This window comes from Miscanthus floridulus, chromosome 2, assembly GCF_019320115.1.
Source record: "Miscanthus floridulus cultivar M001 chromosome 2, ASM1932011v1, whole genome shotgun sequence".
Classification (NCBI taxonomy): Eukaryota; Viridiplantae; Streptophyta; class Magnoliopsida; order Poales; family Poaceae; genus Miscanthus; species Miscanthus floridulus.
The window spans coordinates 79,493,519-79,637,697 of NC_089581.1; the positions used below are offsets into that span (position 1 = coordinate 79,493,519).

The window sequence follows — 144,179 nt, forward strand, 5'->3', positions numbered from 1 at the left end:
AAGTACTACAACTCATGTATTATCATAAAGTCATGATTCATAACTTAACTAAACCAATTAATTCAAACATGAAGGACTATTCAGAATAGGAGCAAAGCAATACAGGTAATCTGTTATTTTTATAGATCTTAAACTATCAAGCTTAAAATATTGAAATTTTTACCATACATCAAGAATAATCATTGTAGAACTCCACAAAAATTTCACAATTATTTGAGCACAACAACTGCAGTTATGAAAAAGACAAATCAGACTAGCATTCAAAACCTAACCTGCATAAATCTATTTTTAAAGCAGAAACTTTAAACTAAAGCATGACATATTATAGATCTAATGCATAGAAAATTTCACAAGGATTCCAAAAAGTCCTCATTTACTATTTTACGATTTTTATACTAATTACTATGAATTTTCAAATTCATCATTCAAATCTGTAAAAACAAAAGAAAAGACATGTAAGTCTTGCATCGGGGTCCCTGTGAAAAACTGAAATCAAAGATCAGCGATTGACCCTTCTCGACACTATTCACCAGAGTCACGGTTCCTTCACTTAACCCCCTCACTTTCTTCAAATTTGAGCTCGAAGTCCTTCGTCTTCATCCTTACGATAACAAAGCAGGGAGCGGTCGGGCTCGCGGCTTCGATCGGCTGAGGCGGCGCCAGTGGCGAATGGTGGTGCTGGCCAAGGGGCACAGCACGGCCACAGTGACCCATGGCCAGCTTGGCCGCGGCGTCAGTGCATGCGGAGACGGCGGCTGCCATGTACGGCAGCGCGTGGCGCTCGAAGGAGAGGCACACCACGTGCGCTTGGTGGTGGAGGTAGGCAGGACGAGGTCCGAGCAAGCGGAGGAGGACTGGCGCGACAGGAACGATGGCGCTGGAGCTTTGCCGCTCGGCAATGGTGGCTACGGAGCTCCAGCAGCAGTGGCGTGGTGCCGGCTTGGAGAGGGAGCTGGAGAAGGAAGGAGAAGGGAGAGACAGAGAGTGGAGAGGAGTGTGCCGGTCTTTTACTTGAGCAGGCGGAGGCGAGCTGGCGGCCATGCAAGCAGCGAAGGTGAGCGAGTGCAACACGCGGCCTGTAGCTCTGTGCACAGTGTCGGCACTGTTCATCAATTTCAAATATCCAATTCTACCTCAAACATACCACTAAAACCCATACTTCGTGCCTCCGTAACTCCTAAACCACGACGAGTTAGCAAAAACTCTATTAATAAAAGTTGTAGATCTACATACTAGATCCAACTTTTATTAAAGCTTCAAAGTCTAATTAGGCCTGGTTAGAGAGATAGAAGGACCAAAAGTGGGGTACACGAAACTGAAAATTCAGGTTTCAGTTAACTCAGACTTAGAATATTTTTGGACTCTGAAAACAGCAGCAGATTCAAAGTTTGAGCCTCGGTTTGACATTCTTACAAGCTGATCTGGCTCTGGGTACAAAAACAAAGTTTGTTCTACTCCACTCAAACTTAAACTTTTGTTTAGGTTCCACTGCCATGCAAGCACTGTAAGCCACAGTTCAAACTAAGTCAAAGTAGCGTCATGATAAAGCTTAAATTACACCTTTTGATCTATTGGAGCATTTTCTGGCCACTTGCTCAACATGAACTCTTCATAACTTTTGTTCATGAGTGTAAGTAGAGTTGTTTGATCAAGGTTGCAATGTTTGTTTGTCATCACATGTTCTCATTCACCTAATAAAGCAATTCAGGCGGGAACATAACTTGTCATTTCATGTGACTTCTTGATTCCAAGCTTCACGAAACTTTTCCAATCATCCATGTGGGTGGAAATTGATGTGAGGAACATGAAAGAAGCACCTTCAACATTACTTAGGTATATATCAAAAAGGGCCAATATGCAAGCAAAGGTGTGTTGCCCAAATTTAAGTTGAAGCTCACTCTTATAGATTTGATCTTGACACCTTCATCACCACTTAACATGCCATGGTTGAGTTTAAACCCATTGCTTAACGGGTGACAAACACCTGGGGTGTTACACTTTGCCTCGAGGTTGTAACACCCTAGGTGTTAAGCATGCATTTAACCTTGTCATTGCATGAGCACAAGCATCATTGAGCATTCATGAGCATAAGCATATCATGTATTCTCTCTTTGTTGGCTTATATTGCATGTGTTATTACTTAATTGCCTTACTTATGTTAGGGTTTACATGTAACCAATGTATAAAATGATTGTGGAACCTTAGGAATACCTTAAACATATTTAGAATGTCACTAGGAACAACTTTGGTATTCATGACTAAGGCTAGTTTGGTCTCTAAGTCCGAGTTATAGTGTAAGTCATCATTTTAAAGTGGTATGTTTGACCAAGGTTGAACTATGTCATAGAGTCTTTGCATGGCAAAGCACCCTTAAGCAAAGTTGTATTATTTCAGTAGAGCAACAACTTTTATTTTTGGGTCATGAGCTAATTCAGTGCCTAGCTTGGTCATTTTGAGCTCACAAAAATCAACATTTCACTGTTTTTCTACACTTAGAAAATTTCTAAGTCAAAGTGCGTTTACAGTTTCGCCGTGCTGACTTTGTGTTGTTGTATCTTCCTAACCGTTGCGATTTAGACTTAGATCATGTAATCAATATTGGAGCTGGTATGTAGATCTTTAACTTTTGTTAAGAAAGATTTTGCTAATGTGCTATGGATTAGGAGATTGAGCAACGTTAATTGGCGCTGTCAGGCTTGAATGCGAGCTCTGATGCCCGTCGCGCGTCGTGCTATGGTGGCCGACCACGGACAAAGTCCGGCCGCCGCATGGCTGCCACTGGCCGACGTTGGGCCCCCATAGCTATGTGCTGGCGCGCGCTTAAGGAGCACCTACATGGCTCAGTTCCTCCACTCCTTCATGCTCTCTCCCTCTCCACTGCTTCCTCCTTCGCTCGCGCACCATAGCAGTGCAGCGCTCGCCACCAATGCCATTGCTGGCCGCTCAGCTCCTCACCGCGCTCGCATCGCTTCTTCGTGACTGTCGTAGCTCCACCGTGTTCCCACCACCTCACCAAACCCACCTTGTAGCTAGCAGCGCATGGTAAGCCTCCTGTGCAGTGCTGCGGCCATCGCCACCGTCTCGCCGCCATGCCACGCCGCACATGGCCGGGCCACCTCTGACCACCACTCGCCATGCTTCAGTGCGTGATAGATTCGCCATAGTACGTAGAAGCTCGGCTGAACCCTAGATTGTGCCATCATAGCTTGATTAGTACCTCAACTAAATGCAAGTACTTTCTTCTTCACCCTAGCTAGGTTCTTCGGCCGCCAAGCCATCGCTTGCCCTTCACCCTTGCTTAGTACCTCGAAGTCTTTCCTTTCTATCTTCACTATCTCAAGCCATCAAGTCACATCTTGTGTTGAATCACCATTCATTTGTATTGTTATCTTTTTCATTCCAATTTAGCAAGCTTCAAATATGAGACCATTCCATATGCAATCCCTCATGTCTCATCAACTAATTTCTACCGAGCTTGCTTTCACATAGTACATGGAAATCCCACAATAAATAAGCCTTTGCATGAATTTCGTTTGCATTGTTGTCTTGTGCTTGAACTAGATTGTTTATACCACAACACATCATTTTGGCTTTCATTAAGTACCTATGAGATAACCTATTACCTGTCCACACTTAGCCAATGGGTTAGACCTTTAATCATGTTGTCATTCAATCATCCAAAACCCACTAAAGGGCTAGATGCACTTTCAGGGGCCCCAATTGGGAAAGACCTTTTCCAAACCACCAAATCTCATGGCCATAACCACGAAGGGTCCGGTCTCGATGAAAGGGAACCACCATTCCTAGGTTATGTCATGGACTACAGAAGAAGGCCAAAGCCCTCAGAGTCCTCCTGTTCAGAAAAGCCTCCGAAGAAGTATTCAACTCCACCGAAAGCTCGGAGGCTACTGTCAATACTAGGGTACCCGAAGAGGAGAGGCTAATGGTCGTTATATGTTAATCCATCTAGGCAGTCAAAGGTGTGACTACAGCTCCAATCGACACTGAGGCCACGGGCTCTGCCTTGCCCGACCCCCAAGGGCGGGCTCCGCCTCGCCCGACGTCTGAGGGCTGGCCCCGCCTCACCCGACGTCTGAGGGCAGGCTCTGCCTTGCCCGACGTCTTAGGGCGAGCTTCGCCTCACCCAATCCCTTAGGCATGGCTCCTAACGGAAGCTCATGCCGCCGCCAACCACTACGAGCCAAAAAGTACGACCCAAAGTCAAACTTCTAGCATCGTGCAGGGAGCGGTCACATCTCAACATGACCCGTCCCCGTAACATGTCATTCCAGGGAACTCACATCACCCACAGTGACAGACGCGTGGTCACTATGCTACCTACTCCCTGTACGGCCGCTAATCAGCATGCTAGTTCGTCGCGCTGCACGCCAAGGTGGAGTGGGACATTACGACCCACTGACAACACTAGGGCATGGCATCATCAGGCGGACAGGCACCTTGCATGGAGCTGTCCCTATCACCACCTGTCATGTCAGTGGGGCCCGCACAAAGGAAAAGCAAGGCCCGATGACCCTGGAGGACTTCCTCTCCATTTGGTTCTCCTTTTTCCTCTTGTTGTAACCCATGCTTTCCCTCAGCCTATAAAAGGGAAAGCAGGGCACCCCACTAAGGGACATTGCATCATACAAAAACACATCGCACCGCATATGATCAAAACCACTAGCATCGAACTTTGAACACATAGCCGAGCAGCAACCGAGCTCTCGGTACCCATTCGTTCTTTCCACCAGAGACTTGAGACCTGTCCCTCTCTCGCCCGTTTGTAACCCCTACTACAAAATTTTTAGTGCTAGTAACACGAGCAGCAGCAACGAACTAGACGTAGGGACATTTTGCCCGAACCAGTATAAACCTCGTGTCCTCTTAGCACACCATCCGAGCCAGATGCGCAATATTAGAAATTTACTCGTTGGTGTTTACTCGAAACACTGACAAAAGGCAACAATGCAAATGGATATCTAGTTTGTTTGTTTCAAGTAGTACCTAGACTTAATTGATTTCTCAAGTGGTATTCACAAGTGGTGTCTAGATCAACTTACAAGTGATATGCTACAAGTGGTATTCATGAAGATGATAAGTGTTCAAGAAATAGTTATAATTGACAAATCCGACAGGTGGTTCCATGATTGTTCCTACAAGTGGCATATCTAGATTATCACATTGCTTCAAGTGAGATTCATACAAGTGGTATCTAGCACATCAAATGGTGGTTCCATAAGTGATCCTCAACTTTAAGTGATCATCAAGTGAAGCAAGTTCTCTCACATACAAGATCTTAAGTTTATGAAGTGGATGACCATGCTATGACATAGGGGGAGGTGCCCCACCGATTGGTATCAAGGTCAAAGATTCTACATAAGGTATCTCAAGGGCTACAAGTGGTGTCATTCCAACATTTGTGGTGATGTCCATAAAAAATCTAAGATTCAAGTGTCAACCATCTATCCCTAGTACCACCCTGTGTATCAAGTGATGCACCTTTTATGGAAATTAATGACAAAGGGGGAGAGATTGGTACAAAGATATGAAATATGCAAGAGGCATTAGGGAGAAGTTGGATTTGGACATGGACAATGAGGGAGTAACATTGAGGAATGGAGAAGGATGGATCAAAATTCTTGGACAAAGAGAAGCAGAAAAGTAGGGGGATCGGAGCAAGCTCATGTACTTTGATTGGTTGCATTTGATATGTACATATTCATGTGCTTGCTTGCATTGCATAAGTTTTAAAATTTGATATGCATGCTTGTGTGGTGTATGCTAGTTGTAGAACTTGAATGATGATCTGATGACTAGCATGCATAGGATGGTAGCTAGACTTTGTATTTTTACACGTGATACTAGAACCTTGCTTATAATGTTGATCTCATGGGGTTTCCAGTGTTTTTGATATCTAGCTACTCATGGTGCTAAGGATGGTGTTAAAGTGCAACTATGATTGATATCATGCATCAAAGGTTAATTCTTTACACCTTAGCATCATTGGTAGTAATTACTCTCCCAAAATTCCAATCTATGCATATGTGCGAGCTTCAAACCAAACACTCTAGCACATATGTAGGGAGAGCTAATACTACCAATTCGGTTTTGTGGTACTTGTCCAAAATCATTTACACATGGTAAAATCGCTTGGGCAAGCAACATGAATCCAAAAGAGCTTAATTTACATATCTTTATAGAGTTGTCATCAATTACTAAAAAGGGGGAGATTGAAAGGTCCTTGTTTAGTTTTGGTAATTGAGTGACAACCTTAGGTGGACTAATATGTGTTTGAGTGAGATACACAGGTGATTAGTCCATAGGTAAATGTGTGTGAGCAACTCATAGAGGTGAAATGGCTCGGAGATGTTGCAAAGGCTCACACATGTGATGAAGGAGCTCATTGCATATGAGACATGACATTGAGTCATGTGATCAAGGTGGAGAAGATCAAGACAAGACTTGGCTCGATGGACTGGTTGCAAGTGTGAAGGGCAAGTTGAGATGACTTGACACCGATGGACTGAAGCAACGGTGAAGAGCAAGTGAGGTCAAGATCGATGAACCAATATGGTCACGTGATGATATCGAGTGGATCATATCGTTATTGATCGTGTAGGTGCATGTGTTGCATTGACATTAAAGGAGATGGAATGGAATGCGCAAGGCAAAGGTATAACCTATAAGGCATTTCATTTCACCGGTCATAGGCGTGTAGAGAAGTTTATGACTGGGTTTAGGATAGATGACCTTACTATCAAGAGGGGCAAACTTTTTTGCATATCAGTCATCTAGTGCCACTCGAGTGATCTAACTTTGATCGTTACTAGGATCAAGTGGCATAGCAAGTTGAGTGACTAATCCTTTGGAAAAATGATTGTGAAATGCTAACGCACATGCACATGGTGGTGTACACTTGGTGGAGTTGGCACATTTGCAAAAGAGAAGAAGTTTGAGTTGAAAATGAGGTTTTCAGGTGTGACCGGACGCTGCAATAGTGACTGGACGCTAACGCAACAGTGACCGGACGCTACTAAAACAACGATCGGATGCTAGTGCAACATGCGACCGGATGCGCCTGTGCAACTATTCATAGACAGGCAACACACGCGGTTGGGTGACCTGACGCTGGGTGGTTCAGGTCAGTGGTGACCGGACACATCCGGTTGCCAAAAATCATCTCTAGTACCTCTCTGTTTGTGACCAAACTCTAGGGACGCCATGTCCGGTCACTAGGATAGGTGCGTCTGGTCATCAGGAGATGAGGTGCGAGTGAAGTAGCTGTTGGAGTCCAATGGTCGGCTTCGAACGCTAGGGACATGTGGCATCGATCTAAGGACCAGGCTCTGTGATCAGACGCTACAACAGCGACCGGACGCTATTGCAACAATCCTCGGATGCTATTGCAACAAGCACCAGATGCTACTGCAACAATCAATCGGACACGTCCGGTGCTACTGGCAGAGAGTCCGATCAGTGCGTAGAAAAAGGGTAACGGCTCTATTTGACCTTTGAGCTATAAATAGAGGGGTGTCTTGGCCATGGCTGAGGTTGAGCACCTAGAGGGACTTTGTGTCCATGCTTGAGAGTGATTGGGAGCCCTCCAACTCACTTGTGCTTGCTAGATTGCGAATCAAGAGCTAGTGAGTGATTCTAGTGCGATTGCTTCGTGGGGTTTGCATCGAGTGGCACTAGGTGATCGAGTTGCAAGCCGGTGGTGCTTGTTACTCTGGGAGGTTGCCACCTCCTAGACGACTCGGTGGCTTGTGACTCTATTGAAGCACGCGAGAAGATTGTGTGGTGCTCTGGAGGATTTGTGAGGAGAATTGTGCCCACCCCGTGGGGATTGCAAAGGGCAACTCTAGTTGAGCGTGTCATATTAATCTACGCTCACTTTTAGGGTAGGTTCTTGCGGTACCCGACGTGCGGGCTTAGCGGGTGATGCCAATTAGCCGCCAAACCACCAAGTGAGAGGTCGACACAACGGGGACTAGCGTATTGGCAAGCACGTGAACATCGGGATAAAATCACCATATCATCCTTGTCTTCCCGTTGGTTTGCATCCCCTTTACACAAGCTTGTATTTCCTTTCTTATACATTGTGTTTGTGTAGTTGCTCTTGTAATTAGTTTACTTGTGTAGCTTGCTAGTTATCTTCTTGCTTGTATAGCATAGAAGTTAGCTCCCTTGTGTGGCGAATTTAGTTTTGGTAACCTTGTTAGTCACATTGCTTAGTTTATGTAGCTAAGTGATTTGAGCTCTCTAATTTAGTATTAATTGCCTTGTTATTGAGCATCGCTAGTGAACTTAGGCTTTGTGCTTTGACATACTAGTTGTGTAGGAGCTCCCCTGTGTTTGAAGTACTAGCGGCATAGGTTTGTGTGACCTTGCTCTATAATTGGTTAGGTGAGCTCTATCTAGCCTGACACCTTTGTTACCTAATTAGGATCCTTTTAAGGTGTTTGTGAACTTAGGTAGATGGGTGTAGTTTTGGATAGACTGGTAGTTTTAATTACATATTTGTTTCGGTTAGCCGATACGATTAATTTTAGAAAAAACTATTGACCCTGCTCTAGTTCGACATCTCGACCCTGCAACAGGCAAATAAACACGATCTCTATTAAGCTTGGCTTCCTGTGGATCAGTGAAACAAACATACGAGGTTACACCCTGAGAGGAGTGACTAGTGAGAGCCATCTCGAGCTGGCCTGGGCAGACGACCGTGGTGAGTAGGACCAGGCAACTAAACAGGCCCCAAAAGATGCCAGGTATTTTCAAGGACAATTAAAACCTAAACTCATGTGTCTTTGATCTACTATATGTGTACCACTTCGTTTTATAGTTTGTAAAATTATACTACATCTTTTAGATTACAGATTGTGATTTGCAGGTCTATTTAGTTTTGTCTAATTCAAACTCGTCTAAAACATATTAATATTTTTGATATGAAATAAATGCACCATCAAAATATATTTTCGTGATGTATCAATGAATCTTGTTTGATGGTGTAATTATTTGTACATTATTCTATAAAATTGGTCAAAGCTACATACTGTCTTAGTCTTAAAAAGTGTAATACGAGTAGTCTAACAATTTTCCAAAAAAATACAAAAGCACCAACATCTATGCTACCATATACTCCCTCTGTTCCAAAAAGAATGCAATTCTCGCTTTCCGAGGAGTCAACCGATTTCGACTTTGACCAAAATTCTACAAACAAATACTAACATTTACAATATAAAATAAGTATCAATAGATTAATGACGGAATATATTTTCATAATAAATATTAGTTGAGACATAAATGTTAATACTAATCACTATAAACTTGGTCAAACTTTAGCAAATTTGACCGGCACGATTTTCATAATTGCATTCTTTATGGGACGGAGGGAGTAAATATCACAAGATTAATTATATAATATACTTTAAACCTATTTAGACACATTAATGTTTTCTACAAATTTAGTCGGACTTAAAAAATCTTAACTTGTCTTAAACATAGAATTACATTCTTTTTAAGACGGATGGAGTAAGTGTACTTATGAAAAAACTAATATGTCTTCAATATGTATTTTTAAAAACATGATTCAACAATAGCTTTTACTCTCTATGTCCAAAGATCTACTAGTGGACAATCCTGATATATATAATAACTAAATATAAGCCTAGACAGTCCGCACTGGGCATATATCCGCATATGGTGGGCGGGCCGGCAGCCCCAGCCCATCACCGCGCCCTGAATGAAAACCTCCTCCTCGCTCTCCCTCTTCCACGCTGGAAAATCACAACCCGCCGCTTATTCCCGCCATGGCCCCCACTCTTCCCGCCATGACGCCGCCGCCGCCGGAACATAGCACCAGCACGGAGCCGTCGTCCGCGGCGAAGAGGGCGTCCACGAGCCCGACGGCGCTGTCCACCAAGAGCCACAAGGCGCCGCCCGAGCGCAAAAAGAGGAAGATGCCGCCGCCGCCGCCTCCCGAGTTAACGCCGGCCAAGACCTCGGATACCACGGAACTGGCATCCAAGAAGAAGCTAGTGCTAGCCGCGCCCTGCCACGCCGGCGGCGGCGGGCAATCTAGCAAGGGCGCTGCCCAAGAGAAGAGCGCTGGACACCAATCCGGCAAGGACGCGCTGCCGCACAAGTCCAAGACTTTGGATGAGATGCGCGAGCTGTATCCTCACCTCATTGATGAGGCCATGGCCCTTGTCGACCCGGCGGTGCTGGAGAGGGTGCTCCCCCGCATTGATGACAACAAGGCCCAGGCGTTGGACAAGAAGATCAAGAGGGCGAGGAGGCAGCTCACCAAGGCCATCACGGAAACCGTGAGCAAACCCTTCTTATCCTTAATTAAAGTTGGGAGTGCGATTTCCCTTTAATTACTCTCAACTCAAGGTTCCTGGTCTTCCGGGTCTTTGTTTAATTGTTGTGATTGTGGTTGTGTTTCTAATGAATAATTTATTTGACTAGGTTGTTTCAAAGTATTTAACCATTGGTGAAAGAGTTTGGATTTTATACCCACAGCATTTAACTATTAGACATGGTTCCACTTTATGTTTAAAAATGGAGTGATAGGGGCATAGGGCTGGGGTACAATTGAATAAACTACACGAAAGTTAAGAGGTTCTGTAGGCTGTAGGCCTGTAGCTACTAATACTATATATGCTTATGCTGATATCAAGATTCCTGGTCCTTGTTTAACATTTTTTAACAATTGGGTTCATAAAGTTGCATCTTTTCTTGTTCTGGTTCATAGGTGTACCAGGTTCCTAGTCACTGCCTCCAAGGATTACTTTCATTAGTAGGCTACCTCAAAGTATTTTACTGCGATTGATGCTATTTGATAGTAAAGAGGACAGCCAATCTTTGTGTACAGTTGTGATCATTGCCTAAAAATAGTTCGCCTTGGACACTGTAAAGTATTGAGTGCATCACTACAGTCAAACTGCGCCCCTTACTTCCTCCTACATACATTCTGATGTCCTCTGTTTTCAAGGCACTGATTGCCCCACTTTAGTACAACCAGTGCACCATAGAACACTCTGCATAGAAATAGGAAATATGATTGTAAGTAGTTTCAGGTTTCACTTTCAGCATAATGTTCCAGAATCCAAAACAATGATGTCTATTTGGGAAAGAAACTAAGAGGAGAGTTGAGACTAAAGTATACTAATATAAACTTCATTGTTTGAAGGCACCAAACTCCCGAATAAAATTTGGAATTTGTGATATCAAACTCTGCAAATAAACTGAAAATTTGTCGATAGGAAGTGGTCATCACCCTTTTGTCTTGGCAACTGCTATTTGTACCATACTTTTTTCTGCCCATCTTAAATGTGTTACCCTTCCAGTTTGCACTTGCTCTGAAATATTTTTTATATGCTGAAAGATGCATTTTACATTTGTGTCAAATTACCCCTCCAATTCCAAAAGAACGCTGTTCAGGCTGCATCCTGTCTGACTTGTAAACTTCGGGAGCTAATATATGTTTTATCACCACTAGTGAAACCACATGTTGCCAAAATGACACTAGTCTATGTCAATGACAAATGAGGTTGGGTCTTACATGTCATTCACAGGCACAATGATACAATTTTTCGAGTCATATAATGGGCTCAACACATGAAAGATATTCGTAGATTTTGTAAACAAATGGTTTGAAATCTATTGAAAGTTTGAAACAGAATAACTGGTCGGTTAGTGTCAATGTCTAAAGCAGCATTCTTCTACTGGATGGATTCCCACCTATTGCATTTCATGCTTGCTGCAGTGTGCTTGCCAAATAAAATGTGTGATTTCTAGATTTACTTGCTTCTTTGTGTGTTCCTAACCTCAGATATGATAGGAGTTGTCCCTAAATATTCTTCTCAAGTTTTATGTAGTTTTAGTTACTGCTTAAATATCAATTTTATATAAGCTGGATAAAATCTTCAGCGCTGACTTGTCAGATGAACTGATCTTTCACAACCAAGTTGTTCATGCCTTTCAGATAATATATATTTAATGCGATGTTTGTATTAGAATAGTTTAGAGTTAGTCGGATTAGTATATACATGAGTGTGAAAGGATGTAGATGCTTGCGATAAGGATCGCAATTTGTTTCTATTAAAATAGTTTACACTTAATCGGATTAGTATAATATGATAATGACCGGATGTAAGATGCTTGTGATAAGAAATGGAGCCTATGGCCATGAAGTAATAAGATTACTGTCCCCTTGTAATCAAAAGATGAATATTGTATATATTCATTTAGTTCAGTGCATTCTTTAATTGATTCATACATTTTACACACACAGTAGATTATTAGCCTTCCATAATCTTTTTGAGACATTACCATCAATACTTGAAGTTGATGGATATAATTTTGTACTAATGTAGGCAAGGATGAAAAACATGGAAACATCTCCAGTATTTCTTTGTCAAGCTACTAGGCTTCAACTAGAAAAGTCGAGAGTGGATAAAGAGGATGGTCTGGATATTTGTGCTCAAGAACGATTGGCACGAGTGGAACGTGAAATAGTGGAAATGAAACAGATTGTGATAGATTCTCACTATCAGGCAACAATAGAGAGCAATCCACTCCTTGATAATTCATCATTGAAGGTTATACTGTTCTTTGCTTACTATTTATATATCTCTAGTGGGTATGAAAATTTTTGTCACTGCTTATCTCCCCTTTTTGTTCATAGGGTGTAAGATGTAAATCTGAAGAGAGTCACCCTCAGCTGGCTGTAGCTGAAAATCAGATTCCACGCAATGTGATTATCCCCTTGTTGATTCTTTTGTATTGCATTGCTTCATGTAATTTTTTATTTTTGTGTCACATCAAGTTTATTTTATTGTAGATACTACAAAAGAAGATCGAAGTGCCAAATGGCTTCCCCCATGAAAAGAATGAGGAGGTCACATCTAAGTGTAAACATGATGGTGTCCTTCCCCGTAGAATCCCACGCGATTATCTGGTTATCTTCCCCTTTTGCTACTTTGCCATTTATACATTGAATAAAGAGTTTGGTGAAAAGTAGAGAACTCTTTGGTTTTAACAGAAATCAACATGAGAAGGCAAACCAACCCCCTCAATACCTGACCCGTAGAGAAAAAAAATGGGGACATTTGTGCATCATCATTATGAAAGCTTACGCTCAAATTTATGATGTCTTGGGAGACATCCTCCTTTTGGTTTCCAAAATACTCAGATTTGAGTTTAAACTTAAAAACCTCTAAAAGTATGATACAATATTTCATAGCTCTTCAATCTATCTCTCTCTCTCTCTCTCTCTCTTTGCAAATTTGCAGTAGATGCTGAGAACCAAAACTGTTCTTAGCTTTTCACCAAAGTAACTGTTTCCACTAGATATGTCCACCTTTAATTAGTGGAATTTATCATCTCTTGCTTAATCTGTCCACAGAAACTGCAAGGGTTGATAAAGCCGCCATTCAATACATTTCATGGCCGGGCAAGAAAGATTGACGCAGAAAGTCAGACTGTGCCCAATATGGTTAGCTCCCTTTACATTTATTGAACTTACATCATGCATAATTCTGTTCAGGTAGAGGAAATGAAGCCTTTATTTAGCACAAAATATGTGTACACATGCAACTGTATACCTGTGTCTTAGTAGTTAAATAACATTCTATATTTGCTTCTGCTGTTTAGGATGGCAAAGAGGTTGTCTTGCTTTCAATTGTTTGGCCACATACTCCAGTAGGCAAGGCTATTCTTCAAAGCAGTTCTCCGTCTACAATAGTAGGTGGCATGAGAATTGGAACTGAATGTTGTAAGGTTTTTCTGAGTGAGGTGTTAAAAAGAGATGCTCCACTGTTTTGGCAAAATCGGGACATGAAGAAGATGTTTGATGCACTTAAATGTTCCATTGCATGGCCAGATGCCCTAGTAATATCTTGAATTCCTTGTTCTAGTTATTCTAGATTATTTTATTGCCACATAAGTAAAGAAGCAAAAATATTTTCTTTTCAGATTCAAAGATAATACCATTGCTAGCAAGGCAGTACCTGACCGACCGTCTTATCAAGGTACCATAACTGCTAGTTGTTGGTTTCTACCATGTGAAACTTGTGCTCATGAAAAATACCATGTGAAATTTTATTGTAATCTCACTCGTTGACCATCTATATACTGTAACTGGTTGAAGGTTAAACCTTTTGAACAATGTCCAAAATGCTACATTCAGTGTATCTTGTTGGACTGGCAAACATGCTCTAGTTTACAGTGATTAGTTTCTTTTGATGGGATGCCTTTCTCTAGCTGTTGAGGTAGAAACTTAATTGTGCCTGCTGCCCAAATTTGCATTATAGATAGGAACAACTACCAAGCCTTTTTTTTGCTGGTAGGTAGGAACAACTACAAAGCCATTAATTTGGAGATGCAGCTGAACAGGTTCATGAAACAAATGCTAAGTTGTGGGTAAAAACTTCGACATCAGTTTTTATGTTCAGGAAATTGAAACTAATTGCTGACAAATTACATGGAACTACAATTTTCTTGGTGTCCTACAATTGCTTCAACATGGAATGCATAAGCTGCATTGACCTGGCAATTACTGTACTGGCCACTTGCGAGTAGGTTGATACCATAGGGATGCTACAAACTTAGCGTGCTGATTCTCTAGCAGCATGCAATGCAAGCTCTTACTGGGTGCTACATATTGTTGGTGTGTGCTCAGTAGTGTTTATTTGTGGGGAACATACAATTGTATAATCAAAGTTTATATGAGATATATCACTTCTGAGCTAATTTTGATATTAATTAAAGCCTGTTGATATATTTTTAGTGCAGCAGACAATTAATTATTTTTTTGTGTTATATAGGCCATCGACAAAGCGCCTTATGCAACTGAATGGTGATGTGTCATTTTGCACATAACGTGGATGTCAATAGTAATATTATGCTTTTGATCTTCAAATAGACAGATCCTTTTGGTATGGGATGTCCTAAGGAAAAAAATGTCAGAAGTTGGTTGTAACAGGTCTTGTGTTGGCTTTTGTTCGTATTATGGGTGACAATGCGTGGTGTTACTAGACCACTGTTTGGTCAACTGGAGTAACAAATATAGTGATCTCTCTAATGATGCTTTTGTCAATTGGTGATACTTGGCCACTGCTTACATCTAGCAAAGGAAATCATAAAGACATAAAATCGTAGAATTTGACAACCATAGGTGTAGAAATAGAACCTAATTCAGTACACCTATTGAGGAATATATGTTCTATTAGTCCTGACTCTTAGCAGTAAAAAAAATGGAGCATGTGTTGCGGCGACATGCAGCCAATCTGTGTATATTTTTTGTTTGCGAAATTATACACACTTAGTTTGTGATTTTGTGCTTGGGAGGAACCACCGGTTCCTCACTGGAAAAATAATTACCGCAGCTATTAATTAAGAAAATTAATTAATTGTGCTTAAGGGCACTTTAGTACCTGTTGGAATGTAATTGGGCTCGTGGGCCTGTCTACCGTGACTCCCCACCTAGCCTATATATGTACACTGACTATGCCTGAGTAATACATTGAGTATTCCACTCTTTCATGGTATCATGCAAGGCTACGATCCGTATCCTCCGCTTCCGCACAACTAACCCTAGCCGCCGGTCCTTACGACCGGTTGGTTCTGCCGCCGCTGATCCTCACGATTGGCTGCTCCAGGCCGTCGCAGGGCACGTTGCTCGCCGGCCTCCCTTCCTTGCACGTGCGTCCTCTCGCCGTGCCGCCGTCGCAGGGTTTCTCCGCTCGCCGGGAGTCCACGATCCAATCGGCGTCTGCGCGTGATCACCTCCATCTGTCTCACGCGATCCGATCGACGTCTACCCGTGACTACGTCCACGCACAGCACCTGGAGGGCAGCAATCTACCCGTGACTACGTCCACGCACAGCACCTGGAGGGCAGCAATCTGCCTCACGTCTACGTGCTGTACGTCATCAGCACATGGAGGGCAGCAATCTGCCTCACGTCTACGTGCTGTACGTGATCTGCCTCACATCTATGTCCGCGTGATCTACGTCGCGGGTCATCCACGTGATCCGACCGCCAGCGACGCCCGTCCCTGTCTCTACGCCGACCGTCGTCCGTCCGACCCAGTCTCATGGCAGAGACCGAAGCCGAGCGTACCGCTTGCGAACAGCGCGAACGCGACGCCGAGGACGCCCGCCGTCGCCAAGCTGAGGCCGCCCGCACCGCCGCCCTCGACGCCTATGAGGCCAAGCACGCCGACGTCCACGCCGCCGCCATTGCCGTCCTCAACATCAAGGTGCTCGTGCCGGTGGTCCTCGACCGCGTCGCCAACAACTACACCCGTTGGCGTGCCCTCTTCCTCGTCGTCTTGGGCAAATATGCCCTCACCGATCACGTCCTCAACGATGTCGTCAATGCCAATCGGGCGGCGTGGGTGCAGATGGACTGCACCGTCCTCACATGGATCTACGGGACGATCAACGCCGACCTCCAGCAGTCCACGATGCTGAAGAACCCGAACGCCCGCGTCGCCTGGCTCCACCTCGAGGATGAGTTCCTCGGCCAGCGCGAGTCGCGTGCGCTGCTGCTGTCCGCCGAGTTCCGCACGGTGAAGCAAGGGTCGACGTCCATTACGGACTTCTGCCGTCGCCTCGAGACGATGCCCGCCACCCTACGCGACTTCGGCGATCCCGTCGGCGACCGCACCCTCGTCCTCACGCTGCTCTGAGGTCTCCGCGCCAAGTTCCACCCCATGGTGACAAACATCAAGCTGCGCCAGCCGTTCCCGACCTTCGCGGAGGCACGCACGCTTCTGCTCCTTGAGGAGATTGATCTCAACGACGTCACCGCCGACACCGAACCATCACCTGCCCCCGCGCCGTCGGCCCTCGTCACCGACTCGTCCGGCCCCGTCGCCCGCGCCCCCTCCACCCGTGGCAGCAGCACTGGTGGCGGCCAGGGCACCTCTGGTGGTGGCCAGGGCAACCGCCGATAGCGCCGTGGCCGTGGTGGCAAGCAGCAGCAGAACCAGCAGGCCGGTGCACCTGCTGCCAGCGTCTCCCGTCCGCCTCCCCTCCTCTACAACACTTGGGGAGGTATGGTTCAGTTTTGGCCGCACCAGCAGCCCTCCAGCAGTGCTCCCGGCGGGCTGTTTCGTCCACCACAGGCAGTGCTCGCGGCTATGCCGCAGCCCCAGCTGCAGCCCAACCTGGCGCCATATGGCTACGGCGTCGGTCCACCGCCCGGGTTCGGCTACGCTCCGCCACCACCGCAGCAGCCGGCATGGACTCCCATGCAGGGAGGGTCTTTCGACACGTCCTCCCTCGCCAGCAACTTCAGCACCATGTCGCTAACTCCACCCGGACCAAGCGAATGGTACGTCGACTCTGGCGCCGGTGCTCACATGGTCAACAACGCTGGTATAATTTCATCCTCTCACACTCCCTTGTCATCAAGTCCTTCATCTATCATTGTTGGTAATGGGGCTTCGCTTCCTGTTACTTCCGTCGGATCACACTCCTTTTTTACCACACGACGTCCCCTAGTTCTTTCTAATGTTTTAGTTTCGCCTAACATTATTAAGAATCTAATTTCCGTTCGTCGTTTTACCACTGATAACAACTGTTCCATCGAATTTGATCCATTCGGCCTTTCTGTGAAGGATTTACAGACACGGAGCATGATCGCCAGGTGTAATAGCACGGGAGATCTTTACCCGTTCTTTTCACCGGCACCACCCAGCACCACCGCCACCGCCCTCACTGCTGCCGCGCCTTCCACCACCCTTTAGCATCGCCGCCTTGGTCATGTCGGTCCTGAAGCTTTGTCCAAGCTCCTTAGTTCCAATGCTATCACATGTAATAAGCGCCATGACACTCATGTTTGCCACGCTTGTCAGCTTGGTCGCCATGTGCGCCTCTCTTTTAGCTTGTCAAACTCTCGTGCACTTCTCCCATTTGATTTAATACATTGTGATCTTTGGACATCTCCTATTGTTAGTGTGTCTGGCTACAAATATTATCTTGTTATTCTTGATGATTGCACACACTATAGCTGGACATTCCCTTTACGCCTCAAGTCCGACACCTTTACCGTTCTCACTCATTTTTTCTCATATGCGCGCACACAATTTGACTCCACTATCAAGGCAGTTCAGTGCGATAACGGCCGTGAATTTGATCATTCCTCGGCCCGCACATTCTTCCTCACTCACGGGGTTGCCTTTTGGATGTCGTGCCCATACACCTCTCAGCAGAACGGGCGGGCTGAGCGCGCTCTTCACACCATCAATATATCGTGCGCTCTCTTCTGTTCCAGGCCAGTCTTCCTCCGGTTTATTGGGCGGATTCCCTTCACACTGCCACCTATCTCCTCAACCGCCACCCTACAAAAACCTTAGACGGCCGAACACCATACTTCGCACTATACGGCACACAACCCTCCTACACCCACCTTCGTGTTTTCGGCTGTGCCTGCTATCCCAACCTGTCATCTACAGCTCCACATAAATTATCACCACGTTCCTCCTTGTGCATCTTCCTGGGGTATTCTTCTGATCACAAAGGCTATCGGTGTCTTGACCTTCATTCTAATCGGATCATCATCTCCCGACACGTTGTCTTTGATGAGACAGTGTTTCCTTTCGTCGATATGTCCACCTCGCCCCAGGATCCCACCGCACTTGATTTTTTGGATAACACTGATGATTTCTCTTTACCCAATGGGTCAAGAGCTGTGCATGCAGGTACCCATAGTAGCAGCCGTGCGATTGCACCCAGCCCACCGCCGGCTGGTGCATCGGCGCCGATGCAGGCGCCCGCCCGCGCTGCTCCCAGCAGCAGCAGTGCTGTCCCCGGCGCCCCCAGTAGCAGCGGCACTGCCCCCCGCGCTCCCAGCAGCAGCACTGTTGCCCCAGCCGCACACAGCAGCCGTGCTGCTGCCACCGGCGCGCCCAGCCGGGCCTCTTCTGGGCCAACCGGTGCTGCTGCCCCTGCGGATTCCACATCCCAGGTTGTTGCCAGCGGCGCCGGTCGCCTCACCGGTCGCACTACAGCCACGACGCCCCAGGCGATCACTCCTGTCACTAATGCGCACAGCATGCGCACTCGTGGCAAGGATGGTACTCGTCATCCCGTCGACCGCCTAAACCTTCACACGGCGACCCTCTCTCCGGTGCCCACCTCTGTTCGCGTGGCTCTGGCGGACCCTGAGTGGCGCCTTGCTATGCAGGCGGAGTTCGATGCCCTGCAAGGAAATGACACATGGTCACTGGTGCCTCGACCACGCGGCGTCAACCTTGTCACAGGCAAATGGGTATTTCGCCACAAATTCAAGTTCGATGGCTCTCTCGACCGCTACAAGGCTCGGTGGGTCTTGCGCGGCTTCACACAGCGTCCGAGAATCGACTATGATGAAACTTTCAGTCCAGTGGTCAAGCCAGCAACCATTCGCGCAGTACTGACTTTGGCGCTCTCTCGCTCATGGCCCATCCATCAGCTCGATGTGAAGAATGCCTTTATCCATGGCACTTTGTCTGAGACAGTCTACTGTGCTCAGCCAGCTGGTTTTGTCGACTCCTCCAGACCAGATTATGTGTGCCGCTTGAACAAGTCTCTGTATGGGTTGAAGCAAGCACCGCGCGCCTGGCATCGTCGCTTTGCCTCTCATATCACCTCTCTTGGTTTCACTGAAGCAAAGTCCGACACTTCCTTGTTCATATATTGCCGAGGCTCAGAGATGGCTTTCTTGCTACTATATGTTGACGATATTGTTCTGACGGCTTCCTCCATGGTTTTTCTTCAGCGGATCATTGCAGCTCTCCACCAAGAATTCTCTATGACCGACATAGGGTCCCTGCATCACTTCCTGGGAGTCAGTGTTCAGCGCCACCAGGACAGTCTGTTTCTCTCACAGCGTCAGTATATGTTGGATATTCTGGAGCGTGCCGGTATGACTAACTGCAAGCCTTGCAGTACTCCTGTTGATACTCATGCCAAGCTTTCTGCTGATGGTGTCACCGTCGCTGACCCCACTCACTATCGCAGTATTGCTGGAGCACTTCAGTATCTCACCTTCACCCGTCCGGACATTGCTTATGCTGTTCAGCAGGTCTGCCTCTATATGCATGACCCTCGGGAGCCGTATCTTGGCGCTATGAAGCGCATTCTCCGCTATCTTCAGGGCACTTTGGATCTTGGTCTTCATCTTCACCGGACCTCACCAGCTGATCTCACGGTCTACACGGATGCTGATTGGGCGGGATGTCCTGACACGCGCAAATTCACATCTGGGTATGCGGTGTTTCTTGGGGACAATCTCATCTCCTGGTCGTCCAAACGTCAGCCAACGGTGTCCAGGTCCAGTGCTGAGGCGGAGTATCGGGCTGTGGCCAATGGTGTTGTTGAAGCCTGCTGGTTGCGACAACTTCTGCAAGAGCTTCACCACCCTCTTCGCCGCGCCACTGTGGTATATTGTGACAATGTCAGTGCCGTCTACCTCTCCACCAACCCGGTTCAGCATCAGCGAACCAAGCATGTTGAGATTGATCTGCACTTCGTCAGAGAACGAGTCGCCCTCGGTGAAGTTCGTGTCCTGCACGTTCCCACTACGTCCCAGTACGTCGATGTCTTCACCAAAGGATTGCCGACGTCCGTCTTCTCCGAGTTTAGGTCCAGTCTTAATGTTCGCGGTGCTCCCAGTTCAGACTGTGAAGGAGTGTTGGAATGTAATTGGGCTCGTGGGCCTGTCTACTGTGACTCCCCACCTAGCCTATATATGTACACTGACTATGCCTGAGTAATACATTGAGTATTCCACTCTTTCAGTACCTATCCTCTCCTATACAGGATCTCTAACTCCCTGAAACATCCACGAACGGGAGTCGCTTAAGTTTCTGGAAAAGACAAAAGAATTTGCGACCGACCACAGCCTGTTGCTTCACTCGGCGTCTTCTTGAATGATGCTCAGCTCCCCCGCTTGAGCCTTGACGTCGCCGCGGTGGCTGTAAGCTTCTCGTCCTTCTCCACGCGGCTGCAAGCTTCTCTTTGAAGAAGACGTCGACCTCACCGTCGTCCTCCATTTCCTCGCGCATGGGCATGACGCGAACGGCCATCTTCTTGCCGCCGCCACTGGCACGGCGCCGCCCGTGGTGCCTCGGCTTGCTGCTGGACGCGAGCGTCGTGGTCGCCCGCACGGGCAACATGGCCATGTCAGCGGTCGATAGCGGCCTGTCGAGCATGGCCGCAGCACCTCGCCGGGGGCCAGTGCCGGCGAGCGATCGTTGAAGTATAGTGCGTCGGAATTGCACACGAAGAACGACGACGCTGCGTCGTCGTCGCTCCGGCCGAGAACGTTTGAGACGCTAGATGAGAAGCAGTTCCTTTTTCTTGATTCAAGATACTATTATGCCTTCTAAATTTATTTAGGGCAGTCCCAATGAAAAAAAACTAATAGTTTCTATAACATAGGATGCCGCACAAAAAAAAAGTATTACTTTCTACCCTATGGTTTTTTATGAGTAATAATTATTTTCTCTTTCTCTCTTCCAACTCTATCTTCTTCCTCCAATGAAAGTGCGGCACGAGCCCATAGAAACTGGTGGTTTCTTTTCAAAGACGATTTCATGGTTTTTTGTTGCATTGGGTCAAGAGAAGACCTGATTTCATTAGAGCAAGTATAATAGCAGGCTATAAGCCGACTAAATGCTGAGGTGGAGGAGAGAGGGGAGGAGAGAGGAGAAGCGGGCTGTAAGCTTACAGCCGGCTTGGACACAAGAACCGAGAAAGTCTGTGAGAGAGACAAGTGGGCCATATATTAACTGTAAAGAGTTAACTACTATATGAGTGGGCTGAGAGAAGGCTACAAGGAACCTTACCGCCAGCAAGCCGGCTGTATTATTAGCCTTGCTCTTATGAGGAAACCATTTCTAGAATTTTTGCTCTTTTTCTTCATTAATTACGTTGCCATGTCAGCGTTTTGCCTATGTGGCAAGTCATTTAATGAGGATAGAAACCATCATCAATACATCACTAGGACTGCCCTTAGAAACCAGTTTTAGATCCACGTATTTTTTTTAGTTTCGGTATGCAACTTAAGTTCCTCCTATCTAATTCTTTCTATTTTTAAACCATCCAATCTAACCAAACAAAGGGCTCCCATTATTTCCGAGCACTGTAAAATTTCACTTAAAATAAAGTATTTCTTGTTTATTGATGTTGCCCTTTTATACTTGGAAAAAAATTGACACAAATCACCAAATACCATGCGCACACAAAAGATTTTGGGGTTTAATGTATATATGAGAATTTTTACGGTTACGAAGCACTGGATAAAATTTCATCCCAAACAAATGCTTGTGTAGGGGCAAGACATGGGGTGGCCTCAACTAAGATTAGGCACGGCTTGGGCGCCAAATCTCTGCCGTCGCTCCGCATTCTCCTCCCTAGCTTGTCTTGTTCTGCTCTCCCCACTTCATCTTGTCTCTGCCTGCCTGTCTCTCTCACTCAGGAGCTCAGTTCCCTTCCGCTTCCGCCTTCCGGTCACCGGCCATGGCGCCCACCTTACCAAGACTTACGTCTGGCGCTGCTCTGTCCTCCTCCTCGTCATCGGCAGGCTCGAAGCCCAGCCTCATCACCCTGTCCTCCGATGACGAGCAGGAGGCGAGCAGCTGGAAGAGGTCGTCATCGGGCGGCTCCAAGCCCAACGTTGTCACCCTGTCCTCCTCCGACGATGAGGAACAGGAGGCGAGCAGCTGGAAGAGATCGTCATCGGCCGGCTCGAAGGCCGGCCCCGTAGTCTTGACCTCCTCCGACTCTGACTCCGATGGCGAGCTCCTCGCGAACTGCCGGAAGAGGCGTCCGCCGCGCAACGTGGCCTGGGTCTTCTCCGACGAGGTCAAGATCCTCACCGCGCTAGCCGACGAGCGCCTCGAGTCCCGGCTGTTGCCGGGCTCTCAGTCCGCGCTCCTCGACGCCATCCGCCGCCGGGTCGACCTGAAGCGGGAGAACGCCACAGCCGGCGACGTCGCCAAGAAGGTGCACAACCTCATGGACAGGTTCAAGAAGGTGATCGCCTCCGGTGGCCCGAGTGGTGAGCTCCGCGACAGGGAGCTCAACGACCTGTCCATGAAAGTCTGGCGGATCTCCTCCCGCCGATTGTGCACAATTCGTCGTCGTCCTCTTCGTCAGATGGAACCTGCAGCCACTGATGGCGATCGATCAGGGAGGAGCCTGGAGCCTAGAACTATCAGCACTTATGTTGATGCTACCTACCTACTAGCAGATCTAATTTCAGCACTAATATGTTCAGTAAGGACTAGTTCAGGCATCAGGCTAAGCTACCTGTATAGATATTAGATAGATGTTGTCCAAATTTCAGTACTTTTGTTCGGTATGTACAGTAGACAGTAGTCTAGGCGTCAGGCTAAGCTACCAGTATAGATGTTGGCCTAATGTCGGTAGTTTCTGTCCTTGTCATCAGTTGTTGCTCAAGGAGTGGCAGCTAGTTTAAGCTCCTTTTGCAATTACAAGGATTAATATTAATATATATATATATATATATACTATCCTATACTTGGCTACAAAATAACTTATTCTGTAGCCATGTGTTATAGTAAATACAAAATAATTACTATGTTGATTTACAAAATTATAATAGCTCCTTACTACGTGGTTTACTATAACGTAATGATTGATATATATATATATATATATATATATATATATATATATATATATATATATATATATATATATATATATATATATATATATATATATATATATATAAAATCCGCCGATCAACTTGCCATCTTTGTGATACTTAGTGTTTCAATCATTTTATCTTAATTCAAGTTTAAGTCAAATCGACAATTTGGTTTCTCTTCCATAGTTGAATTTGCCCAGAATCTGAATACACAGGAACCTACCGATTGCCTCAATGAATCAATTGGAGCAAATCAGCAATTTTCAAACTGAATATGACCAGATATATACTGGAATGGTTTCAAGTTTATTTCAACAACTCTTTTCTTCAACTAAGAACCTTGAGAGTTTGTTATGGTGGGGAAGACTTATGCAAGGCGCAACAACAAAAGGGCCTGAACCTGACCAGGGAGAGGTGGAACGTGGTCACCATCGGCTGTCGTATTCAGGCTCATCTAGAGTCCTAGCAGATTTGGGTTAGAGTCTTAGAAGATTTGGTCCACATTCATAGCAGGAGTCTGTTAGCGTCAGGAGTCGAGTTGGTTAACGTCTAGAGTCAAGTATCAGGGTCAAGTTGTAAGGACTATAAGAGTCCAACTTCATTAAGGAAACAATTAGCCTGGGATTGTGACTACAAGTCACTCTTGGGCGCCCGGCGTCTCCCTGTTCATCGTCATCTCTTGCCACCGCAATCACGGCTCCTGCCCGCCGAACCCTTGCACGCTCCTCGATCTCCTCCGTACTTCCTTCGAAGTAAAGCCCGTCGCCATACCAGCCTGGTATCAGAGACCATGGCGACATCCGGGGACTCATCTGCGACGGTCCCTCCTTCCTCCGCTGCTTCCACGACCGGCGTGCCTGCCTCCGCCGTGCCACAATCCGCCGTGTTGCTGCCGATGGTTGGCACATCGGGCACCCTTGTGCCCACTATGCCGGCCGCGTCCCAACCCATGTCGACCGCAGAGGCGCTCCAGGCGCTGACACAGGCCATCGCGGGCCTCCAACTCCAGATGACAGCCGTCAACCACCACCTGACGGACCAGGGTGCTCGGCTTTTGGCGCTCGACGGCCGGCCAGCGTTCCCGCAATTCGGCTTGCCGGGGTTCGGTGGGGTCCCAGCCCTACCCGCGGCCTCCGCTCCGGTGATCTCCGAGGTCGCTGCGGCGTCCGCGGAATCCGCCGTGGCGCCACCGCCGTCTGTGCCATTATCATCTCTAGCGGTGCACGGATCGCGGCTGCCTGCTCCACCGCCGTCGACGGGTGTGCCGATCACCCAGATTAATTTCTCGCACTCACCGTCACCGCTGCCTGTGTTCTCATCTACAGGACTGCCCTACATCTCGGCGCCGACGTCGCACATGTCCTCGACACTGTCACATATCCCATCACCGCCGGAGGTGGAGGGCGTGGCTGTGCCAAAGTACCACAAACTCACGTTCGCCACCTACGACGGCAAAGAGGGCCCGCTCGGCTGGCTCAACAAGTGTGAGCAGTTTTTCCGCGGCCAGATGACACGAGAGGTGGACAAGGTCTGGCTCGCATCGTATCACCTCACGGGCGTGGCTCAACAGTGGTACCTCGTCTTGGAAGGCGACATAGGCCGCCCCGCGTGGCTGGACTTCCATCGCATGTGTCAGCAGCGCTTTGGCCCGGCCCTCAGCACCAACCACCTCGCCGACTTAGCGCGGCTGCCGTTCGGAGGATCGGTGGACACGTACATGACGGAGTTTCAAACCCGTGCCGCACACGCCGGCGACCTATCTACGCTGCAGAAAGCGCGGCTGTTCACCGGCGGTCTGCCGGAACACATCCGCGTCGACGTCGAGCTTCTCGAGCCCCAGGACCTGCAGCATGCCATGCGGCTTGCGCGCCCTTATGAGCGCCGCAACGCCTCGTAGGCTCCTGCCTTGCCGGCACCACGCTTGGCGTGCCGCCCTATTGGCGCACCAGCCACGCTGCCTGCACCAGCCGTCTCCAGCACCACTTCTTCGGCATCAGCGCCACGCATGTTCAAGCCCCTCACACCGGAGGAGATGGCGGAACGACGCAAGATGGGCTTATGCTACAATTGCGATGAACAATACATAAGGGGGCACAAGTGTGCCAGGCTCTTCTACCTCGAGGCCTCAGATTACATCGTGGAGGAGTCGGATGACACGGAGGACGCCTCGGCTGCACCGCCATTCGACCTCGACGCGCCTATGATCTCTCTGTCCGCCATCACGAGCATTTGGGCTGAAAAGACCATGCAGCTCCACGTCCACATTGGCGCGCACCAGTTCACCGCGCTCCTGGACTCCGGTTCAACTCACAACTTCATCAGCACAGAGACGGCTCGGCGCGCAGACCTGCAGCTTCAGGACAGCCATGGTGCACATGTGGTTGTGGCGAACGGGGACCAAGTCACGTGCCGTGGTCTCGCCCGTGACGCCAAGCTCGAGATCGGCGAAGAAGTCTTCCCAGTGGACTGCTTCTCCGTCCCACTGGAGTGCTACGACATGGTCCTAGGGATTGCCTGGCTGCGGACCCTAGGGCCGATCCTGTGGGACTTTGAGGGTCTTCACATGGCGTTCGTCCTCCGCAGCCGCCGCATCCTGTGGACGGGCATTGGCTCACCAAGTGCGGGCCGCGCTGAGCAGCTACTCTCTGGCCACATCTTCATCGACAAGGGGGCGGAGCCAGTCCTCTTGGACCGTCTCCTCGACACCTACGCCGACGTGTTCACGGAGCCCACAGGGCTCCCACCCACGCGCCCTTGTGATCATCGGATACACTTGAAGCCCGGCACCAAACCTGTCACCGTCCGCCCCTACAGGTATCCCCACCTCCAGAAGGATGAGCTGGAGAGGCAGTGCAAGGCAATGCTCCAGCAGGGGGTCATACAGGACAACACTTCCCCTTCTCCGCGCCGGTACTGCTTGTCAAGAAGCAGGACGGGACTTGGTGCTTTTGTGTCGACTACAGGTCACTCAACGCCGTGATGGTGAAAGACAAGTTCCCGATCCCGGTCGTCGAAGAGCTTCTGGACAAGCTCCATGGCGCCAAATTCTTCACCAAGTTGGACCTCCGTTCAGGTTATCACTAGGTCCGCGTCGACCCCGCTGATGTGGAAAAGACGGTGTTACAGACATACCACGGCCACTTCGAGTTCTTGGTCATGCCTTTCGGCTTGTCCAACATGCCTTCGACGTTCCAAGCGCTCATGAACCTCATCCTCAAGCCGTTCCTACGACGCAGCATCCTTGTCTTCTTTGACGACATCCTCGTCTACAGTTCCACATGGACCGAGCACCTACAGCATCTCCGTGCCGTCCTGGACGTCCTCCGTGAGCACCGGCTACATCTCAAGCGGTCCAAATGCTCTTTCGCTACCTCGTCGGTCCACTACCTTGGCCTTGTCATCACGGCTGAGGGGGTGGCCTTGGACATGACCAAGGTGGCGGCTGTACAGTCATGGCCGCAGCCACGTTCGGCGCGCGGCCTTTGCGGTTTCCTCGGGCTCGCCGGCTACTACCGCCGGTTCATCAAAGACTATGACACCATCGCCGCCCATTGACGCAGCTATTGCAGAAAGAGGGGTTTCGGTGGTCAGACACCGCCGACGCGGCATTTACGGCCCTCAAGGCCGCGCTATGTGCGGCGCCAGTGCTCCATCTCCTGGACTTCAACGCCACGTTCGTCGTCGACTACGACGCGTCCGGCTCCGGCTTTAGGGCCGTCCTTCATCAAGACGGGAATCCCATCGCGTTCTTTAGTCGGCCCTTTGCGGCTTGGCACCTCAAAGCGGCTGCGTACGAGCGCGAGCTCATCGGTCTCGTCCAAGCGGTCCGCCATTGGCGCCCTTATCTTTGGGGGCGCACTTTCGTCGTTTGGACTGATCACTATGCCCTCAAGTTCATGCTCGACCAGCGGCTTTCGATAATTCCACAACATCACTGGGTGAGCAAATTGTTCGGGTATGATTTTAGGATTGAGTACCGCCCCGGCAAGGCGAACGTGGTGGCCGATGCGCTGTCCCGCCGCGACGGCGACACCCCGCTCTTGGCGGGTCTCTGCGACACTGATGCGGCGTCCCTCGCGGCGCTCTCGACTCCGACGTTCCGGCTCTTCGATGACCTCCGCCAGGAGCTGGACACCGACGCCACGTTGCGCGCACGCTGCGACGATGTGGCCGCCGGTGCACACGGGGCCTCCTGGACCATCCACGAGGGGCTCATACTCCATGATGGACGCGTCTTTGTGCCTGCATCGTCCCCGCTCCTGGACGACATCCTCTAGCTCACCCACACAGGAGCCCACGAGGGCATCCAAAAGACTCTACGGCGGCTCTGTACCGAGTTCTACGTCGAGCATGATCGGCGCGTCGTCGGCGACTTCATGCGTTCCTACTCCACGTGCCAGCGGAACAAAATGGAGACGTTGCACCCCGCGGGACTGCTGCAACCCTTACCGGTGCCCTCACGAGTCTAGGCAGATATCTCCCTCGACTTCATTGAGGTGCTTCCCAAGGTCCACGGTAAAAGTGTTCTCCTAACCGTGGTTGAAAGGTTTTCGAAGTATGCGCACTTCATTCCCTTGGGCCACCCCTACACAGCATCGTTAGTGGCGCGAGCTTTCTTCTAGGACATCGTGCGCCTCCATGGATTTCCCGAGTCCATCGTCAGCGATCGTGACTCGGTGTTCACAAGGCATGTGTGGCGTGATCTTTTTCACCACGCCGGCGTCCAGCTTCGGATGAGCACTGCGTTCCACCCACAGACGGATGGGCAGTCCAAAGCGGTGAACAAGGCCATAACCATGTACTTGAGATGTCTCACTAGTGACTGCCCTCGCGATTGGCTGCCGCGGGCAGAATTCTATTACAACACCGCATATCACACGATGCTTCAGACTACTCCGTTTCAGGTGGTCTACGGCCGTCCTTCGCCTGACCTGCTGTCGTATGTTCCAGGGGAGGCGCGCACGGAGGCCGTCGACACCATGTTGTCCAACCGGGATGAGTTCTTGGACGAGGTACGCGCTCGCCTCCTCCAGACGCAGGAGTACGCTCGATGCTTCTACGACGCCAAGCACCGTGCCCTAGAGTTTGCCGTCGGGGACTGGGTACTGCTCCGCATGCTTCATCGACACACGTAGTCCCTAGCCCTTGGCGGTCACGGCAAGTTGGGGCCCAAGTATGCTGGCCCTTTCTAGGTGATTGCGTGGGTGGGCGAGGTGGCCTACCGGCTTCGTCTTCCGGAGGGCGCCCGGATTCACGACGTCTTCCATGTCGGGGTGTTAAAGCCATTCCATGGTACACCGCCGACATCCAAGCCTGTGCTTCCTCCACTTCACCACGGCCGGCCTCTCTAGCGTCTGGAATGCATATTGCGCTCTGAAGTTCGTCGTGGCGTCTGGCACGTCCTCGTCGAGTGGTCTGGCATGCTTGCGTCCGAGGCAACGTGGGAGCCAGTTCCTGCATTCCGAGAAGCCCACCCTTCCTTCCAGCTCGTGGACGAGCTGTTTCCCGAGGGAAGGAGAGATGTTATGGTGGGGAAGACTTATGCAAGGCGCAACAACAGAAGGGCCTAAACCAAACCAGGGAGAGGTGGAACGTGGTCACCATCGGCTGTCGTATTCAGGCTCATCTAGAGTCCTAGCAGATTTGGGTTAGAGTCTTAGAAGATTTGGTCCAGATTCATAGCAGGAGTCTGTTAGCGTTATGAGTCGAGTTGGTTAACGTCCAGAGTCAAGTATCAGGGTCGAGTTGTAAGGACTATAAGAGTCCAACTTCATTAAGGAAACAATTAGCCTGGGATTGTGACTACAAGTCACCCTTAGGCGCCCGACGTCTCCCTGTTCATCGTCACTCTTGCCACTACAATCACGACTCCTACCCGTCGAACCCTTGCATGCTCTCATGCTCCTCGATCTCCTCCATACTTCCTTCGAAGTAAAGCCCATTGCCATACCAGAGTTATTGCCGATCTTGTGCATATCAGTACTGGGGATAGATATTACGTACCTTTTTTGGGCCTTTATGAGTTTTGTGCCTACAGATTCTGAATAGACTACTGCAACCATTATAGGAACATGATACATCCTGCAGCATTTTTCAAGAACAGTTCATAGTGACATTGTGAAACTACGTGTTTGCTAATTCTGATCATGCAACGGCTATAATCCAAATTGTCTGAAGTAAATCCAAAGGACTGACAACAAGAAAAAGCTACAGCCAAATCATCTGAAGTAAACCCAAAGGACTGACAAGAAAAACTAGGCAAACATACATGCTAACTATAATAAACTTGCAAGAGTGATTCACCACATGGACAAGGTTACTGAGCCTGCCAAACAACTTCCAAGCACATTTACAGCCCCCATAGACCACAGTTTATCTTTGCACAAAGTATGCTAGCTAGAGCCATGAAACGAGTCAAGCACTACGACAACATATACATGTGCAGTTCAGTCATACAATGCCATATCCTCCACCAAAATACCTAGATAAGAGTGGTTGTCACTTGTCAATAAGTTCACCATCCACTGATCCAACGACATACCCCATGCCACAATACATCAAAAGAACTCTAGTATGTACTGAGTGAGATGTGCTATCTGAAAGGGAACCAAAATACATCATTTGCTGCTCCAATCTAGTGACGATTCACCGAACGAGACTTCTTCGACTTCTTTTTAGGTTTCTCTTCACCAGGATCCAACACTCTAAGTAACTCAATTTCATAAACAAGCCTTGAGTTGGCTGGTATTATCTCATTTTGTGGTTTGTCTGGTATTGTCTCCTTTTGTGGTTCGTCGGGTCTTGTCTTCTTTTGCGGTTTGTCCTTATACCTAAAAAATAAGCACAAATTTAGTTTTCCCTTCCACAAATGTGCATGAAACGTGAACGTGCATATTCTAATGAAAGAAAAGAAGCGTGTGAATGAAATGAGACACTCACGCCATAGTAGGAGGAATGGTCAGTTTCCTTTTCCCACCGACACGCATGCCTACAGGACAAACCAAAGCTGGTTTCAACCAAATTACCACAAAAATAAAGATGAGATGTGTGCTTTAGTAAAGAATGCTTATAACCCTGAATTCCTTGCTCCCATCAAGCAATTACTTTGTGAGCACCTGAAACCATCAGAATATGCATATACGTTGTGATCATCTAAAGGATTAGATATGGAACAGAAATGAAAGCTTTTGTCAATCTTTTACCGAGCGTGAACTTGAAAGTGGTAGGGTGACCTTTAGAAGAGTAAAAAACTTTCCCATCCTTCAGCATTCCAATATATTTCACTTCAACCTACACAAGTAACCTTAAAATCATTAACGCATTCCTTTTTCCCAGTGTAAGGAAAATGGACCCTTGGCCCATTTACTTTGGATTTTGGTGTTTGATGATCAACATAACCAAATTGTACTAATGAATTTGCAAGTGATTGTTTTGTAGTTCAATAGGATGCAAGACGAGACTTGGACGAAGGCGACGTGATGATCCGATGATTAACACCATAAGCAAGACCCTAGAAGCACAAGAGAAGACCCAAGATATCAAGCAAAGTCCAAGCACGAAGATAGGAACCAAGCTGTACGCAAGATCGCGAAGAAACGAGCTCACAGAGGTGACCAGACACTAGACCAGACGCTAACGGAAAGTGACCGGACGCTCTGATCTAGAGGCTCAGCAATAGGCGCGACCAGACGCTGGACCGGACGCTAACGGCAGATCGACCGGACGCAGGACTGCAGAGTCCGGTCGACTACAGAGAGGTTCCAGAGCGGCGAAAATATGACATGACGTGTTCGGTGGCATGTGACTGGACACTGGCAGCGTCCGATCAGTGGATCGCGGCACCAATGGTCGGGACGACCGGACGCGTCCGGTCAGGACGTGATCAGCGTCCGGTCAGTAGCAGAAAAGCGGGATTTTATCCCTAACGGCTACTTTATCAGTGGGGCTTATAAATAGACCCCCCAACCGGCCATTTGAGGGGTGTGGAGCTGAGAAAATATACCAAGGTTGTTGATACACCATTTTAGTGATCTCCACTTGGATAGTGCTTAGTGATTCATTAAGTGATTAGCGTAGGTGTTTTGCGAAGTGTTTAGGTTGATTAGACCACCGCTTATGCGCTTGCTCTAGGTTTAGGCCAAGTGTTTAGTGAGGTTTGCATACCTCTTACCACTCGGTGCTTGCGCGCACCATTGTTGTATATCGGAGGAGCTTGTAGTCTTGCGAGATCACACCAACCACAGTTGTGGTGTGGCCGCCATCGTGTACCGGAGGGAATAAGGCCCGCGGCGTTTCGGCCGGAAGCTTGATAGTGAAGACGGCGGGGAGCATTCGGGAGAGGCTTTCCGGAAGGCATGTCGGAGACCCACTTGCGCATTGGGAAGGCCCGAGGCTATCCACGGAGTTACCCGACCGGGAGCTTGGCCCTTGCGAGGGATTCCTTGCGAGGGGCTCCAACGAGGACTAGGGGAAAGCTTGTGTGCTTCTCAATACCTCGGTAAAAATACCGGAGTCGTCGATGGGAGTTTGCATATCTCTACCATGCTCTTTAGCTTCCGCATTTACATTGATTGTATTACTCCTTTTGCTGTAGAGATAGCAACACACTAGCAAAACCGTAGTTGCACATTTAGATAGTTTATCTTTTGCATAGGTTTTGCTAAGGTTAGAAAAAGAGGCCATTGTTTAGAGTGAGAATTTTTAAGTTGCCTAATTCACCCCCCTCTTAGGCGTCATGGTCCCCTTCACCCAAGTCAAGCAATGTATAAAAAACTGCCCATACTGTGATGTATTATTTAAGAGTAGTCATCAATAATTTTGTGCACGGATAGGAAGGGGAGAGAGATTCTAATTCATTATAAGAGGTAAGACTTTGCTAAAAAAGCTTAGACATTGTTATAAACATCTAATACAATTCTATCATATGCACAACAAATTATATAAGTTAATGAATGTTAATACTAAGGTTGAGTTGAGGATGACCTCCTTCCCATCAGATGCTATTTTAGCATTACAATCTCCTAATTTTAGTTCATCTATTTTCAACTCGTCGATAGGGCCTCCTACATCTTCTTTGTAGACTGGACGATGACCAGAACCAAGGGATGCTTCATCAGAGATCCTACAAAATGAAACATATACACTATGAAAATAAATAATTAGAAAGAGAAAAAAAATACTAGATGAGTCAACCAGTTTTATTCCTTACTTCATGTCAAGACCAGATTGCCCAACCATTTGATTTGGACCATCATTATGTACTTCGGTCTCTAGAGCATTGTGTCCCTGTGCAATATCATGAGCATGTGTGGTTTCATGATCATCTTCTTGACTTTGTGTTACAAGCGCGTCTACGTTGCAGCAGCATTAAGACCAGCTTGCCCACCCATTTGATTTGTACCATCATTATGTACTTTAGTGTCTAGAGCATTGTGTTCCTGTGCAATACCATGAACATGTGCGGTTTTCTATGCAATACTGTGGACATGTGTGGTTTCATGATCATCAGCTTCTTACTTTGTGTTACAAGAGCTTGCACATTGGCAGTAGCATCAGGGATCCTACAGAGATAAAACATATACACAACAAATAAGTACAAATCAAGATAATACCATGATTTAGAGCTTATGGTCCATTTATATCTCATTGATTTCATATATATATATAGGCTCTAAATGATATCTCAGGTAAGCAACATCTCTTGAACTAGGAAAGGCATATCCAACCATTATGGTCCGTTCATAACACAAGTCTTGTGTGCTGATATAATATGCTGATAGATAAGCCTAGTGTTAAAGAACTTGTATCTTATTTTTCCTACACCTTTTACTTTCCATGGCTTCCAAGCCTAGTGTTAGGAATATGCTCAGCATCCACTTTAGTGGTTGGAATATACTGTAGTAAATGAGAGTCCCCTTTGCCTATAAAGGGCAAGGGAGTGTCATTGTAAAATTAGGTCATTTTATTTTTCATTCAATCCAAGTGACCAAGGGCCAAGCTGCTCTCTGGTAGTTCCAGATCTGAATATGAGATCCAATCAGGCCAACAATTTGGTATCAGAGCCGAGAGGGTTCTTGACTGAGCGAGCACCATGTCCACCGCCAGCTAGATTGCGAGAGAGCGCGCCGCCGCAAGTGTCAGAGTCGATGATCGCGCGACGCGCCTTGCTGCCGCAGAGGTTGGGCTACGGTGGTAGCCGAGACGGCCAGGCAGGCGGCGGCTACTGCCCTACGTGCCAAGATGGAGCCGAAGCTAGAGCCAGCTGGAGGATCGTGTAGCCTGGTCGGGCGCCGCCGCCAGTCGCCATCACCAGAGCGGCGTCGTGGTCGGGGCGGCCGCTCCTCGGTGCTGCATATGGTCTACCGCGACTCTAGAGCTGGAACGCCCTAACCGATGCTCACCAAGTCGAACTACCACGAGTGGAGCCTGCTGATGAAGGTCAAGCTGCAGACCCGACGGCTGTGGGAGGCGGTTCACGTCGGTGGCGTCGACTACAACGACTATCGCCGGGCACTGGAGGCATTGTGTGCCGCCATCCCCATTGAGCTCGGTGCCTCCCTCACCAACAAGGCTACGATAAAGCTAGCGTCAAAGTTTGGCTAGGCGGTGACTACTCGGCGACTATGCGCGCCTAGTCGCTGGGCGAAGCCCATTGCCGTGACTAGGGGCATAGTCGCGCATTGCGGCGCTAGGCGGCCATAGGCGCGCGAGATGAGCGCGAGCTCGAGGGCGACTAATTTTGGCGCACCAAATCGGAGCGCGGAAGGAATTCCCGCGTAGCCAGGCCCGCGCGCGGCCACAAGACCTAGGCGCGGGAGGATTAGAAGGGAGCGCGGCGCCATTCACTCGTCCCCACGTAAGATTTGGTCATCCCCGCCGCTGGTCCTCCTCGCCGGGCGAGGTCCATCCTGCCGGACGACCTCCTCCCCGCCGGTCCTGCTCCTCCCGCCAGTCTTGCTCCTCCTCTGCTCCTCCCCTGCTCATCCAAGCTCATCCCCTGCTCGTCCCCAACTCGCGCGCCACCGGTCCTGCTCGTCGTTGACTCGCCGCCGCCGTCCTGCTCGACCTCGACTGGGAGCAGATGAACAGCTTGAGCTGCGTAGAAGTTTAAGAGTGAGGGAGCTCTATGAAGGAGAAAAATTTGAGTCTGAAGAAGAAGAGTATGATGATGAGGATGTGTACTATAGTGAAGAAGAAATATGATCTAGACCATCTCCATCTAATAGTGAAGCCTTTTGTGATGCCCTGGTCTTATGAACTGCAGCTGTGTCACTTTGTGTATGTGTGTCTTCTTTTGTGATTTGTGAGACCTGAACTAAGAACTATGTGCTTGTGCTGTCCTTTATTTATAAATTGTGTTGTGCACTTGTATTACTGTCCTATCCACTTGTATTGTAATTACCAGCTGCTGGTATGGTGTCATCATGGATGGGAGGCTGCTGAAATCATCCAGATAAGTCACAACTTAGTGTTTTCTTTTTTTTTGATGAACAACTAGCTGTCTATTGACTAATTTACTAACTACTAGCTGTCAAAATGTGTTGCAGAAGCTAGGAACATGCAAGAGTAAGCCAGCTAGAAATCAGATATGTCTACTGGCCCTCTTTTTATACTTACTGTGACTCATATATAGTAGTTATATATATATATAGTTATATACATAACAAATATATAATTTATGGCTATATTGCCAAAATGCCTAGGAAAACGCCTAGGACCGAGTACTCCCGACTAGGTGCTAGGCAATGGGTCAGCGTCTAGATTCCGCCTAGCGCCTAGCTGAACTTTGGCTGGCATGGGAATTGATCGCCGTGGCACGCATCGGCAGAGATCGTGTGCGTCAGGCGACATTGCAACGCCTCCGAGGGGAGTGGGAAGGCCTCGCCTTTCAGCCTAGTGAGCAAGTTGAGGACTTTGCCCTTCGTGTTACCAATCTGATGGAGCAGATGACGCGCAACGGCGACAGCGACCTCACGGAGGAGCGCGTGGTGGAGAAATTCCTCCGCTTCATGCCGAGGAAGTACGCGCAGGTCATCATGTTGATCGAGACGCTCCTCGACTTCGAGCAGCTCACCGTCGAGGATGTGACCGGGAGGCTCAAGGCAGTGCAAGACCACGAGGAAGGGCCTCATATCGAGCCGAGCGCCGCTGGAGGCAAGCTGTTGTACACGATGGAGCAGTGGCGTGCCTTTGACAAAAAGGAGAAAGGATCTGGTTCGTCTGGCTCCAAGGAGCGTCGCCGGCATCCACACGACGACAAGGAGGAGAAGGGACCCCGGGGCCAGGTCGATGTTGATGGCGGCGCCACCGGTGAGCGCAGGGCAACCCGGGATGACACCTGCAACAACTGTGGCAGGACTGGCCACTGGGCCAAGGACTGCCGCCTTCCTCCACGCCACAGTGGGCAGGCTCATGTTGCGCAAGCAGAAGAGCAGGATGCCACCCTATTCCTGATGCACGGGTGCATCGAGTTGCAGCAAGACAGGGGAGGGGGTGAAAGGTCCAAGCTTTCCCCTTTTCGGGTCGGCTAGCTCCGCCGAGCTCCACCTCGATGAACTACGTGCCCATGCCTTTCTCGGCAAAGGTGTCGCCGATGACAAGATCGACAGCTGATACCTCGACATCGGTGTGACGCACCACATGACTGGTCGGCATGAGTTCTTCTCCGACCTGGACTCTAGCGTGAAGGGCTCCATCAAGTTCGGTGATGCCTCCGCCGTTGAGATCAAGGGCGTCGGCTCGGTCATCTTCAAGTCCAAGGCAGGGGAGCATCATCTTCTTACCGGGGTGTACTACATCCCGGCCTTGAATAACTCCATCATCAGCGTCGGACAGCTAGACGAGAATAGCTCACGGGTGGAGATTGAGGACGGTGTGCTGCGCATCTAGGATAGAGGCCGCCGTCTTCTCGCCAAGGTGAACCGAGGAAGCAACTGCCTTTATATGCTCCATGTATAGGTGGCGCACCCCCTCTGTCCTGCTGCACACCGGGATGATGAGGCGTGGCGTTGGCACAAGCGTTTCGGGCACCTTCACTTCGAAACCCTAAAGCAGCTCGACAAGAAGATGGTTCACGACATGCCCTACGTCAACCACGTCGATCAGCTCTGCGACACCAGTGTTGTGACCAAGCTGAAGCACCGGCCCTTCCCGCGTCAAGCCTCCTACCATGCCACCGAGTAGCTCGAGCTGGTGCATGGCGACCTCTACGGTCCAGTGTCACCAGCCACTCCTGGAGGTCGGCGCTACATCCTACTGCTCATCGACGACACCACCCGCTATATGTGGGCCATGCTACTCGATTCCAAGGCGGCAGCTACAGACGCCATCAAGCGCCACCAGACAGCCGTGGAGAAGGAGTGCTGCCACAAGCTCCGGGTGCTACGCACGGACAACGGCAGTGAATTCATGGCAGCTGAGTTCGCGATGTACTATGCCAATGAGGGGATTCAGCGCCACTACTCCGTGCCCTACTCACTGCTGCAGAATGGCATGGTCGAGCACCGCAATCAGAAGGTGGTGGCAACGGCGCGCGCGCTCCTCAAATAGTGCGGCATGCCGGCGGTCTACTGGGGAGAGGCCGTGATGACCACCGTACACTTGCTCAACCACTCTCCGACCAGTGCGCTCGATGGCAAGATGCCGTATGAGGCCTAGCATAGGCGCAAGCCAACGGTCAGCTATCTGCGCATCTTCGACTGTCTCGCCTTCATCAAGGAGGTAAACCACGTTGGCAAGCTCGATGATCGCAGCTCGCTAGGGTTCTTTATCGGCTACGTAGAGGGGGCTAAGGCCTACCGTGTGCTCGACCCGACGACACGGCGCATGCGCGTGGCGCGCAACGTCGTGTTCGATGAACGACGCGGCTGGGCATGGGACAAGCGTTGGATGACGGGTCGGCAACCGTGCTTCGCGACTTCACCGTCGAGTACGCGTGGGCTGGAGGTGCTGAGGAAGCACAAGGCGCATCTTCATCGACGTATGAGTCTTCATCATCAAAGCCGACCTCTTCACTAACTCTGCCTCATTCGCCTTCACCAAATCCAGGGGAGCTCGGCAGCCCATCGGCGGTGGTCGGCAGCCCATCAGTAGCAACTCTGACCTCTCCAGCACCGTAGCCAACCTCTCTGACCTCTACATCATCGTAGCCGATCTCTCCAGCGTACTAGCCGACCTCCTCAGCGTCTTCTACCTCGCTCGCTACGACACCAGCGCACGTAGGGCAACCGGAGGTCGAGTACGCCACACCGCTGGAGGACGATGAAGACCGCCTGGATGCCTACTACGATGACGAGCCTCTGTGATACCGCATGGTGGGAAGCATCCTCGGCGACCAATCTTCACCGGACCAGCCCGAGAGGCTCTTCGCCTAGCTTCATCTGACGCACGCCGGTGAGTCGACCACTTACGTTGAAGCGTAGGGTGATCCGGTGTGGCGGGTGGCGATGGTGCAATAGCTCAAGTCCGTTGAGCAGAACCGCACCTGGGAGTTGGTGCCACTACCTGACGGCCACCGCCCTATTTCCCTGAAGTGGGTGTTCAAACTCAAGAAGGACGAGCTGGGCGCGTTGAACAAGCACAAGCATGGCTGATGGCATGTGGCTTTGTTCAGCAGGAGGGGATCGACTATGACGACGCCTTCGCCCCCGTGGCGCGCATGGAGTCAGTCTGTGTCCTCCTCGCGCTGGCGGCTCAAGAGGTGTGGCAAGTCAGTCTAGACATTCGGTTAACCGAAGCCGATTGGTTTGGTTCTTCGGTTCTTCAGCTAATTTGGTTACCTAAGAAGAAGGGACCGATCGGTTACTTTGAAAATGCGGAACTGAGGAATTTTGGTTTTGGGTAATTTGGTTCAGTTTCGGTTCTAACCGATGGAACCGAATTTTTCAGGAACCAAGAAACAACCCATTCAATTGCAAATTTCGGCAGCATTTTGCCAAATTTGGATGCAGTCAAAAGGGACAATTTAAACAGCAATGCAGCATAAAACAACAGTACAACAAATATATGTTATTGTTCTCTCAAATATTCAAACATAGAGCAATATTCAAGCCTACAGTAAAAAAAACAAGAGGTCCAACAACTTAGTTCGGTTATTTCAGGTCAATTCGGTTAATCGAGTGCTGGAACCGAATTAACCGTAATAATTTCGGTTCCTAGGAACCTGGAACCGAACCTGGGACCGAATATTTTGTTTCGATTACTTCGGTTTCGGTTCCGGTTAGTTCGGTTCGGTTCTCGATTCTTAGTTTTTTGTGCCCAGATTGAGTAGCAAGTCCACCACATGGATGTGAAGTCCGCCTTCCTCAATGGCGACCTCAAGGAGGAGGTCTACGTGCGCCAGCCACCTGGCTACGCCATCGCCGGAGAAGAGGGAAAGGTGTACCGCCTGTGTAAGGCACTCTATGGCCTGCGTCAGGCACCGCGCGCCTAGAACGTGAAGCTTGACGCCACACTCAAGAAGATTGGCTTCAAGCAGAGTGCGCATGAGGCGGTGGTGTACCGACAAGGTAGCGGACGCAACATTCTACTGGCTGAAGAGCAGAAGGTGGAGGTGTTCAAGGCACAGATGAAGAAGGCGTTCGACATGAGCGACCTCAGCCTCCTCTGCTTCTACCTCGGTGTCGAAGTGCGCTAGGATGCCACCGGGATCGCCCTCCGCCAAACCCACTACGCCAAGCGTATCCTCGAGCTCGGTGGCATGACAAGCTGCAATCCGGCCCACACCCCGATGGAGAAGAAGCTCAAACTGAGTCAGGAGAGCACGGCGGAGGAGGTCATTCCAACCCATTACCGGCGGCTGAATAGGAGCTTACGCTACCTGGTCCATACCTGGCCATACATAGCGTTCGCTGTCGGGTACATGAGCCGGTTCATGGAGCGGCCGACGATGGAGCATCTGCAGGGCATCAAGCGAATCTTGCGCTATGTGGTGGGCACCCTCGACTACGGTCTTCACTACGGAAGGGCCCCCGACACGGCAAGGTTCGTCGGCTACTGCGACAGCGACCTCACCGGTGATGTGGATACCAGCAAGAGCACAACCGGGACGATGTTCTTCCTCGGTGATTGCTTGCTCAGCTAGCAGTCCCTCAAGCAGAAGGTGGTGGCCCTCTCAAGCTGTGAAGCAGAGTACATCACCGCCACCACTGCAGCAACACAGGGGTTGTGACTGTCAGGGATGCTGGCAGAGCTCCTTGGCAGGAAGGTGGATGTGGTTGAGCTGAAAGTGGACAACAAGTCTACTCTAGCTCTTGCCAAGAACCATGTCTTCCATGAAAAAAGCAAGCACATCCGCATCAAGTACCACTTCATTAGAGATTGCTTGGAGGATGGAAGCATCAAGGCCAGCCACATTGCCACTACTAATCACCTGGCTGACATTCTCACCAAATCGCTGGAGAAGTCCAAGTTCTAGGAGATGAGGGAGAGGATTGGGCTACAGTAGATCACCTCCAGTGTTCGGCACAAGGCTTAGGGCGAGATTGATAGATAAGTCTAGTGCTAAAGCACTTGTATCTTACTTTTCCTACACCTTTTACTTTCCTTAGCTTCCAAGCCTAGTGTTAGGAATATGCCTAACATCAACTTTAGTGGTTGGAATATGCTGTAGCAAGTGGGAGTCCCCTTTACCTATAAAGGGAAACGAAGTGTCATTGTAAAATTAGGTCATTGCATTTTTCATTCAATCCAAGCGGCCAAGGGCCAAGCTGTCCTCTGATAGTTCCAGATCTGAATCTGAAATCCAATCGGACCAACATACACGCAAATGTAAATCTAATTATATCTGATTAATTTCATGTACATAGGCTCTAAAAGATATCAGGTAAGCAACAATCTTGAACTAGGAAAGGCATTCGCAACCATTTTGGGCCATTCCTAACACAAGTCTTCTGTGTTGAACGATATATATGCTACATCCAAACAAAAACTAAGGCTCTGTTGTGTAGTTTATGTGACTGTATGATAATAACTACAAAAATACTATATTGGTACATTAATGTATAAAATAAGTACTTAATTAAATTGAACTGGTGCTTGTCCATCTAGATTTACCAACTATAGCATCATATATGTTGAAGTTCTTTTTTCCTTCATGTTGTGGCAAAAAGGAAAAAGTAAAGGCAAAACAAACAAGCAAACCGACAACTTTAACTGACCTACCGTCTTATCAATAATACTCAATTACTATTTAGTTAGACTCAATACCTCGAAAATGTACTAGTTTACTAGTGCCAAACTATTACCTAACCAAATTAATAAAACAATACCTTAGCTTAAAGCACAGTGCGCCACCCCACACCTTGCGAACTACACATGAAATGTACTTTTTGATTTGTGCAATGGAAAATGTTGTTCTACCAAGAATACTGAACAATGTAAAACTCTAGTGATTTGATGTTTATACCACAACAATGTAAAACAATACCAAGAATAATATATACACTTACTTGTAGGGCAGGTCTGGTGTAGTGGTGAGAGCTGTCTCACTGAGTCACCAGGTCTCGGGTTCGAAGTAGCCTCTCCGCAGATTTTGTGGGGGAAGGTTTGCCTCGTTTTTTCTCTTCTCCAGACCTCCCTCATGTGGGAGCCTCCGGCACTAGGTCTGCCCCTTTTTTTACTTGCATCCTGCTAGGTGAACTGAACTATCCCCAATCACAGAGAAAACAACACTTTGCTCCTCGTCATATTCCAGGTCTAATCTGTACATGCCCGATGTAGAGTTCAATGCGCAGAGCCTCACAGGCATCATACTACCAACACTGCATTCTATGGTGCTCCAACCAACACTCTCAAGATTACCTAGTGTAGCCTGAAAAATACACAAAAAAAGAAACATGCTTTAGTAATCAAGAGTTAAACATTGCACATGTTCTGTATAGCAAACGTTGCAGAAAATATTTTCTATAGCAGGTGTTTTGATGAATCGGCATGCATAGCTTCCAAGTTTTTAAAATTGTTTTGAATTGGCATAAATATAGAAAATGTTCCATGTAATGTTACTGGTAAATCCACATTTTTAATCTGTTTGCAGTGTACCACAAAACTAAGCTATCTGGGGTTTCCTGTAGTTGCAGATTAAGAGCAATACATCATCTATTAAGCCACGGAATGAACAAATAAAGCTTTGGATACAAAAGAGACAAGTAATAGAACACATGCCCTCCATGGTGCAACCTTTCTCTACTGCATATGTAGAATATAACTATATACGCTAAAAACAATTTGTTATTAGCAACACCAGATTGATCAGCTACATTAATTAAACAAAACGATCAATAATGAATAAAACATGTCCTAAAACAAGGTTCTTGAAAGTCCAAATGCAGCAAAAGAACAGATAAGAACACAAGCACTGGCGGAGGACGGAAATCAATCAAAGAATGCACTGAACTAAATGAATATATACAATATTCATCCGTTGATTACAAGGGGACAGTAATCTTATTACTTCATAGACATAGGCTCCATTTCTAATCACAAGCATCTTACATCTTGTCACTGCCATATATATACCAATCCGATTAAGTGTAAACCATTTTAATAGAAACAAGTCGCAATCCTTATCACAAGCATCCACATCCTTTCACTCTCATGTGTATACTAGTCCAACTAACTCTAAACCATTCTAATACAAACAAGTCGCATTAAATATATATTATTTGAAAGGCATGACCAACATGGTTGAGAAAGATCGGTTCATCTGACAGGTCAGTACTGAAGATTTTATCCAGCTCATATAAAATTGATATTTAAGCAGTAACTAATACTACATAAGAGTTGAGAAGAATATTTAGGGACAAACTCCTATCATATCTGATGTTAGGAACACACAAAGAAGCAAGTAAATCTAGAAATCACACATTTTATTTGGCAAGCACACTGCAGCAAGCATGAAATGCAATAGGTGGGAATCCATCCAGTAGAAGAATGGTGCTTTAGACATTGACACTAACCGACCAGTTATTCTGTTTCAAACTTTCAATAGATTTCAAACCATTTTTTTACAAAATCTACGAATATCCCATTATATGCCGCGAAAAATTGTATCATTGTGCCTGTGAATGACATGTGAGACCCAACCTCATTTGTCATTGACATAGACTAGTGTCATTTTGGCAACATGTGGTTTCACTAGTGGTGATAAAAGATATATTAGCTCCCGAAGTTTACAAGTCAGACAGGATGCAGTCTGAACAACGACCTTTTGGAATTGGAGGGGTGATTTGACACAAATGTAAAATGCATCTTTCAGCATATAAAAAATATTTCAGGGCAAGTGCAAACTGGAAGGGTACAGATTTAAGATGGGCAGAAAAAAGTATGGTACAAATAGCAGTTGCCAAGACAAAAGTGTGATGACCACTTCCTATTGACAAATTTTCAGTTTATTTGCAGAGTTTGATATCGCAAATTCCAAATTTTATTCAGGAGTTTGGTGCCTTCAAACAATGAAGTTTATATTAGTATACTTTAGTCTCAATTCTCCTCTTAGTTTCTTTCCCAAATAGACATCATTGTTTTGGATTCTGGAACATTATGCTGAAAGTGAAACCTGAAACTACTTACAATCATATTTCCTATTTCTATGCAGAGTGTTCTATGGTGCACTGGTTGTACTAAAGTGGGGCAATCAGTGCCTTGAAAACAGAGGACATCATAATGTATGTAGGAGGAAGTAAGGGGCGCTGTTTGACTGTAGTGATGCACTCAATATTTTACAGTGTACAAGGCAAACTATTTTTAGGCGATGATCACAACTGTGCGCAAAGATTGGTTATGTCCTCTTCACTATCAAATAGCATCAATCGCAGTAAAATACTTTGAGGTAGCCTACTAATGTAAACTAATCCTTGGAGGCAGTGACTAGGAATCTGCTACATCTGGGAACCAGAACAAAAAAGATGCAACTTCATGAACCCAATTGTTAAACAAAAACCAGGAATCCTGATATCAGCATAAGCATATACAGTACTGTAATTAGTAGCGACAAAACCTCTTAGCTTTCGCAAGTTCGCAAGGTTTTTTTAGGCGCTAGGCGTTTTTCTAGCCGTTTTGCCAAATTAGCACATAGCATATATATATATATATATATATATATATATATATATATATATATATATATATATATATATATATATATATATATATATATATATATATAGCTGAAATGCTGAATAAATTAGTTAAATAGACTAATAGAGACATAGAGTAGCTGAATACAGTATATAAAAGAGAGGACCAGTACACATACTGTCGGGTACCATAAAAAGCGGCCCCCTAAGCGAGAACCGAAAAAATCGCTTAGACCCTGTCAAAATCAAAGCCAAGAGACAACTACTGCCTAAACCCCACCTTGTCCGAGTCTACCGATTCTCCGCCTCGCTCGAGGCCTCGCACGAAAGGCCTCGGACGAGTTACCGATTCTCCGTCTCGCTCGAGGCCACGCACGTAAGGCCTCGGACGGAGAACTGATTCTCCGTCTCGCTCGAGGCCCCGCATGTAAGGCCTCGGACGAGGTGTCGATTCTCCGCCTCGCTCGAGGCCGGCTCGGCAACAACCCCGTCGCCTCCGCCTCGACCGACTTCCCTGCAGAACATCACGTCCAACTAATGCGACCAACCACTCCCGCGATGTCAGCCGGACGACGGCTCGACATAGCGGAGCGACTGACGAAATGGGAGTCGCATCAACCCCATGCCGTCCGGGACAGGACGGGGCAGGGGTTACCGCCCGCTATGCTCGGTACTGTGCCCACGACTGACGCCCGCACTGCACTGTTGGTTGAACCAGTATAAACCTTGTGTCTCTTTACATCACCATCCGGGATTAGGAACACGCAGTATAAATTCACTAGTTGGTTGAGGGCTCGCCAGTCCAAAACACCGACAGTTGGCGCGCCAGGTAGGGAATCTACTGCGTGTCAGCTTCGTCATCCTAACAAATTCCGGATGGCAGACCCCATGCGACCACTGCGTATCGGCACGGTGATCTGGTTCGGGAGCCTAGAGTTCATGTCTCTAGGACATGAGTACGATATGGTACTCCTCTCACCCAGAGCCCCACCGACCGACGACGACACCACGCACTAGCAGCCCAGGCACAGGCGGCGCCCGGGCTGCCGCTCTCGTCACGCTCGCTAGGCACGACGCGGGTGGGACCACCCTGACACCATGCAAGCTCAGGGCGACGCACTACGCTCCGCCGGTGTTGGTACAGAGTCCCTGGTTGGGGACCTATCCAACCTAAGCCTGGGCAAGGGAAAGACGCCGGTGGCGTGTAGCGACACCCCATCATCAAGCTCTGCCCCGCCACCTCCTGAGGAGTCGACTCCGGTGGAGCGAAACCCGGCGATGGCACCATCCCCGTACCCCTTCGGGTTGTGTAATGCCACCGCCGCCTATGCTTTCGCCTACGCTTCCGCTCACGCGGAGCCCTCAGGACACCACCAATGCTTCGCCGTCGACCTCGACGCCACAACCTCGACCCACACCCACGCTGACTCCTCGGAGGAGGACGAGGCGTGGGCTGGAGCGGACTTCTCAGAACTTTGCGACCCTGAAGCCATGCACCGCTTCCTGGCTATGAGCGACTACTGCTTTGGCTACTCCGACTCTGATGACGAAGGCACTTACGACCCCACTCGTGAGTGCTTCCACGTTGAGCTCGGGATGCCGAGCATGGGCGATGAGGACGAAGGGGTAGGTTCTCGCTCCCCGCCCCTGAGGGGGTGGGCGGCGCCGCACCTCCACGCATCGAGCCTCGAGCAGCACGGAACGAGAACCTTGCCCCCGAGCAACTTCAACGCCCAGACCTGGAGCAGCTCCGTGAGCTTCAGGCCAAGGTCGACCAAGACTGACTCCTTCTGTAGCAGCTCTGAGACACTCTCGAGCAAGAGCAGCGGGGTCACGGTGATGGCGGAGCAGCCCGGTGGAGGGCTCGCGACGTCAATCGCCGCATCAACAACGACGAAGGGGGCGAGCAACCCCTATCTTCAACCGCGCTAGCCAAAACATCGCGGCGGCGGCAATACTGCTCCAGACGATGCCCGAGCCCTCAACCACAGAGGGGCGACGGCCTCACGGCAAGCTCTGAGACCTCCTTGAGACTGCCGCGGTGCAGCAGGCCGAAAGTTTCGCCTCTCGACGGCGCGGAGGCACCTCGAAACTTCCCACGGCACCGCCTTGGCAGGATAGGGAGGCCTCGGTTCGTCCCGAGCCCGCTCGAGCCCCGACGGCCAACAGGGTCCCCTCGGTGCACGACCGCCTCGGTGACCGACGCGAGGCGCAAGGCGACCACGATGTGGTCAGCAGGCGACGGTACCGAGGTGGCCGCTACGATAGTGGGGAGGACCGCAGTCCTTCTCCTGAGACGCCTGGCCCTCGAGTCTTTAGCAGAGCTATCCGCGCTGCTCATTTCCCGGCCCACTTTCAGCAACCGGCTAACCTCACGAAGTACAGCGGTGAGACCAATCCCAAACTATGGCTGGCCGATTACCGCCTGGCTTGTCAGCTAGGCGGTGTGGACGATGACCTGCTCATCATCCGCAACCTCCCATTGTTCCTGTCAGACTCGGCGTGTGCCTGGCTCGAACACCTCCCCCCCTCACAGATCCACAACTGGCGCGACTTGGTAAGGGTCTTCATCGGGAATTTCCAGGGTACATACGTGCGCCCCGGGAACTCCTAGGACCTCAAGAGTTGACGCCAGGGGCCGGATGAGTCTCTCCGAGACTTCATCCGATGCTTCTCTAAGCAATGCACCGAGTTGCCCAGCGTTGGCGACTCAGAAATTGTCTAGGCTTTCCTCTCTGTCACCACCTGCCGAGACCTGGTCCGAGAGTTAGGCCGGAACGTGCCGACCTCGGAGGCCGCGCTCCTCGACATCGCCACCAACTTTGCCTCGGGCGAAGAGGCTGTTGGAGCCATCTTCCCTGACAACGAAGCCAAGGGGAAGCGGAGGGACGAGGCCCCTGGAGCCTCGGCTCCCCACCTCCCTAAGAAAAAGAAGAAGGGTCGCCAGGGGAAGCAAGAGGTCCTCGAGGCCGGCCTAGTCACGGCCGTAGAGCGCAAGAATCCCGGGGCCCTGGGCTCTTCGACGATATGCTTAAGAAACCCTGCCCTTACCACCAGGGCTCGGTGAAGCACACCCTCGAGGAGTGCACCATGCTCCGGTGTTACTATGCCAAGCTCGGGCTCCCCGACGACGATGCCAAGAAGAGGGGCGCCGACGATAGGGACAATGATAAGGATGACGGGTTCCCCAAGGTGCACAACGCCTTCATGATCTTTGGTGGGCCTTCAGCGTGCCTCATGGCACGCCAGCGAAAGAGGGAGCGCCGGGAGGTCTTCTCGGTGAAGGTGGCCGCTCCCCGGTACCTCAACTGGTCTCGGGAGGCGATCACCTTTGATCAGGATGACCACCCTGATTATGTCTCGAACCCCGGGCAGTACCCACTTGTCGTCGACCCCATCATCGGCAACACCTGGCTCACCAAGGTGTTGATGGATGGAGGCAACGGCCTCAACATCCTCTACGCCAACACCCTGGAGCTCCTTGAGCTCGACCAGTCACAGCTCTGAGGCGATGCCGCGCCTTTCCATGGCATCATGCCGGGGAAACACACACGACCCCTCGGGCACATCGACCTGCCCGTCTGCTTCGGTACTCCCTCCAACTACCGCAAGGAGGTCCTCACCTTCGAGGTGGTTGGGTTCAAGGGAACATACCACGCCATCCTAGGGCGGCCGTGCTACGCCAAGTTCATGGCGGTCCCCAACTACACCTACCTCAAGCTCAAGATGCTAGGTCCCAACGGCGTCATCATGGTCGAGTCCACGTACGAGCATGCATACGACTACGACGTCGAATGCATCGAGTACGCCGAGGCTCTCATGGAGGCCGAGACCCTCATAGTCAACCTCGACCGACACGGCTCTGCCTCGGGGGCTAGAAGGGGGGACTCCCCCGCCTAAATCCCACGCACCATTTTTTAGTCGTTTTTCGAAAAAAATTCTACACCAAACTCTCTAGCGTGCTCTGACAAATCGATCGTAAAAAACCTAAGGACCGAAAGACTGTCTCAAGGCCAAAAGGCCGGCCGATTCACGAGACGGCCTACGCCTCCGGGCTACGGCACTCCCTCACCACCTTTTGCCCGAGGGATAGCTTAGGCTCCAAGGAAGTTTTTTGCAAGCGATATGTTCAGAGACGAGATAGAGGGTAGAGGCTCGGAAATACAATAAAAAAAGATTAAGAAGTGTAGATGCAAGTACTTTAGAAAAGGCCTCGATGGCCACAAGCGTTACGGTACAATAATAATCCTAATTTATTTACATGGCCCCTTTGGCCCAGGTCAGGGCTCAGGGTCTCCAGCGTCGGCAGATGGCGTGGGAGGAACCACCTCCTCTTCGAACAGCTTGGCTAGCGCCGTGCTAGGGCCCTCAGCCGCCTCCATCAGCTTCGTGACCTCCTCATCGGTCTCCTCGTCATCCTCGGCCAGGATGTAGCCGTTGCTGACGGCCTCGAGCTCGACGCCGGCGTAGTGCGAGGAGATGACGGCCAGGGCGCGCTTGACGCCCGTGTGCAGCGCCCCTTGGAGTCACTCGCGCACTTGGCCGCTCAATGCGATCAAGCGGCTCCTAAGGGAGCTGCCCGACTCGACCCCCTCAACCTCCAGGGCCTCGTAGATGGTATGGGCGGTGCTCTGCAGCGCGTTGTGCTCCCTGATATCCTCCTCGAGCACCGCCTGCACTGCGACAGAGGCCTCAGCTGCTCGGGAGACCTCCTTCTCCAACCCTGCGCCAAAACAAGTAGGATGGGGTTAAGCGCAAAAGAAAATAAGCCAAATAGGGGTGAAGCCCTACGGGAATCACCCTCGGCTTTCTCTTTCCAGCGTTGGACCTCGACCCGAGAGGCCTCGGTTTTCTCCTTCCAGCACTAGACCTCGACCCGAGAGGCCTCGGCCGCTCTAGAAGCCTCTGTCTCTAGCTCTGCATCACACCAGGGAGTTAGGGGTCGAACACAAGAAAAACAAATAAAACAAGGGGAACAGGACTCACCCTTGACCTTTCCCTTCTAGACCAAAGCCTCGGTCCAGGAGGCCTCGGCCACCTTGAGGGCCTCCGCCAGGGCGCCTTTCGTCAGCAGGTGCGCACCCTGCTCCGCCCCCAGCTCCCCAGTGATGGCCTTGGCAGAGGCCGTCAATTCTCCAGCCTAGGACCTAAAGGTGTCCCGCTCATCGGCCACCCGGGTCAGCTCCTCCTCCAGCTCCTTGATCCGTGCCGCCAAAGGGGCGGCCTACTCCCGAGCCATGGCCGCCTCGTCCATCATGTCGGCACAGCGAAGGCGGAGGTCCTCCACCTCCGCGCTCCGTGCCAACAGAAACTCGTTGGCATTGGCGAGCAGGTCCTTCTGCTGCTGGAGCTGATCCCAGACGTCCCTCTCCCGCCGGAGGAACAACGACTTCCTGAGGGACCGGGCCTTGAGCTCCTGGATAGGCAGAACAGGGGTCATGCACTATGAGAAAACTCAGAAAAAGACGACACCACACGAGAAAAGAAGACGTGTACCTAGGCAACGCCAGGCAGATCGTCAGCCATCACGGACAGTGCTGTCCACAGCGACCGCTCCGCCAGTTGGCGGTATTGCTCAAAAGTGCTCCAGCGCCCCCCTCGGCTGCGTCCTCGAGGGCGAACAGAGGCTCCCCCTTAGGGTCGTTCCGGCTCCGCCACAAGACACGCAGGTGATCCCACCCGCGGGGCTCGGGTTGTACCCGCACGAGGGCCGAGCTTCCCTTGTCAGAGGTTGGAGCTGGCTGCTCCACGGTACTGGCCGCTTCGGCATCCGCCACCCCCTTCCCCCAGGAAGTATCATCGGAGGAGATCGAATGGACCTCCACTTCTCGGGCGCTCTCCTGCGACGGTGGCGGGCCTTGGACCAGGGGCAGTACTGAGGCTGGCCCTGCCTTCGTCTCTGCTTCCTAGGCCGCCCGCTCTGCCGTGCCCACACCGGCCTCTGCCACCTCAGCCTCGGTGGCCCCGGGGGCTCCGGCCTCCGCCACCTCGGCCTCGGTGGTTCTAGACGCCCCGGCCTCCATCGCCTCAGCCTCGGAGGTCTTAGGGGCCTCGGCCTCGGCCTCGGTGGCCTCAGCGACTGAGGGCGCCTCGGCCCCATCTGACTCGCGGGCCTCGGCCTCGTAGGGCGTAGGCGCTTCCTCCCCCGCTTGTGTCGTGGCCGTCTCGGCAGCCTCTCCTTGGGCGACCGGCTCCTTCGGGTCGGCCCTCGCCGACGCCGCGCCACGTTGTATGGCGGCTTGCGCCTTCACCACCCATTGACCTTGAGCGCCTTACATGGCGCCAGGGTGGGCACTTCCGCCTGATGTTTTCGGCTGAGGGTAAAGCACTCACAAGATCAGCATATGACCAAGGGATGAGCGGGAGAGGCTACAGACATTGACAAAGCACTTACCTCGAGTGGAGACATAACCGCTTCTGCACCGCGTCCTTCGTCCTCCGCAACGGCGGCGGCGGTGGTGGAGGCGCGGCCTCCATGTCCGCCGGTGTCGGCCGGCCCTCGCTGGACTCCGGCGCCCCCTCGACCCTCTGCGGAGGTGGTCGCGTCGCCCTCGCCGCCACCTGCTCCACCTCCGCCATCGAGCCCACCGGGCTGACGGTGCGCTTCCCTAACGCCCGTGCCTCGGGCGTGTTGGCCTCGGCCTCGGGGTGGGCGATCGCCAGCCCTGAGGCGCCCTCCCCTCCTCCTCCTAGGAATGCCGGGCCTCTCGCCGACGTCCCGAGCGCCGTCCCCCTGATGTCAGGGAGATGGTCCAGGGGACCCCGCCCCACCTCGCTCTCGTCATCTTCGCCCGAAGAGTCCGTCGACAGTGACGACGATGGAGATGCCTCCACCGGGAGACCATCCTGCCTCTGCTACCGGCGGCGTTTCTCTAGCTCCTCGCGCTCAAGGTTCTTCCTCTTGCGCTTTGCCTCCTTGGTGTCCTTCTGCTTGTTTTGCACCTCGGCATGCACCCAGTTCACCGCCCACCGCTCTGCGTCCTCGAGAACGGGCAGCGGGGAGGCTCGCACGTCCCTCATCCCCTACGGGGATGGCAAACACAAATAAGGGAACAGGAAAACACGAGGAGCGAGGAGGCCTCGGGGGCCGCAGCGGCGTGTGACTTACCAAAGAGAGGTACCCTCGTGATGGGCGCATCGCGAATGGGGTCAGACCACCGCTCCTCAGCCGCCCCTCCACCGTCTCTCTCACCCGACGTAGAATCTTCTCATCAGAGAGGGCGATGGCGGACATCCGGATGCCCTCGATTGGCTCATCCGGTGTCATGTCGAACAGGCACCGCCGCCAAGCCATCAGCGGCAGCACCCTCCGACGGTGGAAGGCCACCACGACCATAGCTGCCATAAGGCCGCGGCTACGTAGCCTCTCCAGCCCCTCTAGGAGTGGCTGCAGCTTGGGTTGGTCGACCAATGGGACACCGTACCTCCACTTCTCCGGCTGGCTCTCCACGACCTGCCCGGTGTAGGGGGGAAGTCTGCCATCATCGTTGCAGAGGTAGAACTAGCTGTTGTACCAGCGACGGTTGGACGACGCGAGTTGGGCCGGGATGTAGAGGTGCTGCCGGTCTTGGCGCACTTGGAGAGTGCAGCCGCCAGCCCTCATCGCCTTCCTCGTGCCCGTCGTGCCCGTCGGCTTGGTGGTGAACCCCGCCCAAAAGAGGTGGAGCCATAGCTCCCAGTGGGGGGCAATGCCTAGGTACCCCTCGCAGACGGTGATGAAGATGGCCGCCTACGCGATGGAGTTGGGGTTGAAGTTGTGGAGGTCCACGCCATAGTAGTGCGGGAGCGCCCGCATGAACCGGTCCGCCGGGAGGCTGAGACCGCGCTCATGGAAGGACACGAAGCTCACGATGTAACCATCGCATGGCCTTGGCTCCGGCTCACCCCTAGAGCAATCCACTCCGGTCTATTGGGGTCGGTAACCGGGTGGAGGAGGCCGTCGTCGACAAGCGACTACAGCGTCTCCACGGACATGTCAGACGAACCCCAAGGGTCCGCCTGAATGACAGTAGCGCCACTGGCCATGAGTGCGGTGGAGAATGCGGCCACGGTGGTAAGGCGAGCTCTCTCTCTCTCCTTCTCACTCTCTCCCCCTTCTCCCTTCTTCTCCCCAGCGCTCTCTGTTCTTAGCAATGGCTCAAGGACAGAAAGGGCGAATGCAGGCTAGGTAAGGAGGAAAGGGGCGAGGCTCGTCACATATTTATGAGGGAAGGGGGAAAAACGGACGGGCGATGAAACCGGGGAAGTTTCCCTCAGATCTGGCACAGTTAATCCAGATCTGATTAAACCACCCACGCATCCACCTTTTCCTCATTAACCGCGCATGCACAGTAATGTCCCATCCATAGACAACGCGTCACATCCGACCGCAGCAATGGCAGGTGTCGTTCCGTCTCCCCGAGAAACCGCCTCAAAAGGCGCACCTGCCATTGTCAGCCGATGGGAGGGGAATATCCCCCCACCCAATTCCTTTTAGATGAAGGAACTGGGCACCGAGCCTGTTACGGTCTAGGGGTTCGAAGGCTGGGCCCCCGAGGGTCTCGACAGCCACCCCAGGACAAACAGAGTCAGGGATGACTATGGGCGAGCCCGTACATGGCTGAGGCCCAAGCAAGCAATTGCTTGGGATGCCCTAAGTCGTGTTCGAGACCGGCAGGGAAGTTTCTGAATGGGATCCCACCGTAGGGAGGCACCGAGCCCCTGGGGGCAATCGAACAGCCCTGGGACCCACTAGAGAAGCCCTCTGGTACTTTTGGAGTGCGTCTCTGGACCGCTAGCCGACCCCTATCGAATGGGGCACGGGCCTCCACTCGGACTTACCCGATAACAGCTCACCGGAAGTGTCACCGCTCGCGCCCATCGAGGGTAGCCTGGTATATTCCACCCCTCCTTCTAAACAAAAAGGATGCGCGAGGGTCGTACAAAAAAGACAGGGAAACTCCTGATCGCCCTCTCGCTCCGTGCAGAGGCTTAGGGGCTCTCCCTACAACCAAGCCGAGACCCAGCGACTCAAACTCGCACTCGAGGGCTCGGCAAACAACCCCTCCTTCCGAACGAAAAGGATGCGCGAGGGTCGTACAAAAAAGACATGGAAACTCCTGAACGCCCTCTTGCTCCGCGCAGAGGCTCGGGGGCTCTTCCTGCAACTAGGTCAAAGCCTAGCAACCTGAACTCATGGGGCAAAATGCGATAAAAGGCACCGAGCCTGTTACGGTCCAGGGGTTCGAAGGCTGGGCCCCCGAGGGTTTCGATAGCCGCCCTAGGACAAACAGAGTCAGAATGACTATGGGCGAGCCCGTACATGGCTGAGGCCCAAGCAAGCAATTGCTTGGGATGCCCTAAGTCGTGTCTGAGACCGACAGGGAAGTCTCTGAATGGGATCCCACCGTAGGGAGGCACCGAGCCCCTGGGCCAATCGAACGGCCCTGGGACCCACTAGAGAAGCCCTCTGGTACTTTTGGAGTGCGTCTCTGGACCACCAGCCAACCCCTATCAAATGGGGGCACGGGCCTCCACTTGGACTTACCCGATAACAGCTCACCGGAGGTGTCATAGCTCGCGCCCACCGAGGGTAGCCTGGCATGCTCCACCCCTCCTTCCGAATGAAAAAGATGCGTGAGGGTCACACAAAAAAGACAGGGAAGCTCCTGACCGCCATCTTGCTCCTAGCAGAGGCTCGGGGGCTCTTCGTGCAACCAAGCCGAGACCCAGCGACCCGAACTCGCACTCATGGGCTTGGCAAACGCAGTAGAACCCCTCGCACAACATGAGAAAAGCCCCTGGAGGAATAAATCCACTCCTCCAGGGCCTCGGGGGCTACACCTGGCGGGTGTGCTCGCGCACACCCACCGAGGCCTCGAGTACGAAACACCATCCCGCCAGTTGCTGCCGCGATCCAAGTCTCATCAAAACCTCAGGGAGAGCACTCACACTCTCCCCAAGGCTCGGGGGCTACTGTCGGGTACCATAAAAAGGGGTCCCCTAAGCGAGAACCGAAAAAATCGCTTAGACCCTGTCAAAATCAAAGCCAAGAGACAACTACTGGCTAAACCCCACCTTGTCTGAGGCTACCTATTCTCCGCCTCGCTCGAGGCCTCGCACGAAAGGCCTCGGACGGGTTACCGATTCTCTGTCTCGCTCGAGGCCATGCACGTAAGGCCTCGGATGGGGAACCGATTCTCCGTCTCGCTCGAGGCCCCGCATGTAAGGCCTCAGACGAGGTGCCGATTCTCCGTCTCGCTCGAGGCCGGCTCGGCAACAACCCCATCGCCTCCGCCTCGACCGACGTCCCTGACAGAACATCACGTCCAACTAATGCGACCAACCACTCCCGCGACGTCAGCTGGACAATGGCTCGACACAGCGGAGCGACTGACAAAATGGGAGTCGCATCAACACCATGCCGTCCGGGATGGGACGGGGTAGGGGTTACCGGCCGCTGTGCTCGGTACTGTGCCCATGACTGACGCCCGCACTGCACTGTGCTACCTAACCCCTGCTCCAAGAACAATGCGGCGTGGGGAATCTAGGTCACTGTAGCCTTGGAATTAGTGTACAGGACCAACTGCTCCCTCCGAGCCTCGGCAATCCACTTCAGGGTCTCGGCAGCCTCGGGATTCGCGCCCGTCGAGCCCCCTACGATGGCTCGGCCTTGGCACCAACTAAGCCTCGGCTCTTTACACTGTCAACACACAGCGACCGACATGACGTCCGCCATGCCCTGTGTCAAGCTATCTCTAGAGCTCCCACGTCGCACAAGATCGGGCGTGACCGGCGTGTCGCTCCAGTGCATCAAGGACAAGACCACTTCGTCGACCATGCCGCCACAATGACAAGCTACAGGGCTTGGAAACGCCACCTCCGCTCATAGGACTCCGCGTAGCGAACACATGTATCACCCCTGTCCCCCCTTCAACTATAAAAGGGAGTGACCGGGGCCGTTTCTAGACATGTTGACACGGGACACAGAAAGGCGAACACGCTCACACGCACTCAGGCATAGACGAACTCACAAGATATACGAACACACACAGCGCTCTGTAACTCACTCTCCCTCGTTGCTTGAGATGAACATCTCAAGCAATTCACATCGCTCAACGCAGAGACTTGGGACTAGATCCCTCTCTCGTCCTACTTGTAACCCCTACTACAAGCACCTCGGTGCAAGGAATACGAGATCGCTCTCTCAGACTGGACGTAGGGAACCTATTGTCTGAACCAGTATAAACCTTGTGTCTCTTTTCATCACCATCCGGGATTAGGAACACGCAGTACAAATTCACTAGTTGGTTGAGGGCTCGCCGGTCCAAAACACCGACACATACCTTAGTGGCTTACTGGCTTAGGCTCAATAGTCAATACTCAATGAGTCAATAGACAGCTTATTCCTAGTTCCTACAGCAAGGATTGACAGTTTGTCAATATTCATTGTCAATAGACAGCAAGCAGTTCATCAAAATAATAGAAAATAGCAAGTTGACACTTATCTGGATGATTTCAGCCACCTCCCATCTATGAACAGACCATAGCAGGTAGGAATTATAAATTTTAAAGCACAAACAAGTGGACAGGACAGCAGTACAAGTACACAACACAATTCATAAATAAAGCTCTTGTTCAGAGAGCACATAGTTCTCACAAAAAAAGAAAAACACAGTCACACAGCAACGGTTCATAAGTTTAAGACATACATGAATGCATCAAAAGATAAACCATGACATGATAAAGAGGCCCCACTACCATATCCTCTTTCTTCTTCAATAGGGTTCCAAATAATCATCCTCAACTTCATCAAACTCTTCTTCTTCATAGTCAAATTCTTCTCCTTCATAAAGCTGTCTCACTCTTGCAGTTCTACGCAGCTCAAGTTGTTCTTCTGCTCCCATTACATCTCCAATAACAGATCAAGGTATCACTGTACCTTCCATCTCATCTTCCTCATCTCTATAGACAACTAATGCACAATCATCTCCATCCTCATGCAGAAAACCTTGAGCTTCAGTTGTTTCATTAGACAAGAAAACATCACTGATTTTCTTTGACTTGATATTTTCTTTCTTATTAATCAGCTTGTTGTTGAATTGAATAAAGACCAATTTATTGAGTCGGGTTGTAGTAAGCCTATTTCTCTTCTTAGTGTGGTTCTACAAAATAAATATGAGAGCATAACTATTTCGGTATTTCCATTCCTGTAACTGTAAGTTCAGTGCTGATTGCTGAAATCTGGACATTAGATAGGGACTAACCATTTTAAATGTACTTCAATTTCTTTCACAACCAGAAGAGCTTGATGTCAGAGATAGGATCCTTGTTGCCATCTTCTGTAAAGCTGGTGTTTCAGTTCCATACAGCCACCACCAAGATGCTGAAATAAATGAGCAGCAACTCTGTAATATTAGTTACAATAGATGCAAATAGCAAACTGTGTAACAGCCATGTAATATGAGTTACCTCTACCTGGGTTGTAATCAAAATTTTCACAAGTCTTTGCAAGCTTCTTGTTAAATGGTCCTTCTCTATTCTGAAACTTCTTTAGTTCAGTGTTGACAGTATGATCTTGCTTGTCCTCATCATGATGATAAAAAGTCTCTACACAGCTGATAAATCCTTCCGTTATTGTGACATCTTCAAAGATTGATGGGTTACCATAACTGTAGTATGGATTTAGCAGATAGGTAGTCAAATGCAATGGAGAATCAAGTCTTCCTTTCATCTTCCTTGTGCCGCCGAGGCGCTCCGCCCGCCTAGGGGTCCGCCTACCCCCGTAGGGCAGGCGGGAATCCCTCGCCTAGCGATTAGTCGCGCCTAGGCAGGGATGAGGCGTCGCCTTACCACAATCACAACAATTAAACAAAGACCTGGAAGGCCGGAACCTTGAGTTGAGAGTAATTAAAGGGAAATCGTACCCCCAGGGATAAGAACTACACGAGCTAGCTCGGCTGAATTAATCGTGTACCTATCGCACATTCGCACTGTGAAACAAAGATACGTTTCTTGGTCATCTGTGTATGAGAGAGAGAAGAGGGGGAGGGGGTTTCGTTCATCGCCTGGGTTATGCGGAGGCGGCCTCGGCGGGAGGACCCATGGACGTACGGATCGCCCGGCTTCACCTCCACAGCTGCAAAGCATGAGGTTCAGAAGAAAAAAAAGATGGATCAGGCCATAGATAGAGCCCCGGACTCCCGGTGAACTAAAAAAAATTGATCGGCCATGGAAAGCTAGCAGGTGATTGGAGTCCTTACCCCAGAAGGCCATGCGTTCTTGATCGGATCGGAGGTTGCTGGGAGCCTGAGACTGGGAGGAGCCAACGATGTGGCGATGCTATTAATCCAGCACCATGACTCCAGGAGGAAGGGGAAGAGTCTGCTCCTACTTGCCTATATTTATACTTGTATTTGCGATTGCACTCGTGGTTGATTGGTTGCCTCTCTGGTACGCACGGTTTACGAGGTGAGACTGTAGTCCAGCAATAAGGCTGTGTTTAGTTCGTGAATTTTGGGAATTTGGCTACGGTAGCACTTTCGTTTTTATTTGACAATTAGTGTTTAATCATGGACTAATTAGGCTCAAAACATTCGTCTCGCAATTTCCAACCAAACTGTGTAATTAGTTTTTTTTTCGTCTATATTTAATGTTCCATGCACATATCGCAAGATTCGATGTGATGGCTACTATAGCACTTTTTGGAAATTTGGTTGGGAACTAAACAAGCACTAACTCTATGTGAGACGTACTGGCGTATTCGGTACGGGCGTATTCGGCTGATTTGGATTGTTTCAGCTTATTTTCTCACAAAATATTATTAAATCATTTAAAATCAGTCGAGCTACCGTGGACGAGTGTACCTGGTCTAGATCCGAAAAAATCGCAAGACCAGCGTAACTTTTAATCCGCTTTCCCCGTTAATTATCCGGCCATCCGCTCCTCTAATGATTATTTAATTAATATTCACATCCTACAATATACAACTAAAAAAACAAAAAAGTAAGACTATTTTTTCGTGCGACTATTTTAGGTCGTCTTCGCTCCGCCTTCCCTGCGATACCCGCCTCCCGTCCGCAATCACCGCCGCCACCCACCATGCGACCCGCTGGATCCCACGGACCGCCGCGACGAGTGCCGCTCCCCATCCCCATCCCCGCACCACTGTCGCCCTCGCCCCTCGCGCGTCCAGCGTCCGTGGCCGTCGAGCGGCCGCCGTCCTCACCGTCACACTTTCCTCCCGTGGCCCTAGGTCTCGATCTCCCTCCCCTCGCTCTGCCCTTGCGCTCGTCGCGCCCGCGCCATCGTCGTCGCGCCCGCGCCATCGTCGTCGCCCGAGTCCCGAGATCCCAAGATCCAGCTCTGCTTCTCATCGCGAGATCCCACTCGCTCCCCCTCCCCCGAGCGTGCGCTCCCCCTCATGAAATCCCACTCGCTCTCCCGTGCGTGTGCTCCCCCTCGCGAGATCCCGCCGTGCGGCCACCGCAGGAGCCACGGTCGGGCCTCGGCATCCTAGCCCCACGCGCGTAGGAGCAGTGGGGATCGAAGCGGGGTATGAGCCTGTGCGAAAGGCGGGGCCGGTGACCATGACCGGCATGCTGCTCGTGCTCCACGAGACGGAGGCTGAGCGGGAGGGGGCGGATCGGGCTGCTACAACCCCTACATCGTGCCCTCCGCCGCCGCCTCGCCACCGGCGCCATGAACAACGCGGTGCCCCACGCGGCGGGTCCCCGCGGCAGTGCCAGCGTCCGCATCCCAGCACCATGCCGTAGCAGCCGTGGCCGTGGGGGCCAGAGCGGGGTTCGAGCCGACGCGGAAGGCATGGCCCGTAAGAGCATGTGTGTCTCGTGCTCCATGAGACAGATGTCAAGCAGGAGCCGCCGATCTGCGGCATGTTTGCCTTCTTCGACACCGCGGGACATGGGCTCGACTAGGCGCAGATCCAGGCGGGCATCGATGCACTGCAGGTGCCCGCCGAGTGCAAAGTACGTGAGGTCGCTGCCTTGCCTGGCTGCCAAGTTCAAGAGCGAATCCTTCGTCCAGCAGTGCGGTGGCAAGAGCGGTGACACCTGCAAGTAAGCATTCCATCACATAATCACCCTGCCTGGGTTCTGGTAGCCGTAGCTAACACGCTAATAAATTTAGTTGTACATTAGCTGGAATTCAGATTTCATAGTGTAAATTCTACTACGATGTTGAGGATTTTCAGGAACCAACTGTTATGCTTAGCTTCAGCTCAAATAGAGGGTTACTGGGTTCGGTAGATGATTACTAGGTTGGGGCCCCTTAATCTGGAATTTCTTGCTTTTTCATTTGTTGGTCCCTTGCACATGTAGGAAAACGACATTATGATGCATGTGGCATGTATTATCATTTCACCTGAATGAGAAAAGGTTTGATTAAAACAAGAAATTTAGAGTCAATGCTCTCTGGTGATACTAAGTTACCCTGTAAATGAACCTCTGAACTCTAATTCCCAAAAATAGCAGACCATACTAAGTTACCCTGTAAATGAACCTCTATCTTCCCCTTTGCGCAGGTTATTGGTCGCCATTGACAGGTCCACCGATGTGGTGTCGTTCCTGTCCGTGAGGCAATGGAGATGGACACACGTGCACGCAGCGGACATAAGCCACTGGGATGCAGCCCTGCAGCAAGGTATGCTTCCTTTTTAATAATCTAGGCGCGAAATTAGAATTCTCCAATCACGAGTGAAAAACATTCCATAAAGTGATTGCCCAATCTATCCTCACCTATTGATTGAGTTGTTGGAGTAAACTTGGATGCATTCATTTATGAAAATACATGTAGCTTCAAAGTTACGGTATTTATTTGTTACAAATAAATAATGTATCGCGGTCTCCTTGCATTGCACAGGCGAGGGTAAGACTTGCCACTGACACCATTCCCCAGACCCCGCACAGAGCGGGACTCTCTGCACTGAGTATGACCCTTTATTTGTTACAGATAAAAGATGTATAACCATAGATTTTTCTTATCAGCTCACCTTATGACTTCCAGTGATCATGGTGTCTGAGAGATTTTATAACTTTTCCACACCAGTTGAAATGGATCCTTAATTAGGATATGTTATTAATGAAAAAATAGATTGCAGTCTATACATTTTAGTGTCATATTGTCATATATCAATGAGCTCTTTTCTTAAATGATTTATCGATGAAGATAAAGAGCTATTGCATGCTACATTGTTCATGCACTATGCTATTTCTCTCAAATGATTTGATCTTTCAACGCTCCAACTAAAGTAGAAACAAACAGTGCATGTCTACTACTGTAGAGAGAAGGCAGGATTCCAACCACGGCACAACTCATGGATAGATGAGGTACTCATCCTTTTTTGTTTTCTCGTCAGCTCATTGTTTACCTACATATCCTCAGCTCATTGTTCATCCTTTTTGGTTATTAAGATTGTGTGCTCAAAATATGCTTCTCTATGAAAAAAAAGAAATATTCATGGTACAAATACTTGGAATTATATGCTTCTCCATTAGAACTTAGACAACCCCTATTTCTATACCTTGAATTATATGATAGCGCAACGATTCTTCTATACTTTGAATTTTGCTCGGCTTGTTTGTCAATACATGACACCGGGCTGTATGAGTTTTGTTCATGAAAAAAACATTTATCAAAGTAAATGATAGTTCAACCATGGTGTATACATTGAAACTTCATCTTCAAAGGATAGCTTTTCAAACAACACTGAATTGTTTCATTGCTGTAGCTTGTAGGGTCCCTTTTTCAGAAAAGTATTGCTTGTGCATGGTTTCTCTCAAAGGTGAGTGCTTCTATCAATCTATTACCTGAATATTGTTGCGTACTCATACTTAAAGATCTCACATGTGTGTTCATACAAAGTTGCATGTTGATCATCCATTGAACGCTCTTAGGCCATCCTCAAATTGAGAGTTCAAACCAGAAATATTAGTGCGTGATGCATAACATGTTGTCATTGCCCGCATCAGATTTATGTACTTGGTACCTTATTAACCTTTGCATTTGCTGCAGTTTAGGGACTTGGTGCATAAACACTTTAGTATTTCCTAGGTCTGTTGTACCCATGATCTATCAGGCTGTCTTCATACCTTGCATTTGCATATATTACATTGCCGTACTTCTAATATATTGCATATACTTTCTTGGTTTGTTTTGGACTGTAGTAACATCTTGATATGAACAAGATTCCTGAAACAGACCATAAACTTTAAGGAGATCGGTTTGTCCAACAGGGAAAACACTTACCTACCAGACTCATTTTTATTTCATGTGAAAAATTTATATGCACATGTGGTGTTTCCTTGTGGTGTTTGTGGCTCCAATTCTGCATCTATTGTTTACATTGGATGTATATTGATTGAAAAATCAGATTTTACAACACCTGTTGTTTATTGATGCTACTGTTTCTTCCCTTTTCAAATTCTTTTGTTTTCTCTACAGTAGACTCTATGCCTCCGTTACACCGAGCAAAGCATTCAGCTCTTTGCACGTGTCACAGGTCACTCCCTATTTTTAGAATCACGCTGTTTACGTTCGGATGTGTACTGATTGGAGAACCAACCAAATCCTACATCATTTGTTATTTCCTGACAATGCTATTTATTGACTTCTTAGATCTTTTTTCTTTTCATAGCAGACTTTGGATTTCCATTACAGCAACCACAACTTACCAGCACACGCGCGCAGGTTACTGCCTATTTTCCGTTCTATACGGCATGTGCATACACTTTGATGTCTCATCTCCTTCTATCTATTTATTTTTTATACGCTGTGATGTATATATACTACGGGTTATATAGTTTCTCACTGAATGCTACTTCTAATTTTCTCTAAATACTTGAGAAGACTACCCTAGAGGCATGTAAGATTACAAAGGAAGAATATTTGGGAGCCTCAGCGGTGCCTTTCATGGTTCTGTTTACACATGTTTGGTTTCCAATGAGTAGGTTATTATTATGACCATGGCCACTGCTTGTGCATGCTCCTTGCTTTATATTCCTGTTTACTTATGCGAGTATTCTTATAGCCATCTCTCTGTAGGCATGTGGGTTCACAGTACTGTAACATAATACAAACATGATAAATACGCTCCACTATGGCCTTATATTGCTATTGCCTTTCTAGAATAGCGCAAATCAGGTCTGTGCTGCCGCTGGGTGATGACTTGGACTAGGTGTGTACCACTGTGCTCATCTCATTGGTTCTTCAATTTAATGCTATTGTTGATCGATTTAGTTGATTTATAGACCCACCTATGAATTTGCATTTTCCAAGCCATTGCGGTCGACCTGTGTGCCTCTGACCATGCCACGCATTATGGCCCCTTGTCGTTGTTTGGGGCAGAAGCAGCCGCCGCTCACAGTGTGCTACCTGTGTAGAGGAGATGTGCTCCTTCTGTTTACTACAGGTACTGGTACAATCCCTAGTTGGGGATTTTTTAAAGTGTTCAGTTTTTAAAGTTTTTTTGTTGTTCCCCAAATTAATTAAATCTGTAATAAAACCACTACTTACATGACACTGTTGTGAATTAAAAACTGGATTGTCAGGCAGTCAACTTACATCTTCGTTAGAACCATTCCAAATATATGTGCTTTACTGGTTTGGGTGGTTGCAGCTTGTGTAGTAGACGAAGCACACACAAAAATATTCATGTTTCTTCTTCTCTGATATTTTTTCAGGTGTCACATTTTTTCTCTGGTTCATTGTGTGCTTATTCTATTCATAGACTTGTGTTCTTAAGTTCTTCAGTGAGGCTAACGCAAATTTGCTGCTCCTAATAAAGATTTCTTGGTTTATCTTCTCAGCTTCCTAGAAATAGAAATTCCTAGAAATTGATTTTTCATAGTCATAACTATTTCAATAATCATCGGTTCATTTTCGTAGTGGGACAGCTTAAATTGTGGAATCATTTGTATTTATATTCGCGGCGTTTGTGGAGGTGACTAACGAAACTGTGCAACTTAGATGACTGCACAATTATTGTCCAAATCTTTGGAGACAAAACTATTTGCTTTGGTTAGTGTGGTTAATGCAGCGATGATGCCTTGCTATAGCTTCTTGGTCTGTGATTTGTGAATTGTTGATACATAGAGTGCTAAATATATTCCCATAGATATATTTTGTGCATAAAAAATATATTTCAGTCATATCATATATATCATCAACTAACTATAGATTATCTATCATCTACACAGATCACGATACAAGTCCATTGTTCCTAAACAATCAGCTCAAGGATCTTAAGCAACCTTGTGAGGTTTGTTTCTCATTCCGACAAGGCAATTTGTTAATTACTTTTACTATATTTTTTGCCCTCCTGCATCACGTGGTTATGGCTTTTCAAGTAATGAAACAATTGGTGGGAGTGGTGGTTTTCCTCAAGGAAGGCGGTGCCCAAGGAACTCAGAAAGGGCTTTGATTCCATGGTATTGTTAATTGGTTGGATGCTTTGGAAGGAACGCACCGAGAGAACGTTCAGCAACAAAACCAGGACAGTGGTGCGGCTGCTTCAGGATATGATCGACAAAGGAACTCTTTGGGATATGGCAGGCTTCAGACAGCTCTGGCGGTTCTTACATCGGTCGTAGTTTAGTGTCCCTGTCTTGTAATGGTTTGTATTCCTTTGGCCCTGTCCATTTGGTAATCCTTGGATTACCAGAGTTTGTATTTGTTTAAACTCTGCTTCCTCTTAATGAAATACGTAACTCGTGGTACGATCGAGAAAAAAAGGCTCTATTGTTGGATTACAACCTTGTTCTGAACATTGGAGCTGCAATTGTTTTTTCATATATAGTTATGTTATGGTGCAATAGCATTGGGGTGGCAAATTGTACTTATGCACATACTTGTGTCAAGTAAAAGTTGACCATTTTCAGCAGTCGCTTGCAACTTTTAAGTGTCTGTCATTTATGTGATGTTAGGTTCAGTCGGTTAGCCCTAACCTCTATTTAGACAACAATACTAGGTTGTTCACATACTGGACTGTAAGTCTCACAAATTCAGTTTCTCTTGCTCATATTATTAATGTTTCAGTACTTGATTAGCAGATATTCTAGCGCAATGATGCATCATCTCATTCATTGTTGCATTGCTTTGCTATTGTCTATTATGCCGAGTGATTCATACCAGGCTACAAGATGCTGCAAAGGGTGCCAATGGTATCCCTACTCTCCTTACTATTCTTGTTCTATTGCTTGCCGGACTCATCCATTTAGTTCCTCTGGTTCTGAAGCTCTAAGTGTGATTCAGCTCCAGAGTATAGCAGCATGTTGGTTCCTTCATGGTAATTCATGTTTTAGAGATATTAAAAGAACGCATGAAAATTTATTGTTTTTTAGTAACAATTTAATGCGCTCATATTTACACTATCGTGGTACAATTTTTTTTCCCATTGCAACGCATGGGTATCTCCTATCTTCTCTCCTACAACTAAAAAGAACAAAAGTAAGACAATTTTTGGTGCGATTTTTTTGGGTCGCTCTTCTCTTCTGTCCGTGGGATACCGCGGCTCCAACCTCGCCACCCCGCGCGCGTTCAAAAGGAAACCTCGTGCCGGACGAACCAAAAGAAAACCTCCGCCTGCAGTCTCCTGATTCCACGCCTCCCTGCTCCATCCACGTTATCTTAGCCACATCACGGAAAAGATCTATAAAGTAGAGTTTGTGAGCCTACGACGCCGCGCTCTACGTGACTTGTGTTAATTTCACACACTTTGTTTTTTGAATTAAATATCACTTTAACATTGGTATTTAATTTTTACAGTATTGTTATCTTATCATGCGATCCGTATGTTTTAAGTATAAAATATTAGCTATCCCATAGCAACGCACGGGCACGCTACCTAGTTCACCTACATAAGCGTGCCGTCCGCATCCTTTGTTGCGTTGGATAGTTTCTAAACCCGTTAGCTCCAATGTGGCCCGTTAAGATAATAACCGCGCGTGGAATAGACTGGGGGAGCCGGTGGGAGTAGCCTACTCCTGGGAAGTAGAATTTTTTTTCCCTATCTCATCATGAGATTTACTTTCCAAGTTATTGCTGGCTGGGGGATTTTTTTTCTATTTCCCATACTTTTCTTATGAAAATAAGCTGAGTTCTATAATTTTTTAAAGTTCCTACCCTCCAAAGGGGCTTTTATTAAACATGGAACTATCAAGTTAGTGGCGATATCTTTTTTTAATGAAAAATGGCGTCACCAATGTCCAGGGCGGAGTTTCTGGTACTGGCCGCATCTATTTTAGGAGTGATTTTTTAGAAATTGTTGGAGAAAGTCTTGTTTTGTGCTACCAATATTTTTTGACGAGTTAGAAAACTTAGTGATATTGAGAATAAACTTTTGAGAACTCTCTGAGATGCTCTTGGTGCCAAGATCTTTTTTCTAATGAAAAATGTCGTCACCACGGAGATCTTATTATGTATCCGAGGATAGCTCAGATTTTCTAGTGACCGAGCCTGATGACTGAGGTTCAATTTCGAACTTACTCCCTCAGTCCCATAAAACAAGACTTTAAATTTATTCTGTCGTATTGTTTTAACTTTTGTATCGGTACTGTTTATCAGTGCTTTTGAGTGGAATCTTAAGTCATTATACCTCATCACTAGTCATATCGCTAATATGTCCTAGAACTGTACTCGCCCTTTTGGAGCATAGTGTTTTTCTTTATAAATTTAAACCAAGTAGTCCCTCCATCCTCAAAAGAATGCAATTCTGAAATTTAGTATATCACCTTTAACCAATTATATATAAAAAGTATAAATATTTATAATATAAAATAAATATTATTAGATTAATTACGAAATGTATTTTCATAATAAATTAATTTGGAGCCATAAATGTAAATATTATTTACTAGAAAGTTGGTCAAATATGGAGCACTCAAAGTGGCACGCAACCCATAGTTGCATTCTATTAGGAACAGAGGTAGTGCTACTCCCTTCGTCCCATAAATCAAGTAGTGCTTGACCCAACTCAATTTAGAAATTTGGTTTTAGTTAGTTGTCAAAATTAGAAAAAAATAACCATTCCGAGACATAGAATCGAGTATAAGGGCACTCATAATGTAGAAACTATGATAGTTTCTATAGATATTAATTGCACTGCCAGGCAATTTACTGAGGTGACAATTGATTTAACAAGGAGAGAGAAAAAATCCAAGAAACCAGGTCTAACTAAGAAACCGGGTCTTCACGGTTATCAATGGACAAGAAACTACTCATAAGCCATTAGGAGAGCGAATATGGTTTCTATCACTACTTATGTTCTGTAATGTAGGAAATCTTGCACCGGGAAGAATAGTTTCTTGGTATGATGTCCAGTGCTATAGAAACTGCTAATAGTTTCAGGAGTGCCCTAAAGTTGTCTCCCCTAAACTCAAGTTGTTTTGACCTCTTATTAGAAAGTTGGCTCGGCTCTTTAGTTAAACGATCTTAAACCTTGGGTCGCCACGACACAGTTTGGTTCAATAAAAGACTCAAACCATCGACCGCATTAAGATCGGGAACCTACCACATAAATAACTCAGACATTATGGACAGTAGATAGCAAGAATATTTCAATGCCACTATAAAAATAATATTAGAGACAACCAAACTGATTAACAAAGACGGTCGTCTCTATAAATGGCCAGACGGCCTCCAACAAATCCCCGCCTCTAAAAATCATATACAGATAGACGGGCGTCTTAAGGCGGCTCTGTTAATCATCAAATAATAGAGATAGTTATCTTAGGACGCCTTCTCTGAAAATCACTATTACAGCCATTCTGAGCACCCGTCTCTGATAATCGATTTCAGAGATGGACTATTAGATGTCCGTCTCTAGAAATAGTTTATTAAAAAGATAGTTTATAACTTTTTTATATGAACTCGGATGAAAATAAACTTTATATTAAAATTTTAGCCCTTGCCACGATCTACAACTTTGTAGCTGAGAATTTTTTGATTTGAAACTTTTTAAAATCCCAATATAGTTTTAAGTTCATGGATTTTGAAATTTAAAGTTTAAAATTTTCAAACAACCTCAGATGTTGACATGGTCTATACCAAAGTTGTTAGTTCTCAATACCATCTACAACTTTATAATTGAAAATTTTTTATTTGAAGTTGTTTAGAGTTCCAAATATGTGTTTTAAGTTCATAGTTTTGAAATGCAAAATGTATAATTTGTAAATGATCTTGAATGTTCACATAGCTAATGAATGCCAAAGTTGTAGTGGCCAACCTGATCAACATGTTTTTTTGTTGATAAATTTTTTATTTGAAGTTTTTTAGTGTCTAAAGTATTTGTTTTAAATTCACATATTTTGAGATTCAAAATTTTAAAATTTTCAGAGACACATCCTAACTAAAGTTGTAGTGCTTGACAAAATTTAAAACTTTGCGGTTGTTTGAGTTCATTTTGATGTAAGATTATAAAATGTTGATATAAAAACATAGCATCTCATATATAATTACAAATGAGCGTGTGTTGTAGCAGTAAATAGATGTTATGATTTTGTAGTAGGTTGGGGGTTAATTCCTCAAAGATGCTAAATTTTAGTTTTTTTAGTTTTCCTAAAAACCATTCATAGAGGTGGGCATTTAATGGTCGCGAATGGCCTCTGAAAATAGCCGATTAACAGTGATCATTTGCCAAAGGCGGACATGCTATCTGCCTCTGTTAATAGAAAACACATGTCTTTGAAAATGCTTCCTATACTAGTACAAGCATTTAACAATTCCACATAAACAATTGTTTTATTTATTTATTTATGTTTCATTTGGTTTCCATCCCAAGTGAAATCAAAATATTGTTTCGTCATTATATTTGTGTTCCCTAATTAACTATTTTTGTTCCCCATTTAACTATTTATTATTAATTATAGTTGATACAATCTCTTTTGTTCATCTATTTCGCCTCTTGGTCCACATGAGTTACTTATTTACATACTTTGCTTTTTCTAATCCAAATATAGTATATTCTATTATTCTATTCTAATTTAGATATTTATTGATTTGTTTCTAACATCAACTCTAGACTTGCGTATTTTATAGTTTTGAGTTAAATGCAGGTAAGGTTCTTGAACTTATTCCAGAGAACCCAAGAGCAGCCAGTTAGTGGTGGAGGTTCTGTCAAACTTGGTGGAATGTTCCGTGAAAGCCTGAACACTTAGAAAGACTGAGTAGCCTATAGACCTAGCTGGATGGATGGTCTATCGCCCACGATGGAATGTTCCGTTCCCGCTACTGTGATGACCTGATACTGTTTTGTCACACGGACACAAGTGTCATCCTCTTGACCAGCTTGCACCAGCTTGACCAACAGCAGGTCACCAATAGGAGTGTGCCGACCGGCTTTCCCCTCATCGGGATCTTATAGTTGAGTATCATACCATGATAGCCTCCACAACTCAAGATTACATCTAATCATCGAAGTACATAATTCAGCGGAAAACATAGATTACAAGTCTTGTCAAACATCACTACACTACACTATACACTCACTAGTAATGGGTGGTCGCCTTGCCCATGGGCGTCACCACCAGGACGGCTCCTGCCATTCACCCACTTTGCCACTTAATGACGGAGTGAAATGACCACCAATGTCTTTTACTTGCAAAACAACTTAACGGCAGCACCATGAGTACATTGTGTACTCGCAGGACTTAATTCCAACATATATATTTGGTGGATGCAAATGGATTAATAGGCATTTGTACATTTGTAGAAAAAGCATAGCATATGTTAAAGGATGAAATGCATGTGACCAATCTCAAAGATTTGCAATCATAAGTTTGTGACCAAAGGTGATGAGTAGCGTAACCGAGGTGATCAACATCACCATCCATCTCAAAGCAAGTGTTCCCATACCCAACACTACCATGGGTCTAGAAGTAAGAACAACCGATAAGATTCTGTCCCGAGGGACTTCAGGCTTTCGAAAGACTGTATAGAGGGTACAACTGTACCCACACGGAGAACGGGATGAACCACCGTACCCATGCCCGAGTAAGGGTTGCCTCACATCTCCAACCTTTACATAATCTGGCCAAGGATGTCCACGGAAGGGTTGATTGGTTCCCGAGTAATGCTACCATGATCTACGTGGTGCCACCTTTGTGCCAGCTTAACGGACAAATCAGTCGCAATCAGTTACTCGGCTTACCACCCCCATATGTGATATGTGGTCTGTACAGGTGGTTACTCGAACTCACTCTCCCAATGAACGGTCCTTAATCCTCCGCGAGCTATGTCACTTGAGATCCCACACTCACAGTTACCCCTTGCTTGAGTGAAAAGATCAAATTGATCACCAAAGCAAGTTATCGAATTAGGGGTGTGTCCTTAATCCAGATTAGAGAACTAGGTAAGTTGTCACCCTTGCAAGTTTTAGTAGTTAATTATCCCGGTGTAACATCCTATATGCGTGAGAGTGAGTTCCCTTCTCAAACTCATCTTCTACTGCGGCTAACAACTAAGCATAGCATTAACGTATTCTCGGCCCAGTTGATATTAGTGAAAGGCTCTAGCTTAGTGTGAGAGTCTAAGGGTGAAATGATTTTTAGTTGAGTCACAAAATAGGGTTTTAATGCAATGCACAACTCATAATGAGACAAATAGTTCGTATCCAAAATAGGGCTTATAGTAGTGGGGTGCCCGCCTGTTGGATGGGCAAAGTTCCCATAGCTTGGAACACCAGTTGACATCTCTCTGATGTTGTGTACCTATATGTATGCACATGTATAAGATATCTATGTATGCATGACATTATATGAAACATGCAAGAGAGAGACGAGAGTGCAACATGAGAGGGGCTTGTGTGGTTCAACTCTTAGGTGAGTGCAAGGTACAACAAATCATATATGCTTTGTGTAGGTGGTATATGATATATGTGCTATTAACCTGGGTTGATGGATGATTTGTCGGAAGGTACGGACAGTGCGTGGGTATTGGTACTTAGTGAAATTTGTTGTGGACTGACATCACGGACCGTCCATCAGTGGTGACGGATGCTCCGTCGAGGCTAGGCAGAGACTTGCTAACTTCAGGTTACAACCTTATAATTCAATGGACACTCCGGTAGGATTTCTGGACACTCCTGTAGTAACTGGGTACACTCGGGTTTGCTTGGGAAGTGACCTTTATAAATTGGCGGACCCTCCACCAGTGCGACAGACACTCTGTCTGCTGGCTGACAGTGCATTGTTCTATCAATTTGAAATCCAAAACTCAACCTAGAGTGTTTGCATGTGTATGAGATCGTGTTGGTGTGTTACCAAGATGCTGAGGAGTATATCTAGGCAATGGCTTGTGCTCCATGTGCAAAAAGTAAAAGATTCCTAATATTGAGTGAACATGTGAGGCAAAATAGACATGAGATGTGCACAAATGAAATGAGATGATGCACAAAACATGTTTCATAAATCACACATGCTCAAAGAAAGCAAGCAAAACAAGTTTCATAATTTTTGGAGACCTAGAGAATGAGTTAAGCAATTTATAAGCTAAAATGCATTATTTTAAGTGCAAAATCAAAATGCAATTCTAGTACCAAATTCATGCTTAGATGATAGAGAATAATCTAAGCAACACAAGAAAACTTGTTTCACATTTTTTGGGTTGAAATGCAACTTCTATGAATTTTACAAGTTGGGGTTGTGGTGCGTCACGGATAGTCTGCTGGGATGCACGTGTGCGCACAAGGCGTTCGGCTGGGATGAACACTGGCACCGTGGATAGTCCACCAAGAACCACAGATAGTCTGGTAAACGACGAATAGCTCAGGTGCAAAAATGTCGTAGATGGTTCCCGGGGCATCCAGACTCCAAATCAAGTGCAGTTTGTTCCTATGGCTTTCTAGTGATGTAGGGAAACTTCTCAAAGTGTTGGATGTGCCATGCATGGGCTGTGGTGAGCTCGTCCTCATCAATGGTGAAAAACACCATTGAAGGACCATGGAGCTTATGGGGGTGGGGGATTTGGATGGGGAAGATGGAAATGGACTTCGTTGGGGGCCTCACCATGCCTTGGGGAAGCTCTAGTAGCAGCAGCTCAGCTTGAGCTCGCTCGAGGGTGTAGATCGACTCTAGGCTTCCTCCATGGCTTGGGGTTGAAAATGAATCTCTTGGGGCCCTCTTGCTCGGCTCCAACAAGGTCGAGGACGACAGGATGGAGAAGCTCACCGATGTAACACCCTAGGTGTTAGCCTTGCATAAGTTGACTTGCATAGCATGAGCATGAGCATCAAGCATTCATATATAAGCAAGAGGGCACATGTGCAACCTTTCTTATTATTTCATGTTTCTATGTGTCTATGCATATGATCATGAGTGTAAACATGTAATTGATTAATATGGGTCACAAACACATAGTAGCAACACTTAAGTTAGCAAAGGGAACATGGTTCATGAAGGTCACCTTTCATGATCAAGCATTTAAGTAAGATTTCATGTGTTAACCTAGATAGCCCTATGAGTGACTAATACATGAAATGATTGTGGGACCTTGCAATTAGCTTAAACATGTTTAGAGTATAATTATGAACAACTTTGATATTCATGGTTAGGGGTAAATAGGTCATTAAGCCCTAGTTTGAATGTAGACCATCATTTGAATGTGACATGTTTGACCAAGTTTGAACTATGTGCTAGAGACCTTGCATGGAGGTGGTCACTAAAGCAAAGTTGTAGTATTTGATATAGGGAACAACTTTTATTTTTGGGTCATTGACTGGTTTAGCTCCTAACATGCTTGAAATTGGCTCACAAGAATCAGCAAAACAACAATTTCAACACTTAACATTTTTTTCTAAGTCATTGGAAATGACAGTCTGACAAGCCGACCTTTGGGCTGATGTAACTCGGTTTTGGTTGCGAATTAGAGCATGATTATTTAACAATAAATGGAGCTGGTACATAGGTCTACAAAAGTCGTTTAGGTCGTTTGCACTAAGGAGCTACGGTTTAGCAGATAATTCGTTGTCAAAACCCGCTGTCAGGCACTGCATGGCTTAACTGAACGAACTGAATCGTTGTCTCGGTGGCCGACCGGCGTCAGGGCTCACGCGCCGTGTGGTGGCCAGTAACGGCCGCGCGTCACCGGTGCCCTGTTGTCGACGAAATATGGTCGGCAGTCTACCTAGGGGTATGCCCAAGGTAGTAGATTATCGGCAGACAGATGCGCAAGCCCTAAACAAGACGGTGACGCAAGACAGACACGAGGTTTTATCCAGGTTCGGCCACCAAGAAGGCGTAACACCTACGTCCTGCGTCTGATTTGTATTGCTGTATGTCAATGAGAGATATTTTTTAGAGGGGTCCCCTGCCCGCCTTATATAGTCCGGGGGGCAGGGTTACAGATCTGGAAACTAATCCTAGTCAGTTACAATTGCCATATGTGGCCGGATAAGGATTCCTATTCTAACCGACCAGGATCCTGCTTGGTCGCCAAATCCATCTTGATTCCTTGTGCGGGACTCCGATCAGGTTAACCAGGCCGCACGTCGTCTTTTGGGTGGACCGAACCCATCGATCCGGGCCAGCCCAAGCTTAGCTGTAAGGGTATAGGGGTTAATACCCCCACAGCTAGTCCCCGAGCATCATGCATTATGCTGTGACACGCCATTTTAACCTTCTCTGATAAGTGAGGCTTGAATCCTTGATGCCTCCGACCACCATCATCACCGGAGAAGTAGGTTGTCCGAAGAATGTATGGTGCTCTTAAGAAAAAAGAAATAGATTTCTGTCCTGAGAAGTGTGCCCACTTGTATTTCTGAAAAGAAATGTAAGTGGTCTTGAAGCATAGCGTCCTTGATCATCAGAGGCGTAGGGGTTGAAAAACAAACACATTCACCGCAAGGTGAAGTGTGCCCACTTAGTCCCCGAGCCTGGTAGTAGGTGACATAGGCACGTGGTGCTAGGGTCTAAAAAGAATTCCTAGTTAAGTTGAGAATCCAACCGTCGTACATGCGATACAAGATGCACCGGCAGGTGCATCGTACCGATGTAGTCCCTGAGCTTGCTGGAAGGCGAGGTATGAGCCTTGTAGCAAGGTCTAAAGAAATGTCTCTTAACTGTATGTGAGTATAAATCACATGTAGCTAAGGAGAACCATTATTCAAGCAGTGGTCGGGGCAGTCCTCGAGCATGTTAATAATCCTTACAATCATTCAAAACACAGGGGTCAATTTAAACAAACACATTCACCGCAAGGTGAAGTGTGCCCACTTAGTCCCCGAGCCTGGTAGTAGGTGACGTGGGCACGTAGTGCCAGGGTCTAGAAAGAAATTCCACTGAAGTTAAGAATCCAATTGCCGTACAGGCAAAACAAGATGCACCGGCAGGTGCATCGTACCGATGTAGTCCCCGAGCTTGCTGGAAGGCGAAGTATGAGCCTTGTAGCAAGGTCCAAATAAATGTCTCTCAACTGTATGTGAGTACAAATCACATGTAGCCGGTGTAACACCCCAGGTGTTTGTCACCAGTTAAGCAATGGGTTGGAGCTCAAACATGACATGTTAAGTGGTGATGACGGTGTCAAGATCAATTCTACAAGAGCGAGCTCCAACTTAAACTTGGGCAACACACCTTTGCTTGCTTATTGGCCCTTTTCAGATATATACCTAAGTAATGTTGAAGGTGCTTCTTTCATGTGCCTCACATCAATTTCCACCCACATGGATGATTGGAAAAGTTTCGTGAAGTTTGGGATCAAAAAGTTACATGAAATGATAAGTTATAATCTTTCTTGGATTGCTTTATTAAGTGAATGGAATTATAGATCGTCAACCAAACCTTTCTACCTTGCCCAAACGACTCAACTTGAGATCTACAACAAAAGTCATGAAAGGTTCATGTTGGGCAAATGCCAAGAAAACGCTCCAATGGATCAAAAAGGATAATTTAAGCTCCATCGTGAACCTACTTTAGTCAAAGTAGAACAGTAGGTTCTATAAGAGTTTTGAGGTTGGACCTTAAATGAAAGTTGTAGTCCATATCATGTAGAACAAACTTTGTTTTTGGACCAAGAGCTAGATCAACTTGGAAATAAGTCAAACAGAGGCTCGATGTTGGAACCTGCTGCTGATTTCAGCACTTAGAAATATTCTAAGTCTAGAAATTCATCGACATCGGCATTGGCGTCTCGCGTTCTCCAAATTTTGTTAAGCAACTCAATTTGGTCCAAAGATAAAAGTTGGAGTGTACATGATAGCGAAGAGCATGTATAAAGATGGCACTCGTTGGACCTTGTCTTGACCATCGATTTTTGGAGTTTGTTAATCGCCGTCAACGCATTGACAATGCCACTTTGGAGACTAAATTACCCACTGTTATGATGCTCAAATGACTAGAGTGCCTTAATAAAAAATGTAGAGCATGCTGAGGTGAACAAACTTTATTTTTGGCCCAAGGTCTGATTCGGCCTGGAAGTGGCCCAAATTGGCTCCCCACCTTGCCCACACCGACGCCCGCCACGTGCTCGAGGATTTGCCCGAACGGCGACGCGTGTCCATGGACGTGGCCACCATGGCTGAGCTTTCTTGCCGCGTGGTCCGCCTCCACTGCCGTGCCCTGCGCCCTGCTGCCGATGAGGAGGGGCACCAGCACACCCTCTCCATCCCCCTCTCCACTCCCTGCTCGCTCCATCTCGCGCTCTCCTCGCTCCCGTGCAGCGTCCGCCATTGCCGACCGGCTGAGCTCGGCCTCGTCGCGTCCCCGCTGCTCCGCCCTTCCTCTGTCCATGACCGACTACACCATCATCTTCCTCTCACCCCGACGCCCCTTCCGCACTTTCCCGTCGGCCATGCCACACCCTGTGGCGCTGGTGCCGCCTGCCGCCGTCGCCCAGGCCACCGGCGTTCGTGGCCAGGCCGCGTCGGGCCTCCTCAGAGCAAGCTACGGCCACCTTCGAGTGCGCACCAACCCCCTGGTGCTCCGCCGCCGCCCCATCGTCGCCGACGAGCCTCCTCCGGCCGGATTCAACAAAGTACAGTGCATCCTCTGCTCCAAATCCCGTCAGGGACCTCGTCTTAAAATTCGACTAAAGGGAAGGGCCTAAATGCACTGTCATTGACTCAAGTGAATAGTGCCTCGAGGGACCTATTTGTTGTAAATCGGGTGAAACTTTGGAAATTCATAGTAAATCGTAGAAAATTCGTAAAATAGTAAATGAGGACTTTTTGGAATCCTTGTGAAATTCTCTATGCACTAGATCTATAATATGTCAGGTTTTAGTTTAAAGTTTTAGCTGTAAAAATGGATTTGTGCAGTTAGGGTTTGAATGCTAGTCTTATTTGTTTTTTTTATAACTGCAGTTGTTGTGCTCAAATAATTGTGAAATTTTTGTGGAGTGCTACTAAGGTGATTGTTGTTGTCTGGTAAAAATTTCAGGAGTTTAGGATTTATATTTTAAGAGTTATAAAAATAACAAATGCCCTGTATTGCTTTGCTTCTACTCTGAACAGTTCTGCATGTTTGAATTAATTGGCTCAGTTAAGTTATGAATCATGATTTGATGACAATACATGAGTTTTAGTACTTTTCTTAAGCTTTTCAAAAAGATAAATATCATAAATTTTGGTTAAGTAGATCTTGAGTTATAATTGCTTGAATCTCAGTGGCTGTTTCTGCCCAAACCCAGACAGGGTTTCCTTGTTCTTACTGTGGAGCCTTCTTACTAGTAGAATTAGTTTTAGGTGTTTACAACAAAGTTGTTTAGAATTTGATAAGCTTTCTAAAAAGTCCAGAACCACATTTATTGGACATGTATAACTCCATATATAGCTGTTTAAAGTGGCATGTCAGTTTCTGTCTATGTTTTTGACAGAGATGCAATTATTGGATTAATTGACCCTTCTAACTGTAGAATCATCTTAATATGAGAATAAGAAAGTTGTAGGTAACTTCCTAAGCTTTTCAAAAAGTTATGGTTCATGTTTGTTGGAGGTCTAGAACTCCAGTTATGCTTCTCTGAAGTTTCTATCAGTTTTCTATACCACTGCTGTTGGGCTGGATTTGCAGTTTTGCTTGTGCAATTATTTTCGTGGTGTAAATGATGTTTGCTATGGTTGTAGTGAATACAAAAGTTGTAGAAAATTTCATGATCTTGCTTGTGTTCAAATTTTAAGGTCATAGGCCAGATAGTGTAGGAGTTACATGACTTTTAAGTCTTCTGTCAGGTTTTGATTTTAGTCTGAGCAGATCTGAAAGATGCTAGGGTTTGATCTAGTTAGGATTTGAATGAGTTTTTGGTGATAATAACAAAGTTGTAGATAATTCATGTATCTAGCTCCTGTTAAAATTTGGTGGTATTTGGCCTTGTGGTTTGTGAGTTATGCCTGTTTAAAGTTGGGTTACAGAATTGATTACTCTCTGCCTTGTTTAGACCAGTTTCTGTAAATGGGTATATTCGGCTTAGTTAACTTGAGAATCATGCTAAGATGATTAAATATCAATTGTCGAAAATTTCATAAGCTTTTCAGAATGTCTTCTTGCAAGTCATTTGGATTTGTGTAACTCCAGTTATAGCTAAATCTTGTAGCTGCTATTTGCATGTCCAGAAATTGACAGATTCCCATTTTTGTTGTTTGCTTGTATATTACTAAGTGTGGCTTATGTCCTTGTTGATGATCAAGTTATGATACTTGTGACCTTGTTAACTTGTGTCATGCTTGATGTGCTTGCTCTCTATAGTTAGTTGTGTGATGTTAGTTAAAATAGCTATTGGTGTCTATGTCTTGCATAATCTTGTGTTTGTCTTGAAAGCTTATGTGATGCATGTTGTGTTATCCTTCATCACATTCATACACATGCATCTTGCATCTCATTTAGGTACGCTAGATGAACCACATGAAGGATGTGATGTTGGAGCCAAACCCGAAGACAGTGTTTGATGGATCTATCCCGAAGATGGAAGGACTAAGCAAGTGCTAGGACCGGAGATGTCACCAAGTCGGTGCAAGCTAACTGAACTGACTTGTGTCGGATCCCAGGCAAGCCCCGGAGCATTATAAGTCTCCCAGTAATTTACAAATGTTTACTTACGTATTTATGATTGATGCATTAGGTTATAAGAGTTGAATGAAACCACTTGATGCATGTACATTCCTTGTCCAGATATTAACCCTTTAACCGATATAGGTCCAGGATCGAATATATGCTTAGCCATGCTTAGACCGGTAGAAGTCGGGTGATGTCCTGTCACCTGCGAGATATAGGTGGATACCGGAGCACGGTTGGCTATATCTGCTATCGTGGAACAGAACCATGAGGTAAAAGTAAATCGAGACCGGACAGGAGGTAGATAGAGAAGCAACAAGACATGGAGGTCTTGGGTGTGGATCTATCCCCATCTGTGTCGATTAAGGACCGTACCGTTGTTGGCGCTTTTGACAAGATTGAACGCATGCCTCTCACTTAGCTGGCCGGATAACTCGTTCCGACCGCGAAGCCGAGTAATTCAACTCAGGCCGGGAACCGTTCTGTTGTGCGCTCCTTCCGGGGAACGATCAGACTGAGCCCAAGGGCAGGCTTGGCCTGAGCATCCTGGCATCTGGTGTTCCAGATTGTGCGGCGCGGTATGGACCCGCGAAATGTGTACCTGAGTTGTACCAAAGGTGACCTAAGGTGACCGTTGATCTGGTCTGCCTGGGTTTGTGTTAGGAATAAATTCCCAGCTGGTTGAAATCGATTCGAATCGCCGTCTCTCCCGGATAGTGAGAAACTTGGCTAGTCCCAACATCGTAGTAATTGGATTATGGAATGTGATGGTTCAGATGAACATGGAATTACTATACCTGCTATGGTTACTATTGTATGCTCTAAAAAGATATACCACATGTTTGGCACAGGATAGTTGCTAATCTAGAGATGGATAGTTCTAATTAACTTGATGACAGAATTATAATTATATAATTGAGTTAATCGCTTTTTATGCAAAATGTTGTCAAGCTACCTCCACTTATAAAGCCTTGCATACTCCTTGGAGTCAATTTTATTTCTGGTTTATGACGGGTAAGTCTTGCTGAGTACATTCGAGTACTCAGGGTTTATCCCACCATGTTGCAGGTAAGGTTTGACCTGCTGAGGATGGTGGCTAACTATCGGTGGGCTCGGTGACTCTATATTCACTTCTCATCTACATGCTTTTGTCTGAGGATGTCACTTATGCTAGCAATGTATTTGGAACTCATTAATGAAATCCTTCGAAAGAAATGTTGTTTTCACTAATCGGTTTTGAAATCCAAACTTGTATTATTATTTATGAATCTATTTGTAATATTATTTCCGCTGCAACTCTGCGTATGTGATGTGTATTTGTTTAATCACGCGATCTTGGTTGTGATGTTGATTTACCGAGGTCCTGTGTGACACTCGGCGGACTACCGGGTTTATATAAGTGAGAGTATGCGCGTGTCAACGTGTTGAGTGGGGACAGTCATACTTGATCTTGTATAAATTGGGCGGTTCTATCACAGCTGGTATCAGAGCGAGATTAAGCATAATACTGTCATGTACGTCGTTTTAAAAATAAAGTTTTGGTTTTAAAAAAAAAAAGCCTATTTTGACTAAAACTTTAGCGATAGGCAAATTTGTCAAAACTTAATTGCAAAACTATGCTAGCGACATCCTCCTTTATGCCCAGTTAAGGACTATTAGGTGGCCATCTAAGTACTAACTTTGGGGGATGTACTTTATTGCATTTTTTTTTTTTCTTTCGTCGTCCATACGGCGTGCTATTGTATGGATGCCATTCACTTGAATGGTAATGTATGGATCAATTGCCTCTACGCCCAGGTAAGTGTGAGTTGTGAGAGCATGACCGTCCAACTATCGGTCTAGGGGAGAGTTAGCTATGGTTACTGGAATATTTACATGTTACACACATGTATATATGAAGGTACTTAATTGCGGGTATATTTATCGGGTAGCTATGGATATCAAAGTATATACATCTGGGGATGTGTATATGGAGAGTATCTTAGTTTACCGCTTTCATTGTGTGCTTATTTATCTCTTGTGGGGATGGGCTGCAATGAGTTTGCCTGCAGGTATGCTAACCACGAATGCGTAGATTGAATGTAGCTGACGACTAGCTATATATCGAGAGAGTACGTGTTATGCCACCGACATAGAACGTGATTGCCGCCTTAGGCTGACAATTTTGTGAGAACGAATAGGGCGAGCATGCATCATGATTGTGCTTGTGCATAAATATGCTTCCCTCACCTTGTTCTAATACTAAGTAACTTGTGATCAATGTGATGTTACTATCTTCCCTGTGTGAGGATAGACAAAATGCCTTGTTCCATGCCGCTTGAATAGCTGTGCTTGAAGATAGTGGGTGATTAGTTTTGCCTTGTATGTTTGCTTCCAAAGGAAATAGATGACAAAGTTAATAGTTAGCAAAAGGTTCACCCCTTTGAAAACTAAATTGCTAAATGTAAGTAAAACTTGTTTTGTAGAGATATCCACCTACTCTGTAAAAAGGAAATAAAGGATAACAGTACCTTACTACCATGTTCGCATAATATGTGTAGTAGTGTTGCTGTAGGTGACTGCTTATTATGAACGAACCTTGTGCTTAGTAATAGTCATTTAAGCTAATTGGATTGAGTGTTTCAAAAAGCTTGCTTAAGACCATGATGTAGGTGTGGGTGCTCGTTATCTAGGTAGTGCCATAGGTGTCACCTCTTTTGTCCTCGGTAAGCATACGAGTGTTGAAGAGCGCTATCCTAGAATGACGTCTAAGTTTTGATAATCTTTTGATTGTCATCTCCCATTTAAGTTCTCTCTTAGCAACCTGAGCCTGTACACGTGGTTGCTAGCCTTGAGCGTTGTGCTACGAAGACTTTATCTATGCCTTTGCTTGACCATAGGCCCAAGCTTAGTTCCCTTGAATGCTTGCATGTTTTGTGGTTGTCCCGCTCCTATGTGGGAGGACCCTGCTCAAAAATCATTGTTAGATCTCATTGCTCCTTCTTCTACAGATGATCTGGTGCAACGCTAATCGCTATCTACCCTGGCTTTGGAACCTTATCCTCGTAGATCCTATCATTGCTTTATCAACTAAATCCTTAGTCAGTGCCTTATCTCTATTCCTCGAATCTCGTTTGTTTTGTCCCCAACTCTTTCAAGTCTCTGAATATTTATCAGTCTTGATCTCATGTTACTGCTCGACAAGACCAAATCTCAGGGTAATCATTATCTGGTAATCACTTGGTGGACATAAGGCATATATGGAAATTCAGCAAGAGTCTCCTGCTTAGTTGCCTTTGGCAATTAGGCTATGCTCTCTCGTGCTGTGTTTTAATCTTTGGATCCCCTGCTTATTGACTCCCAACCTTGTGACTACCTTTGTTTGCTATCCCTCCTTCGTATTGTGCTTGCTCTTATGCAACCCAATTTGTTCCATGTGAGATTTCTTGTGGGCTGTATGTTCAGTAATGGTGCCATAATTAGCAATCTACGGTGCCGCGACGAAACCGAGAGCCCCCTGTGGGTGCACACACAAGGCTATGCTACTCGGCACGCACTGGTATCGAGGTTTCTAGTTGTGATCCATTACAGAACTACACCGATATGTTATTTTCACGGAGCTCTTCCTTGGTTATCTCTCCTTATCGTGTCAGAAGATCTGTATGTCGAACTAAATGCAATAGGACTTCCTTCTGGAGTCATCCAATGGTTAACTTTTGAAGAACAGGTCACTAACAGGAACATAAACAGACTGCAAGAGGTGGTAGACAAGTGACTCTACTCGACATGACTGTCCCAGTAATGACGTCGGTCATCTAGTGAGCAACTTATGTCCTTTTCGTTGGATCAGAAAGGTGCACCACACTTAAGGTTGAACAAGTTATTAGTCGGATGATAAAGGGACCAAGATATTATGTGCTGTAATAGGTCACCTGGTATATATGAGTTCCTGTCCAAGTTCTCAATCTTTAGGTGCATAAGGATCACGTAGACGAACCGACCTTCTTTGGTGTGACCCCTTTCTGCTGACTTCAATGGCGACCATCTGTATGCTTCGACCACAATTTTTATTATTAAGAGTGAAGATTTGGAACCTTTTTAGTGTTGAGGGACAACTGATTAGTTACCAGTAGGAAAGTTAGTCTTTAGTTAGGTAACGACTATTTGGTAACTATGAAGACCAGATCTCACAGAACAATGCTAAGCAAAGAAACAGCAAGGACGTTCAGCAATGCAAGATGTTGTATCAGCTAAGTGAAGAACTAGAGAAAGCATATCCCTAGTTTCGATCAACATCATTGTGCCCCTAGGTACCACAAATGGATTTTGTTCAAGGCTCTATTGGACGAGGTGCCAGAGAATATTCAAAAATGGTTCCTTATCTATATAGGGATGCCCTCCATGTGGAGTAATGCTTTGTGCCCTGTGAAGATAGCCCACAAGTCCAATGTTTGTGCATCATCGAGTTGGTGTCTAAATCAATGGTTGAGGTTGTTTCCTAAGAGGCATGTAAGGAAAACCCTAGCCTCCATCCTCAGCGAGAAAGCTACCGCGGTTATAAAGGAAGAACGAGAAATCTATCCAGATTTTGTGGCACTAAACCGGTTATCTTCAAGCCAGGCAATTAGTGACTCAAACTAAGTTGGATTGACCCCAAACTTGGTGATCTCATTCCTTGCTTAGGATCCTTCAATGTCTTAGGTTGGTTTGAGTATTGGTTGAGTGAAACATTGGATTTGAGAGATATCTTGTCGGCTCGATTTGCTGTCGTTATAGAACAGAGCAGTTTTGGTAGATGAATGGTTTGGATGGTCAAACGGTGTCCGGTTGAGTTGAATTTTGGTGAGTAGTTAGAAGACCCATGGATCTACATGCCCACCAAAATTTGTGCATATTGGAGCATTAGTTTGTGAAATATGAATAGAAAACCAAAGGGTACAGAATCTGCAATTTCGCTGTGATGGCGATCATCCTTTGCATTAGAAGGTTGTGTTTGTAATTCATGCCAAGAAATTACAACTTGTAGGTGTATTGCTGTTAGACAACCCTCCATACCCTTGAGAACACTAATTGCACCCCTATGTGCCTTGCTTTTGCCCTCTTACATCAACAATGCGTGAGCAGTCAAGGTGTTCTAGAAGTCAAATTGTGCCCTCATGATTCAAAAGTAATTGGAAAAGCGTCAAACCATAGATTTTGGATTTTTGGTTTTTGAGATATTGATTGGCCTAAGAATGGAAGCCTTGACGTCAAATATAGTTTAAGAAAGCTGGTTTTGCTACGATGCAAGTCAACCCAACTTGCTGTGCAACTGCACCCCGAAGGCAAATTGTACTCAACCTGCTTGGTAGTGAACTAGTCCCTAGTTTTGTGATTACTTGCAACTTGTGTTGTCCTCCAAGCCTCGCTAACATCCTTCTGCGTCAATGGTTCTCCAATGCTAACATGCCTTTGGTACCTTATATGTGTTTTCACCCAAGAGGTTGCATTAGATTCAACCCAGATCACTGTTGCAACTTGGATCCAAAGGCTCCCTAAAGAATGATCATCGAGAACATTGGGCCAACAGAGTCAGCTATCACATTCACCGCTCACTCAACGGACTTAGATAATACGGTGTGGTCATCAGAAAAAGAGAACTGCACACATGGAACCATTGCAACGAGTATCCTTTAGGAGATTATGATCTAGTGCAAAGTCCATATGGTCTGTGCTATATCCACTAGGGAAGTAGATGTTACAAGTATTTAGTCTACGCTTGTATCACTCTTCGTACATCAAGGATGAAGTATGTAGGACCGTGCTATCTTGGATTCCTCCCAATGTAACAATGCTTTATGGACGCCAACGAAGAAAATTCTTCAGACCAAACTTACTGCGAAGAGCAAGTATCAAAAAGTGTCTTGACCCAATTAGCCTCTCTGATACTCCAAAGTTAAGTAGCCTAATGCTATCACTGATGTTGGAAACTGGTTGACATGTTTCTCTTCTCTTAAAAGTCTATTGCACCGAATCTCGGGACGCGATTCCTTTAAGGGTGGAGGGCTGTAACACCCCAGGTGTTTGTCACCAGTTAAGCAATGGGTTGGAGCTCAAACATGACATGTTAAGTGGTGATGACGGTGTCAAGATCAATTCTACAAGAGCGAGCTCCAACTTAAACTTGGGCAACACACCTTTGCTTGCTTATTGGCCCTTTTCAGATATATACCTAAGTAATGTTGAAGGTGCTTCTTTCATGTGCCTCACATCAATTTCCACCCACATGGATGATTGGAAAAGTTTCGTGAAGTTTGGGATCAAAAAGTTACATGAAATGATAAGTTATAATCTTTCTTGGATTGCTTTATTAAGTGAATGGAATTATAGATCGTCAACCAAACCTTTCTACCTTGCCCAAACGACTCAACTTGAGATCTACAACAAAAGTCATGAAAGGTTCATGTTGGGCAAATGCCAAGAAAACGCTCCAATGGATCAAAAAGGATAATTTAAGCTCCATCGTGAACCTACTTTAGTCAAAGTAGAACAGTAGGTTCTATAAGAGTTTTGAGGTTGGACCTTAAATGAAAGTTGTAGTCCATATCATGTAGAACAAACTTTGTTTTTGGACCAAGAGCTAGATCAACTTGGAAATAAGTCAAACAGAGGCTCGATGTTGGAACCTGCTGCTGATTTCAGCACTTAGAAATATTCTAAGTCTAGAAATTCATCGACATCGGCATTGGCGTCTCGCGTTCTCCAAATTTTGTTAAGCAACTCAATTTGGTCCAAAGATAAAAGTTGGAGTGTACATGATAGCGAAGAGCATGTATAAAGATGGCACTCGTTGGACCTTGTCTTGACCATCGATTTTTGGAGTTTGTTAATCGCCGTCAACGCATTGACAATGCCACTTTGGAGACTAAATTACCCACTGTTATGATGCTCAAATGACTAGAGTGCCTTAATAAAAAATGTAGAGCATGCTGAGGTGAACAAACTTTATTTTTGGCCCAAGGTCTGATTCGGCCTGGAAGTGGCCCAAATTGGCTCCCCACCTTGCCCACACCGACGCCCGCCACGTGCTCGAGGATTTGCCCGAACGGCGACGCGTGTCCATGGACGTGGCCACCATGGCTGAGCTTTCTTGCCGCGTGGTCCGCCTCCACTGCCGTGCCCTGCGCCCTGCTGCCGATGAGGAGGGGCACCAGCACACCCTCTCCATCCCCCTCTCCACTCCCTGCTCGCTCCATCTCGCGCTCTCCTCGCTCCCGTGCAGCGTCCGCCATTGCCGACCGGCTGAGCTCGGCCTCGTCGCGCCCCCGCTGCTCCGCCCTTCCTCTGTCCATGACCGACTACACCATCATCTTCCTCTCACCCCGACGCCCCTTCCGCACTTTCCCGTCGGCCATGCCACACCCTGTGGCGCTGGTGCCGCCTGCCGCCGTTGCCCAGGCCACCGGCGTTCGTGGCCAGGCCGCGTCGGGCCTCCTCAGAGCAAGCTACGGCCACCTTCGAGTGCGCACCAACCCCCTGGTGCTCCGCCGCCGCCCCATCGTCGCCGACGAGCCTCCTCCGGCCGGATTCAACAAAGTACAGTGCATCCTCTGCTCCAAATCCCGTCAGGGACCTCGTCTTAAAATTCGACTAAAGGGAAGGGCCTAAATGCACTGTCATTGACTCAAGTGAATAGTGCCTCGAGGGACCTATTTGTTGTAAATCGGGTGAAACTTTGGAAATTCATAGTAAATCGTAGAAAATTCGTAAAATAGTAAATGAGGACTTTTTGGAATCCTTGTGAAATTCTCTATGCACTAGATCTATAATATGTCAGGTTTTAGTTTAAAGTTTTAGCTGTAAAAATGGATTTGTGCAGTTAGGGTTTGAATGCTAGTCTTATTTGTTTTTTTTATAACTGCAGTTGTTGTGCTCAAATAATTGTGAAATTTTTGTGGAGTGCTACTAAGGTGATTGTTGTTGTCTGGTAAAAATTTCAGGAGTTTAGGATTTATATTTTAAGAGTTATAAAAATAACAAATGCCCTGTATTGCTTTGCTTCTACTCTGAACAGTTCTGCATGTTTGAATTAATTGGCTCAGTTAAGTTATGAATCATGATTTGATGACAATACATGAGTTTTAGTACTTTTCTTAAGCTTTTCAAAAAGATAAATATCATAAATTTTGGTTAAGTAGATCTTGAGTTATAATTGCTTGAATCTCAGTGGCTGTTTCTGCCCAAACCCAGACAGGGTTTCCTTGTTCTTACTGTGGAGCCTTCTTACTAGTAGAATTAGTTTTAGGTGTTTACAACAAAGTTGTTTAGAATTTGATAAGCTTTCTAAAAAGTCCAGAACCACATTTATTGGACATGTATAACTCCATATATAGCTGTTTAAAGTGGCATGTCAGTTTCTGTCTATGTTTTTGACAGAGATGCAATTATTGGATTAATTGACCCTTCTAACTGTAGAATCATCTTAATATGAGAATAAGAAAGTTGTAGGTAACTTCCTAAGCTTTTCAAAAAGTTATGGTTCATGTTTGTTGGAGGTCTAGAACTCCAGTTATGCTTCTCTGAAGTTTCTATCAGTTTTCTATACCACTGCTGTTGGGCTGGATTTGCAGTTTTGCTTGTGCAATTATTTTCGTGGTGTAAATGATGTTTGCTATGGTTGTAGTGAATACAAAAGTTGTAGAAAATTTCATGATCTTGCTTGTGTTCAAATTTTAAGGTCATAGGCCAGATAGTGTAGGAGTTACATGACTTTTAAGTCTTCTGTCAGGTTTTGATTTTAGTCTGAGCAGATCTGAAAGATGCTAGGGTTTGATCTAGTTAGGATTTGAATGAGTTTTTGGTGATAATAACAAAGTTGTAGATAATTCATGTATCTAGCTCCTGTTAAAATTTGGTGGTATTTGGCCTTGTGGTTTGTGAGTTATGCCTGTTTAAAGTTGGGTTACAGAATTGATTACTCTCTGCCTTGTTTAGACCAGTTTCTGTAAATGGGTATATTCGGCTTAGTTAACTTGAGAATCATGCTAAGATGATTAAATATCAATTGTCGAAAATTTCATAAGCTTTTCAGAATGTCTTCTTGCAAGTCATTTGGATTTGTGTAACTCCAGTTATAGCTAAATCTTGTAGCTGCTATTTGCATGTCCAGAAATTGACAGATTCCCATTTTTGTTGTTTGCTTGTATATTACTAAGTGTGGCTTATGTCCTTGTTGATGATCAAGTTATGATACTTGTGACCTTGTTAACTTGTGTCATGCTTGATGTGCTTGCTCTCTATAGTTAGTTGTGTGATGTTAGTTAAAATAGCTATTGGTGTCTATGTCTTGCATAATCTTGTGTTTGTCTTGAAAGCTTATGTGATGCATGTTGTGTTATCCTTCATCACATTCATACACATGCATCTTGCATCTCATTTAGGTACGCTAGATGAACCACATGAAGGATGTGATGTTGGAGCCAAACCCGAAGACAGTGTTTGATGGATCTATCCCGAAGATGGAAGGACTAAGCAAGTGCTAGGACCGGAGATGTCACCAAGTCGGTGCAAGCTAACTGAACTGACTTGTGTCGGATCCCAGGCAAGCCCCGGAGCATTATAAGTCTCCCAGTAATTTACAAATGTTTACTTACGTATTTATGATTGATGCATTAGGTTATAAGAGTTGAATGAAACCACTTGATGCATGTACATTCCTTGTCCAGATATTAACCCTTTAACCGATATAGGTCCAGGATCGAATATATGCTTAGCCATGCTTAGACCGGTAGAAGTCGGGTGATGTCCTGTCACCTGCGAGATATAGGTGGATACCGGAGCACGGTTGGCTATATCTGCTATCGTGGAACAGAACCATGAGGTAAAAGTAAATCGAGACCGGACAGGAGGTAGATAGAGAAGCAACAAGACATGGAGGTCTTGGGTGTGGATCTATCCCCATCTGTGTCGATTAAGGACCGTACCGTTGTTGGCGCTTCTGACAAGATTGAACGCATGCCTCTCACTTAGCTGGCCGGATAACTCGTTCCGACCGCGAAGCCGAGTAATTCAACTCAGGCCGGGAACCGTTCTGTTGTGCGCTCCTTCCGGGGAACGATCAGACTGAGCCCAAGGGCAGGCTTGGCCTGAGCATCCTGGCATCTGGTGTTCCAGATTGTGCGGCGCGGTATGGACCCGCGAAATGTGTACCTGAGTTGTACCAAAGGTGACCTAAGGTGACCGTTGATCTGGTCTGCCTGGGTTTGTGTTAGGAATAAATTCCCAGCTGGTTGAAATCGATTCGAATCGCCGTCTCTCCCGGATAGTGAGAAACTTGGCTAGTCCCAACATCGTAGTAATTGGATTATGGAATGTGATGGTTCAGATGAACATGGAATTACTATACCTGCTATGGTTACTATTGTATGCTCTAAAAAGATATACCACATGTTTGGCACAGGATAGTTGCTAATCTAGAGATGGATAGTTCTAATTAACTTGATGACAGAATTATAATTATATAATTGAGTTAATCGCTTTTTATGCAAAATGTTGTCAAGCTACCTCCACTTATAAAGCCTTGCATACTCCTTGGAGTCAATTTTATTTCTGGTTTATGACGGGTAAGTCTTGCTGAGTACATTCGAGTACTCAGGGTTTATCCCACCATGTTGCAGGTAAGGTTTGACCTGCTGAGGATGGTGGCTAACTATCGGTGGGCTCGGTGACTCTATATTCACTTCTCATCTACATGCTTTTGTCTGAGGATGTCACTTATGCTAGCAATGTATTTGGAACTCATTAATGAAATCCTTCGAAAGAAATGTTGTTTTCACTAATCGGTTTTGAAATCCAAACTTGTATTATTATTTATGAATCTATTTGTAATATTATTTCCGCTGCAACTCTGCGTATGTGATGTGTATTTGTTTAATCACGCGATCTTGGTTGTGATGTTGATTTACCGAGGTCCTGTGTGACACTCGGCGGACTACCGGGTTTATATAAGTGAGAGTATGCGCGTGTCAACGTGTTGAGTGGGGACAGTCATACTTGATCTTGTATAAATTGGGCGGTTCTATCACAGCCGGGGAGAGCAAAACTCCAAGAAGTGGTCGGGAGAGTCCCCGAGCACATCGGTGGTCAGAGTAACTCTTGAGTATGGTAATGGTCGGAGCAGTCCCCGGGCACGGCCGTGGTCGGAGCAGTCACCGTGGTCGGAGTTGTCCCCGAGCGAGAGAATGGTCTGGGCAGTCCCCGAGCACAAAAGTGGTCTGGGCAGTGCCTGACCACAAAAAGTGGTCTGGGGCAGTGCCCAAGCACAGTAGTGGTCAGGGCAAATCCACGGTCACGTGCGCTGCTTGTACTATTATTTGGTGTATTTATTTTTCTCTATTCTCTGCCAATACTAGTCTGACATGTCTGGTCAAAAAAGCAAATAGGTATAGTACGTCATTCTGTCTTCTTATTTTTTTCTGGCAAACAGTCGGTTGACACCTATATTGAGGTGTGTCAGTGTGGGCCCTCTTACACCATCAACAAAGAGGCGCGTACACTGTTAACGAAGGAGCGCATTTATTGGCGCAGATCTCGAGGTGGTGTGAACAACCGTCCGCCGCGCGTGCGCACGTCTCCCAAGAAACTCGGGCGGACGAAACGACGGTACTCTTTGTTATTTATAATATAGATCTGGCAAGTTACTATCACCGTTCCCCATCGTCATTCGCCGCCGCCACCTTCGTCTTCCTCTTGCCAAACCCTATTCCTCCGATAAACATCGCCAAATCCCCTTGCCACCGCATCCACCCCCCTAGAAAGGACAGAGTAATGGCGAGGAGAGACGCCCAGAAGAAAGGCGGAATCATGGCGAAGGAGTGGTGGAAGTCTCGGAGCAACGAGCAAACCATCGAAGACCTCGTCGCCATGGGGGTGCTCCACAACAAGGCCCTCGCTGGATGGCGCGCATCGGAAGGAGAAAGCTTCCCCGATCCACAACCAGGTGAGATTGTGGTTTTCGAAGATTTCTTCAAACGGGGTTTTGGGATTCCAGTGCACCCTTTCCTTCAGGGTCTCTGCTTGTACTACGAGATTGGGATTTGCAGTCTGCATCCCAACTCGATTCTTCTCGTCTCTACCTTCATCCATCTTTGCGAGGCGTATGGTGGCTTCCAGCCCCATTTCGACCTCTTTCGCCACCTGTTCTATCTTCGGAAAAAAGGGAGCGGTGGCTCGAAGATCGCCGGAGGCGTCTACCTGAACCTGCGTGACAGCATGAAGGCCCAATACCTGCACTGCCCCTGGAACACCTCATTGGATGAGTGGTACAAGAAGTGGTTCTACATCCATGAAGAGCCGAACACCATCACTCTGTGCGACGTGGGGCTAATTCCAGAGAAGAAAAATAGCTGGTCGGAGAAGCCCGAGAACTTGGAACAGATCGCCGAACTGCTCGGGATGATCCCGTGGGGAAGGCTTGATGGCCCGAGCATGGTCGGCAACTTCATTAGCCGTCGAATTCAGCCATGCCAGAAAAGGATTCATCCTGGCTTCGAGTACCAAGGAGGCGCGGATCCAACAAGGACCAGGAAAGAGCCGCTCGACAAGACGGAGATCAAGGCCAGGATTGGAGAGCTGTTCAACCTGGCCGATCCCAATTATGTCGCGCTGAACGCCATCGAGCACGCCTTCAAGCTGGCTTGACCTCCCCCAAAGGTAAATGATGCCTCCTTTTAACTGTAGAGTCATGTTGTATCAAGAAAATAACTGTTTTTTCCTTCATTTTGTGTCTCAGTGTAATGGTCGTGACCGGGCAGAAGTGTTCGTGTCGTCTCCCCCCGGTGTAGAATGGCCGCAAGCTACCGGCCCAGCTGCCTAGACCAGCGCCAGGACCGACGACGTTCACTGGGCGGTACTCGAGACCGTAGAGGACGCCTCGACCAGAGCCGCTGGCAAGCGTCCGGCTGCTAGCAAACGACGGCAAGCCATCTTCCCCCTGTCGGACGACGAAGCAGAGGATGCGGACATCTTCCGGCTCGTCCCCCGAAAGAGGAGAAGGCAGGTGGGACCGACGGAGCAGGGTGGCTCCTCTGGGCCAGCAGTGGTCACAGCACCGACCACTGCAACACAGAGGGCAGGCGAAGGAAACATGCCGCATCATACTCCGACGCCCGTACCGGAGGTTGAAAGAGTCCCGGTGGAAACTGCCAAGCAAGCGGAGCAGGGGTGGTCGAGGAGACGTTCCTTCGCCACATCCTTCCGCAAGTCGAAACTGTAAGTATCTATATTTTTGATGTAAGCTTGCATTTTGCATTGGATGCTATTATCTTCTGAATTTGTCTCTGAATGCATTAGATCGGCATCCACCGAAAGCCTCGACCAGCTAGCTGGGTGCAGAACGTCCTCACCAACAACGGTGGGACAAACTGCCCAGCAGCCAGCCATGGAGGAGCCCATGGCAGGGACTCCGCCTGGGCTTCAGCAGGCAGACGACCAGACGCCAGTCCCCGAGCAGCTGGTCAAGAAGACAACCGAGCAGAATACAAGTGCTCCAAGCATGAACCCTGCTGAGGCGGATACCATGGCGCCAAGGGAGCTAGATCTAGCCGAGGGGCAGCAGCCAGAAGTTGCCCAGAACATGTTTGCCGACGCGACGGCTCGCGGGAAAGCCCTGGTGGTCGTGGAGTCTTCAAACTCCAGACCAGTGCCGCCTCCCGAACAGGAGGCTGAAGAGGAAGAAGTGGAAGAAGTCCTGGGCCGTCCCCAAGATAGGCGACAACATGTATATGTGTCACGCTATCGGAACGACGAATGGGTCATGCACGAGGAAATCCCAGAGGTCGAAGAGACCTTAAGAGTCGAACGGGCGGCCAAGCGTCTGGTGACAGAAGTCCAGGTATATTTGGCTTGAGTCCTTGACCCTGTTGTATAGTCGAACTGTCTGACGTAGCTTGTCTATATGCAGGATTTGATGAAAACTGCAAGATACCGAAAAAGGTGCTTCGACCAGATAGAAGGAATCACGACGACCAATAAGGAGCTGACGGCTGAAGTGGAACACCTACGGCGCCAACTTGAAGCCGCCGACCAGGAGAGGATAGACCGAGAAGCACAGAACCAAAACCTGGTCGGCCAGCTCAATAACAAAGAGCGGGAGAGAACAAGTAAGTTTTCACCGTATCGTAGCAAGTGCAGGACTTGTGCTATTGTGTTCTTGGCAGTAATAGCTGTAATGCAGGTTTAGAAGCTGAAGTGACCCGCCTCCAGGGGGAGAATAGCCGTGTGCTTGCAGAATGTGGTCGCCTGAAGGAGGACAACGAGAAACTGGCACGTAGCCAGTCTGAACTCCAAGACCACACTACCAGAATGAAGGACGACCTGAAAAGTAAGCACTCCAGACCACCTTTCTCATTCTATTGCCCACCTTGCCTTGTCGTGTCACCATGTTTGATGTCTTGTACTGTTTTCAGTTTTGAAAGTCAATGCCAAGAGGCACCTAGAGGCCGTGATCAAGGAGCGTGACGACTGGAAAGCACAATGCCTCAAGGCCACCGAGGAGCGGGACACGTGGAACAAGCGGTGCCAAGAAATGGCAACTGGCATTGTGCCCGTCCTTGACCTTATCAACCCGGCGCTCACAGAGGAAGAGCTAAGGACGCCCCAGCTCGGACTGGTCGAGAGATGCAGACAAGCATGGGGATGGTTCCAAGAATTCGTGAAGGAGGCGGGTGAGTACACGGGTGCCCATGTGCTAAGCATGGTGCGTGCTCACTACCCCTTGATCGATCTCAAACGCTTGGAGGCTGGGTACCCGAAGGAGATAGACCCAGACAAGGCTGAAGAGCTTCGAACGGCCCAGCTGGACTTGTCGTCAAAGATAATTGGCGATATTAACCTGTGCGGAGGTGGGACAGCACCTGTGCAGGGTATGCCATCGACAAGCCAGCTGGAAATGCCATCAGCTGCAAGCCAACCAACGAAGCCTGCGGTCTCGACCAGCCAGGCACCGGTGGGGCCATCCCCTTCAACTTGACTAGCTCAAGAGTCCCCGAGACTCGAGTAGGGTATCAGAGGCGGCGAGCAGTAAATGCCATGCGCCCCGACCAGCCAATGTAATAGGCTTAGAGCTGTAGAAGGAGGACATAGTTGTGTTATTGTAAACTTTGAGCCTCTTCAGGCAAGCTTGTAATAACATAACTGTATATCATTATAAGCTTGTTTGTTTTATACAAAACACACTTTAAGCTTGAAATTTTTTGTTGGTGTAACTAAGTGGGAACGTGTTAACGTTCTGTTTAGTTGTACCGTTTTGCTCGACATGTCATCCTGAAAAGTTTGTGCGGCCCTAGTCTGGCATGTGGTCGGAGTGTGAGGTACTATGACCTGTGCACACGTGGACGCAGACAAGTCAAACCAGGGGGGACCTACCGATCACCCGCAACGTAGAGAGCGGATCCCGTGCACGTGTTGGGAGGAACCAGGGACAGGGCCTACTCCGAAAACCGTAGAAGGAGTGGTGGTCGGCTTGTACTGGCTTAAGTTAGAATAACCATAAAATTCGGAGTGACACATTAGAGTGGTCGGAGAAATCATAGTTGCTTTAGTAAAGTAAATCAAAAATACAAGTAGAGTACATATCTCAGTAGTTAAGCATAGAAACGTCTAAGCTTGTCGATGTGCCATGAGTTTGGTACGTCCGTGCCGTCCAGATGAGCTAACCTGTAAGACGTTGGACGTGTGACTTCCTTGATCATGAAGGGTCCCTCCCATGGGGTTGCGAGTTTGTGGACACCAGCCTGGTTCGTCTTCCACTTCAGGACTAAGTCCCCGACCACGAAGAAACGCTCTTTAACGTTCTTGTTGTAGTACTTCATTGACCTTGCCTTCGTCGAAGTTCTCTACCCGTGCTGATCTGAAAGCTATATCTGGTGGGAGGACTGCCTCAGCGCCGTAAACCATAAAGTATGGTGAGATGCCGGTGTTACGACTGGGCTGAGTTCGGAGGCCCCAGACCACGGCTGGTAACTCCTTGAGCCATCTTCCAGGAGCTTTATCGTTTTCTCTGTACATCCTCTTCTTCAATGCGTCCAAGATCATGCCATTTGCCCGCTCGACTTGTCCATTAGCTCTAGGATGCGCCACCGAGACGTATTTTACAACTATGCTCCTTTCATCGCAGAAGTCCCAAAAAGCATTCCCGGTGAACTGAGTACCCAGATCAGTAATGATGCTGTTGGGCACGCCGAAACGGTGGATGATCTAGTCGAGGAATGTGACAGCTTTCTCTGAGGATGCCTGTACCAGAGGCATGTATTCTATCCACTTAGAAAACTTATCAATTAGCACGAAGACGCATGTAAATTTCCCAGGAGCTGGTTTGAAAGGCCCGATCATGTCCAGTCCCCAGCATGCAAAGGGCCAAGAGGCTGGAATCGTCTGGATCTCATGTGCTGGTACATGGATTCTCTTGGAGAAGAACTGACAACCCTCACAGCGGCGGACTAGCTTCTCTGCGTCGGCCACTGCTGACGGCCAATAGAACCCTGCTCGGAAAGCCTTACCGACCAGTGTTCTTGAGGCCGCGTGGTTGCCACAGGAGCCAGAGTGGATTTGGTCTAGGAGATGCTCGCCTTCCTCCTGGGTTATACACTTCATCAAGATTTCCTCCTTAGCGTTTTTGCGCCATAACCTACCATCGACGAGCAGATACTGCTTACTATGACGCATCAGGCGCTCATTTTCTGTTCGATCGATATAACCGCTACCATCTGTTAAGTACTTGATGAAAGGTGTTCTCCAGTCCGGCTCATGAGTGGTCAGAAGCGGCTCGGTTGTGCTCGGCGCCGGAACCGTAGCCACTAATTGCTGGTCTGAAACTTTGTCGGTCGTTGAATCTTCGTCTTCAATGGAAGGCGTGAGCAGGTCTTGGACGAATACGCCATGTGGGATTTTGGCACGGGATGATCCTAACTTTGACAACGCATCTGCTGCCTGGTTCTTGTCCCGGACCACGTGTATGTACTCGATGCCATAGAACCTGCCTTCCAGCTTTCTTATCGATTTGCAATATGCGTCCATCTTTTCACTGGTCGTGTCCCAGTCCTTGTTGAGTTGGTTGATGACCAGAGCCGAATCTCCGTAGACATAGAGACGTTTAACTCCAAGCTCAACCGCAATGCGTAGACCATGCAGGCATGCTTCATACTCGGCGGCATTATTAGATGCTGGGAAATAAATCCTGAGAACGTACCGGAGCTGCTCCTTGGATGGTGACATGAAAAGAACTCCTGCTCCCGCACCGTCAATGTTGAGAGAACCGTCAAAGTACATCGTCCAATATTCGTCGGATCCCGGAGAGGCAGGCGTGCTTAAGTCTGTCCACTCGACGATGAAATCGACGAGTGCCTGAGACTTGATTGTAGTACGGCTTGCAAATTCCAAGGAAAGGGGGCATAGCTCCATTGCCCATTTGACGATGCGCCCGTTCGCATCCTTATTGCGAATGATGTCCCCCAAAGGATACTCGGTCATGACCACCACACGATATCCGTCGAAGTAATGTCTCAACTTTTGGGATGTTATCAGTATGGCATAGAGCAGTTTCTGAATCTGTGGGTACCTGGTCTTGGATTCGTTGAGTACCTCACTAATGAAATAAATTGGCCGCTGTACCTTGTAGGCATGGCCCAGCTCGTCGCGCTCGACCACCATTGTAGTGGAAACCACCCGATCGGTTGCCGCAATGTAAAGTAGGAGAGTTTCGTCTTCTCTGGGAGCAGTAAGTACCGGAGGTGATGTGAGGTATTGTTTTAGCTGCGTGAAGGCAGCGTCTGCTTCCTCCGACCACTCAAACTTCTCGGACGCTTTGAGCAGTTTGAAGAACGGTAGTCCTTTTTCTCCTAATCTTGATATGAAACGACTTAGAGCAGCCATGCAGCCGGTAAGCTTCTGGACATCCTTCACCTTTTTTGGGGGCTTCATGTCTAAGACAGCTTTGACTTTCTCCGGGTTAGGGCGTATGCCATCGTAACTGACGACGTTGCCGAGCAATATGCCAGAAGGGATACCAAAGATGCACTTCTTTGGGTTTAATTTCCATTGGAACGTATTAAGGGCTGCGAAGGTGCATTCCAGATTGTCAACAAGGGTATGTGCTTCCTTGGTTTTGACAACTATATCGTCGACATAAGCCTCGACGAGGCCGTCTTTTATCTCGTCGTTGAGGCAGGCCTGTATAGCGCGTTGGTAGGTAGCCCCGGCATTTTTGAGCCCGAACGACATAGTCGTGTAGCAGTAGGCGCCGAAAGGCGTGATGAAAGATGTCTTGATCTGGTCGTCCTTTTTGAGAGCGATCTGGTGATAACCAGAGTAGCAATCGAGAAAGGAAAGCAGCTCGCAACCGGCGGTTGAATCTACGACCTCGTCTATGCGAGGTAAGCCGAAGGGGTCCTTAGGGCAGTGTTTGTTGAGATCAGTGTAATCAACGCACATTCTCCATTCATTATTCTTTTTGCGTACAAGAACCGGGTTGGCTAACCATTCCGGATGATACACTTCTTTGATAAATCCGGCTGCCAAAAGCCGTGTAACTTCTACCCTAATCGCCTCCTTTTTGTCGCGAGCGAACCGTCGTAGCTTCTGCTTGATTGGTTTGGCCTTGCTGTTGACATTTAAGGAGTGCTCAATCAAGTTCCGAGGTACACCGGGCATGTCGGAAGGTTTCCATGCAAACACATCCACGTTGCCCCTCAAGAACCTGACGAGCGCGTCTTCCTATTTGGGATCCAGGTCGGCCCCGATGAGGGCCGTTTTGCTGGGATCGCCCTCGACCAGCTAGATCGTCTTGTGCTCCTTGGACCTGATGTTCTTGCGCGGAGCCTCGAGCTCTGGGATCTCCAGGTGGTCGGCCGAGGTCTTCTTAGCGTCGAGCATGGTCTCGGCCATGCGAATAGAGAGGTCGTGGGCCTCTGCTATTTTGAAGCTGTCATCCTCGTAGGTATAAGCTGCGTATACATTGCCCCTGAGGGTTAAAACTCCTTTCTCAGTAGGCATCTTGAGCACCAGATACCTGTAATGAGGTATGGCCATGAACTTGGTGAGCGACGGTCGACCAAGAATAGCATGGTAGGTGCCGTCGAAATCAGCGACCACGAAGTTGACGTAGTCGGTGCGGAAGTGGTCCGGAGTCCCAAATTGCACAGGTAGCATGATCTGCCCAAGAGGTGTGGAACTCTGTCCATGGAGAATGCCCCAGAACTGTGCCTCGTACGGCTTCAAGTCCGCCTGGGCTATTTTCAGAGCGGGCAGGCTGTTCTTGAACAGTATATCAATGGAGCTGCCGCCGTCGATCAGTACCCTGTCGAATTGAACCTTGTTGATACAAGGATCGAGGACCAGAGGAAAACGCCATGGCTCGGGTATGGCGGCCCATTGGTCCTTCCTGCTGAAGTAGATTTCACGGTGAGACCACAGAGGGAGCCGCGGATCGGTGAGAAGGTTGTCGGTGTTTGCCACGTTCAAGCAAGCGCGGGCGAGCAGCTTGCGTTCTCATTTGGTCTCAATGGACACCTTGCCGCCGATGATGGTGTGCACGCGATCAGTCGGCTTGACGTATTTATGACGAGGGTCTGTATCGTCGTCGTCGTTGTCCTCGTTGCGTTGTTCCCCCGCGTCGTTAGGCTTGTCGGACGTATCCGGAGCCTGTTGACGCGTGTAGATAGTCTTGAGGATGCGGCAATTCTCCATGGTGTGGTTCGACTTAGGATGGAGCTGGCAGGGCCCCTTCAATGCTTTGGCATAGTCGTCCTCGTAGTTACGACGTCCGCCGCCCTTTTTCACGGTATTGACCTCGCCATCGTCTTCCCGAGCGCGCTTGCTCCTGTAATCGTCACGGCGGTTGCGCCGCTAATTACGTTGATCACGGTGGTCGCGGGAGTCGTTGCGCTGGTTGCGGCGGTCAAAATTGTCGTTCCGACCACGATTGCCGCGGTAATCGTCGCGGTGTGGAGGGTGGTCGGAGCGTGGAACCCTTGCTGCTTCTTCAACGATTATCTTTTTAGCGTCGTCAGCGTCCGCGTATTTCTTAGCGGTGGCCAAAAGCGCTGTGACTGATTCGGGTCTCTTTCGGAGGAGCTTGTCTCTTAGGGCGTCGTGGAAGCGGAGGCCGGTGACGAAAGCCTCGATTGCTTCATTGTCGGAGATTGATGGGACCTTGATGCGCATCTCCGAGAAACGCCGAACGTACTCGCGTAGTGGTTCATCCTTCCGATCTCGGATGCGTTGCAGATCGTACTTGTTGCCGGGTTGTTCACAAGTAGCGATGAAATTGTCAATGAAGGCCTGCCTGAGCTCCTGCCAAGAGTCAAAATAGTTCGCTGGCAAGCTAACCAGCCATTGGTGGCCTGCATGACCAACAGCGACTGGGAAGTAGTTAGACATGACGTGCTCGTCAGCCATGGCTGAACGGCACGCAGTTTCGTAGAGCATGACCCATAATTCGGGGTTTTCCTTGCCGTCGTACTTCTGAAGTTTCTCGAGTTTGAAATTCTTGGGCCATATGACTTGGCGAAGGTGTGGAGTGAACTGCTTCGAACCCGGCGGGCCGTGGGCAGTGTCATATTCCATACGGCGATAGCTTTCATGGGATGCGCGATCGTTGGCTCTCTGGTTGATGCGAGCGCGCAGGTCACGTCCGACGAGGTAATGGCGGAGATCGTTATTGCCATCGCGGCGATCTCGATTGCCATCTGGATTAGCCCTACGACCGTGGTTATCACGGCGATTGTCGCGGTTATCTCGGCGGTTGTCGCCTCGAACGTCGTGGCGGTTATCCTCCCGGCGGTGGTTGTCATCCCGACCACCATCATGACCACCGTTTCCGCCTTGACGGTTGTCCAATGGGTCGTTATTGCGTGAGCCACGTTGGTTGAGTGGCTGTGAGTGACTTGAGTATTGGCGGCTGTGGCTTGATTCGACAGAAACGGATGGAGCCCGGGCTTGATTCATCTCTGCGGTCTAAGCCATAGCAGCTGTCAGATAAGCTTGTATGTCATCATGGACTGCTTGGGTCTCGGGAGTGTTGGGCAGCCGCTGCATTGTCGCCATGGCAACGGCTACGTTGGCGCTTGGGGTCTTGAAGACTTGTTTGTCCCCCACCCTGTCGAATGCATTGTTGAGGTCACGTGGTTGGACCCTTATGCGTCGTGCCTCCTGGTCTGCTTCAGCTTCGATTTGCCGGCGATTAAACCGGTCAATATTGCATGCTTCGCGTGCAGTCTTTTCTTGTTCTATTTCGCCAACTGCTGGCGGCTCGTCGTTGCTGACAACATGGATCAAATCCCCTTGTCTTGGCGGAAAAGACGGAAATTGGGGGAAACCCGGGGCGTGGTCTGGTAGATCCAGATCGTATTTGATGCCTTCATCTTCATGACGCTGAAGCTCGGTGTGGACAGATGCGTTGGATGCGATGCCGGATGAGGAGCTGGAGTCACCCTCTCGGACTGTGTGGATGGATCCTTCTTGATAATCTTCAATCCGGACCATGTTGACGATGTTGCATGGCTTCGGCCGAGATCGGTGTATAGGACACAGATCCGAGCGGTGTCGTAGGTTGTACGCGTAGCTGGAGGCAGCGTTTTGCAGGCCGTAGGGCTAGACCTGGTGGTTCTCCGTCGGGACTTCGTACTCGCAGAGTCAGAGACCCGTCGCGACGGCTGGCTAGCGACGAGCGAAGCGCCCCTCAGGAGTTGATACGACCACAAGATCTGTTCCAAGTCGCGCAGGACGACTGGTCCGAGCTGGTCGGATAGATCTGTTGTGGGGAGCTGTTACCTACTCGTTAGGTTGGTTTTGAATCGTACTTACCAGAGCTAGGGTTTCAGCGAGTTGGATGCCGACCCGATCAACGGAGTCGAGCAGGTCGGTGTTGTCGATCTGCTTTCCTCTGTAGCGGGGAAGCGGATGACGGGTTGTCGGCGTGGCTGTAGGCGTGGTCGGAGCCAGATGTCCCGTGGTCGGAGCCAGGTCCATCGTGGTCGGAGCCGTATCCGTTGTGGTTGGAGCCGTGTTCACCGTGGTCGGAGCCGTGTTCACCGTGGTCAGAGCCGTGTTCACCGTGGTCGGAGCCGTAGCCGATGCAGGTGAAGTAGTCGTCGGCGCAGGTTGAATCCACGCCTCCTCCGTGGTCATGGCGATGGAGTCGTCGGAGCCGATGGTCCAGGTGATCCGGCCGACGGTGAACGTGAGGCCGTTGGGCGTAGCCATGGAGCCGGAGATGATGACCATCTTGTTTGCTTGGAGAGCAGTACACACACCCCCTACCTGGCGCGCCACTGTCGACGAAATATGGTCGGTAGTCTACCTAGGGGTATGCCCAAGGTAGTAGATTATCGGCAGACAGATGCGCAAGCCCCAAACAAGACGGTGACGCAAGACAGACATGAGGTTTTATCCAGGTTCGGCCGCCAAGAAGGCGTAATACCTACGTCCTGCGTCTGATTTGTATTGCTGTATGTCAATGAGAGATATTTTTTAGAGGGGTCCCCTGCCCGCCTTATATAGTCCGGGGGGCAGGGTTACAGATTTGGAAACTAATCCTAGTCAGTTACAATTGCCATATGTGGCCGGATAAGGATTCCTATTCTAACCGGCCAGGATCCTGCTTGGTCGCCAAATCCGTCTTGATTCCTTGTGCGGGACTCTGATCAGGTTAACCGGGCCACACGTCGTCTTTCGGGTGGACCGAACCCATCGATCCGGGCCAGCCCAAGCTTAGCCGTAAGGGTATAGGGGTTAATACCCCCACACCTGCCTAGCGTGGCCAAGGCGAGCCAACGCGCGCTACTTCACTCCCAGCAACCGCCCGCACTTAGCCGCGCACTCCATTTGCCTTGCCTCAGCTTTCTTCCTCGCCCGCAGCAGCAGCCGCCTCCGCACCGAGCGCCGCCGTCGCCATTGCCGACGCCAGCTCGCCCTCGCCGCTTCTCCACCACCGCAGCTGCTCCACCAGCACCCCTGTGACTCGCCGCATCCACCCGTGCTCGCTGACCGCGCTCGGTAAGCTCCAGCACCATGCACGAGCTCGCCGGAGTCCCACCGCTGAGTCCGTCATCATGGCCACACCATCACCGTCCACCGTTCCATGCGATAGCTTGTGCGCTAGGTTCGCCTGAGTCCATAGAAGCTTGTCCGCGCTTGATTTTGCTTCGCCGTGGTCTCAACCGGCGTAGCGCCGCCGTCCTGCTCCTTCGAGCCGCCATGGCCGCCGCCGTCGTCGCTAGCGCCGATGAGAGGCCCAACCAAGTAGTGCAATCGATGCGTGAGGTCGTAGGGGTCATGTAGTGTTGATGTTACCGCCGGCGAACTCGCCGTCGACGAGCTCTGGCCTCGCGAGCATTGCGCAGCGCCGCCGCTCTGTCCAGTGTCACTGACATGTGGGGTCCTCTATCAAGCGGGACCCAGCTGTCAGCGGCAGTAGAGATTTGGATAGTTCATTTGATTCATGATTTCATGCTGTTTTGTAATATTTGTATCTCCAGTTGTGTAGCTTCAAAAATTGTGAAATAAATTTGGTAGTGTTCCGTAGGAAGTATAGTATTTAGGAAAAATATAATCTTGACACTTACAGTAGAAGTTTTAGAAGATTTAAATTGAAATTTGAAATGTGTTTTTGAATGCATGCAAACTTGTTTATTTTATATCTAGAGTTCTTGTGCTCCAAAAATTATGAAATTTTTGTGGTAAGCTATTCTTGACATGTATGAGCTCTGGTAAAAATTTGAGGATAAGTGCATGTATAGATTTGTAGTTATAGATTTTTATTTTATAAATAGGTAATCCTTGTATGAATTTTTATAAATTACTTATGAATCCAATATTCATGAAATTTGTTGGAGGTTATCCTAGTACCATAGGGATGATAAGAAAAATAGGAAATCTGTTGCTTGACACTTTTCACTAGGGTTTTCTATTTTTGCTATTGTAAGCCTTTCTGTCTTGTCATTTTTATATAGAATGTTCTACTTGGTGAAATGGCATGAAACTTTTACAGTAGTCTTTTGGTAGCATTAGTAAGGCACTGTAAATTTTTGAGAATTTATGATACACATTTGGTATAGGTTTATTATTTAACCTAAGTATCTAAATAAAATAATAAAGGCATTTAAATAAATATTTTGGGCTTCACCATTATGTTTTCTTGAGTGTATTAGGTATGCTTGCACTGTTGGTAGACTTTGTATTGTAAAAATTTGAATACTTATATGAAGTAGAAGTATTGTTGCTTTATAATTCGAATTGAGCGGGATTTAGGACAGATTCTATAGTTTGATGTGTTGCATGGTAAAAATGGTGTTTGCTGTAAAAATGGTTAATAACAAAGTTGTAGAAAACTTCTTCATGTATCTTGTGTTAAAATTTCAGAGCAATAGGCCAAAGGGTTTAGGAGTTATGGCTGTTCAAAGTTAGTGTTCCCGAATTGCTTGCTCTCTGGAAATTCTGGACAGCACTGGATTGATCGTTTGTTTGGGTTATGATAAAGTTTGAATTAGCTTTTAGTGATTAAATAAGAGTTGTAGACAATTTTATAATCTTTCCAGAAAGTCTAAGATGACCATATTTGGATAAGTAGAACTTCAGTTATGAGTAAAACAATTAGCTGCTGTTTTGTAGTGTGGTACATGAACTGCTGAAGTGTTTGATTGAATCATTAAGAAGAGATATGCGCCTACTCAGAAAAAACACGATACACTTGTTATTACTTCAGCACCATGATGTTAAGAATACTTACAAGAATGCATTCGTCACATATCATTATATTATACTTGTCATGCATACATCCGCAATACCTTATGCCATATTCATGCATCTAGGATCGGAGGAAGAAATAACGTTGCTGGAATTCGACGAAGTAGAGGAAGGGGACCAGCAGGAGAATCCTCAAGCCACAGCTCCCGAAGGCGAGGAGCAGAACTCTGAAGAGCTTCCAGAGTGCCCTGATCACCGCCCCACGTCCTTTCTGAAAGGCAAGCCCCGAAGCATTCTAAGTCTCCCAATATTTTACAAATGATTACTCAAGTTTTATGATTGATGCATTAGGTTATAAGAGTTGATTGGAACCACTTGATGCATATGAATTCCTTGTATAGAAATACTACCTTTAACCCAGTATAGGTCCAGGATCGAGTATATGCTTAGCCATGTGTGGGGGTATGGCCCCCAAGACATGGGCCGCACCATCAGAGGTGGCCCGGCCCACAGGATCAAGCCGTGCATGGCGCTGCTCGGCGTGCACCGCAAGACATTGTATAGTACCAAATAGGCTACCTTACTTGTAACCCTACCTCCTCCAGAGTATGTAAGGAGAGGTAGGGGTCCCCTACCAGATAGGATCTATCATCTCATTTACATACAACAATACAATCAGACGCAGGACGTAGGTATTACGCCTTCACGGCGGCCGAACCTGGATAAAACCTCGTGTCTATCTTGCGTCACCATCTCGTTCGTAGCTTGCGCACCTATCTACCGATAATCTACTACCTTGGGCATACCCCTAGGTAGACTGCTGACCATATTTCGTCGATAATGGCGCGCCAGGTAGGGGGTGTGCGTACTGCTCCCTAGACGGACAAGATGGTCATCATCCCCGGTTCCATGGCTACGCCGAACGGCCTCACGTTCACCATCGGCCAGATCACCTGGACCACTAGCTCCGACAACTTCATCGCCATGACCACGGAGGAGGCGCAGATCCAATCTACATCGACCACTGCTTCACCAGCATCAGCTACGGCTCCGACCACATTGGACCTAGCTCCGGCCACACCAGCATCGTCTTCAGCCACGCCAACAACCCGTCGTTCGCTTCCTCGCTACAAAGGGAGGCAGATCGACAACACCGACCTTCTCGACTCCATCGATCAGGTCGGCACCAAGCTTGCTGAAACCCTAGCTCTGGTAGATTCGATTCAAAATCAACCTACCGAGCAGGTAACCACTACCCACAACAGATCTACCCGACCAGCTCAGGCCAGTCGTCCTGCACGACTCGGTACGGATCTCGTGGTCACATCTACTCCTGAAGGGCGCTCCGTTCGTCGCTGACCAGCCCCCGCAACGGGTCTCCGGCTCTCCGAGTGCGAAGCCTTGATGGAGAATTACTAGGCTCAACCCTATGGCCTGTGAAACACTGCTTCCAACCACTCGTATAGGCTGTCGTTGAGGAGGTGCTCGAACAACAGCAGGCTCATCGCATCGTTCAATCTCGGACGCTGCACAGGAGCTTCACCACATTCATGATCCGGATCGTGCTCAAGATCTCCACCAATGATCGAGTCGACTGTCCATGCACGGGGCTCTACTTCCGCAAGCCCGACATTGGGTGTTATGTTGATTCCGCCGAAGATCCAATCGATTTCAGGTTTACGTCGATTGACCACACGCAAGACCTGTGGCTGCACGAATGGTGCAGACAAAGTCGATCTAGCTCGGACTCGTCTCGTGCACGAGCGCCAGTCAACGAAAGGACTCGACGCCTCAGGACGATTTGCCGCAGTCAGAGTAGCCGTTCAGCAGCGTGACCCGGCCGGCCAGATCATTCAAGCTCTAAGTCCATGGACTCCGTCGAGATTAATACCAGAAAAATATGAGTCACGGTGACATCAACAATGCATGCTAGATCCAATCTAAAATTTGCATGAAGGAATACGTATGCATCTACATCACCATGCAAGCAAGCACACGAAGGCTACGTCCGATCTACACCTCCATGGAAATCATGCATATGCACGTATATCATCCGTGGAGCGATTCCCCAGCGGCTGGTCGGTCGATGTCTCCGCTTGATCTCGCACAAGCTAAGTCACGCTTTAATATTCTTTTGAATATTCTCCAGTCTCCGTATATCGCCATAATGTTTCTCCGAACTGTTTTCTCCATATTTGCTCTCCAAACGATTTTCCGAACCCTCAAACAGTCCTGTTGATGCTCGAAAGCCTCCAGAGACGGCCCTGTCTCTGGCTCCTCCCTACACGTGCATGAGCGTCTGCCCTCTACATTATGGGTGGTCGGCAGCGGCTCCTTGGTCACGCCTGTTCCTCCTACACGTGCATGGGCTCCGCGCTCGACGTTATGGACTATGGGCTAGCTAGGGCTGGAGACTCAGCTACACACTAACTATTCGGGCGGTTTATATTAAACATAAATATATTTTCACGCCAACTGATCGCCGAACTGCATACGCCGTTTCATCACCATTGCTGATTTTTCTCCGGAGTTTCTTTATTTGTACATCATGTACTACCCGTTCTACATATTTGTATTGCAGGATCGTCGTCCAGGTGATCGGACCACCTAGTGCTCGGGCTTCTCCACCGATCAACTGGTCGGATCGCTTGGTTCATGGACTCCGTCACCGACCAGTTGATCGGACTGTTCACCGGTCGCTTCTACTCAATGTTCACTTCGCCGCCGACCAGTCGACCAGAATGTTCGTCGCTCGTGCTTCATCGCCAGTTACGTCAGTTACTCCTCGGCCCTCGGATTCTTCATTCTCAAGGACTAAGTGGGCAGACTTCACCGCACGGACGTCGTCAGCTACGTCGGTGCTCGGACCTCGCCGCCTATGCTGGGGACTCCTCGGTGCTCGGACATCGCCACCTACACCGGGGACTCCTCGGTGCTCGGACCTCGCCGCCTACGTCGGGTACTCCTCGCTCCTCGGTGCTCGGTCATCGCCAGCAACACCGGGGACTCCTCGCTTCTCGGTGCTCGGACATCGCCGCCTACGCCGAGGACTCCTCGGTGCTCAGACATCGCCACCTACGCCAGGGACTCCTCGGTGCTCGAACATCGCTGCCTACACCGGGGACTCCTCGGTGCTCGGACCTTGCTGCCTACACCGGGTACTCCTTGCTCCTCAGTGCTCGGTCATCGCCAGCAATGCCGGGGACTCCTCACTCCTCGGTGCTCGGTCATCGCCAGCGATGCCAGGGACTCCTCGCTCCTCGGTGCTCGGTTATCGCCAGCGACGCCGGGGACTCCTCGCTCCTCGATGCTCGGTCATCGCCAGCGACGCCGGGGACTCCTCGCTCCTTGGTGCTCGGTCATCGCCAGCGACGCCGAGAACTCCTTGCTCCTCAGTGCTCGGTCATCGCCGCTGACACCAGAGACTCCTCGCTCCTCGGTGCTCTGACATCGCCGCCTACGCCGGGGACTCCTCGGTGCTCGGACATCACCGCCTACGCCGGGGACTCCTCGGTGCTCGGACATCGCCGCCTATGCCGAGGACTCCTCGGTGCTCGAACCTTACCGCCTACGCCGGGTACACCTCGCTCCTCGGTGCTCAGTCATCGCCAGCGACACCGGGGACTCCTCGCTCCTCAATGCTCGGTCATCGCCAACGACGCCGGGGTCTTCTCACTCCTCGGTGCTCGGACATCACCGCCTACACCGGGGACTCCTCGCTCCTCAGTGCTCGGTCATCGCCAGCGACGCCGAGGACTCATCGCTCCTAGGTGCTCGGTCATCGCCAGCGACGCCAGGGACTCCTCGCTCCTTGGTGCTCGGTTATCGCCAGCGACACCGAGGACTCCTCGCTCCTCGTTGCTCGGTCATTGCCAGTGACGCCAGGGACTCCTCGCTCCTCGGTGCTCGGTCATCGCCAGCGACGCCAGGGACTCCTCGCTCCTCGGTGCTCGGTCATCGCCGCCGACGCCGGAGACTCCTCGCTCCTCGGTGCTCGGTCATCGCCGCCTACGTCGGGGACTCCTCGCTCCTTAGTGCTTGGTCATCGCCGCCGATGCTGGGGACTCCTCGCCCCTCGGTGCTCGGTCATCGCCAGTGACGTCGGGGACTCCTCGCTCCTCGGTGCTCCCTTGGTGGTCGGATCCTGCTACGTCTCATCGGTGCGCTAACAAGCTACTCTATGCTGTTTGGATCAGGGTGCTGATCTTGGGCATCACGTCTAGGGTCTTGATACATGCATGTTAGACGACATCGGCAAGCTTTCAGACTTCTTTTCCTTTGACCCTGCTACAAGATTCATTCTTCATCTTCCAGCAGGCTCAGGGACTAAGTGGGCACACTTCACCTTGCGGTGAATGTGCTTGTTCTCATCTCGAGGCTATGCCCAGGGACTGGCTGGCTGCTCGGCTGGTTTTCTACTTTATGACCCTGGCACCACGTGACTACGTCACCTACTGTCAGGCTCAGGGACTAGCTGTGGGGGTATGGCCCCAAAGACATGGGCCGCACCATCAGAGGTGGCCCGGCCCACAGGATCAAGGCGTGCACGGCGCTGCTCGGCGTGCATCGCAAGACATTGTATAGTACCAAATAAGCTACCTTACTTGTAACCCTACCTCCTCTAGAGTATATAAGGAGAGGTAGGGGTCCCCTAGCAGATAGGATCTATCATCTCATTTACATACAACAATACAATCAGACGCATGATGTAGGTATTACGCCTTCATGGCGGCCGAACCTGGATAAAACCTCGTGTCTGTCTTGCGTCACCATCTCGTTCGTAGCTTGCGCACTTGTCTGCCAATAATCTACTACCTTGGGCATACCCCTAGGTAGACTGCCGACCATATTTCGTCGACACCATGCTTAGACCGGTAGAAGTCGGGTGATTTCCTGTCACCTGCGAGATATAGGTGGATACCGGAGCACGGTTGGCTATATTGTCTATCGTGGAAAAGAACCATGGGGCAAAAGTAAATCGGAGCCGGGCAGAGTCTATGGGTAGGTTGACTCATGTGATCCCATCCATGCTAATTAAGGACCATACCGTTGTTGGCGCTTCTGACAAGATTGAACACATGCCTATCATTTAGCTGGCTGAATAAATCATTTCGACCGCAAAGCCGAGTAGCTCAATTCAGGCCGGGCCTCGTTCTGTTGTGCGCTCCTTGTAGGGAGCCAGACATGAGCCCAAGGGCAGGGTAGTCCTAAATGTCCTAGCAACTGGTTATCCCCGATTGTGCGGCGCGGTACGAACCCGCAAAATGTGTACCTGAGTTGTACCAAAGGTAACCTAAGGCTGCCTTCGCGCGGCATGCCTGGGTTTATGTTAGGAATAAATTCCCAGCTGGTTGAAATTGATTCGAATCGCCGTCTCTCCTGGATAGTGAGAAACTTGGCTAGTCCCAACATCGTAGTAACTGTGTTTTGGAACAGGATGGTTCGAATGAATATGGGATTACAATACCTGCTATGGTTACTATTGTATGCTTTTAAATTGATATACCACATGTTTGGCACATGATAGTTGCTAATCTAGAGATGGATAGTTATAATTAACTTGATAAAGGAATCATGATTGTATAACTGAGTAAATTGCTTTTATGCAAAATGTTGTCAAGCTATCTCCACTTATACAGCCTGGCATGATCCTTGGAGTCATTTATTTCTGGTTTATGACGGGTAAGTCTAGCTGAGTACCTTCTCATACTCAGGGTTTTATTTCCCATTGTTGCAGATGGCACTGTGTATCATGGTTATTGCAAGAGTTGCTTCTATCCCGCCATGGATGAGGAGTAAGCCTTGGGCAGGCTTCTTTATTAATCCCTCTATTTGCTTTTGTGGACTGTGATCTTAATTTGGCACTGTATTAAACTATGTTGGAAACTTTGCTTTCAAACTTAATTTGCTTCCGCTTTTGATTACCAACTCGGTTTGTAATAACTTGGTTTCATACTCTGATGATGAAAATGTATCTGTGAACTTTATGTAATATGTGACATGTATGTTGAATCATGTACGATCTTGGTTGTTGTAAATCGTTTATCGAGACCCATCGTGGTACTCGACAGACTACTGGGTTTATATGGGTTCAAGTATGATAGTGCGACCGCTTGCGAGCTACCATTGTACTTGTACTCTTATAAATTGGTTGGTTCTGCGACAGCCGACATCCTCCAGCAGGTGATGGCCTCCTCCTCCTCCTTCTTCCTTTTCATCCCTCTCCTCTCTTCTTCTTCTTCTTCTTCTTCTTCTTCTTCTTCTTCTCCCTTCCTTCTCTTTTCTCCTCTCATCTCCTTTCTCTGTTTTCTTATCTGCTATAGAATGAGAGAGTGGAGAGAGGGGCTGGTGGCATGGGGGAGGTGTTGGTGGTGGTAGGGTCTGACATGTGGGCTCAGAGGTGGTGTGGTGTGGACAGCTCATCTCATGTAGGGGACAGAGAGTTCGCTTGTCAGGATCAACACCCTCTTAAGTAGGTACCCAAAATGATAGTCCACTAAGGGCTATTAGACTAGATACACCCCTTAACAGGTCATCCTGGTACACCTCCCATATGATGTACAAATTGCCAACCCACATCTAGGATCAGCCCAAGAGAGAGAACACATCACAACCACGCATAGGTTACACTACAAGTTCCAAGTACTTAAATTTTACACAACATGGCTCACAACCCTTGAAGTCTAGCGGAAGTCTTTTCAACATAACATTTATTTATGATAACCGATACATGGTGTAACAACCCAGGTTTTCCAATAACCCAAAACTCTAAACTTAAAAAAAAATTCTAACAAAACCCATGCATGGTGAGTGTGCATACTAGGAAACCACCCTTGTAGCTGCACAAGTAGGTCCCAAGTTATCATGGTTGAACATTTGCATATTAAACAAACTTGTGAGTTGCTTCTTCATGATTTTATGTGATGTAATAAAATCAATTCAAACTTTATAAATAACTTGTTGTGTGAGTTGCTAACCCATTACTTGGACCCAAGGATCCTAGATGACCTCTAGTGGACCCCACTAGAAGGTGTAAATAGAAATGGGAAATAGAAATAGAAAAGGATTTAGAAAAGGAGGGAAATTGAAAAGGCCAAAGCAGCCCGAGTAGCCCAAGCCGCCCAAGCCAGCCTAGTTTCGTGGCCCAGCTCTCCCCGCACGTGCGTGCATGCCCACGTGGCCTAGCTCCCACCACTGTGCCCCTGCTCCCCCTCTCGCTGGGTGATCGATAGGTAGACCCCGTGGGACCCCTTATCATCCCTCTCGCTCTTTCCCCCTCCTCTGCTTTTCCCGCTGTGAGCGCCGAGCAGAGCATCTCACCGGAGCGGGCATCCGAGGCCCCATCTCACATCCTCACCACCCGTTCCCGGGACATTGGGCACCAACGTGTGGATGGATGCCACGTCCATGATCCATGGCACCATGGACCCTTCCCCTAATCGCACCACGCCACTACTGAGCCCATCGCCATGACCCCGCACCATGACGCCACCATGACCCCTTTTTGACCGGATGTCGCTTGAATTGGGAGCACCAGTGCCCATGTGATCACCCCATGCTCCCAAAACCCTAGCTTAGAGGCCAGATTGGTCCTACATGTACCCCCTCTGCCTTTCCCTACCATCCGCCACTCACCATGGGTGAGATCGGGGTATAAAACCCCCCTCCCTAGTGCCCTAGCCCCTCTCCTATCCACCCCACCACCACTGGTGGCTTCACCTACCATGCCAAGCCAGAGAAGAGGCAGAGAAGGGAGGAGAAGAAGGAAGAGGGGAGAAGCACCACCCACCGGAGCTGATAGCACCGTAGAGTCATTGCCGAAGCCAGAGGCGCCTCCCTAATTGGGTACATTGGCGTAGCTGCTTGGCATTGCACTACACCACCTCGCCACAGCCCTGCCTGATCACCGCACTGCTACCCTACACCCCCACACCTGACTGTGAGCCCTGACCCCCTCCTATCCACCGTCGTGTGTTAGCCATGATTACCGCCATGTTCTCTCCACCTAGGAGAGGCAAAGGCTGAGCCTTTAGGCTCTGCACCACACCACACATGCTGGAGCACTTAGATGGCAAAGAACCTAGCCTTGCCGAGCCTTGGATGCTCTGAAATGCCAGTGTGCCCTTAACGCGCACCGCATGGTCGCTATGGCTGAAGCCACCCATGGCACCGCCATGTTCTGACCGCACTAGGCTAGTAACGGTTCCCAAACCACCATGGGTGGACTCCCCTTGATGAGTAGCCCCTAAAGCACCCATCTTTTGGCCATAAAGGGACTAGATGCCATAGCCCATGACCGCCTCATCAGCGTAGCCGCAAGTCGGAGCGCCGCCATGTCAAGGATGTTCCCGATGATCTCGGCTACCTCGCGTCACGAGGTGGGGCCTTTGATGTTCACCGTGACCCCACACACCCCGCCATCTAGTCGGTTGAAGGAAAAGCCACCACCTTGCCTTGGTCCATCGAGGCCGTGCACTCGCTGGAGTTTCGCCACATGCCCTCGCTGCGGAGCGGACTCCGTCGTGCCCGTTGGTCATCCCTGGCGAGCCCTTTGGCTCTCTGGTGACCCCAATTGAAAGAAAAGAGCCACCTTTAGCTCTGTTGGAGACCATAGAGTTCTCGTCGTGGCCCGCCGTCATCGCCGAACCACTGCCGCCATGACTAGCACCGCCTAAGCCCTAAGAGGCATGGCTAGTGCCCTAGCCATGCTCACTAGAGCACCAGGAAGCAGAAGGACCCCCCACCGGAGCTGTGCCAACCCCCGGACGCCTTCACTGCCATCGCCGCGCCACCGCGAGCCACCGAGCTGCCATTGCCAGTTGCTTAGAACCCTAAGCCGCTACCTTTTAGCCCCTTGGCGGATTTGCCTCAAAGCCATGATGACGTGGATGCCCCTGGTTGCCTTGCTAGGCCACCGTATCGCTCGATCGAGCGAGCTCACTGCACGACGGAGGTGCCGCCGCAAGAGAGAAGGAAGGAGGAGGAGGAGGCAGCAGCGCCATGGGCACGTTCCACCATGAGCCAAGGAGAGAGAGAGGGGTGAGTGAACCTAGTCCACCGATGGACCAGCCTGTGGTCCACGGTGCACCAGACCCACGCCCACCATGAGCCGACCCCATGGACTAAGCCCAGTAGAGGCCCGCACATGCCACGTGGCTAGCCTGGCCGATCGCCACATGTCCGGGCCCGGCCCGATCTAGACTGGCCCAACCCAGCCTGATTTGGCCAATGACTCATCCCACTGAACCCAGTTAAGGCCTAGTCAATGTTGACCACTGACCGGTCAACACTGACTGTTGATTAGGCCCACTTGTTAGTGACTCTATCGCCTCAGCCAATCGCAGTTCACCACGTGTCAGCCTCTGGTTAATCCAATTCTTTTTCTTTTTCAAAAAATGATTTAAACTTAGAAAATTCATACGACCTTAGAAAAATATGAAACTAGTGTCCACATTTTTCTAAAAATGAGCTCTTTGTCATAGGCTTGTGTTTGAGTGCATTTGGATCTTTTGAATTTTTGTTGCTTCTTTGTGATCATCTATAGGAGTCACTATGAGAGGGTTGAGTGGTGAGGGTTGAGTCGATCGGGCAGGTTCTTATGACGAGTCATTGGAAGAGTCTTGCCAGTGGGGTGTAACCTGGGCATCCCCTATGAGAGGTACCTATGGCGGGTGCATGTGAGATGAGGAGATCCTAGGGTGGAGTGTCTTTGTAGGCTAAAGAACTAGGATAGAGGTGCCATCAAGGCACAAGGTGTTGGTTATCCCCTTTGAGAAGATATCCTATCTGTCCCCCTAAGGACTGGTATATCGAGAGAACTAGATCATAGGACCCTACGTACACACCACTCACTCCTAAATGGGTGGGGGACGGTTACCCAATCAACTAGGACGGTGCCATTACTACTAGGTTGGAAGTGGATAGTGTAGGGAGGTACGGGTGTATGGCTCACACCCTCCTAAGATAGCGTAGTGACCTCTAGGGGCTCGATACTACATCTCACAGTCTTAGCATGCCAGTGGACTCTGGGGTGGCCTAGGGCTGAGTGGTAGGATGGCACCATACTAGTTGGGAGGTAGTCGGTATCAGCCTAGGCAGGGCACCACCAATGATGGCTGTAATAGAACCGACCAATTTATAAGAGCACAAGTACGAAAGCAATCACCGGAGTGATCGAACCGTCATACTTGAACCCATATAAACCCGGTAGTCAACTAAAACCATGAAGGATTTCAAACCAACTTGCATACAACCAAGATCACAGTAATTCAACATAACAAGCCACATGTTACATCCATTTCACAAGTAGTTCACAAGTACCTCATATATCAGAGTACACATAGTTATTACAAAACGAGTTCACAAATAGCAGAGGCAAAATAGTTGAGACTGTCACACACGCTTAGTTCAAATACCAGCCAGCACCATAGTCATATCCAGCAAAAGCAATAAGATAAGAAAACATAGATGATCATGCCCACGATCTAGTCTTCATCCCCCGTAGGGTGGAGACAATACTTGTAGTAGCCGTTATAGAGCACGTCATCTACAACAAGGGGGAAATAAACCCTGAGTACAAGAATGTACTCAGCTAGACTTACCCGTCGTAAACCAGAAATAAATGACACCAACGAGTATGCAAGGCTTTATCTGTGGATCTTGCTTGACAACCATTTTTGCATAAAAGCTTTAGTGATAAGAGAGCATAATTTAATTTATGAGTAAGCAGCAAGTTAACGATATTAACCTGTCAACTAGACTAGCACCTGTACTAGAGCAAGCAATTGATTAACTCCAAACATTAGTAACCATATCCGGTATAATGTTGTATCATCATCATCGATTTAACCATCAAGTTCAATTAAGTGCATCTACGTTGCCGCTGCTCAGTCAAGTTCTCACTATCCGGGAGAGACAGCGATTCGAATCGATTCCTATCCAGCTAGAGGGGTATTCCTAACACAAACCTGGGCACACCGCGCGAAGGCAGCCTTAGGTCACCTTTGGTACAACTCAGGAATTGTGGTTCTGAGCAGCGCCGCACCCTCAGGGAGTCCACTCTGCCAGGTGGTCAATCTCACCTTGGACTTACGCCAATAGCTCCGCGCACATCCTTACTACCGCCAGGGTGCGCACTTTCACTTCCCAGACTTCCGGCCTGAATTGAGCTACTCGGCTTAGCGGTCGGAACGAGTTATCCGGCCAACTAAGTGATAGGCATGCATTCAACATGACATGAGGACGTACAGCGAATCGGTCCTTACCCGACATAGACAGGGATAGATACACACCCAAGACCTCCTTGCCTTGTTGCTTCTCTATCGACATCCCACCCGGTCACAATTCATTATTAACACGTGGTTATTCTCCATGATAGCAAATATAGCCAACCGTGACCAGACATTCTCCTAACTTGCAGGAGATAGGAAATCACCTGACTTTTACCGGTCTAAGCAAGGCTAAGCTTTGATTCGCTCCTAGACCTAAATAGGATTCAGGTATGTTTGCTGAACAAGGAATAGATATATATGCAACAAGTGTTTGCATCCAATTCCTATCACTTAATGCATCAATAAATAAAGATACTCAAAGTAACAATTTTCAAAACATAGGAGACTTAGAATGCTCCGGGGCTTGCCTTTCAGAAAAGATGAAGGTTGGTGATTGGGGCACTCAAGAACTTCTTCGTTGACTCCTTCTTCGGGGTCCTGCACCTCCTGCTCCTGAGCTTGCTGCTGCTCCTCCGGAAGTACTGGCTCGAATTCCAGAAGCGTGACTCCCTCCGGAACACCTATTGCATGCATATGCATAGTATAAGAATCATGCATGCACACGAGATGGAAGGTGATGATGAAATGTACAGCCATGTATGAATGGACACATGAAAGACATAATGATACAAGACATACATGAAAGACACCTATTGCATGCATAGGCAGTTGGGAGTGCTGTCTTCCAACTGAGATAACTGTCAAACTACTAGGCCAGCTGTCTTGCAATTTTGACACAAGCTATATAAACAAGTTTTCTACAACTTTGTTATTGACCACTTTCCCAGCAAACCAATTTATCATGGTGAACTTTATAAAGTTCCCAGAATTGTCCAGAAAGACACAACGCAAGAAATAATTATTAACTTACGTTGTAAACATACAAATGGACAAGACCAACTTTAGTAACTCATCATACATGTTGAAAGAACACCAGAAAACATAGTGTCCATTCCTAAATAAATTATTCTCATGCCTTTAATAATTTATTTAGAGACCTAGGTTAAATAATAAACACATATCCAAAGTGTACATAAAATTCCACAAAAATTACAGTAGCTTATACATGTCTCCAATAGGCTACTACATAAATTTCACATCATTTGAACAAGTATCACATCCTACACCAAAATGACAAGGCATAAAGGCTTAAAATGGCATAAATAGGAAACCTTAGTGAAAAGTGTCAAGCAACAGATTTCATATTTTTCCTAGCATCCTTAAGGTACTAGGATGTTACCCACAAAGTTTCATGGTCACAGGATTCCTAGATAATTTACAAAAATTTACACAAATATCAATCAATGATAAAGGAAACATCTATAACTCAAAAACCATACATGCAATGACTCTCAAATTTTTACCAGAGCTTCTACTAAGCAAGAATAGCTTACCCACAAAATTTCATAATTTTTGCATCAAAGAGACTCAAGATATAATTTAAACAAGTTTGCATGCATTTAAAAACACATTTCAATGTCCTATTTAATTCGTCCAAAATTTCTACATCATGTGCTCATGTCATATTTTTCTTAAATACTAGACTTCACTGTGATTCTACCAAAATTATAACCACACCATTTGGATCTACAAAACCTGAGATACAAATTTCACAAAATAGCATCAAAATCTAAAATAATGAACTAGCTTCACTGGCTTGAATCACTAGCGCTTGGGACCCACCGGTCAGGGGACCCCACATGTAAGCGGCACTAAAACAGAGCACGGCGGCGAGGCCAAAGGCACTGGCGTGTTCCTAGTGACGATACGCACCTACCTATACCCTTTCCCCAACCGCTACCACGCTCTAGCTATGACGGCGTCGGCAATGGCGGACGGCGGCGAGGTCGCTACGGCACTTCGGCGATGGCGAGCCCCCATTGCCCCACCCAAGCTCGGTACGAGCTTCACGGTGTCACTATGGAGCTAGAGAGGTAGGAAACGGAGGGTGAGAAGAACCCTAGCTAGCACAACCACGGCGGCTTCGAGCTCCGGCGACGGTGCACACATGGCAGCGGCGGCGGAAAAGAACAATGTGCCCTCACCTCGACTCGAAAGGCTTAGCTAAGAGGTGGAGGAGGTAGAGGAGGTCATGGCGGAGCTTTGAGCAGCTGGAGGCAGCGTTTTTGCGGCGGCGAGCGAGCTAGGAGACGGCGTGGCTTGCTCGGCAACGGCGGAGGCGCGGTGCTTGGTTCTGGCGAACGGGCGAGGCAAGACACGGCGTAGGCGAAGCAAATAAGCCAGCCAGCAGGCGCGTGGCGTCGTCGTGGCCGCGATGGCCTGACCTGCGGGGGCAGCGCCGGCATACGACCACCACTTGACCGCCACGGCCTGAGCTCGGTTGGCCATGACTTGAACGATCGATACACTATAGCTCCGATTCAGTGAAAATCGATGGAGCCTGACAGTGAGTTTTCAACGATCAAAAACTCTTAAACTATGATGATCTAGCTCTAGGTTAAGTTGACAAAGTTGGAGATTGAAGTAAGAACTACAATTTTTCCAATTGGAACTCGAGCTAATTCGGTCTGGTTAGGGAGATACAAGGCTCCAAACAATGATACAAGAAACTGAAAATCAACATCCAGACTTAGAAAATTTCTAAGTGTTGAATCCAACCCCCATTCTGACTTGAGGGACCTTTTTGAGCATGTTGTGCACATTTTCATGAGTTGGTCATAAAACAACTTTTGTTCCTTATAAAATTTTCTACAACTTTTATTTAGATTGCTCAGACATGCAAACATTCTAAGTTGTACTTTTTAAATAGTCAAAGATAAGAGCTCTAGGGTCAACACAAGTCAAGCCATTCCTTGGAAGTGTAATTAGGCAATATGGTCAACATGAACATTGTTGCTAATGACATTCTAAGTGTAGCTAAGTTGTTTAAGAGGACATTTAACACACATTTGCATACACCACACAGGAGCACTCACAATTGCTAGCATAGAACCAAACAATTCAAATGAAACACACATGAAATGATACATTCATCATGGTATGATGCTTATGAATGAGATGATAATGCACATGCTCATGTGATGCAAGTGTTTTAGTGCAACCATAACACCGAGTTGTTACAGCCCTCCCCCCTTATAAAAATCTCGCCCCGAGATTTGAAAAGCGTACGATTTTGAATAGAAGGTAGGGTATACATCCTTTAAATAATCTTCCCGTTCCCACGTTGCATCGCTTTCACTACCCTAGTTACTCCACAGAACCTTGTAGAACTTGACCACACGGTTTTGGGTTACTCTCTCTCTTGTGTTGATAACCCGCACTGGTCTTTCTTCATAGGATAGATCTGATTTCAACTTGACATCTCTAAGTGAAACTCTTTCTTCGGGAACATGGAGACATTTCTTCAATTGAGAGACATGAAAAACATTGAAGATAGCTCTCATCTTGAAAGGTAACTCTATCTTGTAAGCTACATTCCCACTCTTCTCTATGATCGGATATGGGCCTACATACCTAGGTGCAAGCTTCCTTTTTACTCTGAATTGTTGTACACCTTTCATTGGTGATACCTTCAGATAAACATGATCACCTACTTCAAACTCAATGGGCTATCTTCTTTTATCCGCATAGCTTTTTTTCCTAGCTTGAGCGGCTTTCATATGTTTTTGGATAGTATGGACTTGTTGTTCAGCCTCTTCAATGAAATCAATGCTGTAGTATCTCCTTTCTCCAGATTCAACCCAGTTCAAAGTTCTACACTTGCGACCATACAACGCTTCGAACGGGGCCATCTTGATACTTTCTTGATAACTATTATTATAGGAAAATTCAGCCAAGGGTAACCACTTATCCCATGAACCTTTGGATGATACGACACAAGCTCTTAACATGTCTTCCAATATTTGATTCACCCGCTCCGTCTGTCCAGAGGTTTGTGGATGATAAGCAGAACTTCTAACTAAGTTGGTCCCTATCATCTTATGGAATTGTTCCCAAAAACGAGCGGTGAACTGAGGTCCTCTGTCGAATACAATGGTTCTAGGAACACCATGGAGACGTACTATCTGGTTAAAATATAATTCAGCATAGTCACTTGGTCGATAGTCAACTCTAACTGGTATGAAATGAGCAGACTTTGTTAAATGATCCACTATTACCCATATGGAACTAAAATTCTTTTGGGTAGGGGGAAGTTCAACAATGAAATCCATACTAATCTCTTCCCATTTCCATCTAGGTATAGACAATGGTTGGAGAAGTCCAGCAGGCTTCAAGTGAATTGCTTTGACTCTACAACAATTGTCACACCTTGCAACATAAGCTGCGATTTCTTTCTTCATCTTGGTCCACCAAAAGCGAGATTTCAAATCTTGATACATTTTGCTACTTCCCGGGTGGATAGATAACTTGGATGAGTGAGCTTCTTCTAAGATTTGGTTTCTAAGCTCTTTGTCCTTCGGTACTACAAGTCTGTCCTTAAACCATACAACACCCTTCTCATCAATATGAAAGTATTTTGTCTCTTGTTCCTTCATCTTTCTTTTGATATGGAACACACCCACATCGGTTTTTTGAAGCTCGATGATTTTACTTTCCAGAGAGCAACTAAGGGTAATACTGTGCAACACAGCAGGATGTAACAGATGCGCCAAATGATAATCCGCTTCCAAGAGAGAATTATAGTGAGATTTCCTACTCAAAGCATCAGCAACAACATTTGCTTTACCTGGATAAGAATGAACTTCTAAGTTATAATCTTTAATCAACTCTAGCCATCTTCTCTGTCTCATGTTCAATTCTGGTTGGGTGAAAATATACTTGAGACTTTTATGATTGGTATAGATATGGCACACGTTACCGAGCAGGTAATGCCTCCAAATCTTCAAAGCATGAACAACAGCAGCTAACTCAAGATCATGAGTTGGATAATTGGCTTCATGCTTCCTTAGCTAACACGAGGCATAAGCAATAACCCATCCTTCCTGTATCAGGACACATCCTAAACCGGTACCTGATGCATCACAAAACACATCAAAAGGGTTTTCGATATCCGGTTGTGCCAACACAGGAGCTGATGTCAACAAGGTCCTTAAAGTGCAAAAAGCATTCTCACACTCTGAAGTCCAAACAAACTTTACATCTTTTTGAAGCAACCTGGTCATGGGCTTGGCTACCTTAGAGAAATCTGGGATGAATCAATGATAATATCCAGCCAAACCAAGGAAACTTCTAACCTCATGCACTGAAGTTGGTGCCGTCCAATCCATAACTTCTTGCACCTTAGACGGATCAACCGAAATCCCTTCATCGGACAACACATGACCCAAGAAAGGTACTTTCTTAAGCCAAAACTCACATTTACTGAACTTGCCATAAAGCTTATGTTCTCGTAGCCTGGATAAAACAACTCTTAGATGCTCTGCATGTTCTTCAGTGCTTACAGAAAAGATCAAGATGTCATCAATGAAGACAACTACAAACTTGTCCAGTTCCTCCATGAATATAGAATTCATCAGATAGATGAAGTATGCAGGAGCATTGGTCAAGCTGAAAGACAAAACAAGATACTCATACAACCCATATCTAGTGGAGAAAGTAGTCTTAGGCACATCCTCTAGTCTAATCTTTATCTGATGATAACCAGATCTCAAATCAATTTTGGAGAATACCTTTGCCTTAGACAATTGATCAAACAAAATATCAATACGGGGCAGTGGGTACTTGTTCGTGATTGTGACAACATTGAGTGGACGATAATCCACACACATGCGCAATGACTTGTCCTTCTTCTTCACAAATATAGTAGGACAACTCTAGGGAGAAGCACTAGGTCGGATAAGACCTTTCTCTAACAGATCTTGTAACTGAACTTTAAGCTCTGCTTACTCATTGGGCGACATCCTATAAGGCCTTCTAGAAATAGGTGCAGTGCCCGGTACTAACTCGATCTTGAATTCTATATCTCGATCCGGCGGTAAACCAGGTAAATCATTAGGAAATACATCTCAAAATTCACACACTACTGGAACGTCCTCAATTCTCGGGGTCTGGATAGCATTAGCAGTGTTGTGGAGTTCCAACTCTCTAGGAAGTGGCACTAGAAAAGCCTCCTGGCTAATAGGATCCCTCAACATAATGACCCTAGTGGAAGTATCAATGAGCACTCCATGATCGCTCATCCACTTCATCCCCAAGATTATATCTACACCAAGTCCTGGCAAAACTACCAGATCGGCCGTATACACTCGTCCCTCTATTTTGATACTCACATCAGGTACTATTTGATTGGTAGAAATACTACTTCCAGCTGCACTAATGCAATAACTACCTATGGATAGTGTAACTACCTTCTGATTGTACTTTGATGCAAAAGCTGGACTCATAAATGAATGTGAAGCACCGAAATCAAATAGTACAACTGCAGGATGCTGATTCACAAGAAACTTACCCGTAGTCACCACCTCTCCGGAGGGTATCTCTGTCATGTTGGTGTAGTTAACATGCCCTTGACGAGCACCAGAATTCCCTTGCTTCTGATTGTTCTTCTGAGGGTATGGACAATTCTTGGACCAATGACCTGTCCTGCCACAATTCCAGCATGGCCTGTTTGCTAGTGGAACAAAAGAATTCCCTGGTCCAGTGGTGCCCTTTGGAAGAGGTACAGTAAATGCTTTCTTGAAACTAGTCTTTGCCTGATTCTTCTGCTGTGGCGGCCGGTACCTAACGGCTATAGTCGGTGGGCGAAACTGAGTCATCGCTACTGGAGCTTTAGCCTGAGAGACACCTGCCTCAAAGGCCCTCTTGCAATTTTTGGAAGCAGCATAGACATTATTGTTATTCTCTTGAGTAAGAGCATTGCTTATGAACTCATTGAAAGTGACACTCTTGTTGTTCCCCATGGACTTCATCAGTTTGGGACTAAGCCCTCTCTTAAAGCTGGCAATTTTCTTTGCTTCTGAATCAACGAATTCTGGAGCATACCTTGCCAGATGATTGAAGGCATGAAGATATTTAGTGAGTGTCTTGGTGCCTTGCACCAGCTTCATAAACTCATTGTGCTTTATGGCCATCAATCCGGGAGGAATATAATGACTCTTGAAAGCCTCCTAGAATTGATTCCACGTGATCTAGGCATTCTCCGGTAAGGTGGACCTATAATGACGCCACCAAATACCTGCTGGTCCTTGTAACTGATGCGAAGCATACTCCGCCTTCATCTGTTTCGTCACCCTGAGCAAACAGAACTTGTGCTCAAGCATGTTTAGCCACTCTTCTGTTTGGAGCGGCTCTTCAGCTTCCTTGAATATGGGTGGCTTGGTATCTTGGAATTCTTTGAAATCACTAAACTGGTTGGGCTCCGGTCCCTGTCGTTGATTGCGGCCCTGGGCTTGATGCTGGGCCAGGGTACGCATAGCGTCCCCCAATGCACGTTGACCTTCCACGAGCATTGCCAATAGATCAGACGGTGTGGACGGTGGTGGTGGTGGAAGATCATCATCACCACTACCCCCAGCACGGCCTGAACGCAGATTGCGCGACATCTGCAGAAGTGCATTTGTGAGTAATGATGGACGATGTCGGATACATTACAGAAGGATTGTAGAATTATGCCAAACTGAACTTATTGGAGAGATTAATTTCATACAATAAACAGAGGCACAATAACTCATCCTCATAACATCACCATGACTTTACTCCGCACATTCACGCGATGCATACGCTTACATGCTAAATTTTTTGCCAACATCAAAGCTGGACTTTTATTTAAAGCTCACATCCATATGGAGCCAACATGCAAGTTTCAGAGATTACATCAAAGCATAACGAGGCGGCTCTGTATATCCTACTGAATGTAGCATTGTAACTTGGGTGTGAGAGGATTACCTTACAGGATGAGGAAACTATAACGAAATAATTAAAGATAAGGGAGGGAGTGATGCAAAAATGTAATGGCATGAGTGAACATGATGCATGCACGTTCCGTACGTCCTCACAAATCTTAAGAAAAATTTAAATTTCTAACGACATAGACGGTGGCATACATACGTTCTCTCATATACGTATCTAGTCGAGCTACACGTTGCGTTGTTAGTGTACCTGTAGAAAATTCATTGCAGCCCATCCCAACAAAAGAGAAATAAGCACACAATGAAAGCAGTAAGCTAAGATACTCTCCATATATACATCCCCGGATATATATACTTCAGTATCCAAAGCTACCCGATAGACGCACCCACAATTAAGTACCTTCACATGTACATGTGTGCAACATGTAAACATTCCGGTAACCACACTAATTCTCCCCTAGACCGACAGTTGGACGGTCATGCTCTCACAACTCACTTTACCTAGGCGTAGAGGCAATTGATCCATACATTACCACCCAAGCGGATGGCATCCATACAATAGCACGCCATATGGACGACAAAATAAAATGAAAGCAATTACCCCCCAAAAGTCATTACTTAAATAAGCCACCTGAAAGTCCTTATTTGGGCATAGAGGATATGACCACTGGCACACTTAAGTAAACTTTTAGATTTAAACACACCTATATATAAGTAGCTATAAGTTGTCAAAACTGATTTTTGCAAACAAAAACATTTGTTTTAAATACACAAGTGACATGTTTAATTTTGAATCTAGCTCTGATGCCAGCTATAACAGAACCGACCAATTTATAAGAGCACAAGTATGAAAGCAATCACCGGAGTGATCGAACCATCATACTTGAACCCATATAAACTCGGTAGTCAACTGAAACCATGAAGGATTTCAAACCAACTTGCATACAACCAAGATCACAGTAATTCAACATAACAAGCCACATGTTACATCCATTTCACAAGTAGTTCATAAGTACCTCATACATCAGAGTACACATAGTTATTACAAAATGAGTTCACAAATAGCAGAGGCAAAGTAGTTGAGACCGTCACACACGCTTAGTTCAAATACCAGCCAGCACCATAGTCATATCCAGCAAAAGCAATAAGATAAGAAAACATAGATGATCATGACCATGATCTAGTCTTCATCCCCCGCAGGGTGGAGACAATACTTGTAGTAGCCGTTATAGAGCACGTCATCTGCAACAAGGGGGAAATAAACCCTGAGTACGAGAATGTACTCAGCTAGACTAACCCGTCGTAAACCAGAAATAAATGACACCAAGGAGTATGCAAGGCTTTATCGGTGGATCTTGCTTGACAACCATTTTTGCATAAAAGCTTTAGTGATAAGAGAGCATAATTTAATTTATGAGTAAGCAGCAAGTTAACGATATTAACCTATCAACTAGACTAGCACCTGTACTAGAGCAAGCAATTGATTAACTCCAAACATTAGTAACCATATCCGGTATAATGTTGTATCATCATCATCGATTTAACCATCAAGTTCAATTAAGTGCATCTATGTTGCCGCTGCACAGTCAAGTTCTCACTATCCGGGAGAGACGGCGATTCGAATCAATTCCTATCCAGCTGGAGGGGTATTCCTAACACAAACCCGGGCACACCGCGCGAAGGCAGCCTTAGGTCACCTTTGGTACAACTCAGGAATCGCGGTTCTGAGCAGCGCCGCACCCTCAGGGAGTCCACTCTGCTAGGTGGTCAATCTCACCTCGGACTTACGCCAATAGCTCCCCGCACATCCTTACTACCGCCAGGGTGCGCACTTTCACTTCCTAGACTTCCGACCTAAATTAAGCTACTTGGCTTCACGGTCGGAACGAGTTATCTGGCCAACTAAGTGATAGGCATGCCTTCAACATGACATGAGGACGTACAGCGAATCGGTCCTTAACCAACACAGACGGGGATAGATCCACACCCAAGACCTCCTTGCCTTGTTGCTTCTCTATCGACATCCCGCCCGGTCACAATTCATTATTAACACATGGTTATTCTCCACGATAGCAAATATAGCCAACCATGACCAGACATTCTCCTAACTTGCAGGTGACAGGAAATCACCTGACTTTTACCAGTCTAAGCAAGGCTAAGCTTTGATTCGCTCCTGGACCTAAATAGGATTCAAGTATGTTTGCTGAACAAGGAATAGATATATATGCAACAAGTGTTTGCATCCAATTCCTATCACTTAATGCATCAATAAATAAAGATACTCAAAGTAACCATTTTCAAAACATAGGAGACTTAGAATGCTCCGGGGCTTGCCTTTCAGAAAAGATGAAGGTTGGTGATCGGGGCACTCAAGAACTTCTTCGTTGACTCCTTCTTTGGGGTCCTGCACCTCCTGCTCCTGAGCTTGCTACTGCTCCTCCGGAAGTACTGGCTCGAATTCCAGAAGCGTGACTCCCTCCGGAACACCTATTGCATGCATATGCATAGTATAAGAATCATGCATGCACACGAGATGGAAGGTGATGATGAAATGTACAGCCATGTATGAATGGACGCATGAAAGACATAATGATACAAGATTAACATCGATTTTACCGAGTAGGTGCATATCTCTTTTTAGAAAACAAGAACGGCACACTCACCAAGTTCTAATAACCTAAGATAAAGTTGTTCATCTTCAGTAAGAGGTATAGCACCTGCAACTAACAATTTATCTTAATTAGCCTAGCATCTAAATCATCACGTCAACTCATGTAAAGCAAACAAGTCATTCACTGCACTCAACAGTTTTCAGGCTGCAAACAGCAGCTACAAGTTTGATCCATAACTGGAGTTCTACAGATCCAAATACCATGATTTAAGACTTTCTGGAAAGCTTATAAAATTGTCTACAACTTTCATTTAATCACCAAAGACTAATTCAAACTCAAACTAGGTCACCCATACTGATCTTGCAAAACTGTCCGTGGATTCTAAAGAGTAGGCAGTTGGGAGTGCTGTCTTCCAACTGAGATAACTCTCAAACTACTAGGCCAACTGTCTTGCAATTTTGACACAAGCTATATAAACAAGTTTTCTACAACTTTGTTATTGACCACTTTCCCAGCAAACCAATTTATCATGGTGAACTTTATAAAGTTCCCAGAATTGTCCAGAAAGACACAACGCAAGAAATAATTATTAACTTACGTTGTAAATATACAAACGGACAAGACCAACTTTACTAACTCATCATACATGTTGAAAGAACACCAGAAAACATAGTGTCCATTCCTAAATAAATTATTCTCATGCCTTTAATAATTTATTTAGAGACTTAGGTTAAATAATAAACACATATCCAAAGTGTACATAAAATTCCACAAAAATTACAGTAGCTTATACATGTCTCCAATAGGCTACTACATAAATTTCACATCATTTGAACAAGTATCACATCCTACACCAAAATGAGAAGGCATAAAGGCTTAAAATGGCATAAATAGGAAACCTTAGTGAAAAGTGTCAAGCAACAGATTTCATATTTTTACTAGCATCCTTAAGGTACTAGGATGTTACCCACAAAGTTTCATGGTCACAGGATTCCTAGATAATTTACAAAAATTTACACAAGTATCAATCAATGATAAAGGAAAAATCTATAACTCAAAAACCATACATGCAATGACTCTCAAATTTTTACCAGTGCTTCTACTAAGCAAGAATAGCTTACCCACAAAATTTCATAATTTTTGGATTATAGAGACTCAAGATATAATTTAAACAAGCTTGCATGCATTTAAAAACACATTTCAATTTCCTATTTAATTCGTCCAAAATTTCTACATCATGTGCTCATGTCATATTTTTCTTAAATACTAGACTTCACTGTGATTCTACCAAAATTAGAACCACACCATTTGGATCTACAAAACCTGAGATACAAATTTCACAAAATAGCATCAAAATCTGAAATAATGAACTAGCTTCAATGGCTTGAATCACTGGCGCTTGGGACCCACCGGTCAGGGGACCCCACATGTAAGCGGCACTAAAACAGAGCACGGCGGCTGCGACGGCGCGGGAATGGCGTAGCTCGCCGGCGGCTACATCTCCGGCGAGGCCAAAGGCACTGGCGTGTTCCTAGCGATGATACGCACCTACCTATACCCTTTCCCCAACCGCTACCACGCTCTAGCTATGACGGCGTCGGCAATGGCAGACTGTGGCGAGGTCGCTGCGGTACTCCAGCAACGGCGAGCCCCCATTGCCCCACCCAAGCTTGTTATGAGCTTCACGGTGTCACTACGGAGCTAGAGAGGTAGGAAACGGAGGGTGAGAAGAACCCTAGCTAGCACGACCACGGCGGCTTCGAGCTCCAGCGAGGGTGCGCACATGGCAGCGGCGGCGGAAAAGAACAATGTGCCCTCACCTCTTCTCGAAAGGCTCAGCTAAGAGGTGGAGGAGGTAGAGGAGGTCACGGTGGAGCTTTGAGCTAGCTCGAGGCAGCGTTTTTGTGGCGGCGAGAGAGCTAGGCGACGACGTGGCTTGCTCGGCAACGGCGGAGGCACGTCGGTTGGTTCTGGCGAACGGGCGAGGCGAGACGAGGCGCAGGCGAAGCAAATAAGCCAGCCAGCAGGCGCGTGGCATCGTCGTGGCCGCGATGGCCTGACCTGCGAGGGCAGCGCCGGCGTACGGCCGCCACTTGGCCGCTGCGGCCTGAGCTCGGTCAGCCATGACTTGAACGGTCGATACACTATAGCTCCGATTCAGTGAAAACCGATGGAGCCTGACAGCGAGTTTTCAACGATAAAAAACTCTTAAACTGTGATGATCTAGCTCTAGGTTAAGTTGACAAAGTTGGAGATTGAAGTGAGAACTACAATTTTTCCAATTGGAACTCGAGCTGATTCGGTCTGGTTAGGGAGATACAAGGCTCCAAACAATGGTACAAGAAACTGAAAATCAACATCCAGACTTAGAAAATTTCTAAGTGTTGAATCTAACCCCCATTCTGACTTGAGGGACCTTTTTGAGCATGTTGTGCACATTTTCATGAGTTGGTCATAAAACAACTTTTGTTCCTTATAAAATTTGCTACAACTTTGTTTTAGATTGCTTAGACATGCAAACATTCTAAGTTGTACTTTTTAAACAGTCAAAGATAAGAGCTCTAGGGTCAACACAAGTCAAGCCATTCCTTGGAAGTGTAATTAGGCAATATGGTCAACATGAACATTGTTGCTAATGACATTCTAAGTGTAGCTAAGTTGTTTAAGAGGACATTTAACACACATTTGCATAAACCACACAGGAGCACTCACAATTGCTAGCATAGAACCAAACAATTCAAATGAAACACACATGAAATGATACATTCATCATGGTATGATGCTTATGAATGAGATGATAATGCACATGCTCATGTGATGCAAGTGTTTTAGTGCAAACATAACACCGAGGTGTTACAATGGTGATCTTGTGGTTCTAGGTGTACACGGTCTGCAGAGTTGATCGATCTATACATATAGCTGCGTCCTCGGATATGGACATCCCTATGACCTACTCTTCCCTTGATTAGTGAGTGGAGTCCTTTCTTCTCTCCCCCTAGGTTCTTGTGTTGGTTTCCAGCTTTGGCCCATGAGGCAAGGTACAAGCGGGAGTTGTCCTTGTCGCCTAGAGAGTGTGAGAGTGGTGAAATATGTGTGATGGGATGGGAGAACATATGGATGAGATGGGTTAAAACTTGATGAATTATTATTAAAACTTGACATACTCGCATAGGAAACTATAGCCACAAATAAGTCTTTTGCTCTACCCTTGCATTGCACCACCACAAAGCAAACGCAAAGCATAGGGTGGGAGCCAGTGGCCAGTACAAATCATACTGATAATTGTTTGATAGGTTCTGAGCCTAAGTATGACTACCAGGGAGATGGTTGGGAGGATTAGAGGTATTATTCCTATGCTCAAGTTTGGTTGAGAAGATGGAGTCGACGTCCGCTGCCTTTCTTCTTGATGCTGTTCTAGATGTTGTACGCTCTTAGTGATTTCACTAAGTGGCGATGTAATAATGAGTAAACCTTGTAATTTGTACTCTCTTTAAGATAGGAATTCGATGTATGACTGTGATATTGATTGTTATTTGATAATGTGATGGGATGATCACCTAAGACTATCACGTTATACTTCAAATCTATGGATTTCCCTTCGAGGAAATCATGATTGTTTCAGTTGGTATCAGAGCCATACTTGATCCTAGGATGAGACCCTTAGGATTGGATGGTAGAAATAGGAGTGAAACTTGTCTTTTTTGGTTATATGTACCAACCTTGCATCTTTTTATGCATGGCTTATCTTTTTCTAGTCTGCTGATTCCCTTTTTATGGACTGATTTGCAGATGGCACAAGCAGTTGAGCTTCCTGTCGACGGTCTGAGCTATCGGGGTTTCGCTTAGATGCTCTATGATATCCTCGAGGAGCTTGGTGTCCCTACCGAGCAGGTCATGTACATCTATTGTGGCGAGCTAGGACTCGACAGACTATAGGGCCACATTGTCATCCACCTCAGGGTTCCTATGAGTGAGACCCTACCGGAGCTGCATGCCTTCTAGGAGCTATAGGTTGAGACCTCCATCGCTGCATGTGTACAGTCCATTTCGCATTTGTCCCTTCACCACGTGATGTGTGATGCCGACGAGCACCTCAAGAGGGGACCGTACCACTTGCTTCCCTAAGCCCTAGACCTTTCCTAGAGTACCAGGAGGTAGATCTTGGTCACTGAGCAGACTATCTACATCGAGGAGGGCCCTTGCCTTTAGGTGTCCATATAGTACATCCTCTGCCAGGATAGGTACATCATGGAGGTTGAGTCATAGAACCGTCGACAATGAGACATGCTGTTCTAGGCTGATGAGGCCTTCCTAGAGGAAGAGAAGAAGAAGGAAGTACTCAAAGAGACCATCCGTGTGGAGCATGAGGGCTACGACCGCATGGAGGCCTACTACAAGGCACGTGAGAGCAAGCTGAAGGAGGAGATTGCAGATCTGAGAGACAAGGCTAGAGAATTTGGGCTCTGCAATGACTACTTAGACTGTAAGGTGTTTGAGGTATCACATTGAGATGGAGAAGAGGTATGGTTTCTGGAAGATGATGCTGGAGAGCCGTTGCAACATGTTGGAGAGGGAGGTGGTTCAGTTGAGCATTAACACCGCTCACAACCAGCGCCACCTTATTGAATACATGAAGTACATGGAGTTCCAGAAGGATAGGGCAGATAGGATAAGCTAGGCATGGGTTGACGCCAACATCAGGCAAGTCAAGGAGTTTAAAGAGATTTCCTACCCCCTGAGTCATGCTAGAGGCCACACAAGGAGTCCTTTTGGGTTGAGCCCACTAAGCTCAATCTAAAGGCATGCCCTTTTGAGGACTACCCTGAGGCCCCAAAGATCGAGCAGTTGGAGGAGGCCCTGGAGTACATCTCGAGGATGCACCACACCGATGCAGAGCTCCAGGTGATGGATGCTAGCACTTCACCACCACCTAGTTAGAGTTAGCTTCCTAGTGATGCTGTAATAATGTAGTAGTCATAGTGTTGATGATGATCCTTGCATGGATATGAGACATGAGTCACTTTTAGGAGTAGAGTAGAATGTCCCTCTTTTGGAGCCTACCTGCGTGTAGTGCGATTCCCCATGAGTTTCTAGTGTAGCTGCTAGAGACATCACCATGTAATAAACACATGTAATGAATGTTTGGATCTTAATGCTTCTAATGGTTGTTCCTGCTTCTTTGTTTGAGTGTATGGCTAGAATTAAATCATTAATTGAATTGCTAATAAATCATCTAACCACTTGATAATAACTTGTAACCTAATGTTTGAAGCAAAGATGTCATGTCGCCGCTCAGAACATCTAAACCATCGCTCTCCATCCCCTGTACCCGCTGGTCATGGTCGTGGAGGAGGATGCGCTACCATCCGTGCTGCCCTCAACCTCGAGGAGGAGGTACCGCCAACTAGAGAGCAGCATGTGGAGGAGCCCATCTTGGAGGAGCCAGGCACAGCCCAGCTTGGGGGCAAGGACACTCCACCTGGGGGCAATGATGCTCCACCACCACCACCACTTCTGTCTGAGGTGATGGACTACCAGACATGTCTCATGGAGACACTAGCTAAGTGGCTATTGTGCAACAATGGGGTACCGCCCAACTACTTCTAGAGGAAGTTGGAGGGTTTCCTCAAGCTGAGGCCCCTACCTTCGACAGCTCAAACAATGACCCGATCACCGCTGAGGACGGGCTGTGTGAGATGGAGAAGAAGATAGACCTAACCACTTGCTTTGACGAGGAGTGTGTTGGAGTCACAGCCCACTAGCTCACTGGTGCCGCACGTGCATGGTAGGATAGCTACTGTGACACCCACGCTGACCCCAGCCCACTATCTCATGGGAGGAGTTTGCTTAAGCCTTATGCGAGCACCACGTGCCTGAGGGCGTGATGGATGCCAAAGTGGAAGAGTTCCACAACATTTCCTAGGGATCCCAGAAGATCTAGGAGTACACCAACCGCTTCACTCGCATGATGAGGTACGCTCCCAGTGAGACAGACTCCGAGAAGAAGATGTACTTCTTCAAGAAGGGTCTAAACACACGCCTAAAGGTGGCCCTCTCAGGTCATACCTGCTACACCCTCTCAGAGATGATTAAAAAGGTCCTAGTGATGGAGAGGGATCATCTAGAGGTTGACACCCTCTACAAGGAGAAGAAGCGTTGGTTTGAGAGCACCTCTTGTGCCCCAACATCTTAGAGGCTGCATGCTCACATGCCCTCGTAGCCTCGCCCTCATGCCGTCGAGGGAGCCACACCTGCTTTGAACCATGGAGGTGGTACCCACACCGCCTACTACCACCGTCCCACTCAGAGCCACCCTGCTTAGAGCCCTAGCATGTGGAAGGCCACTGCGCCCACCTCCACAGGCAGCGTGCCTGTCACTTGCTTTGGCTGTGGTAAGCCAAGCCACAAGGTCGTCGACTGCCCCATGAAGAATGCCACACCACCTGCTTTGACCCTAGCGAGACAGGCTTCGGTTTATGGTACACCACACAAGAACGTTGCTGGAGCCACCCGTGGTCACCTCACCCATCCGACCATGGAGGATGCCCAAAACACCCCCAACATGGTGTACGGTATGTTCATTGTGCATGGAGCTACAACTTCGGTATTGTTTGATTTAGGTGCTATCTATTCTTACATATCTGCCAAGTTTGCATGAGAGCATAACATACCAGTGACTCCACACAAGGAGCCTATAGACACTAGTTCACCCTTGGGTTGCATTACATGCACAAAGAGATGTCAGGGGGTGAGCATCATCATTGAGGGTCACCCTTTTCTAGCCAATCTTACCTTGCTTCCCTCTGATGGACTAGATGTCATACTAGGGATGGATTGGCTGACTTAACACAAGGGAGTAATATCTTGCTCACCACGGTATGTAGAGTTAACACACCCGAGTGGTCACATAATCCGATGTGAGCCCAACCTTGATAGGACAGTTTCCATGTTGTGTGCCTTGGAAGCCAAGTTAGTTGAGGAGGTGCTCGTAGTATGTGAGTACCCTGATGTGTTCCCTAAAGAGCTGCCCGATATGCTACCTGATCGGGATGTGGAGTTTGTGATCGGCCTTTTGTCTGGTATAGTTCCTATTGCTAAGAGGCCCTACCGCATGTCAGTTGATGAGCTGGAGGAACTCAAGAAATAGCTCAAGGAGTTGTCTAACAAGGGGTACATTAGGCCTAGTGCTTCACCCTAGGGTTCCCCTATCTTGTTTGTGAAGAAGGATGGTTCCATGAGGATGTGCATTGACTACCGGAACTTGAATGCCTTGACTATCAAGAACAAGTACCCACTATCGAGGATAGATGGTCTGCTAGACTAGTTGAGGAATGCTGAGTTCTTTTCTAAGATTGATCTCTAATCTGGGTACCATTAGATGAAGATCAGGACTGAGGACATTCCCAAGATAGACTTTGTCACTAGGTATGGGCAATATGAGTTCACTGTTGTGTCCTTGGGACTCACCAATGCCCCTGCCTACTTCATGAATATGATGAACAAGGTGTTCATGGTGGAGTTGGATAAGTTTGTGGTGGTATTCATTCATGATATTCTTGTCTATTCGGCCATTGCAGAAGAACATGAGCAGCATCTAAGAGTAGTGCTAGAGAAGCTGAGACAGAATCAGCTATATGCCAAGTTCAGCAAGTGTGAATTCTAGCTTGAAGAAGTCGCCTTCTTAGGTCACATTCTCAATACTAAGGGAGTAGCTGTTGATCCCGCCAAGATTGAAGCTATGAAAGAATGGGAACAATCCCGCAATGTGACTGATATTCAGAGTTTGTGTTCTGATGCAGAATGGGAGTCATAGCTTATGCTTCCCACCAGCTGAAGGACCACGAGCAATGCTACCCTACCCATGATCTTAAGCTTGCAGCTATTGTGCATGACCTGAAGATCTAGAGACACTATCTAATCAGGAACAAATATGACATCTACACTGATCACAAGAGACTGAAGTACTTTTTCACTCAAGAGGATCTGAACATGAGACAACGCTTGTAACACCCTAGGTGTTAAGCATGCATTTGTCATTTGCATTGCATGAGCACAAGCATCATTGATCATTCATGAGCATGAGCATCTCAAATATTATCTCTATGTTTGCTTATATCACATGTGTTGTCACTAAATGCTTTACATATGCTAGGGTTTACATGTAACAAATGTATAAAATGTTTGTGGGACCCTAGGAGTACCTTAAACATGTTTAGGATGTCACATGGAACAACTTTGGTATTCATGACTTGGACCAATTTGGCCTCTAAGTCATGGTTATAGTGTAACTTACCATTTTCAAGTTGTATGTTTGACCTAAGTTGAACTATAGCATAGAGTGTTTGCATGGCAGTGCACCCTTAAGCAAAGTTGTAGTACTTGACAAGGGTAACAACTTTTATTTTTGGGTTTCTATTCTTAACATGGTCAAATCATGCTCACAAAAATCAATGCAGTGCTGTTTTGAAGACATAAAAATTTTCTAAGTCAGGATTGGGTTTATAGTTTCGAGGTACGGATGCTTGTCGTGCTGTAGCTCGTAAACTAGGCTGATCTAGGCTAAACTCATGTAAGCAATATTGTAGACCTCATGTAGATCTACGATTCTTGTTAAGGCAGTTTTTGCATTGGACAAACAGTTTGGGAGATATTAGGGATCAAAGTACTTATGTTAGTCATGCTCATCCGAAACTGATGCCGTTTCAACGTCGCCGTCAGCGGCCGATCGGGGTAGGCCCGGAGCACCACATGGCAGCAGTATGTCGGTGTTGGCTCGACCAATATAGCCAGTGTGGTGTGTTAAGCTGTGTGCCTCTGCTGCTCACTCCAGTTCACTCTCGCGCCCCACTCTTCTCTTGCCCGCGCCTGAGCATTGCGTAGCGCAGCGCTGCCGCCCCATCGCCGTCGCTCTACCGTGCTCACTCGCTGTCAATGCCGCACCAATTCCCAATCGGTCGCGCCAATAGCTCTACCATTGTCACCTCTTCCACCTCGACCAGCTTGCTCCTCTTGCTAAGCCAGGGTAAGGGTGCATTTTGCTTCGCCGCCCCCATGCCATCACCGGAGCGTCGCCGAGCTCCATGCTCGCACTAGCCTAGCCATTCCACTGCCCCGCATGCATCCATCTCCTTTAGTTTAGTGCCCCACTAGTGTCTAGTAGCTTAGGTCGAAGCGAGGGTTGACACTACTGTGTGTCGGTGCCGAACTGATTCGCCGCTCCACGCGCAGCCGCCATTGCCATCGTGGCATGGAAGCTCGTCGCGTCGAGCTAGTCGATCATGTCCCTCTGTACTCTCACACCTTTGATAGGGTATCCCTTGGTCTAGCTAATGGCATGGTGGAGACCTCTCTCCCATCACCATCTCTCTAGAATGGGGAGAGCACCGCCGTGCTCCATGCGCTGCCGCGCAGTCATGCACGCGGTCAGAGCTGCCGTCACATCACTGGAACCCTAGCCACCTAGGTTAGCTCCGATAGGTTACCACATAGATGTAGAGCACCTCACTAGAGGATATGGTGGTTGGAGGACGCCAGCGTACCGCTACACGACCACCGCCGTCTGCCATTGCCACTGGCGAGCTACTTCCGATGAGCTTCTAGGCTAGCCGAGCACACCTATCGACGCGGCTTGATGAGACGAGCACATAGGTGTTGTCATCGTCACCGGTGATCTCGCCGCCAGCGAGATATCGATGGTCGGAGCACCTCCTCTGCTCTGGAGTCACTGATGTCTGGGTCCCACTAACCAGCGGGCCCCATCTGTCAGTCTGCGTATTAGTTGATTTTCTGAATTGTTTTTACAGATTTGAATGCTTGTTTCAAAAATTCATATCTCATGTTTGGAGTGTCCAATTTTGGTGAACCAAATTTTGTTGGATTCCTCATGAAGTGCAGTATTTTATAAAAATATTAAATGCACTATTTCTAGTATTTTTCAAGGGGAATAAATATAGCTAGATAAGTGCTTTTGAATTGTTTGCAATCTTGTAAAATACATAACTTGAGCTAGGGAAGTGATAAATTTTGATTCCAATTTTGCTGATTTTGTGTTGACATGATCTAGCTAGGAAAAATACTAAAATTGCAGTAAACTTGATTATAGTAGGGTTTTTCTATTTATCTTTTAATAAATGGTGTTTTCTGAGAAAATTCATAAGGATACAAATAAGTAACATATTGCCATTCAAATTTTTGTATAGTGTTAGGGAACTAGGATGAAGCTAAGGAAAATATAAAATCTAATGTTTAACTCTTTTATATAGGGTTAACTATTTTCACTAAAATAAACCTTGCTGACTTGTTATTTTTGTAGAGAATGTTATGTATGTTCAAATGGTATGAAATTTTTACAGTAGCCTATTGGGAGCACTTGGAAGCTACTTTAATTTTCTGAGAATTTACTGTGCAAATTTGATATATGTTTGTTATTTCACCTAATTATCTAATTAAATTAATAAAGGCATTTAAATAAATAAATTGGGCTTGACCATTAGGTTTTCTTGAGTGTATTTGATATTCCTGAACTGTTGGTACCAATGGTGTTGCTCAATTTGAGATTTTTATATGCCATGAAAATATTATTGCTCTATAATTTAATTTAGAGGTGTTTTTTGACAGATTCTGTTCTTGGGTATTTTGCATAGTCAAAATGAAGTTTACTGTAAAAATGGCTAATAACAAAGTTGTGGGGAACTTCTTCATCTATCTTGTGTCAAAATTTCAGGGCAATAGGCCAAATGGTTTTGGAGTTATAGCTGTTTGAAGTTGGTCTCTCGAAATGCTTATTCTCTGGAATTTCTGGATAGAGCTGGAAAGATTGCATGTTTTGGTTAGGATAGAGTTTGAATTAGCTTTTGGTGATTAAATAAGAGTTGTAGGAAATTTTATAAGATTTCCATAAAGTCCAAGATCACAGTATTTGGATAAGTAGAACTATAGTTATGATTTAAACTTGTAACTGCTATGTGTAGCTCTGAAATTGTCTTGTGAAGAATATTGGAAGTGGATAGAGAAAAGTTATGCACCTACTCAGTAAACAAGGAGTTAGCATTGTTATCATTGCATAACCTAACATCATTATCGCAGCATGTACATTCCCATGTCACATCATCCATGATCCTTCTTATGCATTCATGGAACTTACTTATGCATATGAATACAATAGGTGCAGCCGAGGAGATCACGTTGGTGGAACTCGAAGCCGATCCGCAAGAGGAGAGCCAAGAGGTGTAGCACCAGGAGATTCTAGGAGAAGGAGAGCCTAAAGCTAATCATCTTCACGAGTGCCCTGATCGCCAACCTGCCACATTTGTGAAAGGCAAGCCCCGGTGCATTATAAGTCTCCCTATTTCATTAATGTCACCTAAGTTACTCGTATTGTTGCATTACGTGATAGGAGTTGCTTGGGAACACTTGATGCATATTACCTTTCCTTGTCCAGAAATATCTGCCCTGAATCCTAATTAAGTCCAGGAATGCTCCTTATGCTTAGCTATGCTTAGACCGGTAGAAGTCGGGTGATTTTCTATCACCTGCCAGCCATAGGCGATAACTTCATCACGGTTGGCTATATTGTGCTATCATGGAACATAACTTGCTGTTGTTGATTAATTGGAGACCGAGCGGAGTCTTATGTTGGTGGTAATCATAGTGATTCCATCTGTGTCATTTAAGAACCAGTCGTTGGAGGTCATCTTGTCATGTTGAACACATGCCTCTCACATAGTTGGCCGGATAAGTTGTTCGGACCGCGAAGCCGAGTAGCTCAACTCAGGCCGAGGACATGAGCAGTTAAAGTGCGCACCCTGGAAGCAGTAAGGATGTGTGGAGAGCCAATGGCATGAGTTCAAGGGCAGGTTCGAGTCCTGAGCTTCCTAGCAGATTGGTAGTATCTTTGAGGGTGAGACGCTGGTCTTACCAGTGATTTAGACTTGAGTTATACCAAAGGTGACCTAATGCGACCATGATAGGGGGAGTATGGGTGTGTGTTAGGAATAATTCCCTAGCTGGGTAGGAATTGATTCGAATTGCCATCTCTCTCGGATAGTGAGAACTTGACAGGAGTACGCTTCATCATATTAATTGATGGAAGTGTTGGTTATGAAGTTATGAAAGGGCTCAACTTGATATGGTTATTATTGTATTGACTTAATGGTACCAACATGTTTGGCATAGGATAGTTGCTAATCTAGTATGATATAGGATTAATAACTGGTGATTCACAGTTTCAAAGATATTGGACAACTAATGCTTTTTATGCAAATAATGTCTACCAGCTCTACTTATAAAGCCTTACATACTCCTTGGTGTCTTAGTATTTTTAGTTGTTGACGGGTAAGTCTAGACGAGTACCTTCTCGTACTTAGGGTTTTATTCCCATTGTTGCAGATAATGTTATGTACCACGGCTACTGCAAGCACTACTTTGCTCCTGCAGTGAATGAGGAATAGGACCATGGGCATGGTCATTCTATATATATCATCTCACCCTTGTGCTTTTGTTGGAGATGACTATGAAAACTGTCTATGTATCTAAACTACTGGTGATGTCATTCTAAACTATGTTGCTTCCGCTACCGTTAAACTTGGTTTGTAATAACTATGTGAACTCCGATGTATGTGAGAAATTTGTGAACTATTTGTGAACTATGATGTAACATGTGATTGGTTATGTTGAATCATGTACGATCTTGGCTTGTATGCTGGTTTGTTTGAGATCCCTCGTGATGTCATCGGACTACCGGGTTTATATGGGCTCAAGTATGACGGTTTGATCGCTTCGGCGATGGCTATTGTACTTGTGCTCTTATAAATTGGACGGTTCTGTTATAGCTGGTATCGGAGCAAGGTTCAACATTAAACTTGTCATATGTGTATTTAAAACAAATGTTTTATTTTATAAAAATCTAAAGTATGTTTGTGGTCATCTCCTTTATGCCCAGTTAAGAACTTTTAGGTGTCTATTTAAGTACTAACATGGGGGGTTACTTTTGTCATCCATACGGCGTGCTATTGTATGGGTGCCACTCAATTGAGTGGTAATGTATGGATGAAATGCCTCTATGCCAGGTAAGAAGGTAAGTTGATGAGTGGCATGACAGCAAGAAGTGAGCGTGCGGTCAGGGTGAGCTAGCTGTGATACGGTTGTATATGCACGCTTGATGTGCATATGGTGCGTATTTAATTGTGGGTAGTGTATTGATCATCGGGTAGCTTTGATACAGAAGTATATATATGGAAGTATTTAGTTTACTACTTTAATATATATCTTGCTATCCTTGATATTCAACTTAGAGCCTAGATTTACCTTTCTATACATATAACTGTTGGGTTGGACTGAAATGAAAATGTTTGCAGATACACTAACAACGAAACATGTAGTTCGTTTAGTTACGATTATATCAAGAGAACGTATGTATGCCACCACGTATGTCGTTAGGATTATTTTTTCTAAGTTTGTGAGGACGTACGGAACGAGCATACATCATGATACATCATTCCTTCATGTTATTGCATTGTTTCTCCCCCTTGCTTGATCTTATTGTTAAGTAACTCTTTTCTATCATCGTGTTCTCTCACTTAATTGTAACATTTTGCTACAGATGGCAGCCCTAGGAGCTCCAGTGGCAAGCGACACTTTTTTTGCACTGTTTGGGACTCCCACCTTACTGTGGAGGGTACCAAACTCTATCAGGTATGCTGAACCGCCTCACTATTTTTGGAGCGAAGTGGTAACTAAGGGACAATGGTGGTATGATGTGCAGGTCACTGTCGCCGCCCATGTGGACAACCCTCAGTGGCAAGGATGGAGTATCGAGTCAGATGGACATGCCCCTTGAGAGGGTGCCCAAGTGGTCGCTTTTGAAGTTCTCAGCAAAATCTATCAGGAATTCGATGATGAGCTTGTTAATGGGCTTGATTGATCTTTCCCTCGAGTGGATGCATCACAGACCACTTGGACCTAGCCAGGCGGTAATGCTTTGGTTAGAGACTGGGATGAAAGAGCAGGAAGTAGTAATGCTGCAATGAGTGCCATGTATGCAGTTATGAAGATGTTTTACTCTCTCTAAGATAGCTACATCAGCTGTATGCAAGAGCTCTAAAGAGCACAGGTTGCACAGTGTAGGATGCGAGGACATGTGCGCAGGCACCAAAGGGCACTTAGAGCAACTCAGAATGAGATAGGTAATTATATGACAGCCTTGGATGCCCGATGGAGGCAGTTTGTCCATGCTGTTGCTGAAAGAGATGCATCTAGGGCTGAGTTATAGGACATTCGTGCTAAGAGGGATGAGGTCATTCACCTTGCTAAAACTAGGGAGGTAGCTAGGATCAGGACTGTGTTTTAGGCTGCTAGGCAGGCAATGGAGTTTGATCATAGAGAGCAGGAACTCATACGCCAGATTAAGGAGCTTCAATTGGATGTTCATCGTCTCAACATTTGGTGAACCCAATTCTTCCTCCAGCTCTAGCGGTGGAAGAAGATCCCAATGTGTTGATTGCTGAGGATGATGGCATGGAGGTGGACGCCGAGGAGGAGCCTGAAGATGAAGAGGTTGAGCCTTTTGAGGACGACCACGATGATGGTTTGTCCGACATCGACAGCGACCACCCCGAGGAGTAGCTTAGTTATAATATCTAGCTAGATGCGTTAGCTCTTTATCTTCGATCCTTGTATAATGAACTCATAATGTAGGTTTCCATTTCATGATGTACCCCTTTTTGATGTTTTTGGAACCGTGCTTGTACTACATGTGGTGATTGCACTTTTTAATGAATTCCCAGTTGTTATTGGGAAGAAAAAATTGGCATGTACGGAACGCATTGTGGGTTCGACAAGTGGTTCTTTTGGTGTTGTTATGTTGTGGAAATGAATTATTGTGCCTCTGTATTATTGTATGAATTTAAGATTCTCTCCAATAATTATAGTATGGCATGATTATACAATTCTTCTACAATCTCTTGACATCATCCAATAATCACTTGTTGTTGCAACTTTGCAGATGACTCGCACTCGTAGAAGGGCTGGTACTAGTCATGATGGTGATGATGATCTCCCACCACCACCGCATCCCATGCTAGCAGAAATGATGGCACAACTCCTAGAGACCCAACAGTCTATGGGGGAAGTACTACACGGGATTGCGCAGAACACCGGTCGTGGACGGGGATGGGACCAACACCAGGGACTCAAACCGAATCAGTTCAATGATTTCAAGGACTTTTTGGACACTAAACCTCCTATCTTTAAGGAGGTGGAGGAGCCATTGCAAGCTAATGAATGGCTCAATACTATTGAGCAGAAGTTTTGTCTTTTGAGAGTTACAGAGCATATGAAGGCTGAGTATGCCTCACATTAGTTGCATGGTCTAGTAGGCATTTGGTGGACTCATTACCTGTCTACCCTCCCTGCTAATGCTCAGGTTTCATGGAATGATTTTAAGGTAGCTTTCAGGGGGCATCATATTCCCCTAGGTCTTATGAGCATGAAACATATAGAGTTTATGAGGCTTACGTAGGGTACCAAAAGTCTCACTGAGTACTTGCATGCCTTCAACAACCTCTCTAGGTATGCGCCTGAGTTTGTGAATATCGATGCTAAGAAGATTGCAAGTTTCAAGAGAGGACTAGGTCCAAAGTTGATAAAGACTCTAGCAAATAACAAGAGTGTGACCTACAACAAATTCATGAGTGATGCGCTCACATAGGAGAATCATAATAATATTTATGCTGCATCCAAGAGCTGCAAGAGGGCCTTTGAATCTAGTGTATCTCAGTAGAGAGCTCCAGTGGTGGCAAGAACCCAATACCACCCACCTGCTCCAAAATACCGGCCACCTCAGAAGAAGGCCCAACCAAGCCAAGCAAATAAAGGGTATCGTCGGACATCCTCTATTGCTCTACCGCCTAAGGGTGGTGTAAGACAAGTCAACTCAAAGGCACTGCCTAACAATCAACCATGCTTCAATTGCAACAAGACTAGTCATTAGGCGAGGGAGTGCCCTTACCCCAAGAAGAACAATCAGAGGTCAGCAGCTGCAAATGCATGCCCGGGGTATGTCCATTACACCACCATGGAAGAGATTCCCTATGGTGAGGTTGTCACAGCTGGTATTTTTCTTGTGAATCATCATCCTATAGTCGTTCTATTTGATTCTGGAGCTTCACATTCATTCATGAGTCCAACATTTGCATCCAAGTTTGATTAGAAAATATTTGTAGTAGACAAAGGTGGTTATTGTATAAGTGTAGCCGGGAGTAACATTTCTACCAATCAGATAGTTAAAGATGTACTTATCCAAATAAGTGGATGAGAGTATACTACAAATTTAGTGATATTACTGGGATTGGGTATAAATGTGATCTTGGGTATGAATTGGATGAAGAACCATGGTATCCTTATCGATACATCAACTAGAACCATTATGTTGAGAGACCCCAAGAATAACGATGCTTTTCTAGTACCCCTTCCTAGGGAGTTTGATCTCCAAAATGTGGCCAATGCTATCCAGCCTGTGGCCCTTGTAGATATTCTTGTAGTATGTGAGTTTCTTGATGTCTTTCCTGATGAATTACCGGGGTTATCACCGGATAGAGAGATAGAGTTCAAGATAGAATTGTTATTGGGTACCACACCCATTTCTCGAAGACCGTATAGAATGCCACCTAATGAGTTAGCAGAATTGAAGATCCAATTGCAAGAAGTCTTAGAAAAGGGTCTCATTAACCCTAGTTCGTCACCATGGGGTTATTTGGCTATATTCGTGAAAAAGAATGACAAGTCTTTGGGGATGTGTGTGGACTATCGACCACTCAATGCTATTACTATCAAGAACAAATATCCTTTGCTCGCATTAATATCTTATTTGAGCAATTGGCAAGAGCAAAAGTGTTCTCCAAGATTGATTTGAGGTCAGGTTATCACCAAATCAAGATTAGGCCAGAACACATACCTAAGACAACATTTTCCACTAGGTATGGCCTTAATGAGTATTTAGTCATGTCCTTTGGATTGACCAATGCTTCTACCTATTTCATGTATTTGATGAACTCAGTAATCATGCCCAAAATTGACAAGTTCGTGGTTGTGTTCATCGATGATATCTTGATTTATTCAGAGACGGCAGAAGAGCATGAGGACTTGAGAGTGGTGTTGTCAAGACTAAGAGAGCATAAGTTGTATGTAAAGTTTAGTAAATGTGAGTTTTGGTTGAAGAAGGTACCTTTCCTAGGTCACGTATTATCTGAAGATGGAATTTCTGTAGACCCATCTAAAGTGCAAGAAGTGTTGGATTGGAAAGCTCCCACCTCAGTTCATGAGGTTTGAAGTTTTCTTGGTCTAGCTGGATATTATCGTTGGTTTATCCCAAATTTCTCCAAGATAGCCAAGCCTATGATCAGGCTACTTTAGAAGGATGAAAAGTTTGTATGGACACCAGAGTGCGAAGCAGCTTTTCACACTTTGCAGACTCTGCTAACTACTACTCCTGTTTTAGCGCAACCTGACATTGAGAAACCGTTTGATGTATTTTGTGATGCCTCAGGTACTGGTTTAGGGTGTGTTTTAATGCAAGAAGGCCGAGTCATTGCTTATGCCTCTCGCCAATTGAGAAAGCATGAAGTCAATTATCCAACTCATGATTTAGAGCTAGCAACAGTTGTCCATGCTCGAAAAATTTGGAGACATTACCTGCTTGGTAATGTTTGCCACATCTACACTGATCACAAAAGCCTTAAGTACTTTTTCACTCAACCTGAGTTGAACATGAGGCAGCGCAGATGGTTGGAATTGATCAAGGATTACAACCTAGAAGTGCATTATCATTTGGGAAAGGCCAATGTGGTTGCCAATGCCTTAAGCTGGAAGTATCATTGTAATTCTTTGTTGGAAGATGGTTTCAACTTATTGCATCTGGTAGTCTTACACAATATCACTGTTAGTTGCTCTCTAGAGTAAAAAATCATTGAGCTCCAAAAGGTTGATGTTGGTATATTCCATATCAAAAAAAAGATGAAAGAAGAAAGTAAGAATTTTTTATTGGATGAGAATGGTGTTCTATGGTTTAAAGATCTACTTGTAGTGTCGAAAGATAGGGAGTTGAGAAACCAAATTCTAGAGGAAGCTCATTCTTCCAAGCTACCCATTCACACGGGTAGCAGCAAGATGTACCAAGACTTGAAGACTCAATTTTGGTGGACAAAAATGAAGAAAGAAGTTGTGGCATACATTGCTAGATGTGATAACTATTGCCGAGTCAAGGCCATTCATATGAAACTAGCAGGGTTACTTCACCCACTATATATTCCAAGTTGGAAATGGGAGGACATTAGTATGGATTTTATTGTCGGACTTCCAAACACCCAAAAGGGTCATGATTCTATATGGGTAATTGTTGACCGTCTCACCAAGTCTGCACATTTTATTTCTGTCAATGTTAAGTGTTGACCTCATCAATATGCAAAGTTATACATTGATCAAATTGTAAGAATGCATGGAGTACCTAAGAGTATTGTATCAGATCGAGGGCCCCAATTTGTTAATCATTTTTGGGAACACCTGCACAAGTACTTAGGTACCACCTTGATTCACAGCTCTGCTTATCACCCCCAGACAACAGGTCAAAATGAGCGTGTGTATCAGATCTTGGAAGATATGTTGAGAGCATGTGCAATTTCTTCCAAGGATTCATGGGAGGATTGGTTACCTTTGGCTGAATTATCCTACAATAATAGCTATCAAGAGAGCATCAAGATGGCTCCGTTTGAAGCTTTATATGGTCGCTGAATTGGATTGAGCCTAGTGAAAGAAGATATTATGGGATTGACTTTGTCTAGGAAGCTGAAGAACGATATCAAATCATTCAACAACATATAGAAGCTGCTCAATCAAGACAAAAGAGTTATGCTGATAAAAGGAGAAGTCCTATTGTGTTCCAAATTGGAGATTATGTGTATCTGAAGGTGTCCCCAATGAAGAAAGTACAAAGGTTTAGAGTGAGACAAAAACTTGCTCCTAGGTATATCGGTCCATATCAGATCATTGCACAAAAAGGACCTGTAGCCACTGCAAAAGAACATGAGCAGCATCTGAGAGTAGTGCTGGAGAAGCTAAGATAGAATCAGCTGTACACCAAGTTCAGCAAGTGCGAATTCTAGCTTGAAGAAGTCGCCTTCTTAGGTCACATTCTCACTACTGAGGGAGTAGCTATTGATCCTGCCAAGATTGAAGCTGTGAAAGAATGTGAACAATCCTACAATGTGACTGATATTCAGAGTTTGTGTTCTCATGCAGAATGGGAGAGTCATAGCTTATGCTTCTCACCAGCTGAAGGACCACGAGCAATGCTACCCTACCCATGATCTTGAGCTTGCAGCTGTTATGCACGCCCTGAAGATCTGGAGACACTATCTAATCAGGAACAAATGTGACATCTACACCGATCACAAGAGCCTGAAGTACTTTTTCACTCAAGAGGATCTAAACATGAGATAATGCTTGTAACACCCTAGGTGTTAAGCATGCATTTGGCATTTGCATTGCATGAGCACAAGCATCATTGATCATTCAAGAGCATGAGCATCTCAAATATTATCTTTATGTTGCTTATATCACATGTGTTGTCACTAAATTCTTTACATATGCTAGGGTTTACATGTAACCAATGTATAAAATATTTGTGGGACCATAGGAGTACCTTAAACATGTTTATAATGTCACATGGAACAACTTTGGTATTCATGACTTGGGCCAATTTGGCCTCTAAGTCATGGTTATAGTGTAACTTACCATTTTCAAGTTGTATGTTTGACCTAAGTTGAACTATAGCATAGAATGTTTGCATGGCAGTGCACCCTTAAGCAAAGTTGTAGTAATTGACAAGGGTAACAACTTTTATTTTTGGGTCAAGGTCTAATTCTATGTTTAACATGGTCAAATCGTGCTCACAAAAATCAATGTAGTGCTGTTTTGAAGACAAAAATTTTCTAAGTCTAGATTGGGTTTACAGTTTTGAGGTACCAATGTTTGTCATGCTATAGCTCATAAGTTAGGCCAATCTAGGCTGAACTCATGTAAGCAATATTGTAGATCTCGTGTAGATCTATGATTCTTGTTAAGGAAGTTTTTGCATTGGACGAATAGTTTGGGAGATATTGGGGATCAAAGTAGCTCTGTCAGTCACGTTCATCCGGAACTGATGCCGTTTCAACATTGCCGTCAGTGGCCAACCGGGGCAGGCCTAGTGCACCACATGGTGGCCGTAAGTCGGCATCGGCCTAGCCGGTCCGACCAGCGTGGTGAGTTAAGCCATGCACCTCTACTGCTGGCTCTAGTTCACTCTCGCGCCCCACTCTTCTCTCGCCCATGCCTGAGCATTGCGCAGCGCAACGCCACCGCACCATCGCCATCACTCAACCATGCTTGCTCGCTATCATTGCCGCACCATTTCCCAATTGGTCGCGCCAACAGCTCTGCCATGGTCACCTCTTCTACCACAACTAGCTTGCCCCTCTTGCCGAGCTAGGGTAATGGCGCATTTTGCTTCGCCGCCCCCATGCCATCACTGGAGCACTGCCGAGCTCCATGATCATAGTGGCTCGGCCATTCCACTGCCCCACATGCATCCACATCCTTTAGTTTAGCACCCCGCTAGTGTCTAGTAGCTTAGGTCAAAGCGAGGGTTGATGCTACTGCGTGTCGGTGCTAAAATGATTCGCCGCTCCGCGCGTGGCCGCCATTGCCATCGTGGCATGGAAGCTCATCGCCGTCGAGCTAGTCGACCGTTGAAAGCTCTAGTTTGGTTTTGGTGAATTGATGAAACCCTAACTGCTAACCTAGTTTATCAAGTGATCATGAGATAGGTAGCACATTCCAAGTGGTGAAGCAAATGAAGATCATATCATGATAATGATGATTCCATGATGATGATCAAGTGCTTGGACTTGGAAAGAAGAAAGAGAAAAACTAAAAGCTCAAGGCAAAGGTATAAACCATAGGAGTTGTTTTGTTTTGGTGATCAAGACACTTAGAGAGTGTGATCACATTTAGGTTTGATAGCTGTACTATTAAGAGGGGTGA

The 144,179-nt window shown here is 47.2% G+C and overlaps 5 protein-coding genes and 1 long non-coding RNA gene across 18 annotated transcripts; 4 read left to right on the forward strand and 2 right to left on the reverse strand.

Moving 5' to 3' along the window:
• Positions 1 to 9,754: 9,754 nt before the first annotated feature.
• Positions 9,755 to 14,967, forward strand: LOC136539164 (uncharacterized). Its single transcript, XM_066531109.1, has 8 exons — positions 9,755 to 10,325; positions 12,381 to 12,605; positions 12,692 to 12,760; positions 12,848 to 12,964; positions 13,412 to 13,501; positions 13,660 to 13,896; positions 13,981 to 14,036; positions 14,832 to 14,967. The coding sequence occupies exons 1-7, from the start codon at positions 9,810 to 9,812 to the stop codon at positions 13,990 to 13,992; spliced, it is 1,266 nt and encodes a 421-aa protein (XP_066387206.1). The 5' UTR covers positions 9,755 to 9,809; the 3' UTR covers positions 13,993 to 14,036; positions 14,832 to 14,967.
• Positions 14,968 to 16,103: 1,136 nt separating this feature from the next.
• On the forward strand, positions 16,104 to 16,700 carry LOC136536744 (uncharacterized). The gene has a single exon (XM_066528934.1). It carries the CDS (start codon positions 16,104 to 16,106, stop codon positions 16,698 to 16,700), a length of 597 nt encoding a protein of 198 aa, XP_066385031.1.
• A 22,701-nt stretch (positions 16,701 to 39,401) lies between these two features.
• LOC136536745 (secreted RxLR effector protein 161-like) lies at positions 39,402 to 39,755 on the forward strand. The gene has a single exon (XM_066528935.1). It carries the CDS (start codon positions 39,402 to 39,404, stop codon positions 39,753 to 39,755), a length of 354 nt encoding a protein of 117 aa, XP_066385032.1.
• A 9,897-nt stretch (positions 39,756 to 49,652) lies between these two features.
• LOC136536746 (induced stolen tip protein TUB8-like) lies at positions 49,653 to 50,325 on the reverse strand. Its single transcript, XM_066528937.1, has 2 exons — positions 50,154 to 50,325; positions 49,653 to 50,017 (listed from the first exon to the last, which is right to left on the reverse strand). The coding sequence occupies exons 1-2, from the start codon at positions 50,323 to 50,325 to the stop codon at positions 49,653 to 49,655; spliced, it is 537 nt and encodes a 178-aa protein (XP_066385034.1).
• A 5,044-nt stretch (positions 50,326 to 55,369) lies between these two features.
• LOC136539165 (uncharacterized) lies at positions 55,370 to 57,078 on the reverse strand. Its single transcript, XR_010779560.1, has 4 exons — positions 56,988 to 57,078; positions 56,203 to 56,863; positions 55,992 to 56,110; positions 55,370 to 55,889 (listed from the first exon to the last, which is right to left on the reverse strand). It is a non-coding gene; the product is annotated as an uncharacterized lncRNA (long non-coding RNA).
• A 722-nt stretch (positions 57,079 to 57,800) lies between these two features.
• Positions 57,801 to 63,563, forward strand: LOC136526427 (uncharacterized). 13 transcript variants are annotated; one of them, XM_066519105.1, is made up of 10 exons: positions 57,801 to 58,802; positions 59,267 to 59,385; positions 60,007 to 60,071; positions 60,473 to 60,526; positions 61,189 to 61,243; positions 61,382 to 61,431; positions 61,875 to 61,918; positions 61,992 to 62,152; positions 62,940 to 63,001; positions 63,090 to 63,563. In XM_066519105.1, the coding sequence occupies exons 1-10, from the start codon at positions 58,426 to 58,428 to the stop codon at positions 63,090 to 63,092; spliced, it is 990 nt and encodes a 329-aa protein (XP_066375202.1). In that variant the 5' UTR covers positions 57,801 to 58,425; the 3' UTR covers positions 63,093 to 63,563. The 13 variants fall into 13 exon arrangements, 10 of the variants coding, with proteins under 10 accessions (XP_066375202.1, XP_066375194.1, XP_066375221.1 ...); XR_010776549.1 differs by lacking the exon at positions 63,090 to 63,563 and having other exon boundaries at positions 62,020 to 62,152; XM_066519097.1 differs by having other exon boundaries at positions 62,940 to 63,563.
• Positions 63,564 to 144,179: the final 80,616 nt, after the last annotated feature.

What these genes read in the sequence shown, in the direction of transcription:
- LOC136536744 (XM_066528934.1), top strand. Translation starts at nt 16,104, where the DNA reads ATGGCAGAGACCGAAGCCGAGCGTACCGCTTGCGAACAGCGCGAACGC.
- LOC136536745 (XM_066528935.1), top strand. Translation starts at nt 39,402, where the DNA reads ATGGAGAAGAAGCTCAAACTGAGTCAGGAGAGCACGGCGGAGGAGGTC.
- LOC136536746 (XM_066528937.1), bottom strand. Translation starts at nt 50,325, where the DNA reads ATGGCGGAGGTGGAGCAGGTGGCGGCGAGGGCGACGCGACCACCTCCG. An exon ending in CGCGGTGCAGAAGCGGTTAT is followed by an intron (nt 50,018 to 50,153) that starts GTCTCCACTCGA and finishes GCGCCATGTAAG; the next exon opens with GCGCTCAAGGTCAATGGGTG.
- LOC136526427 (XM_066519097.1), top strand. Translation starts at nt 58,426, where the DNA reads ATGAACAACGCGGTGCCCCACGCGGCGGGTCCCCGCGGCAGTGCCAGC. An exon ending in TTACCAGCACACGCGCGCAG is followed by an intron (nt 61,432 to 61,874) that starts GTTACTGCCTAT and finishes TTTCTAGAATAG; the next exon opens with CGCAAATCAGGTCTGTGCTG. An exon ending in TGGGTGATGACTTGGACTAG is followed by an intron (nt 61,919 to 61,991) that starts GTGTGTACCACT and finishes GTTGATTTATAG; the next exon opens with ACCCACCTATGAATTTGCAT.
- LOC136539164 (XM_066531109.1), top strand. Translation starts at nt 9,810, where the DNA reads ATGGCCCCCACTCTTCCCGCCATGACGCCGCCGCCGCCGGAACATAGC. An exon ending in TTGATAATTCATCATTGAAG is followed by an intron (nt 12,606 to 12,691) that starts GTTATACTGTTC and finishes TTTTGTTCATAG; the next exon opens with GGTGTAAGATGTAAATCTGA. An exon ending in AAAATCAGATTCCACGCAAT is followed by an intron (nt 12,761 to 12,847) that starts GTGATTATCCCC and finishes ATTTTATTGTAG; the next exon opens with ATACTACAAAAGAAGATCGA.